The sequence below is a fragment of the Mytilus californianus genome, unplaced genomic scaffold, assembly GCF_021869535.1.
Source record: "Mytilus californianus isolate M0D057914Y unplaced genomic scaffold, xbMytCali1.0.p SCAF_5, whole genome shotgun sequence".
Lineage (NCBI taxonomy): Eukaryota > Metazoa > Mollusca > Bivalvia > Mytilida > Mytilidae > Mytilus > Mytilus californianus.
Window position 1 is genome coordinate 10301923 of NW_026262701.1, and position 142736 is coordinate 10444658.

Sequence of the window (142736 nt, forward strand, 5' to 3'; positions counted from 1 at the left end):
GGTCTGGGTACCAGAGAAGAGTGTTGAAGGATATAAACACCCTTCTGATGTACTGGAATTTCCAGCGCCCCGGGTTAGAATATAATTCGGGACCTTCAGCACTGTAGCCATCGGTCTTAACAACTAAACCACAAATCCACGGAATTCTATTTTCTCTTTTAAGTATTGTGTCCGAAACTTAGCTAATCAATATAATATCTAGACATTTACGATGGCGAAGCTATATTTGTAAAAAACCTAGTTGACCGAGTAGTTTAACGAAGCATGTGTTCAAATCCTGATTAAAGAAATGCTATCAAAACATGCCCATTTGAAATTAAGGAGCTCAAGGAGGTACCCAACACTTTGACTGAAATAGATTTCACTCGTTTAATTTTGATAAAATGTTGACAAAATATATACTTGACCTGTTGACAAAAGTTTGAAAATTTAAAGAAATGTAAACCACACAATTTAATAATTTCACCGGATATATAGCAGTTCGACAAACCCAAATTGTGATTATTGAGAAGTTTCATTCCTCTTTACTAATAGTATATGATTAAAACGTTCAACTTAATTTTAGACAGTTCTTATCCTTGGGTGTTCTGTGCCCCCTTAATTAAAGGCATTAAAACAGTATGTGCCTTTTGTAGTGTTGACCCTTTTAATTCCTTTGTTGTTTAATGTAAGTCTCATTCGCAATCAAACCACATCTATACCATTATATGTATTATAAGATACAAATATAGTTAAGTAACTGCAAGATAAGTATTATTGAGCCATAATGGCAAATAAAAAAATATGATCTCCAAGGTATGCCATCTAGTAGAACATGCAGTCATACATCATTCGTTATGTTATAACCCTGGATTAAACCGACGAAGTATGGCATCATCCGACTGACAAAAAATAATATATTCATATAGACTAGTTAGACTAGTGGCTAAGCGGAGGTCACGGTGTTATACGAGGATGAGTTCAAATCAGAGAGAGCGATTCCAAACATTTGCTGTCAAAATGTTGCTTATGTCTGTAAGACTCAGATCGATGTCTGGCCTCTAATCGACATCTATTCCTCAAATCCACGCTAAATTCTAACGTCATAATAAAGTATTATTCCAAATCGACGGACAAAAAAATGATATATATATATATATGAATCGCTCTCTCTGAATTGAATCATTATCCCATACGGTATATAAAAATTGTTGAGTTAGATTGCTGACAAATAACAAATACATTGTGTATTAAATAATAATATAACATCTTCACACGCTTAAAACACATGTCTTATGTCTATCTCTAGATTCGCCTTACGTGACAAGGTAACACTACGACTATTGAAGTTATATTTTAATATAGCGGATGTGGTCGTGTGGTCTAGAGCGCTGGACATGAGGCTAAGCGATTGGTGCTGTAGTGTATCAAAGGTGTGAGTTCGAATCCCGTTGAGGGACAAAAATTTGTCAGCATAAAAGTCTAATTCTAACACTGTTGGGTGTAATTTTCAGACTTATATAAATATTTGTATTAACCCTGTGTCTCAAACACACTGAGATCCAGTGGGCATATATATTGTATGGTTGTCACTTGCTTAGACTTGTTTGTATGATATACTTATTTCTAGTGACTGTATAATGAATTGAATCATTATCCCATACGGTATATAAAAATTGTTGAGTTAGATTGCTGACAAATAACAAATACATTGTGTATTAAATAATAATATAACATCTTCACACGCTTAAAACACATGTCTTATGTCTATCTCTAGATTCGCCTTACGTGACAAGGTAACACTACGACTATTGAAGTTATATTTTAATATAGCGGATGTGGTCGTGTGGTCTAGAGCGCTGGACATGAGGCTAAGCGATTGGTGCTGTAGTGTATCAAAGGTGTGAGTTCGAATCCCGTTGAGGGACAAAAATTTGTCAGCATAAAAGTCTAATTCTAACACTGTTGGGTGTAATTTTCAGACTTATATAAATATTTGTATTAACCCTGTGTCTCAAACACACTGAGATCCAGTGGGCATATATATTGTATGGTTGTCACTTGCTTAGACTTGTTTGTATGATATACTTATTTCTAGTGACTGTATAATGAATTGAATCATTATCCCATACGGTATATAAAAATTGTTGAGTTAGATTGCTGACAAATAACAAATACATTGTGTATTAAATAATAATATAACATCTTCACACGCTTAAAACACATGTCTTATGTCTATCTCTAGATTCGCCTTACGTGACAAGGTAACACTACGACTATTGAAGTTATATTTTAATATAGCGGATGTGGTCGTGTGGTCTAGAGCGCTGGACATGAGGCTAAGCGATTGGTGCTGTAGTGTATCAAAGGTGTGAGTTCGAATCCCGTTGAGGGACAAAAATTTGTCAGCATAAAAGTCTAATTCTAACACTGTTGGGTGTAATTTTCAGACTTATATAAATATTTGTATTAACCCTGTGTCTCAAACACACTGAGATCCAGTGGGCATATATATTGTATGGTTGTCACTTGCTTAGACTTGTTTGTATGATATACTTATTTCTAGTGACTGTATAATGAATTGAATCATTATCCCATACGGTATATAAAAATTGTTGAGTTAGATTGCTGACAAATAACAAATACATTGTGTATTAAATAATAATATAACATCTTCACACGCTTAAAACACATGTCTTATGTCTATCTCTAGATTCGCCTTACGTGACAAGGTAACACTACGACTATTGAAGTTATATTTTAATATAGCGGATGTGGTCGTGTGGTCTAGAGCGCTGGACATGAGGCTAAGCGATTGGTGCTGTAGTGTATCAAAGGTGTGAGTTCGAATCCCGTTGAGGGACAAAAATTTGTCAGCATAAAAGTCTAATTCTAACACTGTTGGGTGTAATTTTCAGACTTATATATATATATATATATATATATAGCCTAGTTAGACTAGTGATTATTATTCCAAATCGACGGCCCATTCTATGCTCCTCTAATCGATGTCATTTTTATTGTTCTCATATTGACGTCCAATATTTGCTTGAGAATATTTGGCATCTAATCGACGTCTTTTTTACGGACTAGCCGCAATGACGTCAGAATTCTATTTAATGAAAACAACTGTCATATGCCTGACTTGATTGAGGGATTTTCCCACAGCAAATGTTTAGTTGTACCTCAAACTCCAAACGTTGTTAAAATATAAGATTTTAAATCTTGAAGTCCAAATGATAACACTTTTCAACAATTTCCTGTACTTCTTTATTCTGTCTATTGTTTGAGGCTGTATATTGCCCCCTAGATGTATTTCGATACTATTTTGCGTATATCCTTATGTAATTTATTGATATGAAAATAAAAAGAACAAGACAACGAAGATCGTTTGGATTTACTTCTTTTACCAAAACATTGATATGCATGTACATGTAATATGATGTCGGCGTTTGTCTTATTGTCATTAACTGATGTTTGTCCTTTTATTTTTATTTAGTTCATTATTTGGTGTTCCTTTTCATATACGTCAGCTCATTCATTATAATTCTTACAGTATATAGATATATGAAAACATTTGGTTTCCTTAAGCAGCTTTACACAAAGACAATAATACGGTACAGATAAAGTGAACAAAGATCAATCTCAGAACAATTAAAGTGAAATGATATTGGACACCGATGACAGGATACTCCGATCGATCGGATGTTGTTTTGGTAATACATGGCGTCACATTGGACATCGATTATAGGATCAAAATATTAGACACTGATTTGAGAACGTGACTTTACATCGGTCGTCGATTTGAGGAACGGACGTCAATTACAGACCGGACGTCAATCTGAGTGTAACATATATAGAATTTTTGGGCAAGATTTCAGATGAAGTTTATATACTTGATGATGTAAAACTGTATATTATATAGTTATCTGGTGGAGAATGCATATTGTAGAGTTGTCACATAAGCCTTTATGTAAACATGTATATGTATACATATATATGTATACAAAAACACGTATCAACTTTGACAGAAATCATATCTTACTTATTATATATTTTCCAAAAACAGTAGCCAAGACAAAAATATAAGGAAAACTCTTTTGTTTTTTAAAGTTTATCAAAGTTTATCATTATTATCAGTCTCACTTGGTGCTGAAAAAGAAAAGTGAAATAATTAGAATCAGGAAAAAATAACATTGTGTCTTCTTTTTTTTACTCTATTATTCTTGCTTAAAGTCTAATTAAATCTTTCAAATAGTGATAGAACAGGATCAACTTTAAACAAAGAAATGAATCGTTCTCATTGAATTCAAGATTATTAGCATTTAGAAAAAATCCTTTAAAATGCATTGTGCCATAATCGTCATAGTAAGACACCACTTCAGATAAACCTCTTGCTTCTGAAATAGAAATCCTTTGTTCATGTTTTCCTCGTAATACATAAATTGTTCGTTCGAAACGGATCTTAGATATCAATTTCATTAATTGATAATGTATTTGAAATATTGTATTCCTTTTGGTACACACAAGGATGTTGAATGCCGTACTTTGACCTATAATTGTATACTTTTTACACATCGTGACTTGGATGGAGAGTTGTCTCACTGGCACTCATACCACATCTTCTTATTTCTAACATCTGGCGGATATCATGGATACTATAGTTATTAAATCATTCCAATTTTGAAACTCACTCGTTCCAAAAAGTAGCTTTATCTAACCGTTTCCTGAGTAATATATTAATTAGATCTATCTTTCCAATTCTGGTTTGAGTGAACATTGACCAAATAGTTTGTTTAAGTTTGCGTCTGTAATTTTTATTCTTGATTTCCGTTTGAGACTATTCGACATCTAAAATGGATTATTTGTTCATAAATATATCCTTACCACAAAAAAATCTGTAAGATTTCTACTTACATTTGTCTGATACATGTTAACGACTCTCTGGACATGGGCATTGACCACGGCAACCATAGTTTTGAAGACTGTATTAAAAAAGTAGAAAATATCACTTTAATATTTTTAAGAAGATCATTCAGTTCTAGGTATACCTACTGTTGTTTAAGCAAAGACAGTTTTTTGGTGGATACTTGATTTCGTATTTTGCCAACGTTAACCATCAAATCTTTAGGAGATAAGTATTTCATTGAACACATAAATTCGTGGTCCCTTGATTCCCATGAATTCAACGACCATTGGTAATCAACGAATAATAATGAACAGAGTCTCTTTTAAAAAATATTATGAGACAAATGAAATCAATCCTCAATCCTCGATTACTCGATAATAATACTATACGTAACATTGCAACAGTAAGAAAAATTACACATATAACTACACATTAGTTTCATGGAATTTTAATCAAATTTATAGTTCTAATTGATGAAGAATGCTTGATGACCGAAGTTTGAGAGTGTAGTGATAAATATTACATACGACTTCTATTTGGCACAACTTTTTGGAATTTTGGGTCCTCAATGCTCTTCAACTTTGTACTTGTTTGGCTTTAGAACTATTTTGATCTGAGCGTCACTGATGAGTCTTATGTAGACATAACAAGCGTCTGGCGTATTAAATTATAATCCTGGTAACTTTGATAACTATTCTAGTTAGAGATGCAGTAAAACACATGCACAAGAATTTGCAAAAAGTAAAATAACAAAAATACCGACCTCCAAGGAAAATTCCAAACAAGAAGTCCTTTATCAAATTACAAATTAAAAAGCTTAAACACACCAAACGAATGGAAAACAACTTTAATCTTCTTTACTTGGTACAGGCATTTTCTTATGTAGAGATATAGCCAAAATTTAAATGTTTATTTGGAACAGATAGTTGTTCATTGGTGTAAAAGAGGGACGAAAGATACCAGAGGGACAGTCAAACTCACAGATCGAAAACAAACTGACAACGGCATGGCAAAAAATAAAAAGACAAACAAACAAATAATAGAACAGATGACACAACATAGAAAAACTAAAGACTAAGCAACACGAACCCCACCAAAAACTTGGGGTGATCTCAGGTGCTCCGGATGGGTAAACACATTCTGCTCCACATGTGGCACCCGTCGTGTTGCTTATGTTATTACAAATCCGGTAAATAGTCTAATTCGGTAGGTCACATTCGTGAAAAGGGAAGGGTATTGTAGTTACGACATAAGGAACATATCCGATATCATCTGTGAAACGGTTATTCCATAACGGTCAACCAACTCGTGATGGCGTCCGTAAAATTTACGAAGGGATGATTTCAACTTCACCGTTTGTAACTCTTGGTTTAATAGCTTCATTGTGAGCAGCAATCATCTATCAAGGAAATCATGATAGGAAATACAAGCCCGGGAATATCGTATCAATTGGGAGATATATACTCCGTATGCAGGCGCTGCTGGAATGTTGCTACATAGAAATGGAAAGTTCACAATTGGGAAGCTGAAATCATCTCTTTTGTCGTAAAGTTTTGTTTTCAACCGACCATCATTGTCAATTTCTAGATGTAAGTCAAGATATGAGGCATACTTAACTGTATCTGTAGTATCCTTTGTCTCTAGTTCGATGGAATAGATTCGTTCACCATAGTCACCAAATTTTGTATTATTTAGTGAGAGAACATCATCTATATAGCGGAACGTAAAGTTAAAGGATATTGCTAACTTCTTATCTTTCTTCCTAAGAAGTTCCTGTATGAAGTCAGCCTCATAATAATAAAGAAACAAGTCGGCGAGAAGAGGGGCACAATTGGTTCCCATTGGAATTCCGACAGTCTGTTGAAAAACACTTCTTCCAAACATAACAAATATGTTCTCAATCAAGAAATCAAGCATCTTGATAATGTCAGTTTCAGAGAATTTTTTGTTTGAATATGATCGATTCTTTACAAAGTAGGATTTATCCCTCCCCAAGACAAGATACTTGTATCTACGTTCGCATCGTAATTTGCGCATCACATGCGAACAGTTGTTTCCATTAGCTGCATGATTTAGGACAACGTCCACACATTCTCTCATAAATCATCCAAACTTAACTTATTTGATGAACTCTTGTCTTAGACACAAGTATTTACAAAACAATTAAGTTACAATTAAAAAATCAACTAGTTTGCCCTCAAATATGGTGGCCTGCAATCAAATGATATGTTTTTTGGATTTTAAGGATGCGTGTAGATATATCTGAAAAGCCAAAATATGATTTTTAACTGTCATTTCTCCAAAAAAGACTTCTTTCGAATTTTCTTTGAAAATATATATGATATGTCCACTAAAAATCTCTATTTTATTAACATAACATAATTTTATTGAATTTCTATAAGTTGCATCAAATTCATATCTGATGCAAAAATAAAAGTGTTATACGTAAAAATCATTCAACAATGAGGTTTTTATGGACAATACATTCACGACGTCAAGTTTACGTTTGCCTTTTCGGTGCTTTTTAACAGTGTGCGGAAGATTCATTAAAGAAATCGTTAAATCGACAACTTTTGTCACCTTACGATTAGTGTTAATAAAAATGTAAGGTGATAGCAACTTAACCAATGGGAATAAATTCTACAATGTATGTATTGAACAAATGCTTAACACGAGAGGCAAAAGATACCAACCGGACATGCAAACTCAAAAGGGGAAAATAAACTGACAACGCCATGGTTAAAAAAAGAAAAAAAAAACAACAGTACACAAAACAAAACATAGAAGACTAAACACTGAGCACCACAAATCCCATCAAAACCTGGGGCTGATCTCAGGTGCTAACAAAAAGTTCTATTTAGAATGTGAAAAAAAATAAGGAACACTTTTCTCTCCAATATTCGCATTATCTGATTCATGTCCTGGAAATGTGTGTCCTCAATGCTCTTAAACTTCGTACTTTGTCCTTTTAAGTTTTTTATTCCAGTGTCAGTGATGAGTCTTTTGAAGACGAAACGTGTACCTGGTGTATAAATGTTTAAGTCTAGTATCTGTGATGAGTTTATTGGCTACTCTTTATTTCAACTACGGTCATATCAGCTCATCAAGTTTGTTTTAAAGTTTGATTGTAAACATTTTGGCTTTGAGTATCAATAAAGAGCCATGATTTGTTGAAATGAGCTTCAAGTACAGTAAAAATGATCCCGTGTTATGCTTTTGTTATTACTGAGTCGTAGCGTATATCAATCCTAGAAGTGTATTGCTTCGATACTGGCAAGAAAATACGGATATCGATTAATCAATTATGCAGTGATGAAACTATTGAAAGTATTTGAATTATGGAATGTATCACTTTTAAAAAGTTCTGATTCATCCTCTGTGTTTGGCTATACTCGTTTTCCTTTTATTAATATGTTTGCATCCGGCATTACCGGAGAACTGTATTGATGCGCTTCTGGTGCAGTAAAATTTATACTGTTAAATATCATTACTTTGAAATTAAAAATGTATCTTGAATAGTTCCCATGTTAATGTTTGATATTCATAAGCTGAGTTTTAAATGTGCCAGTTCAGTATATCGTATCGCACGTTTGTTAAGCCTGTCAATAACAGTTTAAGAGAGACAATATCAATTAAATGTTGACTTAATATAATTAAGATATGTGATTTGTTTCAACATATAATGAATGAATTGTTCATTTAGTAGAAGCTACTTACTGGCATCGCATATAACATTCATTATTGAAAGTCACACCACAGCTTGAACAAACATATTGATTTGTCGGGAAACAGTTACAATTAGGACATTGGGAAGACACATTATCTAAAAATGAAAAATGTAACCATTAGAATTCTTCTAAAAAAACAGAAAAGGTTTTCCTTTCCAGTAAATAGTTCAGTATTTTTATTTGATCTGGAACAGTTTTATTTGGTAAACAAATGTAACATGACACTTATTTGTAACGAAGGTCTTTGTCCCTCGGCACTAAAAAGATTATTTCAATCATATATGTCCATGAAGAAAACACATTACAGTAAGATTGAAATATCTTGGTCGACCTGTACGCTGTACGCTTTTGTATGTAAAAGATATAACTGCTATGTATTTTCGAGCTTGCATTACGTTTAGGTTGAACTATCGTAAATGAAGTTTACATTGCGGCGATTTTTTGTGTTAAACTCAGATTGCATTGAAAATAAAAATATTACATTTGACAAATTGATTTGTTATTTCAATAATTAATTGATAAACAACATTATCTCACTTGTATGTAGAATTAGGCCATAACAAATCATAAAGGCATATATTTTAGAACAATTGTCACAGATTTTAATAATGGAGATATTTCAGGAAAAAAAATAGTTCGATGTATCCCGTCTATATGATATGTGTTGTTTTGATCGTCTGAGTCTAGACAAGTTGAGCACAAATCCAACAGCCAAAACATGTTTAAAAAGACGAAAACATTAAGATTATAGTCTTTTCGTTATACTGAAATTTGCTCTTAAGGTTAACAATATAATATTTCTAAATTTGTTAATACCATTCCGTTTTCATGTTATGTAATATATTGATCTGTTTGAAATTTGTTCACTTGATTGTAACAAATGGTTAAATATGGACAAAATGTTGTCATATGATTGAATAGATATCAACAGTACTAGTTATAATAGCTATACACTACAATAGAATATTTGACCATTATACAGTTAATACATGGTGTACAAACTGGTGAAGGGTACAATAAAATGTCTCTCTTGAAATCCATATTTCTACTACATATTAAGTCATGTTACCACATAAAAAATAAGCTATTCTTAAAATATCTTGTTAACGTCTGATGACTTTTTCTACTTATTCTTTATTTTGGAATCAATTAATATTAGGAATAAAATTAGGAATAAAATCGTGCTAGTATTGAACTACTGGTATGAATGCTTGATCATCTTTAGGCGATTTAAAAAGCTGTAAATGCTGCATTGATTAAATTTAATTTTATTTTGCGACTCCTAAATCAGTATCAAAATTTTGAGAGTTCAGTGTTATTTCATGTACTCTTAGTTAGAAAAATAATTATTCATAAACTTGGTTCGTTTTGTTAAATTTGAACATATCTAGAAATCACACTATTTACAAATTTTGAAAAACAAAAGAAATATCAGGATATTTGGAGGTACACGTTCTGAACTAAACTCGCAAAAGGCTGCCAGAATTAACTTTTTATTTTAGATAACATTACTTGAAACATGACGATAATTTGTTTTGTTTCATCAACTACTGTGTCGGTACTGCTGCTTTTCCTGTCTCCAAGTGTGTCATTCGTCAAAAAGTCCGTATTCCGAGATTTGCATGCTATAAATAATACTAATTGTGTGTGACGATCTAGTTAATTGCATCTTTTTCTGTAACCAACGTTGCACATCCTTTGGGCAAGGTTTATAGACGGTTTTAGGTTCTGGCAGTCCTTTGAATACCCTTTTTCGTTTGTATTTCACTCAAAGGTCTTCTATATTCTATTGTCCTCAAATGTTTCATATTTGTGGTCTTTCAAAGTTGAATTCAAGAATGCACCTGTTGAAATTTGTTGCAGAGCACGTGTTGTGCAGACGTTAATCATAGCATTGATTTTTACTACCACTGGGTAATTGCCAGTTCAGGTTGCCACTGTCAAAAGGGTTCCGTGTGTACCATCCATTGAGTAGCAAGGTGTTCAAGTAATGCAAATTTGCCTAAACTAAGGTAGCAACTCACCTTATGAAAGTTTACCATACATTAAATAGGTGGGTTATTTCTAAGCCATGTTGGTTAATTTTATTCCAAACGGTTTATAAATGGAATTTTCACACTTTTCATTAGGACCGTACTTGATAAATATTATGCCAAAAACTCCTGATTTTGCTAATAATAATGAACTTATATTTTGTTTGAGGACCTATTGAATTCATTAACGAAACCAATGAACATAGAACATACATAAATAAAAAGTTAATAGAGGATTTAAAGCGCATAGTTTTGTTGGAATACATTGATAACTATTGTGCAAGTGAAACGAGTAGAGTTACATTAACAACTCGTGTGATAATCTAGTACTTATATATTTTAATTGAACACGATACTGGTGCAAGCATTGAATCTAACACGAAGTTACTCATTAGTTAATACCTGTGGCTATGGCAAGAAATACCAGCATCAACAATGCGAGCTTCATTGTATCTATGGCCGCTTCAGTAAAACTGTACTTCCTACAATAGCGTTAAATATAATGCTTATAGCCATCTATGAGTAAAGTAAATATACATGCTGCTGCTGATGATGATGATGTTTATCCGATTGTGAAAACTTGTTATATTTGATTGAACAAACACTGTTTGAATGCGGATCACGATACACGAATATTTCAAACTTGAATTGTATACATGTATCCATTACCGATCGCATGGTCACTTCAAGATTAAAGGAAAAACATATTGTTCTGGTCTACAATCTACTGTGGATTCATTAATGTTCATGATATACTTTATTTTGTGAGTTTCATGGGTATAGGTAAACCACGAAAAGAACTTCTCAGCTAAGTACGCGAAATCAGATATCCACATATATGAGCTTTTCCTCAATCCAAGAAAATTGATATCCACGAAAATAAATATTAGTAATAGATAATAAAATAATGTTTAATATTGAAAATCGTTTTATTAACTACAAATCGAAAACTAATGCCAACATGCAGAAAAAGTACTATGATAAAGATAAAAACAGAGGTTGTTGTACAACTTTTCGGGTCTCTTAACTTTAAAGCACGATTCCTTTAGTTCTTATAAGTCATATAACAAGGTTCAAGTTGCACAATAGGAAAACGCTATGATGTGTTATCAATTATGTAGTAGAGAGATATTTAAACTTCAACGATAAGAAATAAACGTTTTAAACTTTCCCACTACTGCGCTTAAAATTTGTTTATCTTATTTTATTAGGTTATCTGTATGGAAATCAGTTTTTAAAATACATTATTGAAAATAAAAAGAATAAAAGCAACCAACTACAGCCATAACAACATAAATAGAAATATTCAGCAATTTCAACGCCAACAAAACATAATGAATGTACCGTTCTTTTTTGTTTTTTTTTTTAATCAAATATTGGTTATAAACAATGCAATCATCTATTGAACACATCTATTCAAGTTGAAGGCTTAAGGCCGAATCGAAGAAAGAAAAAATATATGTAAAAACAAAACTCTGCACTTGTCAAAATGATTTTTTTTTTTTTTTTTTTTTTTAAAGTTGCATTAACTACCTTCAAAAAAGGCTGCATCATCACTTGTAGTCTTTATTTGATGATGCTAAGGAAATATGACAACAATCCTTGAGCATAAATGTTATGCTTAAAGTGGATGTTCTTTGATAAACTGCTTACCCTTCTGGAGAACCTGCGGTAATCCCAGATTTTTTGTTGGTTTCTTGTTACTGAATATTTTCTCCTTCTGTTAAGTGTTTTGTTGACTGTTTTTGTTTTCTGGTGTTTGATTTATTTATAAATTAATTGTTAATTTGTTCTCGTCCCAAATATGCACAACGTATTTGCTACTTGACATTTAACAGATAGTTATCAATTAATCGATCCAAATTGAAACCCGCTGGTTTTGTTTCCTTAAAGCTTGAAATTGATATCATGAATTTACATCCGGAAAAATTGGTTTACTCTTTTACTGTGCTTATCCTGTAGGCTTTGGCCTATTACTATACCGATAGCTCAAACAGTTTACCAAATTGCAGTTTGAGTTCATGTCCGAAAACTGATCAACTGGTAAAATATTTTAGCTAATGGCTTCAGTGGTAGGTCGTTAGTATAAAGTGAGTGCAGTGATATAAAATTTATGCTTACCATCTTCGGTTATTTAACGTCTGTGTAATGAAATTGAATTAAATAATCACCTACTATAATATAAGGCACTGGTTTAAAAAGGTCTGACTTTGACATGAAAACTTCTATCCTAATGACATTTTATAAATAATTAGTTCTTACAATTGTTCGGTTAGTTAATAATTTATTGGTTTTTGTTCTATCGGGAAGTTATAGTGTAATTGTAATTTGGATAATTGTTTCTATAACAATTACTCATCTACTGGCATTAAAGAGAAATAATTTTTATTGAGTCATTGTAAAAAAAAAAAAATCAAAGATACCAAGCTGGTGATTGTGTACGACAGAGGCAAGTTTTGTCTACAGAAGACTCATCAGTGATAATCGAATACAAAATTTGAAATGCCAAATTAAGTACAAAATTGAAGAGCATTGAGAAAACAAAATTTTGAAATGTTTTGCAAAATATTGCTTATAAGTGATCCAATTCTCAGGTGTAGAAAATCCTTAGTATTTTGAACAATTAAGTTAATTTATAATTTTGACCATATTAATGATAATGTTTTAAGAACAGAGGATAGTTGAAGAGTTTGATAATCATGGAAATAATGTTCAGAACAAATTACTTATAAAATGTCAATATGAACATGATGAAGGAAGTTGATAGTTGACAGAACAAAATTTTGCTGATTATAATTTGAATTATTTCCCTTTATTATTAGCAGATTAGTAATTGTTTTCAAAAACATATCCAAATTATAATTACACAACCACGTCCCATTAGAAAACAAAGCAATAAATTATTGACTAACCAACCAATTTTAAGAACTAATTATTTATAAAATGTTATTAGGATAGAAGTTTGCATGTCAAAGTCAGACCTTTTTAAACCAGTGCCTTATATTATAGTAGATGGTTATCTTATTTCAATTTCATTACACAGACTTCAAATAACTGAAGATGGATGGTAAGTATTATTTTTTATATCACTGCACTCACTTCATACTAACAACCTATCACTGAAGCCATTAGCTGAAATATTTTACCAGTTGATCAGTTTGTGGAGATGAATTCAAACTGCAATTTGGTAAACTGTTTGAGCAATTGGTATAGTAATAGGCCAAAGCCTACTTAATAAGCACGGTAAAGAATGTAAGTATGATGCTTATTTTTTTAAATATTTCAAATTCCTTACGTGACCGGAAAACGAAATGATAACTTTTAAAGGAGAATTCCAATATCTTGATCGAGAATCATAGAAGAGGGCAGTGTACAAACAAAAATCCTTAACTGCCGTACCAAGCTTTCTGTCTTTCATTGACGACTTTAATGTTTACTCAACCTGACAGGTTAATATTATTATAGATTTAAAAAAAAGATTATCAATATATGATAGGTTTTGCCTACACGCATATTTTTATCTGTTCTAAATGAATCGCTTCAGTATCCAGAAAATTTGAAAATACAATTTTTATACTCTAATGAAGTGAAATGAACAGGGAATAAACAGAGGACTACTTATCCATATTATTTATACATTGTTGAATATTAATGCTTAACTTTACCTTTACAACTTATTACTAAGTGTATGAGCTCTCTAAAGTGCTCTTCATGTGCTATGGATTCGCTGCATTAACTGCCTTTAGCTATTAATCATAGATACCGACTTACCTTCAACGATTAACGATGTAACCAACTGTTCAACAAAACAACATCACCAAATATATATATATTTATGAATATAAAAATATAAAAAAAGTAAGATGACAAATAAAGGATGACATATTGTCAAGCAAAAAATTCCATTTTTGGTTAACAAAAAAGATAAAAGTAAGAAACATGTCATTGATTCAAGGTGATATTTATCAAGAATTCGTGGAAATTTGCATGTTTAACTTGTCAATGTTTTTTTAGCAATAAAGTTTGAAGCTTCGGCTTAAGGGAAGATATGCCAGAGACAAATGAATAATAATATTAATAACAAAACTAATAATAACAATCATAGAATTATAAATAATGATAATGATAATAACGATGATAGTTATGATTATAATACTTTCAATAGTAATCAATTTGGAATAACTAATCAAAGATTTTAAATATAGAAACAATTTAAACGAATGACCGAATAACACCTTAATTCACGAATACGCGTAGCGCATGAGTTCATCGTCAGTGTTGTTTGAATACGAGTTGAATATTTTTCAATTAGTTATTCTTTTTATTACATTTACCGTGGGATTTTTGTTGGAAATAAAGTAGATAAAACAGCGAACAATATCATTGTCCACGCGTTTTCATTTCATTTTGATGCAACGTCATCGACAATATCTTGACAGCAGCTATAGTTGTATGACGTCAGAGGATTTATTTGAAGTCTGAAATTATCGGCTTTTATTTAACTGGGATATCAGGGAAATCACGACCAATGTTATAATAATAAATAAATGAATAAATAAACAACTGAAGCACGGCCAGGAAATGTAATGGCTAACCTCTAAACATAATTCTTTGTGCACTAGATAGGAGTTAATGAGTTTTTCTAATAAACATTTTATTGTTCAATTCAATGGAACGATAGTGATCAGCGAATTTCAAAAACTTACTCATGACGCATTATTGAACGCAGCTTTAGACTTATTCTTGAATTTTACTCAATTTGAAACAGCTGCACAAATTTGGATATCAAGCAGCAATTTACAAATTGATACAAACTATTCTTTACCACCATTTTAACGAGGTCAACAAAAACTTTTATTCCGCTAGTTTACATGTTCTTTATAATGTAGTTTGCTGTTTGCTTCCGACACTATGCAAATCTTGTTTTAATATTGATACTACCGTTGTGGTCAGCTTGATATATCAGGTGTTTTATTGTGTGTTTTACCATCACGATTTGATTGATCTATACGATGTATCTGTGTCTAAACTAACTAACGACATTTTTACCACGTCTTAGGTTGTGGTTTACCATCTACGTTGTCTGGTCTGCTAAGTACCGAACGTGATCTATTCCCGAATACGACTGTTTTCCTGAGTGTGAATTCGCATTGCTATTAGATTCATGTATTTAGTTATTATGTTGCGTTTTTAATTCTGGTTGGATATTGTGTTATGTCTTATCGTTTGTGTTTTTAATTCTTTTTTATTTTCTACATGTATGTAAAAGTTAAGATAATTAATCAGCTAGTCCATTTATATGATTTTTAGTTTAAAACTTTTATATGCATATGCACAGGATGAATTTTTTTTATACTTTTCATTTAGAAGAAAAACACGACATGGTTAGAAAATGCAAACAATTAGACCATTACTAACACAATTCTATATTAATATTCTTGTAATGGTTAGAAAATACATAAAAATAACACCATTACAAACTTAATCCCAATTTTATATTCTATTTCTAGAAATTTACCTGTGACGTCATTTTTTGTGGCGTTGATACGTTCGTGTGACGCACAGTTCATAATTATATTATGGTGTAAATGTGAGGTGTCCGTTGTTATTCTGTGGTTTACATGTAGTAATGTACTATTACATTATTTATTTATGTATGTCTCTGTCCTGAGTGTTCTTGCGTTTAGTTGTAATGTATTCCTGTCACTTGATGCTGTCATTTTAGCGGTATTTTTTAACATTGCCATATAAGCGGGAGGTTTGGCTAGCCATAAAACCAGGTTAAACCCACCATTTGTTTCTTAAAATGTCCTGTAACAAATCAGGAATATGGCAGTTGTTATCAAATAGTCAGTTTCTATGAATGCTGGCGTTTGTTTTTGTAGCAGTTGAGTGTTTATGTTGTTCCGTTGTTTTCCTCTTATAGTTAATGTGTTTCACTCGGGTTTGGTTTTTGACCCGGATTTGTTTCAGTTAAATCGATTTATGACTATTAAACAACGGTATACTACTGTTGCCTTTATTTACTTACATGTGTAAAATGACGGCTGTAACATGTGGAGAAGGATCTGCTTACCTTTCCGGAGCACCTAAGATCACCCCCAGGGTTTAGCTGGGGTTCATGATGCTCAGTCTTTAGTGTTCTATAATGTGTTTTATGTACTGTTGTTTGTCTGTTGGTTTTTTATTTCATTTTTAGCCAAAATGCAGACGAAGGGATGATTTCAAATTCACCACTTGGAAATCTTGGCTTAATAGCGTCCTTGTGAGCAGTAACCTCCGTTAAGGAAATCATGATAGTAAATACAGCCCATGGAATATCGTATCAACTTGGAAATATATACTCCGTATGCAAGCACTGCTGGCATGTTGCTACATAGTAATGGAAAGTTCACAATTGGGAATCTGAAATCATCTCTTTTGTCATAAAGATTTGTTTTCAACCGACCCTCATTGTCAAATTCTAGATGTAAGTTAAGATATGAGGCATACTTAACTGTACTTGTTGTATTATGTTTTTTCATTAGTTCGATGGTCACCAAATGTTGAATTATTTAGTGAGAAAACATCATCTTTATAGCGAAAAGAGAAGTTAGAGAATACTGCTAACTTCTTTTCTTCCTTCCTACTAAGAAGTTAATGTATGAATCAAGCCTCATTTGAATAAAGGAACAAGTCGGCAGGAAGAGGAGCACAGTTGGTTCCCAGGGGATGCCAATTATATGTTGAAAATCACGTCATCTAAACGTAAAAAGTATGTTGTCAATCAAGAAATCAAGTATTTTAATAATGTCAGTTTCAGAGAATTTGTTTGTTTGAATCAGAGTGATTTTTTACAAAGTCCGATTTTTCCCTTCCGAAAACAAAATCCTTGATTCTACGTTAGCCATTCTTTTTTTATGAAACAAACCAGGACCAACTCTTTCAATTTGTTTTTTTTAGTTTGGAATGAAAAATACTTGTGCAAAGTGAAGAAAAATCAAATGCTTTAATACTATTAAGATGAAAAAGTCTTAAATTCATGTAATCTAAAACATCTTTGGGATATTTTTAGTATCCACGTCTGATTCACGCCACCTCTATTATAGTTAGTTTCACAATAACTTTAAATTTAGGCATCAAATACAGTGAAAGAAGATTCAGTTCGTCATCTTTGGTTGAAATTCCAAAGGAATATACATGTAGAACAGACCTATGATTAACCAGGATTTCCTCCTTGATAAGTGTCATGGGTGGTGTATATATTTAGTTTCCAAGTAAATTTTCAATACCTAGTTTATTTATTAAGCAGTTTACATAGTGTGATTTACACACAAGGACGATGTTGTTTGGGGCTTTATCTGTGGGGTCAACAACATATTTGTCATGGAGGTAGGACAAACAAACAGCTTGCTTAATCCTTGACTGAATCCGTTATTTCGGGCCTTTAGATAACACATTTTGCGGAGAAGTGTTATTTACAATGTTTAGGTCACAAGTGATAACGTGGCCAGTTGGATTATGTATGAATGGGGAACTAATACAGGTGCAATCAGGGGGTTTGGTCCTGAAGTCGTCAATATTGAGATTCTGCCACACGTGGTTGTAATTGAAAATTTTAGTTACAATTGGTTTAGTATAGGTATAAGAAATGATAGGTACAGACTGATCTTTAAAATAGAGAGGTAATTTCAAGTGAACTCATTTATAACGAAGGATATTGCCCAAGTAGATGGCATCGAGACCTTTGTTGGCAATGGAAAGTTTAAGAAAGGATCTTTTCTCCTTTTCATCTTTTCCAATCCGAACTGGTTTGAAAAGTCCATAGCTGGCAATATCTGAGATAATAGCTGTAAGTTTGTATTGGTTTGAATGGGGTTTTTTAACAGTGGTTTCCAAACGATAGATGTACAGAGAATAACGTTTTGAAAGGGTAATGAAAAAGGCTTCGTGCGAATGTGATGAATAACTAACGGCTTTTGTATAAAGGGCAGCAGGTCATTGATAGAGACATTAAAAATTTATTGTTGCATTGCCTTTCAAATACAATGTAATATATTTTGTTTAAAGGGAAACTCCGCAAAAAAATGAAAAACTGATATTATGTTCATTATGTATAAAAAAACACAAATTAATAAAAATTAAAGCTTTATTCTCCTACATAAGATATCACCATCGATTTTAAATTGAGAACTTCAGTTCTCTACATGTAGCTATCTTACCGGCATCTCGGTAAATAAAACCACGTGATAACTATAAACCACAAAGTACCCAAACAAGCAGGGAAAACATAGTCGTAATTAAATGTCAAAATCTCTTGTTAATCGTACGGTTGTTTTACCCGACAAGATAATAACAAACGCATACACAGTTTCATAGATCCTAAGAAAAAGAATTATACCAGACATAGTTTCTACCTATCGGCAAGCTATTTTTATAATTAACTTCATACGGGATTCGGAACAATTTTTTTTTTTAAATAACTATAGTCTTTTTACTAAGTTTATGAAACAAATAAATGAAGGGGAATTATAGATAAGATTACTTTTATAAATTCTCTCATAATTAAAAGTCAAACTAGCGGAGTTCCGTGTAAAAAAAAAGTTTTCAAATCTGATTTTGGTCATAACGCTTTTATGTAATACATTTATTTAATTCGGTCCTTCCCTAAGTAATTTGATCTTCAGCATGGCTAACGGAATTATTGCCAGAGGTATTGTGAGGTGACATGACCATGTATTCAGGTGATTTCCTGTCGGGCTTAAAACACTTATTACACAATTACGTCATGCATCGCTTAACTGCTGACCTAAAATACCACTGTGTATAGATCAGTGTACACTGCCGGTTATTTGGAACTATCAGGTGTAATATACATCATGTGTACATTTTGTTTGTCTTGAGTCCGACAGTGATACACGAGACATTTCTAAACTCATACGTGTAGGCAATTTTACCATCACTTGTTTATTAATAGCAAATTATGGGGAAATGAATGATATTTATGAAAATCTAAATAGTTCCAACTACAGATTAGATGAAGTAAAACTCTATTTAGATATTTTCCAATGATAAGTAAAATATGGAAAATGTAGGTACATGTATGTACTCGTTGTGAACAATTATGGACATTTTGAAACATATAAATATTTCTAGTATTGTACAAAAATGCACACAAATGTCGATCATTGCTTCATACAGATAGAAAGTTACGGAACTATAGATAGTCACACTTTAAAATATGTATATTGAAAATAAATCTCCAGAACAAATCTGATCTAAATTCAGATCAATCTCTAACTTGTTTTACTTCCTCGAAGTTGTGAACATAAGCATAGTATAATCACAGATACATAGTTCAATTCGATTGTTCTAGAACAGATTAAGAAATTCGTCATCACAATTGTTAGTTAAAGTGTATGATTATGTGAACCTAGTGACATAGCACGTGAAATGCCAACTAAGCGTGACTACTTGTTTATGTCTCTGCTTCGGCGGTTTATTTGTGAAATAGAAGAAAAGAGAACAGTTGGTATCTAAGTGGATCTACGTTTCGATCAAGCTTCATAAATTGATTACATAATATTCAAGATTTACGATTTATATTGAATAAAAAGATGTGGGATATTATAGCCCAATTTATGTTTGTGCGTACTATAACTGCATTTGTTTGCACCTGTCCTAAGTCAGGAATCTAATGTGCAGTAGTTGTCGTTTGTTGATGTGGTTCATAAGTGTTTCTCGCTTCTCGTTTTTTATATAGATTAGACCGTTGGTTTTCCCGTTTGAATGGTTTTACACTAGTAATTTTTTGGGGCCATTTATAGCTTACTGTTCGGTGTGAGCCAAGGCTCCGTGTTGAAGACCGTACTGTGACCTATAATGGTTTACTTTTATAAATTTTGACTTGGATGGAGAGTTGTCTCATTGGCACTCATACCACATCTTCTTATATCTATATAAAGCCGTAATTCCGCTGTAGTGCACGGATCACATCTGTTTTAACATGTAGTAACGTTGCAAGAAAAATACAACCTAACTAAATCTTAAAGTACACAACAAACCTAGTTTTTTGCATTATTCCTGGGACTACTATAACACAGTATAGTAGTATTAGATTATACGCTCGGGAATATACGTTTTACTATACTGGATTTTTAGCAAATGCTATTTTTCAACCCTAGTCCTCAGCCAAAGAGCTGCTTTTTTTTTTTATCTGACAAGCTTAATTACGGATTAAGTTAAGTTAGGAGGCTATGATTTATAATTCGGGTAAGTTTTGGCTGACTTGGTGTCATACCTTCCGCCCCGTACTCGGTATTTTTTTAACATAAATCATATAAATTTCAGATCCTTCAGTTTGCATATCAATATCATTTTATTGAAATTTAGTTTAACAAGTTACACACCTAAGACAAACAGTAACGTATGGCATAGTACAATATGCAGGCATTAACCTATTGTTGACAGAGATACGACCACGAGACATTGATATAAGTCTTCGGTCTGCATACAAAAGTACATCAATATTTGAATAACCATGTTGAATTTACAACGTATGGCTAAGTATACCATGCAGACATTTAGATATATTGAGGGATCACGTAAAACACCTCATATAAAAACAAACACGCTCTATTCATAAAAAAAAACGTGTGACTAAAAGTGTATTTGATGAGGAAAATTAGTCTCCTTTGATCTCGAGTTAACTTGTTCAACAGCTAATTAATTAGTCTAAATTTCAACTGAATGCTAATCCTTTTATGAAAGAAATGATAATCGACATTCTACACAAAAAAATAATTCCCCCGAGAAATAATCTCCAGGTGATTGCTATTTGAATCTTATTACGTATACATCAAAATACAAGTTGAAGAATTCTGGTAAACTAAATTAAACACATGTGCAATGGTATCCCTCTATTAAATTTGGGAAATATAGCATAAATTTTATTCCTTTATTCTTCATATTTGAATCTATATGTTAATTGCAGAGAACGTAACTTTTTTTTCTCATTGTTATCGTCAATTTAATCTCACTGTGTTAAACTCGCCATTCCAGCTATTTCTGTTAATCTGTTGGTTTAAAATGACAACATATACACACCTGTAAAAGCGTACGTTTGAGGCTTAATTGCCCTCAGGTAAAATAAACGAATTGTTTTACAAAATGCTCATCTATTCGAGAAATAAACAATGCCCTTCCGAAATAACAGACGCATTCTATCCACACAGACTTTGTGTTGAAATGAAATTATTATTATAAGGTAAATAAAAATGAAAAATATGTTCACTTCAATATCAGTAAAATATTTGTCTTCAATAAATATTTCCGGAATAAATCACAACATTTATTAATAGATAAAATCAAATCGCAAATATGAACCATAATTTATTTTAAATTAATCAATGCAAAACGTTACACGTGTGTTCATTTTCTTTCATTCTTCTTTTGTGGTTATTAGCTACGAGAAACGGTCATCTGCGCGCTTTTAATTACGGAAAAATTCGATATGCGATTAAGACTTTAACTGATTTTATTATTTCCCAGCATTCACTAAATAGGTTTAAAACGTCACAACCCAATGACGTATGTCAACCAAAAAAGTTACAAATACTTGATTTTCTCCGTTATTAGAGGCACAATAAATTTAAAACTTTGTGAATGTGTTTTTTATATTACTAGGAACACATTACGATGATAAGCAAAAAATTGCGGATTTTCCCTTTAATGAGGCTTGCTTTTTAATTTACAAAAGACAATGCAAATGTTCAATATTGCCTCAAACAGCAAAAAGTAGGAGTGACTACGATTTTGACATTAAAGATGTATGTTAAATTGCTTATTTAATATCTAATTTTCAGTATGCTATAAATATCAAAAATTCCAGTCAGTTTAAATATTTTTGTTTAGAATTTCGTAGTGAAGTAAATACAAGGCAAAATTGGCACTACCGGTTTTTCCTTCTCGCAAACTCGTGTTAAACATATTAGTTACCATTGAAACGCGTGAGTTAATTTGATATCTTAAATTGTTCTCGTGGGAGGAAATGGCCGTGTCTGTTTTCGCGTTTGTTTTTAATACTCAAGACAGTTTTTTGTTCAGCCACCTCAGAAGACAGATCAAACAATGATGTATCCCTCTCGTCTGATTATACAATGTAAACTTTAAAATCAATAAGATGATAAAGTTTTTCTCCCACATAGCATAAACAAGTTTGGCAAACAATTTTGAAATGCTCTTCAACTTCCTTATTTTGTTGTTTAAATGTTTTGATTGAAGTACCACTGATGAGTCTTGAGTAGACGAAACACGCGTTTCATGTACAAACTGATTAGATTGGTATCTTTGCCGAGTTTTTTTTAAAACATACTGGCCACTTTGAGGTTGAAAGATGGCATTAAAAGTATACTCATCATAGATACCAGGATAAAAATTGTGTACGCTAGACGTCTTAAAAAGACTCATCAGTTACGCTCAAATCATGAAAGTTAAAAAGTCCAAATAAAGTACGAAGTTGAAGAACATTGAGGACCCAAAATTCAGAAAGGTTTTGGAAAATACAGCTAAGATAATCTATTCTCGGGGTAGAAAATCCCTGAAAGACCCGTTCTTTTCAGTTGGAATTCGGCTATGTCATGTTATATAGTTGTATATACATGCTCACCATATCCGTTCATTTTACTTTGTTCTGGTTTTTGTTTAATGCATTTTTGTTTTTTTGTTTAAAACATTAAATTCTGTTCACAGATGATTTTTAGCTGAATAAAAATTAGTTTATTTTTCATTAATCCTGATTGAAGACCGGGAGCATAACTTGTACAAATTTGCATATAGATTTGACAGTTTGTAGTGGTATTCAGTATCTCCTCCAACTTGTTTTGTCTTGTTTATATACAGATAAAGTGTTTGTTTATGTTTTTTTCATTAATTATCTTTTGTTTTAAGGTCTGTTTCGTATGCACTAAGGGTTTTCTTCCCCTAGTCATAGATTGTCGGTTCTTAAGTTTCTGATATTTAATAACTAATTTTGTCGTTCAACTGCGTAAATTTGAGCGCCACTGATGAGTCTTAAGAGAAAACGAGCGTCTTGCGTACTTAATTATTAGCCTTGTAATATGATGAGTTTTGTTACGATGCATGATACTGTTACGTCTTTTATATATTAGGTATATGTTTTCAAAATAAAGAGCACAGCATGTCTATTTTGTCTTGTTTTCCTAGCAATAGGTAACATTTACTCCTCCTCTGGTAAAACAGTGAAATCACAGAACAAAATGTAGTAAACGGTATTTAAACTAAACTGCAAACATGACATAAATTGTAATAAATTATTCTATTAAGCATCATTGAATGTTATGTAACCTTCATTTCATGACACTTATTGATTATAAAGACAAATATATGCGTTTCAATATTGAATAAAGAACAAAAATGTTTTTCTATGAAATTCTCAATAGCCAATGCTAAATTGGAAGTGAATCTAGACATTTTGCGTTTTACTTGACATCAAAAAACAAACGAAGTTAATATAAACCTAGTTTCATCTTTATTTTGAATATCTAGTCCTTACTTGTACAAACGTTAATTTAGAGCAGACTTGTTGACCGCTTTCCAAGTTAAATTAAGAAAATTTAAGCAGATAAGCAAGTTAATTTTGTCGGTGGTAGACCAGACCTAGGTCTGCTTTTAGTACTCTTGCAGACCTATTGACAAGTCTGCTCCAGACCGATCCTGAGAATAGATCAGCTTTTTACCAGAACTAACGACAGGTCTGCTTTTGACAGATTGTCTTGTTTGAGACTTTTCATAGTAGACCTGACCTTTGTTTATATAAACGATAATCGTATTGTTCTATTTTCCAGTACAGCAAAAAATATACTCTTTAGTGACGTCATATATAAACAATGAAATTCTTTTTTTCATTTTATATATTCTTATATAAATTTAGTAATGGCTATCACATTTTGCACTTGTTGACCGATATATATATATATATATATACAGTACATGCAGTTTTCATAAAAAAAGGACATTTTTTTTTAATTTGAAGGCGGATATTAAGTTTATTTAATGCATACTAAAATATATGATAAAAGAGATGATTTTTCATTTCCTATCTTTAATTATCCATTTTTAGATGGTGACGTTCCCTTGTCACCATCTTACGGTGTTTATATATCTCAACTTGTACGATCGCTCGTGTATGTAACAATGTTTTAGATTTTAACGAGAGAAATTTATGTATTACTGAAAAATTATTACACCAGGGTTTTCGATATCCCAAACTAGTCAAAACATTTACTAAATTTTATCATCGGTATAAGGACATCATTCGTAATTATAGCTCAACATGCAGACTTCTTATACGTTCAGGTATTTCACATCCAATTTTTTATGGAAATATTCTTTATAAAGCACAAAAATGTCAGTATTCACCTCTGAGGCTAACAAAACCTTTATATAGACTTATTAAGAATGGATATAGTTACGATACTGTTGTCAGGTCATTAAAGATTGCATATTTTGGCGTTAATATTGATTCACTTATAGGGTCTTTGCATCGGCACTAAACACAATTATTTAAAAACCAGTTGTTGGCATGACACGGGTTATGTTCTTCTCATATATGTTATGATGGTATGATACTAAACCCCTAACGGGAAGGATTGTGCCTGATATTCATATGATGAAGACATAATCTTTCAATCAGTGTAATTGAAGTCTGGAGCTGGCATGTCAGTTAACTGCTAGTAGTCTGTTGTTATTTATGTATTATTGTCATTTTGTTTATTTTCTTTGGTTACATATTCTGACATCAGACTCGGACTTCTCTTGAACTGAATTTTAATGTGCGTATTGTTATGTGTTTACTTTTCTACATTGGCTAGAGGTATAGGGGGAGGGTTGAGATCTCATAAACATGTTTAACCCCGCCACATTTTTGCGCCTGTCCCAAGTCAGGAGCCTCTAGCATTTGTTAGTCTTGTATTATTTTTAATTTTAGTTTCTTGTGTACAATTTGGAGTTTAGTATGGCGTTCATTATCACTGAACTAGTATATATATTTGTTTAGGGGCCAGCTGAAGGACGCCTCCGGGTGCGGGAATTTCTCGCTGCATTGAAGACCTGTTGGTGACCATCTGCTGTTGTCTGTTCTATGGTCGGGTTGTTGTCTCTTTGACACATTCCCCATTTCCATTCTCAATTTTATTTGAATTTTTTTTTTTTTTTGATATATGGGATATTACCAACATTGTTTTAGGTGCTTCGTTCCACATTTTCTACAGTCTCTCAAAAATAAATATTCCTTACATTAATTGTTTTTTTTTTCATCGTAATTCACTTAGTTTGCCTTGGATTTACTATTATATTTTCGACGGAATGTTCAAACGAAAGTTGTACCGTGCCCGGATGTATTAGGTGTTGTGTAATTTTGAACCTGATAGTCAATTTTTGCGATTAAATCTTTCACGATTAAAGATAGATTTGAATTAACATAATATATCGACAGTTAGTATTATACAGTCGATCCTGCGCTAACTAATTTACTGATTTATGATACATGTACGGCTATATAATTTTCATAATAAAATGCAACTCTGGTCTGTTTTGGTTGATGCGGTCAAACAATTTGTTCTACAAATCAGCCTGGGATATGAAAACTACTGATTCATAGTGACGGTTCAGTGTTTTGAAAAAAAAATGGAAATTCTGGCACTCTAAATTGATGCAGACAAAATTGATAAAATTATGTTGTCATTGTGTACCAATATTACTGAAACTATATAATACAATTCATCTTGATTTAATAAATATACTGATTTATGATACGGCTATATAATTTGTATCATAAAGTGCAAACACGGCTATATAATTTTCATAATAAATTGCAAATAGGGTCAGTTTTGGTTGATGCTGTCAAGTATTATTTTTTTACCAACCAGCCTGAGATAAGGAAACTAAACTACTGAATTTTTGTGATGGTTCAGTATATTAAAAAGAGAACATTCTTGCACACTTAATTGATGCAAAGGAATAAGCAGTAAAAATGTGGGCACTCTGATTTAATAGCGACAATATATATTTTAATATCTGTACCCAATATTGCTTCCATTTATCATAGATATAAGAAGATGTGGTATGAGTGCCAATGAGACAACTCTCCATCCAAGTCAAAATTTATAAAAGTAAACCACTATAGGTCTAAGTACGGTCTTCAACACGGAGCCTTGGCTCACACCGAACAGCAAGCTATGAAGGGCCCCAAAAATTACTAGTGTAAGACCATTCAAACGGGAAAACCAACGGTCTAATCTATATAAAAAACGAGAAACGAGAAACACTTATGAACCACATTAACAAACGACAACTACTGAACATCAGATTCCTGACTTAGGACAGGTGTAAACAATAGTTTATTTTATACAATCTGCGTGCCATGGGTTTTTGCCGTTGGTAATAGATGTTATCTGATAAGCAAGTTTTTAAGCTGATAAAAGTACACGGACTGTTACATTATAAAACAGATAATAACTTTAACATTTTATAAAAAATATAAATGACTTTTGATATTTATTGAAATATACAATGTACTCTTTATAGCTAGCTGTTTGTTTTTAACTGGGTAACAAATATCGTTTTTAATCTGTTATAAGGCATATCACGGAGAATGTTTTATTCAAAACAAAATTTAATGCGTACTGTATTTATCTAATCTTTATTGTTTATATAAAAACAAAAAGAAATTTTGAACTATATTATCAATCGATGAAAAGCGATCCTGGTCCCAAGTTAACTAAATTTTGAGCATACCAGCCAAAATTTAACTTGAGATCAGGTCTGGTTCAAAGCTGACTTATTTCAGGACTGGTTTCAAAGTTAACTTCGGTAGCGAACCTGCCTTAAGTTTACTTTCTCGGCTGTCATGAAAACATTCCTAGAACAAAGTCTGCTTTTTAAGTTTACATGACTTTGAATCTTGGAACGATCGGAGCAGCCCTAAAACCTGTCGCAAGTTAACTTTGACGAGTCAAAAATAACTGGCTATCAAGTTAACGTGATATACATGTTAGGACTGCACCTATCTAAAATTATTTTAAAATGTCCAAAATATGACAATATAAGAAAATTTGTTTATTAAAAGGTATTCCTATACAAATGCATCTGTTTTTAGATTAGTTCAGTTATTGTCAACAAAGAATGTATCGGAATTGTCTAATTTAGGAAAATATTTGAAAAACGCCACAGATATAAAATTTTCATGACAATCCTCTGAATGATTTATTATGTAGTCTCCGATTGTATTTAGAATGTTCTGTTATGATATACATGTATATAGTTATGATATACCTATAAGCTGTATTGCTTCTGGTTTGAAAATAAACTAAACTAAAAAATAAAATCTGTACACTTTGACCCATTGGTGGCATTGGGCTATGTTTTGCTCTTTGGTCGGGTTGTTGTCCCTTTGACACATTCCCCGTTTCCAATCTCACTTCTACATTATAAATCATATACCATTTTTTTTCAAATTGCAGGTATACAAGATTCTTTTCATCAAGTTTGTACTGACACATTTTGTAAAACACGTCCAAACAGCATTGGCTGTGAAGGTTGTTGTGTAGGATTCAAGTGTAATGGTCCTGCTAGATATTGCGAAAATTCTAAATGCTATTACAACGGATGCGAAGTAGAATTTATTAACATGGTGAAAAAGTATCAGCTAAGATTTCAACGTTATGGTACAACTTGCTTAAAAATGCAGTACTAAAACGAAATAATACATGTTTAACAAAAGTCCAACCAGATATTTTTTTGTCGGATTCTCTACCCATTTGAATGAAGGTTTTATGATACTCTAGAGCTTGCATTTGCTATCATGATTTCCTTTAAACAGAGTTGCTGCTTACAAGGAAAATATTAAACCAAGAGTTTCAAGGTAGTTAAGTTGAAATCATCCATTTGAAATTTTACGACCGCCATCAAGACTTGGTTGACCTTTATGGGATATCTGTTTTTTGGTGGGGTTCGTGTTGCTCAGTTATTAGTATTCTGTGTTTTGTTTTGTATACTAATGTTTGTTTTGTTATCGTTTTAAATGCTTTTTTGACTTGGCATTGTCAGTTTATTTTCGACTTATGATTTTGAATATCCCTTCTGTATATCTTGCTGCCTTTCTTTTCCCTCCATCAAAACTGAGGATATGATTGATTTTTGAAAAATCAGAAATAAGGGACATTAATTGTGGGAGAGACGAATGTACAAGTACCCAATCAACTATTTTCGTCGAGATAGTCCTTTACATTTTATCAGATCATCTTCAGATTTGGATGAAGATGTCCACTCATTAAAGCCTCAGATGATCTGTTTTTCTCACTTGGATGTAAAATAACTTAAGTCACAGTACGGACTTCAACAATTATCAAAACCAATACTCTAGTAAGCTATACAATCATGTGGGCCTTATAAAGTCGATACTTGTAAACACATGAAAAAATCAACACCAGTAATTTTTCTATGTCAATTTGTTTACACAATCGCTATAGTTTTTTAAAACGTCTCAAGTTCCGAAATAAATCTACATGTCAATCTATCATTTTGTTTTTGGAGCCATTCAGACACTTTCAAAGGATCACCCGTCAAAGGAACTGTAAGGAGTAAGTGTAAATGCAAGAAGCATGAAGGAACCGGTATCGATATCAGACAAAGACAAAGACATGATGAAGTCATGGTATATTTATCATTAATGGTTGTATGCATCTAACTGATCTCACTCAAAAGAAATTGATAAACAAACAGACAATTTAAGAAGAGTTTGTTATAAATCCTGTCAGTACAGAAGTACTGACTACCGAACTGTTGATAACATCGTGGAGGGATAGTCACCACCTGCAGTATCGAACTATTTCTGTAAAAAATGAAAACCAAAACTCTATACATTTTAACGGTATGAAGTGGGTTAAATTTCTTCAAAAACGCTCAAAGAAGAATATTGAAAGCCAAGGATGAATAAGAACCGAACCAGTTGAAGAGTTATATGACCAAACAGGACATACAAATTATAATTAGCGTCATCTTAGGTCCACTGATTAAGGGGTTTGTAACCTTACTTCCTTAATTATTTCTAAATCTATAATTGAACAATTTAAGAAAGATATGTTATATATCATGTCAGTGGAGACTGAAATGCCGCCAACAGTGGTATTGACTCAGCGTTGTTATACATGAAAAAATCACTTGATTATGTTCTTGCGTCCGCAGCGCTTTTCTGGAACACTCAAAGTAGAATATGTGAAAGCCAAGGATGTATAAAAACAAATCAGTTATAGTGTAATATGACCAAAATAAACATAGAAAGAATAGCAAAATTATATTAAGACATGATGAAGTCATGGTATATTGAACATTGGTTGAGCTCCGAACCTTTTGGGCTATATGCGTATGGTCGTGACCATATGGGTATATCAAATGGTCCGACTAAATGAGTTTATACTCGTTTGGTTATTAATGGGCCAGACCATATGAATATTTAAACCATATAGATATGTTTCGATTAATTTCTAACTTCCTTCACAGGAACACACAGCTCGTTCTCCGAACCAAAATCGGTACAAGTTACTAACAGAATTATTTTATCTTTGACATATTGTCTGAATCTTCGTGTGTCTGCCTGTGCTAATGTCAATTTTAAGTGCCTTTATCCTGTCGATAATTTCGTCCATATGTGAAACCACAGGCGTTTGGCGCATGGACTTTCATTTTCTTTTTCCCTGGCGTTTAGATTAGTTTTTTTTTGTTTTTTTCTTCTAATTTACCCTTAACTGATGTGTTCATTTTATTATTCATACGATTTTACAATAACAGTAGTTTATACCTTATAAAAATAGAGAGGCAACACGTTTAAATTATTATGATTTTGTTATAGCATAAATAGGTGCATGAAAACATTAGATAACTAAAAATTATTTGATTATTAAAGAAATTCTAATTTACTAAAATCAAATTGAAACACCAACATGAAGGGAAAAAAAGAAGATTCAATGCCTTGCCCCTATTGGATATGTGTGCAACAGTTTTTAAGTTAATATTTTCGGAGTCGAAATATTGTGTTTCGTAAGGAAAAATCAATAATGACCATGCAAAAATGCTTTGACTTTGTGACTTTTTAATTTGTGAGTAAAATTTATTTATTTTTCATTAATCATGTGACAATGATTACCAAATAGGTGACCACAAAAAATCTTATTTTAGAAACTCTTAATTTATGACACCTTGAAGGGTCATACCTTTACATGAAATGAACAGTAAAAGTAACTGTTCAATGTTCATCATATAACATACCCGGATCATACACGTATGCTCGGACAATATGAGTATGCGTATGAATACGCGTATGGTCCAAATACTCATATGGTCCGGAACAGTTACATGTATCTAACTGATCACACTCAAAAGAAATTTATCATACATTTCTAATTTCCCACAACAGTGCTTATCGTCGTAGATTTAATACAAGATAGCGCCTTTATTATCACCTTCTGTTTTAACTGTATTGCATAAGAATAAGCCATATTCAAGAATATACTAACCATACCAATTATTCTTGACAAATATTAAAAATGCTAACATTGTGTTATTCCTAAAAAACACGTTGGCGATAATGGTACTTTAATATTCGCGCGTTAAATAACAGTTAGCCTTGACGCTTGAATATTGTGACGTTTTCAAATACAACGTTTCATGGAATACAACACGGACTTGCAGCAATTTGGAGAATATGTTGTAAATGAAGGCGTTATGCTAACAACGGTTATGAAAAAAAGTAACAAGGTGCAAGTCCGAAACAGTTCTGAGCTGTGCAGGTGGAGGTTACAAAAATCTGTAAAGCCAAGGCTGACAACAAATCACGGGGAGCAAATCGACTGAAAGATGAACCTTGTATTCGAATATATGCCACTAGCTTTACATCAAAAATAAAATTTGTATCTGAATATTAAATTTGTCTTCTAATCAAGTGTAATTCACATAGTTGGACGATTTTAATCATGAAATTATTTATTGGCAATAATTGATTATAACTTATATCAAGTGGAGCCAAATATTTTATCCTTAAGAGAATCCTGTTGTGAAAAAAACATAATTTATATTGTGCTTATAGTATTAATCTTCTGCAACACTTTACGCCAAAATAGACCCGAATGGTTCCTTTTATTTTCTCCTGTTTAGTCTGGAAACAGCTAATCTTAAAGTATTTATGTGAAAAACTCGACAAGCATCATTATAAGTCAAGAAAAATGTATTTGACGGTTTTCATTTCTGTAACACTGTTCCGACATCGGATAGATGGATGAATAATTGTTTTTTAACGCCAAGTGGATTACAATTATAAGATAAAAAGAGATGGACTGACACGCTGAACCATGTTTTGTAACCGGACTTGCACGCTGAAGTCACAGTCAGATAAAGACAAGTCAACCTATTCGAACCCATTGTAGTTATTCTGAGTTACCCAGTATATTTTCGGACTTCATACTACTGCTTGCGAAGCAAAGGTAGTTTGACCTGACCAGAAGTTAAACCACGAACTGTCGAATGAAAGGCTAATTAGCTTACCACCCTACCACCACTTTCAATGTGCTTTTGACTCTCGACCATCGGATTTCAGCTAGTAGACACCATCCCACTTCATCGTAATGATTAATCAATGTCAAAGTTAGAGTTATACCATCGCACATCAGCGTAACCGCAAAAACACTTCAGCGTAGCTATCAACGCACTTCAGCAATAACCATCGAACTTCAGCTTCAACAACGCAGTTTGTAGTACCATTGCAGTTCAGTGTCGTACATATATACAACCGATACAAACTAAATGCAATAAAATATCGTTTATGAAAGCATTGGCATTTGTAACTTCATTAATGTGTACGCTTAAAGCCATTGCATGCTTTCATAGTGCTTTTCTGGAATCACCTTCATCAGAAATTCTCAATGCCGAATATTTGAAAGCCACCGATGTATTAGAACCAGAACAGATAAAGAGCTATATGACCAAAAAGAACATAAAGATAATAGCCACATCCATCTAAGGTCAACTTTGCCTTAGAGTTGAAACCTTCTAATCAATTTTAAAATCTAGAAACGGACAATTTAATGAAGGTTTTTTATAAATCATGTCAGTACCGAAATACGTACTACTGAGCTGATGATACTCCCGGGGACTGATAGTCCACAAGCAGTACCTCTATCATTGTTCTTGTTTTATTTCTTTTTAGAATGAATATTCAGTTCAACGTGGATTTCGCTTAGTTTTTGGCATTTGAAATTAAGATCATAGCATGGCTTTATTTATAATCATATCTATTATAAACTACAACCTCGCCCGACACTAGTCATAAACCTTAATGGTTCTTTAACTGAAAATTAATCTATAAGAAAATTACATGGTATTATCTTTGCAAATGGCTTGAACAGATATGTTGTGCAACAATAAATGTTGTATTCTATCTGAATGTTTCTAGATAGTACTATAAATTCATCCATGATATCTGAATGTAACTTTTGTCTCTAAAGCAATGTGTTTGCATCTTTTAATAATCTAACATGTTGTCATTAAACACATTACAAATTTTGTAAAAGTCAATACTATACTGCTGAAGACATTCCGACATCCACACATCAGACAATATTCGGACATCAGCAACAATTCCGACATACAAACGCGTTATGTAATATCAAAACGTCATACAAAATATAATTGTACAATTGTAAATGTTCATAGCCAGCAAAACATTTTTGTTTGTCAAAAAGTCACGACAAGCATAGTACGTCTTTGTTAAATAATATTTGAATAAGAGTTTTTACCGTGAAATTTGTAGGAATTCTGAAAAATCAAGCGATCAAGACATTTACAATTATAAAATATCTCTTAATCTCATGTATAGTCATAATTCAAGTAAGCGTTTTTTAATGATAAATGGCTGTACATTAAGGCAACAATAGTTTAGCAATGTTCAAATCACGTTAATCGATCAAAACGAGAAAATCCGAAAAAGAAACAAAAACTCAGGGCATCGCATGAAGTTCAAAAGGAGCGACAACGGGTGCGTTGACAGGGTAAGCGGTTCCAGCTTTGTATGCATCATCCACCATGCGATCTAACACTAAGTCAAAATGTCGAAATCGGAAATTGAAACAATCGGTGAAATTACAAATCAGAAGACTATACTGGTATCTAAGACCGTGAAAACATGTCGCTAGTGAGGTGAGACATCGAAATAATGTTTCGGTCCACCAGTTTGTGAGGGTGAGCATAATACATTTGAATTGTCGAATTAGGTCTTTCTCCACATTACTATGTTTCAGCAGATTTTACGTATGAATCACACCCCAGTTAATGAAGTCGGTGTTTCGTGAACATGAACGAGAAAAATGTATTAACTTAGATATATAAACTCTGTACAACGGAGCAGAGGGTATGTTACTGGCAAATTACTGCTGAGAAATAGGAAGTTGACAATAGGAAATTTGACATCAACACGTTTGCCACAGATTCTAGTTTGAAGTCTTTTATCTGTGTCAATATCGAGGAAACAACCAATATATGAAGCAGACTTTCTACTTACAGTAGAATTCCTAATCTCTAGTTCACTTGGAAATATGAGATATAAGCACTCGTTGAAAATATGGATTAAGGAACAGAACATCATCAATATATCTGAAAGTGAATTCAAAAATCTTTGCAAGATGCTTTTTTCGTTTGCACTTTTGTGAACTCATCATAGATACCAAGATTACAATTAGAAGGTTCTGAATGGATTATGCTTTATATCAGTAAGCGTGCAAAATAAGTATCTATTGGAAATAAACTCATCATAGATGTCTTTTAATTGAGCAAGGGGAACAGTATTGCAAAGAGTAGAAAAATCAAAGGAAAGGAATTGGCAACGACCGATTGTCATTTCATGTACAACACAACTGTAGGAACCACTATTCGAACAGGATATGCCTACCCATACCATTCTACCATAACCCCGGGTTTATGCGGAATTCGTGTTGCTCAGTTTTTTTTCTGCATCATTTGATTTCGTCGGTTTGCTTTTTAACCAAGTTTCTGTATGTTTTTTCTTCGATGTATGGTTATAAAAAAAATAATTAACAAAAAAAAATGAAATCTCCAGTTTTCCCGTGGTATCTTATGCCTCTTTTTTATTTCTTAGATTGCTTACAACTTAGATGGGAAAATGGTTAAAGTTCATTGATAAGAAATATAATGAAAAGTATAATTTCCCTCCTGTTTTTTTTTTCGGAAAACAATTTAAGCACTGTGTAACATCGTCCGACACGATCATATAATAACTACTGTTAATGTATTGGAATTTAAATCAAACATGCAAATCGTTGATTCCTTCTTTATCTTAAGCTTCATGTACATGTTTGGTTCTTTTTTGCTATATCTGCGCTTAAAGGTTTACATTCAGGCCCCAAGAATTACTGAAGAAATTAAAAGAATGGTTGAAACGAGCATCTGGTGCAGTAGAATCTGTACCTATTAATGTTATTTATAGAAACCTTCTAATCGTTTGATGGCAATTACAACTATCATATAATAATATTCTGAAGATAAAACCACATGATTTAGGATGGATGTGAATCAAGCAAATATAGATAAGTATTAAAATTTAGGTGATGAAAAGCTTCCAAGGTTAAAGTATGTTGAACGCAGTGCTATCTATCACATCGAATTCGAAATAAAGGATACAACAGATACAGTAACGACTGCCTCATATTTTGATTTAAATCTAGAAATTGACAATGAGGGTCGGATCAGAAGAAAACTTAACGACAAAAGATCTGATTTCAGTTTCCTAATTGTGAAATTTCCATTTCTATGTAGCAACACTACAGCAGGGCTGTATATTGAGTATATATCTCCAAGTTGAAACAATGTTCGAGAGCTTGAATTTATTATCACGTTTTCCTTGCTAGAGGGTTGCTGCTTACTATAAAGTTATTCATCTAAGGGTTCCAAGTGGTAATATTGAAGTCATCATTTCAAGTTGGTTGACCGTTATGAAATATCTGTTTAGCAGATGACGACATATATGTGTCAGTTGTCGTAATCACAATTCCGTCGTCTTCTCCTCAATTGTGACCTCAGCAATTTAGACATTTCATCAAATTTTTGGAGTTAAATGGGCAACACGATGGGAGCCACATGTGAAGCAGAATCTGCTTACCCTTCCAGAGCACTTGAGATCACTCCAGTTTATGTGGGGTTTATGTCGATTAGTCCTTCTTTTTCATCACTTCGAAAATTTTACGGATGCCTTCACGAGTTGATTGGCAGTTATGGAATATCTGTTTAACAGATGACGACATATATGTTCCAGCTGTCGTCACTACAATTCCGTCGTCTTTTCAGCGAATGTGACTTCACCGATTTAGACATTTCATCAAGTTTGTAGTTATATGAGAAACACGATGGGTGCCACATGTGGAGCAGCATCTGCTTACCCTTCCAGAACACTCGAGATCACTTCGGTTTATGTGAGGTTCTTGTTGCTCAGTCTGTCGTGTTTGCCATGGCGTTGTAAGTTTGTCATGGTCTTATAGGTTAGCGAAACTCTTTTGGCATCTTCTGCCTTGATTTAAATGAATAAGTGTTCCCTAGCTAGTTTAGTATTCTTTATATGATATAAGTTTCTGTTAATTCTGTTTGGTATTTTTATTTATTATATTTGGTTTTAGGAAACATCACGAAAAATAGATATTCTAAATGCGAATTAGGTTCACCAAAATAACTTCGATACCTCTTTTGTAACTATGTATTACACACTGGTGTCCTATATCCGTTAAATACTGAAGTTTCAGCTTTCCAAAACGGGTTGTTTAGTTTACACTTATTCCATTCAGAGGTGTGCCAATTGATAATCGAAGTGCTTCTGAACATCCTTGAGCTTTATAGAACTGACAAGCTTAAGGTGAAAGAGTTTTTAATTTTACAGTAAAATTGTTTGCGAAGTATTTTTGTTTTTGTTTTGTTCTGATATAAAGACATGAGATAACAGTGTTATGAAGTTGTAACATATTTGTGTTAAAATTTAAGTCTCGAGGTATGAAAGAAAACAGATATTGATATAGAGTATTCTGTAAATATCATTATTTTTTTTTTTTAAGTTCTAGAAGGGATTATCATAAAACATGACATTAGACTGTCCAGTAGGGCAACCTTAAATGAAAATCCTTGTAAAATTGACTCACTCTTCTTAATGTAATACTACAAAATTTGATTCTCAATTAACTGGTCCTTATGCCAGTTCAAAAAACCTTCTACTATAAATTAAGAAAATTTGTCAAGAAAAGTTCAAATCGTTTTCTGTATAGCAACTAGTTTATAAGTTAGTTTTATTGTTTTTGTGGTTTAGATTTAAGAGTAGCGTACAATTAGGAATTTGTTATATCAGACTGTAAAATTGCTAATTAGTACGATATTTTTTTTTATTTAAAAAAGAAACATAGAAACTGTACACAACAGTGTGATCAGTTGTACAATGAATATCATGTATAAATGTGAATAAAATATTTCTATCCGAGAATATTCGTTTTTAGATTTTATAATATTGGTACAATTAAGTACATGCCACCATACATCCATTCTGTACTGTGATAGAACCTAAATTAAGCCGACCAGGAAATGTATCATTCAATTATTATAAGCTACACTATTTCTTTACAGCATAGTTTGTCTAGTCGTTTCAGGGGATCGACATAGTATAACAGGAGGTGGCACGATGTCGTTGAAGTACGGAAGAAAGTCACGTGAGAGAAGAAAATATATTTAATGTCCTCAAGTTGTAGATAAAACTTCTTTAGACTAAATTTTATACGAAGTCTATATAGCTTTTAATGTTATCATAATACATTCAATATCAAATCATTTCCATAATGATAACAACACATAATTGTCTTGGGAAAGCTATATAATGTTAACTGATTTTATTTATTGTTTTTGATAGATTTCAGATATGTTCCAGTATCACTTGGAGCTGAACATGCTGAAATAGAAATGTACAATAATTACCTTTTAGAAAAGAACAGTGTATTTGTTGGATTGTTTGAATGTATAATAGTTTTAAAATTTTAATTAATCTGCAAAAAAAAACTTGAACAATATTAGATTAATATTAAGAGAATCGTCCTTAATTGGTTCAAGTCTTTTTGCTTCTGGACAGAAAAATCAGAGATATGTATAGAGACTGTCATTTTCAAATAAAGGTGCAGTATTATCGGCTGCTACTTTTTTTATAGTAAAGCATCACTTTTCAGCAACTGTTCCTTCAAGATAACAAAATATTTACTCGTAATACATTTAATTTTCGTTGAAAAAAACATATTAATTTCTACATAATTATACTAATGAATTTTGAATTTGCATCCCTTTTTATAAAACCAATTCGATATTTTTTCTTTGCTATATATTGTTTTTACAATATAACTTTATCACTGGTCAAAGAATATGTAGGACAAAAGTTTAAATTATGGACTTTAGAAAAATGATCACTTTTCAAAATTATTGAATTTTAATGATGAATAAAGTTGGATCAATATTCATTAACAAAAAAGACTATGTTGGCTGTCATTGCCATTAAAGACATGTTATTATAAAGCATTTAACAAGAATGAAAATCTTTCAACTACTTAGTATTCAATGTTGGTTATGAATACCAGACATGCTTTAAAAGATCATAAACATCTTACTATAAGACATCTTGTGCCAATTTATATATTTTGTAAAGCTGTTGTTCATCCCCAAACATTGAAAACAAATCTTCAAATGAGACAATGCTTTCAGATTTTACAGTTCCAGTTTCGCTTATAGCAAGAAATGGAAAGTCGTTACGGTAGTATGGAAGGCAACATTTAGATTTCTGATATCTGACAGCTTTAACAAATTGCGAACAAAAGGAGCACAACTCTCAATCTTATAAACATTAAAACGGCGTGATCTTTAAATGCAAAGATTTTTAAAAGTGGCTTTAACATACCTTTTCCTGTTACATTTATACTAGAATAGAGTTATCACTCCCACTTATGATGTTAGTTCATACTGGCCAAATATTAAGTATTAAGTGTTTGCTGCTCGGATGCGTCTTTCCTGTTTATTATTTTGTTCAATATTAGTGTTGCCGTCTGTCATACTGAGTGTTTGATATTCTTTTGACACAGTTGGTTTGGTACCTTATATTAATCATTTCAACATACAGCACAATTCTTAAAACTTTATTCTATGCCATTCAAACTTACCTTTGTCTCATAGATGTTAAAACATACATGGGCATTCCCCACGGCAGGCAAGAAATTGACCACTGAAATAAGAATTAAAATATATCAGCAAATGATTTCTACGTGTCATAGACTTTTTTTAAAGGCATAGAACTCTGTTCTATACTTTAGCATACTATTTCGTTGAGATGCATTGAAATTGAATTTTTCTGGTCAAATCAAACATCGTTCACTCAGTAATTATATTAAACGTTATATTGCAACAGTAATACAAAAATCAATAACACATTTTTTTGGTTATTGGTAGTTTTATATAATTAACTGTGCTGTGTGTTCTGACGAATGCTTGCAGAATGATGTTTAAGAGTTTAGCAGTAAAAACTACACACAGTAGCTAGAAAATAATATAGTAAAAACATGGATATATATGTTCGGAACAAGAATGTGAAAAGTGCAACTGTGTTTCGGTATAAATAGTTTTTCATCGGCGTAATTTGAGTTGGACAGTTATTTTCTAATCCGACATGTTAAAAGGTAAAGCGGACTAGTTCCTTCATAAATAAAACAAAAAAGATTTGATATACTGATCGCCAGTCTTTAGAAAAAACGATTCTGAACAACACGAGTTTTCGGTTTTGTCTGATAAGAAAATTTATCAGTTGGTCATTCATTATAGCGACCAAAGGGAATTAACTCCAACTCAAACTGGATTAAAGGAACACGTGATATAACATTTAGGAAAACAGAAAAACGTTAACTAGGACTAGTATTTTATCGAACTATTAAACCAGTTTAGGTAACAGGTACACGACATCTAGCGGACATTCATGAAGTTTTGCAAGCAACCAGAGAATTTAAACTTCATATGAATGTCTATTAAATTAGCAGCAATGATGTCCCCCTTACTTTCCTTTTCTGCAATTTATTTAAATGTACAGGATATATGATTATTTATGCTAAAAGAAAACTAATATTGGTTACCCTCTACAAATGTTAAATTAATCGAACGGACATTTCAGTGACAATAACATACAATTAAAAAAATTGTTGGACAGATTTTCAATAGATATTGCGATATTTCAATACATTCTATGCACTTGTACTTCCATTTTACAGATATTTAATTTCTTATATCTCGGAGAGTATGATAACAGTATACAAGTTACATACACCTCTTCTGCTTATTATATCTGTTATTACAGATTGTAGACCTGTCATTTAATGTTGTCATTTTAATGTTATATTTAACATTGCCAAACAAGCGGGAGGTTTGGCTAGCCACAAAACCAGGTTCAACACACCATTTTTTTCTTAAAATGTCCTGTACCAAATCAGGAAAATAGCCATTGTTATATTATAGTTTGTTTTTGTGTGTGTTACATTTTAATGTTGTATTTCTGTTGTGTCGTAGTTCTCCTCTTATATTTGATGTGTTTCCCTCAGTTTTAGTTTGTAATCCGGATTTGTTTTTTTCTCAATCGATTTATGAATTTCGAACAGCGGTATACTACTGTTGCCTTTATTTATTACATAAGTTGATAAGCAGGTCATAAATTTACTCCTTCGGTACTGGCTAGAGAAGACGGATAATGTTTTTAAAGTTTGCAGTAATGAAATTCGGGAAATGATTAGAAATTACTAAATGTTTCTTCTTACACAAACTCTGATTCCGTTTCCGGGATTAGTTATACTTTTGGTCCTGTGTGTTGATATTAGCTCTTCAGAGTTTGATTTAAGATTTTTGAGTTCCGCATATTTTGGAATGTAATATCAACGATGAAGTGCGCTTCTGGTGCAGTTAAACTTGAACTGTTTTATATTATTCAGACAACATTGCTAAAGTATCCTGGATAATTATTGATCTCTAGCAACTATAAGCTGTTTATAAATGCATCAGTATATAGTACCGCTTCACGTGTTTTACAGCCTATCAATAACAGTTTGAGGGAGGAAAATTTCAATAAGATTTTAATTGTATGTAAATAATCTGTGAGTGGTCTTAAAACGAATATGACATGTTGTCCGTTTAGGGAAACATACTTACGCACATTCCAATCGACATTGATTACTGAAAGTCACACCAAATGTGGAACACACTGGATCAAAAATCGCAATACAAATACAAAATTGTTGAGAACACACAATATCTAAAAGTAAAATTATACTACATTAAAAATTTGAAGAAAAATAGACAGCGGTTTTAATTAATATTGGAGCATTTTACTAATTTGTATTTGGTTAGAAATTATTCAAATAGTAAGTATAAGCTACCAAGGTCTTTGTGTTTCGTCAATAAATAGATTCGTTTAATCATATCAGTCTGAAATGGGAAAAAAAGATAATTTCTTGAAACGTTGTAGCACGTAAAAGTCATGAGAATGAAATTAAATCGACAATAAGGAGATTGTCAGGTTAGACTTCTGAATATTTTGTTAATTTTAAGAAATCTCATACAAAAAAATATCGCAATCCGAAATGTTGGTTTTTCTCACATACCGTCCGGTTAACCGTGGATTTTAACCCCTCAAAATGTAATCTCAATCAAACAATATCATGAATACATATAATTTATATAATAATTTATATGTTAGGAGTCTTTTAAATATTTTCCTTTCCATAAAATCCCAATATCGGAAGTTTTTCTCCGCGACTCCTGTTAACCTACAACGGATTACATAGATAAAAATGCATATCAAACCAAGGCCTTTGATAATTCAGCTAATTAATATTGTTGATAACATATCAAATAATAAAACAAAATACAAATTTTATCCTTAACCTTGTCATGAATCGCAAATAAAAATGTTTTTTTTTTTTTCTTTTGTAAAGACGAAAGCGTTCTCCAAAAAGATATATGTAATTAATTGGGATTTTAAATGTCAGCTGATCTTTCTGAGCTGCAATGTAGTATAGTTGTGAATATAAGATTTATTATAAATAGTCGTATAATAGCTCTGATAAGTTGTATGATACTTATTACGGTTAAAGTTTTATAAAACTGTTTCTTTTCCGTTATATTTGGATTTTGAATTTGTCTTTTCTACTTCAATGGCTAAACTTTTTGTAGAACTAGTTTGATTAGTATTTGAATTTAAAATAGTTGTTTTAAAACTGTTTAACTGCACGGATATTTCGTTGGCACAATTACAGATACAAGAGAGACGAAAGATACCAGAGGGACATTCAAACTCATAAGTCGATAATAAACTGACAATGCCATGGTTACAAAAGACAAAGACCGACAGACAAACAATAGTACACAAAACACAACATAGAAAACTAAAGACTGAGCAAAACGAACCCCACCAAAAACTGGGGGTGATATCAGGTGCTTAGGTTCTATAGTCATATATAAAAATAAGAATTAGTAGATGTGGTTAAATGAGACAATTCTCCACCGGATAAAAATGATGTGGAATTCAACAAGTATATGTATAAAGGCCGCCTCAGAATGTCAAAGCAAAATAATTCAAATGGAAAAGAGACCGCCTGATTTATGTACAAAACAATGAACGAAAAATAAAATGACATACACCAACAAACGATAGCCACTGAATTACAGGCCCCGAAAGTAAGATAGGCTCATACATATGAAGTAAATTAAAATCAATATTAAATTCATTAAATAAAAACACACCACTATTGTCCCATTATATCCACTGAACTGTTTAAAAAAAGCATTGGCACACTAAAATAAACTTCAAAGAAGGAGTACGGATCCCATTGACGGCAAGTAGAAATAGCAAACGTAAGCTTTTAAGCAAATTCCAATTGTGAAAAAAAAAATTAGCAAATTCAAACTTTCTCATATAAGATTCGAAGACTTTTCGTAGATAGACTTTGCTAAAGAATAACTTGGAAACATACCGGTTTTTTTTACAAGTATTTTCAAGTTGGGTGAAAACAGGAGGAAGTTTAGCAAAATTTACCGATCACTTTTCGGATTAAGAAAACACATTGGTTGGGGAAATAGATACATAAAATATTGCAACAAGAGCTTGTTCTCCCAAAACTGGTTAAGAAGTCGATTGGTTTATATTAATAACATATTGGATCGTGAGGGAAAATTATCAGAAAGCTTTATTCTAGAAAAGTTAATTAATAAGTCAAACTGGATTGCAGAGTTTAAGGTGTTACAATCTTTCATCCCAAAAGAATGGCAGCACGTTTTAAAAAGAAACCTCCGTTAAGAGTAAAATCAATATATGTAAGGATAAATTGAGATTGCGAAATAAACAAATTGAAGCATAAGATATTAACAATAAAATGCTCTACAATATTTTAGTAGACCAAAAATATATACAAAGCCAATTATCTTCTAGTAAAATACAATTTTCAAAACAAGATATTAGCAAAACATATAGTTTCTGGATACAAAATATCAGATCATGGGTATTATTGTTTTAACTATTTTTTGACAGTTTTAGATTTTTTGTATTTATAAGTCCTACTATGTTTCGAAGCAAAAATTGACATTCTTAGATGTGTATGATGCTTTTAAAAGAACTACGAATTGTAATGAATGAAAACAACACCGTATCTTAAGATATAATTTTCATAAATTCAAAAAGATTGATATAATAGAAAAAATAATGTTTATATTTTATTATATTCTGAGTATTTTCCTTGATACTCAGAAAGCATTTCACAGAAATACTTCATTGGAACTTGGACAGTGAAGTGAAATTGTAATTTTTAGAATAAAGAATACTTATTTGTTGTTAAAAAAAAAAACATTTAAATGATATTGTTCAATTTTACACAACATATTGTTTTTAATTTAGGCACAAACCAATAATCTGCCGAAGTAAGTGTATAATAAATATCGAGGTGATCACATCAATTGCATAGTACCACATGTTTTGCTTAGCATATCATTTAATGTATTGGATTGAATAAGTGATAATTAATAAATATTTTTAATATTTTAAATGTTTTGCAATTTATGGTCAAAGCGCAATCAATATTATCCAAGACATATTTGTTACACTGATGCCAGTGATGTGATTTTCTCCGAAGATCTGTTGAATTCATAAGTGAAATCAATGAGTACGACGACTTATCATAATACAATTACAAAGAGGGGAAAGAACGATTAGACAGTTGAAAATAAAGACAAACTATTGTTTAAGTGACTGAAGGTGCATTGCTAAGACAATATCGTGTAATAAACTAGATCGAACAATTGTTAATTGTCTGCCGTTAAGCACTGAAATATTTGTGAAATTATTCATTAGTTATTACCTGTTATTATAATTAGAAGAAGCACCATCAACACCGTATACTTCATTGTGTCTTTTTGTGGTTGCTGAAATAAAAACTGTAGTTTTTTTCAGCATATGAATAAATTGTGCTTCCAGTCATCTTTTATCTAGTAATAGTAAATGTTAATGATGCATGTAGTGCTTGTTTTATAGGCACATTGTTAGACAATTGAAAATGTTTCGTTCATTTTTGTGTACATAAATTAGGCTGTTAATTTTCTCGTTTGAATTGTTTTACATTTGTCATTTCGGGGCCTATTATAGCTGACTATGCGGTATGGGCTTTGCTTGTTGTTGAAGGCCGTACAGGAGGGTACCTCCTAGAAGTTATCAAAATCCCCGTAGTCAGCACTTCTTTGTTGACATGAATTATCAAATGATATCGGATATGTTTCTTATGTCGTAACTACAATACATTTGTACCTTTCTCTTTTCACGAATGTGACCTACCGAATAAGACTATTTACCGGATTTGTAATAACATAAGCAACACGACGGGTGCCACATGTGGAGCAGAATCTGCTTACCCTTCCGGAGCACCTGAGATCACCCCCAGTTTTTGGTGGGGTACGTGTTGGTTAGTCTTTAGTTTTCTATGTTCTATTATTTGTCTGTTTGTCTTTTTATTTTTGGCCATGACAATGTCTGTTTGTTTTCGATCTATGAGTTTGACTGTTCCTCTGGTATCTTTCGTCCCTCTTTTATCATTTATATTATCATCTGTACAAATAAGTCATTTACAAAACTTAAACAATATAAAACATTGAATTGCTTCATATTTTTTCATGTCGGGGCCTTTTTATAGACAACTACACGGTATGGGTTTCGGTAAAATCTTATGGAATTTTTGTTCCTTTATGCATCACAAATTCGCGCTGTTTTTTTTTTTTTTTTTGCTTTCTTGATTTTAGCGTCATTATTTATTTGATTAGTCTTTTGTAACCAAAAAAGGCGTCTGATGTACAAAATAATCAGCGTAGTATCGTTGATGAATGTATATATATATTTTTAATGATTATACTTTACTTTACCTTCACAAACAAGTTAGTGTATGAACTCTTAAAAATTCCACCTCCAACGTGCTGTTGTGTGAGCTCAATTAGTATGCAACCAATTTGCTGTCATTAACTATCATAAGCTATCAAGCATACATACAGACTTACCTTCTACGATTCATTATGTAACATAACTTACTGCTCAACAATACAACACGTACAACATCACCTGATGTATATGATCATGTATAAATATAAAAACAATTGTATATTACATCAAGGAAAATGGATTGTCAAGGAAAAAGTTCAATCTATTGGTTAAAATGAAAGAATAAATTTTTTTTTTAAATTTAAAAAAAAATCGGAAGTGTTAATGATTCAAGGTTATGTACTTTTATACAGTTCTTCATAGCATGTTAAACTTTTACGGCTTCGTAAATTTTATTTACAATTGAAAAAAATAAGCGAATTTGAAGGTTCGAATAAAGTAAATATCACCGGTAGAGCAAATCAAAATTCATCTGAAATAATAAATGTAATAATAATAATAATAATGAAAACAATGATAAAACAAAAAAATAATAAATTGAATAAATAACTGAATTCCAAAGGTGTCCGTATGGAAGATATGCATTTCACATTATGCACGAAGTATATGTTGTTATATATTTGTATACTTTGTAAAAGACCAATTTTCCTCACGTATCATCCTGAACTGATATACTATAATGTCATTTATGTGCCTCGATATAGTGTGGCTATCCACCGATTTCGAGTTTAATTTAAAGTTCGGGTTACTGTTCCAGTTAAATTTGGAATAGTCTTCGAGTTCGAGTTAAAACTTAAGCATAAGTAGAATTAAAATTCGAGTTAGAATTGAATATCAAATAGAACTTTGAGTTCGAATCCCATTTAAAGATCCAGTTACAATTCAACTGCAACTTTGAATTTGAGTCACATTTTGAGGTAGATTACAAACTAAACTTCGAATTTGATTCTCATTCAGATTAAGGGTTAATTAAAATTTCTATCGCGGAATCAGACCTTTTACTCTGGCTTTCGGAAAAGGGAAAAGGTACACTAAGCAAAAACAATCTAACATAATATGATTATCCTCTGACCAATGGTTCCTTCCGCTATTTTTTCAAACTGATGTGCATACAAATAGTAAAGTTAAATCTATTCCAGTATTACAAAAGAGAGGTGAAAGATATCTAAGTGATATTCAAACTCATAAGTCGATAACGAACTGACGATACCATGGCAAAAAAGGAAAAACAGCAAAAAAATACATACAATGTAAAATAACAAAAACCCGAACTCCAAGGAAAATTCAAAACGGAAAGTCCCTAATCAAATGGCAAAATCAAAAGCTCAAACACATCAAATGAATGAATATACAATGTTATAGTTTACAAAACACAACTCGGAAATCTTAATAAAAATTAGGAGAAGTGGTATGATTTCAAATGAGACAACTATTCACCAGAGTTCAATTAATTGCAACCATATGGCCTTCAACATATCGTATAGTCGGCTATAAAAGGCCGCTACACAAAAATGTGAAACAGTTAAAGGATAATTTATAACCAACAAAAATATATGAAAAACAAATATGAAAGACAAGAAACAATGCCAACCTCTGAACTACAGGCTCCTGACTTGGGAAAGACACATTAGCAGTTTGATGGGGTTAAACATATTTGTGAGCGCTCAACCATCTCCGAACCTGTGTCAGTGGCGTAACAGCACAACATAAGAACAAATCAGTTGCAATTTGCCTAGCTCAACAGATCGGTACGACTGAGCAATACAAACCCCGCCAAATACAACAGATGATCTCCGGTGCTCTGGAAGGGTATGCAGATCCTGTTTCACGTGTGGCGCGGGTCATGTTGTTCTTGTAAGTACAAATTCGGGGATAAGTCTAATTCGGTAGGTCACATTCGAGAAAAAGAGAAATGGATGATGTTTACAATAATTGGAACACATCCGTCGCCATCTGTGAAACAGATATTCCAAATAATTGTTTTTTCAAGACATTGCGAGATTTATATAAAAAAAATAGAAGATTGATATTCGTTTATGTTCAAATAATTATTCTCGTTAAAAAAAATCGGAGAATTCTTAGTTCTTAGAATTGGTGCTTTTTAACTTTAGTGTGATTTGATTGAAAGTGTCTCATTTATTGTGATAATCCGTCGTCGTTGGTGGCGTCGGCAATATTTAGGTTAAGCCTATGAAGAAAAAAAACGATAACGTCGGAATTAACCATCCATGTCCAGTGCACAATGTTAAAACACTATTGTCGACATCGCGATATTTACAATGTTAACACGATATCGTGTCAACATCGTTTACATTGTATGAAGTCTTATATATTGTTCACAGCGTTGACATCGTTAACATCGCGATGTATTCAATTTTGTAAAGATATCGTGTTTACGTCGTTTACATTGCGATTTCAACAATGTTAACACTATATATTGTCAACATCGTTTACATTGTAACAACTCTTACATACTGTTTACATCGTTGTCATCGTTAACATCGCGATGCATACAATTTATTATCAATATCGTGTTTACATCGTTTGCATTGTAGTGTCTACGATATGGTGTCAACATTATTTATAATGTTTGGAATGTAATAAAATGTTTACATCGTTTACATCGATATATTACAATTTTTTAACGATATATTATGGATTACAAATGTGTCAATTTTTGTAATTGGATAACAACACGGAGATGTCAGTATATATTCAGGAAACTGCCGGGGTATATACTACATTTTTTACCCCAATTGGAACATCAACAACGTCATCATAGCAAACGTTACTATGTGACGTAGTCTTAAGCTATACAGAACACTTAAAGAATGTAAGAGGCTCTCAAGAGGGAAAATTGACTTGTATCCATCAATAGTATGTTTTTAATTTAAAACCACGCTTTTTACACTTTCAATGCTTGCTTAATGTCATAAAGTGCTATAATTACAAATTATTGAATATATGATAGAATTATTTTCACAGCAAATTATAAAATCCTTCACATACGCGGAAAATATCAGGTTGATTTTACAGTTTTTGTTGTTGTTAAAAAAATTACAAACGGCATACGTGAAATCTACAAACTTTATTGAAAATATTAATGAAGAAAAAAATATTTGAGAAGAAGGAAAACTTGTATTTAAAAGAATTACACAGCATATTAAGAAATAATAAACATGTACTGAATATATATTATATACTCCGTGGTGAATGTTTAACAAATACCTGATATTGGTAAAAAAAAATATGCAGGGATAATCAGTAATCTATGTGTAATTCGGGTTTCGGACAGGGTATATAATGTGACATTACCGGCTTAGGGTTTATACGTTATGAACGATGAAAACAGAAAGGTATAGACTTTATATACAAAATAAACACGATGTTGACACAATATTGTCAACATCACGATGCATACGATGTGAACGATGTAAACATAAAGGTATGGACTTTGTTTACAATATAAACATGACATAAAATTAAGAATGGAAATGGGGAATGTGTCAAAGAGACAACAACCCGAAGGCCACCAATGGGTCTTCAATGCAGCGAGAAACTCCTGCACCCGGAGGCGTCCTTCAGCTGCCCCCTAAACAAATATGTATACTACATTGTTGTAGTTCAGTGATAATGGACGCCATACTAAACTCCAAATTATACACAGGAAACTAAACTTAAAAATGATACAAGACTAACAAAGGCCAGAAGCTCCTGACTTGGGACAGGCGCAAAAATGAGGCGGGGTTAAACATGTTTTTTGAGATCTCAACCCTCCCCCTATACCTCTAGCCAATGTAGAAAAAAAAAACAAACGCACAACAGTACGCACAGTAAAACTCAGTATAAGAGGAGTCCGAGTCTGATGTCAGAATAGGAAACAAAAGAAAATAAACAAAATGACAATAATACATTAATAACAACAGACTACTAGCAGTTACTGACATGCCAGCTCCAGACCTCAATTAAACTGATTGAAAGATTATGTCTTCATCATATGAATATCAGGCACAATCCCTCCTGTTAGGGGTTTAGTATTATACCGTCATAACATATATGAGCAGAACATAACCCGTGTCATGCCAACATTGACACGATATTGTTAACATTGCGATGTATACGATGTGAACGATGTAAACAGAAAGGTACAGACTCTATATACAACATAAACACGATGCTGACACAATATGATTAACATTGCGATGTATACGATGTGAACGATGTAAACACAAAGGTATACCCTTGTTACACAACATTAATACGATATTGACGATGTGAACGATGAAAACACGATGTTGTCAACATCACGAAGTATACGATGTGAACGATGTAAACAGAAAGGTATAGACTCTATATACAACATAAACACGATGTTGACACGATATTGTCAACATCACGATGTATACGATGTGAACGATGTAAACACGAAGGTATAGACTTGGTACACAACATTAATACGATGTTGACGATGTGAACACGATATTGTCAACTTCGCGATGTATATGATGAGAACGATGTAAACACAAATGTACATAACATATATATAGATGGGATACAATGTTAACACAATAATGACACGATATTGCGGTGTTGACAATATCGACAAAACATCGTGTACTGGACATACTTCAAACCAAAATTCTGAAAATATGTTTGTCTTCTTCATTTTTTAGTATTCTACTAATAAATGTCAGAAGTCAAGGGCCTGTATTTCAGTGGTTGTCATTTGTTGCTGTATATTAAACCTGATTTTCGCTTATTGTTTTGTACATGAATTAGGCAGTTATTTTTTCGTCTGTTTTACATTTTTTATTTCAGGGACTTTTATAGCTTACTATGCGGTGAGGGTTTAACTCATTATTGAAGGCCGTACATCATTTGGTATCTAAGTTGTGAGATGTCTTGTTGGCAATCATATATACATATGCATACCCCATCATCTTATTTTTATATAAGTTTTTTGGCAGTAAACATCTACCAAATTAAGCTTATTTAATATGATAAATTTGTAAATCTTCATGGAATGTTAACTTATCTTCAAGATCATGAAAAAGCATCTAAAGAAAAATTTGGATTTTTGTATAATGATAAATGGACTTTTTACAGTCAACATTTATTCTACAATTTTACACTGACAGCTTCAATCACAATCAAGACACGGAGTTCTGCGAAACCCTTTACAAGTGTTTCACTATAATACTGCTTCTATTTGAGAGCTATGGATAAAAAGCAGGCGGACCACATGGTGAGGAGATATGACCCTTATGTCCGAAATATTGTTATTTTTAGTAATTGTTTTCTCATTTTTTTTTTCTTGCCGTTTCCTCATAATGTACGCATGACCCTTTTTTTGTTACCAAATAACTCTGAAGAGTACCTCTATGTATAGCTACACTCATCCGAGAAAAATTAAAGATAAAAACGACATGAACATCGGTTTAAAAATATAATTAGTGTTTTCTAAATGTTCACGTGTTTTACCTCATCAAGTAATGTAATATCCACATCAAAGAACGACAGAACCACAACAAATACGGGAACGAAATGGTACAAGAGTTAAATAATTCGAATATAGTTTTTGTGAGTTGGCAGATAGCATTTTTAACTAATATGAAAATTGGCGGAAGATCATTTTCTGATTTAACATGAAATATATTTGTAAACAAATAATACATTATATTTTTCTTGAGATATAAATATGACTTAACATCCATTGTTGTTTTTGTTTGTGGTTTGGACGTTAAACAGCCATTAATCACGGAATCGTTTTTGTTGTTCAGGTTTTACAGTTATGCAGCCATCAAATCAATCACTCTTTTTTGTTGTTTTGTTTACAATTGTTTTTTTTAGAAATTACAAACAATAAATCAGAACAGAAATCTAATTCTCAAATGGTATATTTGCTTAACATAGAAATTTAATGGTGATAGATATTACATTTTGATTTATTCGTTCATTATCTATTAGTCAAGGGAAGCGGTGACAAACAGTTCAAGGTCATTGATAGCAACTTCTAAGATTGATGCACTGGTGTACGCTCCTCCCGTTTGTTACAGTGACAAGTGGTCAACGCCATGATTGGATATAGTGCTATAACAAAACAACCATTTAATCAATGCACTCCAAATAAAATAAGAAAAGTTAACTAACTCGAAGATCTAAGGAAACAGTCTAATTTTTGTTTCAACATTAATATGAAAATTCAAAATTTCCAATTCATAATTTCTGTAATGCATTTAAAAGGCATACAACGATTTCGTTTTGTGTTTTTTGTGGTATGTCATCAAATGTTTGCAAACATGAACAACGTATAATAGACGTTTGAAGAACTTTACGTTGTGCTAACTGCTTGTATTGTCTATCAATGAAGATCATGAATAGTCCAGTAGATGTCTCTCTATCGCGTTGTTGTTGAATTCCTGCCATTAATTAACAATTGTACAGTATTTTTTTGTTGTTTGGATATAAAGATTTAACTTATTATTAACACTTTCGTGGGCTCACATGAAATATCATCAGTATGTTAATATTTTGTTGATTAACGGTTTATATGATTTTGAAATACTCAAAACAATTAAGTTTTTCTACCACTTAAGGTGAAGATTGCCTTAACCGTACTTGGCATCACCTTTCAGAAATCTTAGTTATTAAGACTCTTCAACTTTGTAGTTGCCTCATTGCCAATCATACCACATCTCCTAATGTTATATTCATATAGAAGTAGCTTCTTTAAAATAAGTTTGGAGGCTAGTGTAAGGATACTAAGGGTTCAAAAACGATTTTAAAATTGAAAGACATTTGCTCATAAAGAAATATAAAAAACAGAAGAAATACATGTATATGTTCTTGTTTGCGATTAATGGGCATTTCTAATTTCTCGTTTTTTTTTTATATAGATTAGACCATTGGTTTTCCTGTTTGAATTGTTTTACACTAGTCATTTTGGGGCCCTTTATAGCTTGCTGTTCGGTGTGAGCCAAGGCTCCGTGTTGAAGAATGTACTTTGAACTATAATTGTTTACTTTTTACACATTGTGACTTGGTTCGAGAGTTGCCTAATTGGAACTTATACCACATCTCCTTATTTCTATTTAAATAATTCCTGAAAACAGTGGTTGTCTCATTTATTTCTTATACTGATGTTTCACTGTCGAAATATTATAAAGAATAACACGGATTTGACCAAATTCTGAAGGGTGTAATGACTTGAATTATTAAATGTTTGGAAGTTTCGACAACATTTTCTTACACTATGTCTTTAAAGGTCAATTGCCGAAAATTTGGTTATCAACAATTTCCTGATCTAATCAGAACGGTATCAAATAACGCTTTAATTTTAATTAGATTGGGTTTTCAATGACCCCTTTAGTACTTGATTATCCTTCCATCTAACCAAAGAGCCACTAATGAATCTTTTTTTTAACGCAAAGCGCTTCTGGGGTAACTAGTTATAAGCTTTGTATTTTAATGATGTTTTACAGAGATCAAAAGCCAGAAACTGTAAACATAGAAATGATCACCAATACAATATGTAAAAGATGTACATCAATACAAATATTTCTAAAACCACCAGTTGACTCTTTCTAGAAATTATTGACCTCAAATAGTGATTTGTTTAATTAATTTTACAATTAAAATTGAGAATGGAAATGGAGAATGTGTCAAAGAGACAACAACCAAACCAAGGAGTAAAAAAAAAAAACAGCCGATGGCCACCAATGTGTCTTCAACACACCGAGAAAATCCCGCACCCGGAGGCGGACTTCAGCTGGCCCCTAAACAAAAATGTGTACTAGTTCATTGAAAATGGACGTCATACTAAACTCCAAAACATATAAATGAACTAAAATTAAAAATAATACAAGACTTACAAAGGTCAGAGGCTCCTGGATTGGGACAGGCGCAAAAATGCGGTGGGGTTAGACATGTTTTGTGAGATCTCAACGCTCCCCTATACCTCTAGCCAATGTAGATTAAACAAACACACAACAATACGCACAGTAAAACTCAGTTTAAAAGAGGTCCGAGTCCGAATTGTTTACATATCATCCTTCATATTATGATATATTGGATACAACAATAAACAGTAAAACATTTTATCTGTACAAGATTTACAAAAATGGAAATATATCTGAAACCATCAATTGACTCACACAAATTGGGATTTATGTTAAAGCCTCTTAGCTGCGAAATAGCAAAATTTATGACTTATACAAGATTTTAGAAAATGCTTATTAGACAAAAAAACTTTAATTGACTCTATATTCGACGGTTTATTTCTAAATGACTATTCTTGACAAAAATCAACGTTCTCCCAATTCGTTAAAATTCGTTTCACTATTCATTTACTCTGAAAAATACTTCATTGATGGTGTTTTGTTTTGTCAATTATCTTGATAAGTATAATAGATAGACAAACGATGTGAACAGCAACAAGAACAAGTAGGCAAGAACTTTAAATAAATGCTATTCACAAAACTAGTGGATCAATCATAGTTTGCCCTGTCGCATCATCTAAGTTCACTCCAAGTTTTCGTGTATTGTGATTCAGGACGTATTTATAAAATTTTATTTCATACATGTTTCTTAGTGTTACTTTTTTTTGGAAATTGAATTGAACACTTTATAAATTTGATTCGTCGGAGGCGATTTTTGTGGTAAACATTTATCAGGTATTTTTTTAAATTGTCGTATGTTTTCTTTGTATCATTTCAAAATCTCATTTTCGGTTGTTGATATTCTATATGTACCAATTGTTTATGACTGTGGTAATGTCCAATGGTTAAACAAATAACCAAATCCACCAAACTGCTATTGCAGGAAAGCTTTTTACCGACGTTGATGTATCAAATAGTTTGAGAACAACAATGGGTGCCACTCGCAACAAAATGAATGTTATCACTTTATAACTTTTTAGTTGTCAGTGTGGTGATTTACGGAATTTTATTTGCTCTTTCAAATATTTATCAGAAATTTAGCCAATCAGTTATATCTTGAATTTAACGATTGCAAAGCTTTATTTGTAAAATGCCTAGTTGGCTGAGTGGTTGAACGAAGTAATTGTTCAAATGATAATGCTGGAAACGCAAATATGATCATTTGAAATTTTGGAGCTTAATTAAAGACATTAAAGAAAGTATATGTCATTTGTAGTGTTAACCCTGTAAATCCCTTGGTTGGCAAATATAAGTTTCAATGACAATCATACCAAATCTTCTTATATGTATATATAAGATAAAAATATAGTGACTAAATGATATGTATTCCTAACCCATAATGGCTAATGAAGAAGTCTGATCTGTAAGATATGTCATTTAGTAGAAATGCAACTATATGTCATGTTTTATGTTGTAACCCTGGATTAAACATACGAAGCATGGCATTATCCGACAAACAAATATATCTTTATATAGCCTAGCTGATCTAGTTGTTTAGTACGTTGTAAACCGTAAAAGTGGATGTCAAGATGTTATAAGAAGATCAGTTTATATCACGGAGAGCGAGTCCAAAAATTTGCTGTAAAAAAATTGCATATATCTAGAATTGTTAGACTGAATTTCAGATGAAGTTCATATACTTGATGATGTAAACCTGTATGTCCCATGGTTATCCAATGGAGAATGCATGTCGTAGAGTTGTCACACAGACCTTCATATATACATGTTCAGCAACTATGACATATGGTTTAAATAAGTTGAAAATCTAATCTAACTCAATAAAAAATTCCCCAAATATTAGCCAAAACGAAATTATAACGTAAAATGTTTTTTTTTTCTTACATTTTATGTTCTCCCATGTATTTGTATTGTGGTCCTGTCATGTGATGTTGTCGTTTTGGTGTTGTGTTTGACGTTGCCATAAAAGCGGGAGGTTTGGCATGCGACAAAACCAGATTTAACCCACCATATTTTTTTTTGCTTGATAGTTAGATTATTGCATGTAGTGCTAGCAATGATTTCCTTATAACAAGTTTATGAATTAAGATATTGGTTAAAACAAATATACATATGGACCAATTCAAGTTCACGTTCTAGGGTGCGCTCGACTTTAATGACTCAGCACGAGTTTTGGGGGAATGTAAAGGTTGTTCGGAACTTTCTGTAAACTATAACCGCTAGCACATCATAGACAAGCAAGTGAGTAATCTATGTTTAAAATTATTTAACAAAAATCTTTGTATCAGAGTTTGCGGATTTTCTGCAAAAATCTTGGCTTTATTTGCCACAAAAACTCCATTTTCCATTAAATGCAATAAAACAGTAAATACTATTGCTTTGAACGAAGTTTCCCTGTGGTATATGTACACATTGGCACATCACTTTTACTCATTATCTTTGCTGTTTGGATATTATTGCACTTTGACACTTTCGTAATACACTTTGCTACAGAAGGGGGCATAAACCTCAACAACTATATTTTACTTTACCTTCACAACACGTATTACTAGGTGTATGAGCTCTCATAAGTTCTTTTCGTGTGCTATGGATTTGCCGTCATTAACTGCTTGTAACTATCAATCCTAGATAAAGACTTACCTTCAACGATTCACGATCTAACGAACTGTTCAACAAAACAACATCACTTAATATATATAAATTTATGAATATGAAAATACGAAAAAGTAAGATGATAAATCAAGGAAACCATATTGTCAAGCAAAAATGTCTATCTTTTAGTTAATAAAAAAGTTAAAAATAAGAAACATGTCATGATTTCAAGGTGGGATTTTATCAAGAATTCGTAGAAATTAGCATATTTAACTTGTTTACGATACCAGTAATTGTCAATGTTTGCTTTTAACAATAAACTGATAATTGGGTTTTAAGCTTCGGCTTTAGGGAAGATATGCCAGAGACAAATTAATAATAATATTAAAAACAAAATTAATAATAACAATCATAGTATTATACATAATAATAATAATTAAAATGATAATAGTTATGATTATAATACTTACAATAGTAATCATTATGAAATAGCTAATCGGAGAATTCAAATAAAGAAAACATTTAAACGAGTGACCGAACACCACCTTCATCCACGAATACACGTAGTGCATGAGTTCATCGTCAGAGTTGTTCGATCACGAATACTGTTCTGTTATTTGTTCTTTTTATTACATTGACCGTGGGATTTTTCATGGAAATAAAGTAGACAAACCAACGAACATTATCATTGTCAAAGCTTTTTCAATTCATTTCGATGCAGGTCATCGACAATATGTTGACAGCAGCCATAGTTGTATGACGTCAGAGGATTTATTTGAAATCTGAAATTATCGCTTTTTGTTTAATTGTTAAATAACGGTATTTCATTGCGATCAATGTAATAATAATCAATAAATAAATAGATAAACAAATAAGTGAAGCACAGCCAGGGACTGGTATGACTGAACTCTATACATAATGCCATGATGACTCCGGTTTTTAAATAGAGCTATTGAATGTTTCTATTTAACATTTTTTACTCAATTGAATGAATCGATTTCCGAAACTTACTCATGACGCTTAATTGAACGCAGCTTGAGACTTGTTCTTCAATGCTGAATGCCTTTTTTTTTAAATCAAATTGAAATAGCTGCACAAATTCGGATATCAAGCAGCAATTTTCACATTGATACAAACCAATCTTTACTACTTTTTTATCGAGGTCAACATAAACCTTTATTTCGCTAGTTGACATGTTTTTTTATGGCAAGTTTTAAAGTGAATGCAGATGATTATATAGTTTGTTGTGCGCTTCCGAAACTATACAATTCTTGTTTTAATATTGATACTTACGTTGTACTCACCTTGACAGATCAAGTGCTTTATTGTATGTTTTACTAGCATAAGTAAAACGACGGGTGCAACATGTGGAGCAGGATATGCGTACCCTTCCGGAGCACCTAAGATCACCCCCAGTTTTTGATGGGGTTCGTGTTTATCAGTCCTTAGTGTTCTATATTGTGTTTTGTGTACTGTTGTTTTTTTTCTTTAGCCAAATTGAAAACGAAGGAATGATTTCAATTCTCCAATTGGAATTCTTGTTTCAATAGCTTCCTTGTGAGAAAAGTTGGTTCTTATGGGAATGCCGATTGTTTGTTGAAAAACACGTCCTCAAAACGTAAAAAATATGTTGTCAATTAAAAAATAAAGCATCTTGATAATGTCAGTTTCAGAGAATTTTATGTTTGAAACAGAGTGATTTTTTTTTTACAAAATACGATTTATTCCTCCCTAAGACAAGAAACTTGTGACTACGTAAGACATTCTTTTTTAAGAAACAAAGCATGCCCAACTCTTTTAATTTGTCTTTTAGTTTGAAATGGGGAATACTTGTGTAAAGTGTAGAAAAGTCAAATATTCTAATATTATTGCAAGATGAAAGAGATTTAGATTGTATGTACTCTAAAAGATCTTTGAATTTGTTTAGTGTCCACATCTGACTCACGCCACCTCTAGAATTGGTAGTTTCACAATAACTTTGAAGCCCGGCTTTTATTGCTGATAAAAAAGATGATAATAATTTAGAAAGGAGTATCGTGGAGCACTTTGAAGAACCACAATATAGCGTTGTTTGTAAGGACACTTATGTAGTTCAGGTATCCAATACAGTGAAGTAGATCCAGTTCTTCATATTTGGTTGAAATCTGCCTTTTCGTCGATTTGCCTTTTTAGCAAAATGTTTGCCTTTTGTATTCGATGTGTGGTTATAAAAGCAAGTATAGACACATATACTGAATTCCAAGGGTTACCCTTGTGTCTTATACCTCTTTCCCATTCTTAAATCGATTACATTTAAATGTAGAAAATGGTTAAAGAGCCTAAAGAAGATATCTAATAAAAAGAATAACTTTCACGCGTTTTATTTCAAGTTAAAACATTGTTGTGATGTCATTCTATTGTTGTACCCGTTCTTTATTTTACTGATTGGACTATCATTTACCTGTAAGAAACCATTATGTTACCTTTAACTGTCCAATATTTTTAAGAATAACCCTCCACTTTCTTAAAAATATTGGACAGCTGAAGGTAGCATAATTGATTCTTACAGGTAAATGATAGTTAAAGAACTGAAAAAAATCAAATAATTCCCACATTTCTTTTTTCATGTGAAGAAGAAAGGACAATTTCACAAAAACATTTAATGAAAGTCAACTTCCAATACAATAATTGTTTCACTCATCAAGACGGTTTTTTTTTCAAATTGATTTTAATACTTATTTCACAGCCATTTTCTCATGTTTTAGGTTGTCTCCTTTAGCACAAATTTGGTTAATAATGCTCGTTGTAAGTTTTGGTTTCTTTTTCCTCGTCCGTCTCTTAATATACAAATCGACCTCTGGTGTTACTCTCATTCTTTCTAACATCATTTTCAGCTGCAATTAAAATGAAAAAAAATTAAATAAGGCTTCTAACGCTTGATAGATCATGCCACAATACAAGGACCACAAGTAAAATAATTGTATTATCATAATCAAGAGAAAATCGTTCATCTGAATTAGATATTTTACCAAGTGTTGATGTGCAAGCCACATATTGTTCCTTGGACAAAACAGCTAATCGAGAATTTGATTAACAACCTAAACCTCACTCTGTGTACAAAGTGCAAATCGAGAACTTGCTTCATGAACTAGGGGACTACAATAGTTTTTTTTTAATTTTCAGGTGTTTATTTGCAAGATTTTTTTTTTAATCTGATATTATTGCCTGTGTAGGAATATAAGGCAAAACTTCGCTTATCAACGACGATGAATATGGGAAGCAGAATAAAGGAACATGTTTCCGCAGGTTATCTGTTAAACAAATCAATCAAGCGTCCGATTCGCAATTGGTTCGTATTGATCGTTTTTTTAAACCGATGTACTCTCTTGAAATTAAACAAACGTAGGTGCTAGATTTAATCATATTTTTGTTAAATAAGTTTAAAGCAGTTTGCGATTGTGTTATATAAATTTTAACGTAAAACCCTTTCCTGCATTGAATTGATTGAAAAAGGGGGATTAATAAAAGTATTTGTACTATATATAACATCAAAATACGAATTACATTTGTTTCTTTCCAATGTACTATCGAAACAGTTTCAGACACTTCACTTTAGTTTAGATCTGAGAACAAAATATAATTGAATGCAATAATTATACATTAAGCATGTTAAGCACAGAAACAAATATGTGTACACCTACAATGCTTTGTTTTGAAAGAAAAAAAGAAAGTGTTATTTGCAAAGGAAAATCGAGAGCCAAAATTATGTTTCGGTAACATGAAATAAAACCAAAAGAGATATCAATACGCAAATAAACGAAAAAGACCGACACGACCTTGCAGAAAAAAACAGAAAAAAGGGGGATATTCAGGTGGTACCGTTCGGGTAAACAATAAGCGTCTCTAGCAAGACAACCGCCGAGTCGAGATAAATTGTAATGAACGGGGAAGGAAAGAGGGAGCATGGGTCATACTGTCATAAGGGAAAATTGTGAATATATATATTTTTTCATGTATAGTAGGTGAACAGGTCTGGTCGATTAATTGATCTCCTAGGGGATGATTTTCAAAAAAGGGTTCCAACCATATGTCCCCATTCAAAAGCATTGGTCGTCAAAAAAAGGGGGGTTCCAATATATATATAAAACTTGCTATTACTAGCTGCTAGTACTATATCCTCTTCGTTGCACTATATATCTGAATACACATTTGATTTTATCCAAAGTTTGAAAAAACACAATCACAAATTACGACATCACTTTCTCCGATTTTTGCATATCGTCTTTATCCTTTTTGAGACACCAAACGCATGTGAAGATATTCACAGAGAATATATAAAGTAGTCCTAGCGCACGCAAAAAGCATGATACACATACACTGTGTTTTCAAGTACATGTAACAATACATGTTGTTTACCCTCAACTGTTCCTTGTTTTTTCTATTGTTTAATTTGAGCTACTGTTTACAGGGGCCAACATGTAGGATAATGTAAATAAAGTTTATCCACAAAACAATTTACACACTTGAAAATAAATCTTAACAAATGTTTGTATTTGTTAGCTTTTTTCACCTTTTTTGTCATGTTAAACAATGTTTTAAGTAAGATATAAGCATCTAACAGTCCATTCTGTAAACTATTGGACATAATGGACTGTTATCGGCGTATATCCTTTACTTTAAACTTTGTTGTGACGTCATTCTATTGTTGTAGCCGTTTTTTATTTCAGTGATTGAACTAACATTTACATGTAAGAAACCATTATAATACCTTTCACTGTTCAATATTAAGAATAGCTGTTCTCTTTCTTAAACATATTGGACAGCTGAAGGTAGCATAATTGATTCTTGCAGGTACAGGATAGTTCAAGGACTTCTTCAACAGCACCCAGACCTTAACATTACAAAGCCAGGGATATATAAATACGTAGAAATGTTTTAGAATTAGGACAAAAAGAACCCAAAAAATATCTCCAAATACGTCTTAGTTCAATTTGCTAAGTGAGTTGGAACCCCAGTTACTTAATAGTTTCTTCTATTAACGGGATTTTTTTTTAAAAGTCAACATAAATCATGTCATTACCGAATCACCTTGACTACTTGGCATTTGATACCCCCGTCCACTAACAGTCAACTAGCATTGCTATGGATTCAGTGCGAGCAAATTAAAATACAGTAAAAGTTCCTTTATTCGTAGGAAATCAATCTTCGTGGTTTTTGTGGATGGTTTTATTCACGACTTAAATTGTACAACCATATTTAACAACTGTTGTTCAAATCAAGACTTGGATAATCCCATGTATGTTTGACTAAATGGATTCGGACATATAATGTATTATCAGCAACCGCACTATGAACTATATATAAAACTTCAGACAAGATTTTACTTATTTAAACTTTAAAAACTTAAACTGTACGACTTCTAACCTTTTAATTCTCATGAAAAGTTAGATATGATCGAAGAAAGTCAGACTTCCGGTGATGATGAGCGATAATGAGGTGTTCATTTTATCTCTTCACAATTTTTACAAAAAAACAAAAAATATATTTTCATATTGGGCTTGCTGTTTCATTTCCTAAGAGCTAATTCTACTATTTCGATTAGATTGTAGCATTTTTTTTTTGTAACCGTTACCTTTGAGTTACAAGCTTATCGCCCAATTAACACCTTTGATGATCTTTAATATGTTGATAATTTCATATCGGGTTTAGTTTTTTTTTAGTTTATAATGATTTCATTTGCACAAAGAGACAAATAGGATCGGAACAAGTTTAACCAACTTATGAAGTCTTCTCCTTTACATAATATAACAATTACAGTTATCTCGGATTAATAAGTGTCATCACTTCTGATTACACGTGTGCAACAATTAAATTTTTCTTAATTTTCTTAGTTGCAATTTAGTTCAATCGAGACAGTTTGTCAGAATAGATGAATCAGCTTATTTCCGAAAGCAACCATTTTATTAAAATTTAATGAATGTTGTCAGAAATGAAAGACGAACAAGAAGTGAAAAGTAAAATAACAAAAATACCTAACTCCACGGAAAATTAAAAACGGAAAGTCTCTTATCAATTGGCAAAATTAAAAGCTCAAACATATCAAACGAATGGAAAACAAGTAATCCTGACTTTGTAATGGCATTTCCTTATGTAGAAAATGGTGGATACCATTTTGCAATCAAATCATTATAAAACCACATATGATTATTTTCAAGAATCTTCGTTTTTGATGACATAAAACATCCTTTGAATTTTTTTCTTCAGAAATTTAAAATACACGAATTTAAAAATTACAAACATGTAACTTTTGGTCAAACCACGAAAGATTGACACTCATGAATAAAAGTACTTTCACAGTAACACTTAATAAGTTTCGTGCATCCGAGGCGCTTTTCTAAATTTACAGTTACAAGGAACGCTTAAACTTTATCGTCGCAATCTGATCCACCAAAAGAAGTTAAAAAGCATAAAATGGTCACAATGAATACACTGTTTTTAAGGCTTCCGCTTATAGTATTTTGTTTACCTCCTGCTTGTTTTTTCGTCGTTTTTCGTGTTGTTCAATATATGGTCTTTTATTTTTTTACTTATTGTTACTGGTTGTTCCATTTATATTTTCTGTCTCTTTTAAACCATAATTGACTACCCAAAATAAAGAGTCGTAAGTTGATAAATTACATTGAAACTAATAATGAAAACTGTTGGCAAACTAGAAAATCATAATAATTTGAAAGACGAAATGGTACAAGAGTTAAAAATTTGAACGTAGTTGAAATAATTTGCAGATAGTATTTAAAAACTTATATGAAACCTGTCCTAATTTTAAATTGAAGGCAATTAGTACACTTTTTTTCTAAAGATATAAATATGATTTAACATCCATTGTTGTTGTTGTTTGTGGTTTGGACGTTAAACAGCAATTAATCACGTTATCATTTTTGTTTCACTGGTTTTACAGTTAAGCAGTAATTAATCAATCACTCTTTTTGTTGCTCGAATTTACAAAAAAAAAAAGAAATTAACAACAATAAATCAAAACAGACAAATAATTATATTTCCTAACATAGAATTTCATGGTGATAGATATTACATTTTCATTTGTTTTTTCATTGTTTACTACATGTACTTGTCAAAGGAGGCGGGGCCCAGACAGTGCAATATCCGTGATAGCAACTTCTAAGATTGGAGATAAAAGTAAAATAACTAAAATACCGAACTCCACGAAAAATTTAAAACTGAGAGTCCCTAATCAAATGGCAAAATCGAAAGCTCAAACAGATCAAACGAATGGATAACAACTGTCATATTCCGGACTTGGAACAGGCATTTTCCGATATAAAAAATGGTGGAATAAACCTGGTTTAACCTGATAATGCACTGGTGTACGTTCCTTTCATTTGATACAGTGACAAATGGTCACCGCCATGATTGAATATAGTGCAATATCAAAACAATCATACATTCAATGCACTCCTAAAAACAAAAACAAAAGTTATCTCACTCGAAGATTTAAAGAAACATTCCCATTGATATTAATATAAAATTCAACATTTCCAATTAATAAGACAAACTCCAAAATGAATTCAAAAGAAATACAGCGAATTCGTTTTGTGTTTTTTGTGGAATGTCATCAAATGTTCGTGAACGTGACCAACGTATGATAGACGGTTGAAAAACTTTCCCTTGTACTAACTATCGTCTATCATTGAAAATCTTGTATAGTCCAGTAAATGTCTCTTTTCGTTTTTCTTGTTTTACAATTCCCGCTATTGATTTGTTAAAGGAGAGGCGTAAGATACCAGAGGGACATTCAAACTCATAAGTCGAAAATAAACTGACAACGCCATGGCTAAAAAAGGAAAACAATGTACATTGTTTTTTTTTTTGCATTCTTTGATGTAATAAGGAATTAACTTACATAATTTAGTATTCACACTTTTATTTATGAAATATAAATAGTCACATTTCTTTGCGGTCACATGTTTTTCATATTTAGCTAATGTCTGTGTTATACAATATTTGCAAACTGGGTTTTAAAGTGTTTTGTTGCGGAATATTTTATTTTATAAAAAGATGAATACTTTCAATATTTTTTTTAATGATTTGACCAGGAATGAAAAGAATTTCAAATTCTTAGCAATCAAACGACTATGAATTAACTATTAAATTCGGAGGAAAGGGGATAGGTGCTTTTAATTTAGACACACATACCACTGAAATATAGTATATCAATATGTTTTGTTTTATAATTATGAGCAATAAAATTGAAAATGGAAATGGGGAATGTGTCAAAGAGACAACAACCCGACCATAGAGCAGACAACATCCGAAGGCCACCAATGGGTCTTCAAAGCAGTGAGAAACTCCCGCACCCGGAGGCGTCCTTCAGCTGGCCACTAAACAAAAAAGTATACTAGTTCAGTGATAATGGACATCATACTAAACTCCAAATTATACACTCTTTTGTGACGAGTTCAGTTTGAACAAGGGCATATACTTTATCAATAGCATTGTTCGTGTTAAAAATGTACATTGACAATTCATTAAAGCATATATGAATGGTACGTACGGTGGATACATTTCCGTCCGTTATCCGTTGTAATATATCTTCGGGTAAGTAACTCCTACCTCTTTTCCATCTGGAACACTTATTTATACTAGTATTCTATTGACTCAAATAACCCCATAGCAGAAATTTAAGTACGATTTATATATTTTTTTCGAACAAAATCCGTATTATTTTATGGCAGCCTCATTATAACAACACTCTGAAGAAGAACCATAAAAAATCTCAACCAAATACTTCGGTCCATCAACTGCTTTCTTCACTAAAACGTTTAAATGATGTAACACAGTCAGTACTCAACTAAGGTACTATTTGATCTGGCTTTACAACTGTTTTGAATTCAGCGCCTTAGATGTGTCTTATCTAGACGAAACGATCGTTTGGCGTATCAAATTATAAGCCTGGTATCTTTGATGAGTAAGCTCAACCACTGGAAAGATGCCGCTGTTTGTGGTGGACCTTTAGCCAACGAGGATGTTACCAGCCCAGTAGTCGGCTCTTTTGTGACGACATGAAATAGTATTGATATGTTCATTTTCTGTTAATTTACTGTTTATAAACTGTTGAAATACTCAAACACTAAGGTTTTAATACCCCAAGATATAAATTGCATATGCCGTATTTTGCACAACCTTTTGGAATTCTTGGTTAATAATTCTCTTCAACTTCGTTTTTGATTTGGCTTTGAAACTGTATTGATTTGCATGACGTGTCATTGGTATGTTCAATTTCTTTTAATTTACTATTACAATATTGAAATACTCAAACACTAAAGTATTTTTTTACCACCTGGTATAGATTGCCTTAGCTGTATTTAGAACAACCTTTTGAAACGGTCGGTTGTAAATGCTCTTCAACTTCGCATTTGATTTGGCTTTGCAACGGTTCTGATTCAAGCGCCACTAATGCATATTATGCAGACGAAACGCATGTCTGGGTTACAACATCATACGCCTTATATCTTTGGTGAGTCATTTCAACTTTTGGGTAGATGCCACTGCTGGTGGTGGAAGTTTCGCCTCCGAGGGTTTCATCAACCCAGAAGTCAGCACTTGTGTGCTTATATGACATATCATTGATACGTTTGTATTCTGTTCATAAACTGTATATAAAATGTTGAAATACTCAAAACACTAAGGTTTTTCTACCACCAGGTGTATATTGTCTTAACCGTATTTGGCATCTCGGTATACTTGGTTACTTTGTATTTGAATTTCTTTGTAATTATTCTGATTCCAGTGCCACTGAAACGCACATCTGGTGTACCCAATTATAAGCCATGTATCTTTGATGAGTCACTGATACTTTTTTGTTGATGACGGACTTAAAAGGATGCTTGGATATACGACAATTAACCAAGCAATCCAACAACAAGAACATGTAAATATGAATAAAAGGTTATGTGGAGTATAGGACAATGAAACAGACAACCCCCCCAAAAAGATAGAAAAAAATAGAAGCCATTAAAAGTCGATATTAAAATACAAAGCAGTTGCATATGTGTTTCTGTAGTTGAAAGTATAATAAATATGATACAGCTTAAATGAGTCGATTGTTTAAAGCTTAACTTGCCCAGCAAACAATGTGAGCACTCGCTGTTCACCGTTTTCGTCTATCGTCATAAGCTGTTTTAAAGATGTCTAAAATTGATAAAAAGTGTTTATTCAATTTGGCCTTATAATTCCATAGGGTATCTATAAAAAAAATCTCATATGCTTTTTTGATCTGCCAATCAACAACATAGCTTCCTTGATAAACCACTTAACATAAGGATAAATTGCAAGTAATTGTCATATATCTGTTAAATCATAATAGATAACAATCTTTTCAGAGTCTTAAGTGCACAGAAAGTCATAATGATAACAGAAATTGAAAGAGCACACATCATCAGTAAATCTTCAAAAATGCTGAAATTATAAATTGATGTTGCCAACATCAACGTTATTTGGTCTTTGGTGGATAGTTGCCTTATTGCCAATCAGGCCACATCTCCTGACTTTATATTTATATAGGAGATGCTGCCCTAAAGTAAGTTTGGATGTGAGTGTCAAGATAGAAAAGGGTTAAAAAACGATTTTATATATTTAAAGATATTTGCTCAAAAAGAAATACATGTGTATGTCCTTGATTACGATAAATATGAACATTTTTAAAAACAGTGGTTCTCTTGGTTATCTCAAATATTTCTTACACTGTCGAAATGTTATCAGAAAAAACACGGATTGACCAAACTCTGAAGGATGTAATTTAAATTGTACCTACTAAATTAAGTTTTAAGTTTTCGATAAAATTTCCCTACATTGTTAAATAAAAAGAGACAGAGGGGTTCAAAATAATGGAAAGTAGATGATAGACATGACAAACACATATCTTTACTCTTCAATTTGCTGAAAGTTTAGTTTTCAATGCCTTCAGGTTGGTATTTGATTAGCCTTTAAACTAACGTAAATGCCACTGATGAGTCTTGGGCGAACGGAATACGTGTATGGCGTACCTTATTATAAGCTTTGTACTTTTAATGATGTTTTTACCAAGATAAAAAGCCAAAAAGTGTGCCCATAGAAAATGATCACCAATAAAATATGTAAGAAATCGACTTCAATGCCGATATTTCTGAAACCAGCAATTGAATACATAAACATGTTTAACCCCGCCGCATTTTTGCGCCTGTCCCAAGTCAGGAGCCTCTAGCCTTTGTCAGTCTTGTATTATTTTTAATTTTAGTTTCTTGTGTACAATTTGGAGTTTAGTATGGCGTTCATTATCACTGAACTAGTAGTATATATTTGTTTAGGGGCCAGCTGAAGGACGCCTCCGGGTGCGGGAATTTCTCGCTGCATTGAAGACCTGTTGGTGACCTTCTGCTGTTGTCTGTTCTATGGTCGGTTGTTGTCTCTTTGACACATTCCCCATTTCCATTCTCAATTTTATATTCTAGAATTTTTTGCCTCAAGTGATTTATTTTAAACTAATTTTACAACTGTTTGCATATTATCCCTCCCATTATAATATAATTGATAAAACAATAAACAGCAAAACTTATTATCAGTACAAGATCTACACAAATGTCGATACGACTGAAACCAGCAATTGACTCACAATAGGAGTGATTCTCCTTAAATCACGATTTACGTTAAGGCCTATTAACTGATAAACAGGAAAATTTATCACTTGTCCAAGATTTAAGAAAAAATCCTTAAAAGACAGAAACCAATAATTGACTCTTTATATTGTAGTTTATTCCTAAATAACATTTTTTGACCATAATTAACGTTCTCCTAAAATAAATTAGACTGAAACAATTAAACATTCATAAATATCATCCTTACAAAATATACAAATATATCGGGTTCAGGTTAGTAAAAGAATATGGTTATCAAATCTTCCGCTAAATATTTGATACATTATCTTTCAAAAATCGATATTTTTTTATTGCCCGATACCCGTCAACCTTTTTTTGGTGTATGTCATCACGTCTAGCGATTCACAAAATGTATCAATGAACTTTTACTGTTCATGAGAAACACGTCGGGTGCTTCTAGTTGAGCAATAATATTTTGCCCTTTCGCAACACTTATGTTCACTCCAAGATTTCCTTTAGTGTGGTTCAAGATGTTTTTGTAAGGTTTTATGTTCCTACATTGATGTCCGTGTTTGATTTGTTGGGTAAGTAAATCTACGCTTTATAAATTGTATTCATAGGTAAGCTTTTCCAGGTATACCTTGCTCAGGTATATCTTGAAATTGACGTATGTTTTCTTCGTCAGGAAAATTTCGTATTGTCATTTCAAAATCTTACTTTCGGCCAAGGATACTTTACATGTATCGATTGTTTATGAATGTGGTGATTTCTAACGGTTAGACAAATGACAATATCTATGTAACTGTTATGCAGGAAAGCTTGTTACCGACGTGGACGTATCAAATAGTTTGAGAAACACGACGAGTTACACTTGCAACAAAATGACTGTTATTGCATTTGATTTTTGATTAGGCTCGTTTTGATAAATCTTCAGTTGCCAGTGTGGTTGTACTGGTAGATTCCTCCGTTATTCGGAGCATCCCTCGAAAGCTGCGAGAGTACAGTGGAATCCATGTATATTCCCTATCGGGATTAATGGAGATTTGTCACTAACGTAATTACAAAAATATTTACAAGGGCAATCCCCACCCCAACACAAAGGGAGTGCTAAGACACCGGGAAGGCTGTTATTATGGTGGAGGAAGCTCTTTCAAATATTTTGTCTGAAACTAAGCTTATCAATATAATATCTGGACATTTGTGATTGCGAAGCTGTATTTGGAAAACGCCTAGTTGGCCGAGTGGTTTAACGAAGCATGTGTTCAAATCCTGATCAAAGAAATGTTATCAAAATATGCCCATTTGAGATTTAGGAGCTTAAGGGGGTACCCAACACTTTGACTGAAATAGATTTCACTCGTTTAATTTTCATAAAATGTTGACCGAATATTTACTTTGACCTGTTGACAAAATTTTGAACATTTAAAGAAATGTGAACCACACAATTTACAGGAATGATTTCACTTGATATATAGTAGTTCGACAAACCCTAATTTTGATTATTGAGAAGTTTAATTTCTCTTTACAAATAGTATGTGATTAAAACGTTCCACTGAATTTTAGAGAGTTCTCTTCCCTAGGTGTTTTGTACCCCCTTAATTAAATACATTAAAACAGTATGTGCCATTTGTAGTGTTAACGCTGTTAATCCCTTGGTTGTCAAATATAAGTCTCATTGGCAATCAAACCACATCTTCTTATATGTATTTTAAGATACAAATATAGTTAAATGACTGCATGATAAGTATTATTGACCCATAATGACATATAAAAAATTCTGATCTGGAAGGTATGCCATCTAGGAGAATATGCAGTCATACATCATGCGTTATGTTATAACCCTGGATTAAACCGACAAACCATGGCATCATCCGACTTACAAAAAACTATATATTTATATAGCCTTGTTGGACTAGTGGTTTAGTGCGTTGTAAACAGTAAAAGCGGAGGTCACGATCTTTTAAGAGGATGATTGCAAATCAGAGAGAGCGAGTCCAAACATTTGCTGTTAAAATTTTGCTTATATCTGTAAGACTCAGATCGATGTCCGGCCTCTAATCGACATCCGTTCCTCAAATCCACGTCAAATTCTGACGTCATAATGAAGTATTATTCCAAATCGACGGATCAAAAACTATATATTTATATTATAACCCTGGATTAAACCGACAAACCATGGCATCATCCGACTTACAAACAACTATATATTTATATAGCCTTGTTGGACTAGTGGTTTAGTGCGTTGTAAACAGTGAAAGCGAAGGTCACGATGTTTTGAGAGGATGAGTTCAAATCAGAGAGAGAGAGCGAGTCCAAACATTTGCTGTCAAAATTTTGCATATATCTGAAGACTCAGATCGATGTCCGGTCTCTAATCGACAACCGTTCCTCAAATCCACGTCCAATTCTGACGTCATAATGAAGTATAATCCCAAATTCTATGCCCCTCTAATCGATGTCTTTTTTTTTCGCAAATCGACGTCCAATATTTGCTCGAACATATTTGGCATGTAATCGACGATCTTTTTACGGACTAGCCTCAATGACGTCACAATTCTATTTAATGAAAACAACTGTCAGATGCCTGATTTGATTCAGGGATTTTCCGACAAAAAATGGTTAGTTGAACCTCAAACTCCAAAAGTTGTTAAAATATAAGATTTTAAATCTTGAAGTCCAAATGATAACACTTTTCAACAATTGACTGTATTTCTTTATTCTGTCTATTGTTTGAGGCTGTATATCGCCCCCTAGATGTATTGTCATATTTTTTTTTCGTTGGATTGTTGTTTTATCGTCGTATTCCCTCGTGTAATTTATTTATATGAAAATCAAAACATTAATATGCATGTACATGTAATATCATGTCGGTGTTTGTCTTATTGTCATTTACTGATGTTTGTCCTTTTTTTTTTATTTAGTTCATTAATTGTGTTCCTTTTCATATACGTCAGCTCATTCATTATAATTTTTATAGTATATAGATATATGAAAACATTTGCTTTCCTTAAGCAGCTTTGCACAAAGCTAATACGGTACAGATAAAATAAACAAAGATCATTCTCAGAAAAATGAAGTGAAATGATATTGGACACCGATGAGAGGACACTCCGATCGATCGGATGTTGTTTTGGTAAAACATGGCGTCACATTGGACATCGATTAGAGGATAAAAATATTAGACACCGATTTGAGAACGTGACTTTACATCGGTCGTCGATTTGAGAAACGGACGTCGATTAGAGACTGGACGTTGATCTGAGTGTAACATATATAAAATTGTAGGGCTACATTTAAGATGAAGTGTATATACTAGATGATGTAAACATGTATATCCCATGGTTATCCAGTGGATATGCATGTCGTAGAGTTGTCCCATAAACCTGTATGTATACATGTATATGTATACAAAGATACCCACCTACTATGACGGATAGATTAAATAAGTTGAAAATCATATCTTACTTATTATAAAGTTCTCAAAAACAATAGCCCAGACAAAAATATAACGAAAACGTTTTTTTCTAAATTTTATCAAAGTTTATTATAATTATCAGTCTCACTTGGTGCTGAAAAAGAAATGTGAAATAAGTAATATCAGAAAAATAACATCGTGTCTTCTTTTTTTTTACTCTATCATTGTTGCTCAAAGTCCAATTAAATCTTGTAAATAATGAATAGAACAGGATCAAATTTAAACAAACAAATGAATCGTACTTTTGAATTCTAGATTGCTAACATCTGGAAAAAAATTCTTTAAAATGCATAGTGCCATAATCGTCATAGTAAGACACCACTTCAGAGAAACCTATTGCTTCTCAAAAATAAATCCTTTGTTCATGTTTTCCTCGTAAATATATAAATTTCAAAAAATAATTATGCATTTGAAATATTGTATTCCTTTTGGTAAAAACAAGGATTTTGAGTAAAAATTACTCTGCTATACAGTTTGTTCAATTTAGATTAAGAAGACTAATTGTACTAGCATTTACCATGTTTACAATATTAACCTATCATTATCTAAAATTTAACATAAATGATCATTTTACAGTTTTCCAGGATTGAACACGTTGAATATGAGCAGTAAAAAAAAAACAAAAACAAAACATGGCCGTCTTTGCATAAGACATTTTGACGCGAATTGTCGTTTTAGTATGACAGTCGTTTATTGTGAAATATTAATTATATATTAAAGGGAAACTTCTTCTAATGATACATTCTCTACAGGTTTTGCAGTTTGGATTTTGCTTATTGTAAGAAGTTGAAGGACATTAGGAAAATTTAGAATAAATAATTACTGAAATCCGACAGATTAGATAAATGTGTAACAACTGGCGGATACTATAATTGTTATTTTTCTATACATATATCCTTTACCACAAAAACTTAAATCTGTAATATTTCTACTTACATTAGTCTGATACATGTTAAGGATTCTCTGGACATGGACATTGACCACGGCAACCATAGTTTTGAAGACTGTAATAAAAAGGTATAAAATATCACTTCCAGGTCTGTCATGGACTTTTTTTAAGAAGATCATTCAGTTCTAGGTATACATACTGTTGATTGAGCAAAGATAGTATTTTAGTGGATACTTGATTTCGTATTTTGCCAACGTTAACCCTCAGACCTTTAGGAGATAAGTATTTCATTGAACACATATATTCGTGGTCCCTTGATTCTCATGAATTCAACAACCATTGGTAATCAACGAATAATAATGAACAGATTTTCTTTTAAATAATCTGATGAGACAAATACACTCAATCCTTAATCCTCAATTACTCGATAATAATACTATACGTAACATTGCAACAGTAATAGAAAATACATATATAACTACACATAAGTTTCATGGAATTTTATAAAATTGATAATAGTTCTAATTGATAAATAATGCTTGTTGACCGAATTTTGAGAGTGTAGTGGTAAATAATACATACAACTTCTAGTTAAAGATGCAGTAAAACATATGCACATTTATTTTCTCAACAAGAATTAGCAAAAAGTAAAATAACAAAAATACCGAACTCCAAGGAAAATTCAAAACGGGAAGTCCATTATCAAATGGCAAATTCAAAAGCTCAAACAAACCAAACGAATGGAAAACAACTGTCATCTTCTTGACTTGGTACAGGTATTTTCTTATGTAGAGATATAGCCAAAAGTTAAATGTTTATTTAGTACTGATAGTTGTCCATTGGTGTAATTTGCGCATCATATGCGAACAGTGATTTCCATTAGCTGCCATGTTTTAGGACAACGTGCACACATTCTCTCATGAATCACCCAAACTTAACTTATTTGATGATCTCTTGTCTTAAACACAGGCATTTACAGAACAATCTGGTAACAATCAAAAAATCAACTAGTTTGCCCTCAAATATGGTGGCCAGCAATCAAATAATATGTTTTTTCGTTGTTAAGAATGCATGTAAAAGAGAGGCGAAAGATATCAAAGGGACATTCAAACTCATAAGTCGAAAATAAATTGACAACGCCCAGCTGGCTAAAAAAGAAAAACAAACCAACAGACAATCAATAGTACACAAAACACAACATAGAAAACTAAATACTGAGCAACACAAAACCCAACAAAATCTGGGGGTGATCTCAGGTGCTCCGGAAGGGTAAGCAGATCCTGCTCCACATGTGGCACCCGTCGTGTTGCTCATGTTAGTACAAACCCAGTAATTATAAATCTAATTCGGTAGGTCACATTCGGGAAAAGGGGACGGTATTGTAGTTACGACATTAGGAGCATATCCGCTATCATCTGTGAAACGGATATTTCTTGGTTTAATAGCTTCCTTGTGAGCAGCAACTCTCTATCAAGGAAATCATGATATGAAATACAAGCCCTGGAGTATCGTATCAACTGGGAGATATATACTCCGTATCCAGGCGCTGCTGGAATGTTGCTACATAAAAATGGAAAGTTCACAATTGGGAAGCTGAAATCATCTCTTTTGTCATAAAGTTTTATTTTCAGCCGATATCTCAAAAGCCATTGTAAAGTATGATGTTTACCTGGCATTTCTCAAAAAAGATTTACTACGAATTTTCTTTAAAAATACATATGCTATTGCAACTAAAATTTCTGTTTTATTAACATAACATAATTTTGATTGAATTTCCAGAAGTATCATCAAATTCATTTTGTAAAAATAAAAGGTTTGTACGTAAAAATCAATCAACAATGAGGTTTCTATGGACAATACATTCACGACGTCATGTTTACTTTTGCCTTTTCGGTGCTTTTTAACAGTGTGCGGAAGATTCAACTATTTATATTAAGGCAAAATCGACTTCGGATACCCAACCAATTAATTTTTCTAGGACTGGTTTTCAAGAAACAATGTTTCGAAATTAGAATTTCTGAACTGGTTCAGATATGTACATATATTTTATAATTAGTTCTTTTATTAACAGGATTTCTTATTTGTTTAATCCCGGACAGTAAAAAGATATAAAAGTTATAGCCATATATTTTTATAGTATTAATCTGGAGTTCATTGGGCTAATGTTGTATGCAAAATTTCATTAAAGAAAACGTCATGTCGACAACTTTCGTCACCTTACGGTAGGTATTAATAAAAACGTAAGGTGGTAGCAAATAAACCAATGGGAATAAATTCTACAATGTATTAATTTAACAAATGCTTTACACAAGAGGCGAAAGATACCAAAGGGACATTCAAACTCATAAATGGAAAATTAACTGACAAATCCATGGTTAAAAAAAAGAAAAGACCAACAGACAAACAACAGTACACAAAACACAATATAGAAAACTAAAGACTAAGCAACACGAACCCCATCAAAAATTTGGGCTGATCTCAGGTGCTAACAAACATTTCTATTTATTCAAATGTGAAAAAAAAAAGAACGCATTTCTCTCATATACTCTCACTCTCTGATTCATGTCCGGGAAATTTGGGTCCTCAATGCTCTTAAACTTCGTACTTTGTCCTTTTTAAGTTTTTTTTATTCGAGCTTCAGTGATGAGTATTTTGTAGACAAAACGTGCTCCTGGCGTATAAATGTTTAAGTCTAGTATCTATGATGAGTTTATTGGCTATACTTTATGTCAACTACATGAACGGTCATATCAGCTCCTCAAGTTTGTTTTAGATTTTGATTCCAAACATTTTGGCTTTGAGTATCAATAAAGAGCCATGATTTGTTGGAATGAGCTTCAAGTGCAGTAAAAATGATCCCGTGTTATGCTATTGTTATTACTGAGTCGTAGCGTATATCAATCTTGGAAGTGTATTGCTGCGATACTGGCAAGAAAATACGGATATCGATTAATGAATTATGCAGTGGTGAAACTATTGAAATTATTTGAATTATGGAATGTATCTCTTATAAAAAGTTCTGTTTCATCCTCTGTGTTTGGCTATACTTGTGTGCCTTTTATTACTATGTTTGCATCCGGCATCACTGAAGAACTGTTATGATGCGCTTCTGGTGCAATAAAATTTAAACTGTTAAATATCATTACTGTGAAATTAAAAAATGTTTCTTGAATAGTTCCCATGTTCAATTGTTGTTTGATATTCATAAGCTGGGTTTTAAATGTGGCAGTTCAGCATATCGCTTTGCACATTTGTTAAGCCTGTCAATAACAGTTTAAGAGAGACAATATCAATTAAATGTTGACTTAATTTAATTAGGATATGTGATTTGTTTCAAAATAAAATGGATGAATTGTTCATTAAGAAGATAAATAAAAGCAACAGTAGTTTACCGCTGTTCGAAATTAATAAATCGATTGAGAAAAAAACAAATCCGGGTTACAAACTAAAACTGAGGGAAACACATCAAATTTAAGAGAACTACGACACAACAGAAACACAACATTAAAATGTAACATCATTTAGTAGAAGCTACTTACTGGCATCGCATATAACATTCATTATTGAAAGTCACACCACAGCTTGAACAAACATATTGTCCTGTCGGGAAACAATTACAATTAGGACACTGGGAAGACACATTATCTAAAAATGAAAAATATAACCATAAGAATTCTTCTAAAAAGCAGAAAAGGTTTTCCTTTCCAGTAAATAGTTTAGCATTTTTATTTGATCTCGAACAGTTATATTTGGTAAACAAATGTAACATAACACTTATTTGTAACGAAGGTCTTTGTCCATCGGCACAAAAAAGAATATTTCAATCATATCATGTAAAGAAAACACATTCCAGTAAGATTGAAATATCTTGGTCGACCTGTACGCTTTACGCTTTTGTATGTAAAAGATATAACTGCTATGTATTTTGGAGCTTGAATTACGTTTAGGTTTAACTATCGCAAATGAAGTTTACATTTCGGCGATTTTTTTAAAACTCAGATTGCAATGTAAAAAAAAATACAAATTTGACAAATTGATTTGTTATTTAACTAATTATTTTATAAACAACATGATCTCACTTGTATAAATAAGTAGGCCATAACAAATCATACAAATGTAACATAACACTTGTAATGGCATATATTTTAGAAGCATTGTCACAGATGTTAATAATGGAGATATTTCAGGGAAAAAAATATTTCGATGTAGCTCGTCTATATTATATGTGCTGTTTTGAGCGTCTGAGTCTAGGCAAGTTGAGCACAAATCCAACGGCCGCAAATTTTTCAAAAGACGAAACATTAAGATTATAGTCTTTTCGTTATACTGCAATTTGTTCTTAAGTAAACAATATAATATTTTGAAATTTGTTAATACCTTTCTGTTTTTATGTTATGTAATACATTGATAAGTTTGAAATTTGTTCACTTGATTGTAATAAGTGGTTAAATATGAGACAAAATGCTGTCATATAATTGAATAGACAGAAACAATACTAGGTATAATTGCTATACACTACAACAGAATATTAGATCACTATATAGTTAATGCATGGTATACAAGCTGATGAAGGGTACAATAAAATGCCTTACTTGAAATCGATGTCTCTACCTCTGATTTAGTCACGTTACAACAGAAAAAATAAACTATTCTTAAAATATCATGTTAACGTCTGGTGACTTTTTCTACTTATTCTTTATTTAGGAATCAATTAATATTAGGATTAAAATCGTGCTAGTATTGAACTACTGGTATGAATGCTTGATCATCTTTGGGCGATTTAAAAAGCTGTAAATGCTGCATTGATGAAATCTAATTTCATTTGCGACCCCTGAACCAGTATCATAATTTTGTTGATTTAACAAAATGTTTTTGAGAGTTCAGTGTTATTTCATGTACTCTTAGTTAGGAAAATAATCATTCATAAACTTGCTCCGTTTCGTTAAATTTGAACATATCTTGAAATCACACTATTTACAAATCATGAAAAACAAAAGAAATAAGAGGATATTGGAGGTACACGTTCTGAAATAAGCTCGCAAAAGGCTGCGAGAATTAACTTGTTGAAATTTTAGATAACATTACTTCAAACATATGTTGTGCATAACGATAATTTGTTTTGGTTTATCAACTACTGTGTTGGTACTGCTGCTTTTCCTGTCTCCAAGTGTGTCATTCGTCACAAAGTCCGTATTTCGAGATTTGCATGCTATAAATAATACTAATTGTGTGTGACTTTTTAGTTAATTGCATCTTTTTCTGTCACCAACGTTGCTTGTCCTTTGGGCAAAGCTCATAGACGATTTTGGCAGTCCTTTGAATACCCTTTTTCCTTTGTATTTCACTCAAAGGTCTCCTATACTTTATTTTCCTCAAATGTTTCATATTTGTGGTCTTTCAAAGTTGAATTCAAGAATGCACCTGTTGAAATTTGTTGCAGAGCACGTGTTGTGCAGACGTTAATCATAGCACTGGTTTTTACTACCACTGGGTAATTGCCGGTTCAGGTTGCCAATGTCAAAAGGGTTCCAAGTGTACAATCCATAGAGAAGCCAGTTGTTCAAGTAATGCAAATTTGCCTAAACTAATGTAGCATATCACCTAATGAAAGTTTACCAAACATTAAATAGGTGGGTTATTTCTAAGCCATGTTGTTTAATTTTATTCCAAACCGTTTATAAATGGAATTTTCACATTTACCATTAGGAGCGTACTTGATAAATATTATGCCAGAAACGCCTGATTTTGCTAATAATAATGATTTAATATTTTGTTTGAGGACCTGTTGAATTTTTTAACGAAACCAATGAACATAGAAACATACATAAATAAAAAGTAAACAGAGGATTTAAAGCGCATAGTTTTGCTGGAATTAATTGATAACTATTGTGCAAGTGAAACGAGTAGAGTTACATTAACAACGCGTGTGATAATCTAGTACTTATATTTGTTAATTGAACACGATACTGGTGCAAGCATTGAATTTAACATGAAGTTACTCATTAGTTAATACCTGTGGCTATGGCAAGAAATACCAACATCAACAATGCGAACTTCATTTTATCTATGGCCGCTTGAGGAAAACTGTACTTCCTACAATAGCGTAAAATATAATGCTTATAGCCATCTATGAGTAAAGTAAATATAAATGCTGCTGCTGATGATGATGATGTTTATCCGATTGTGAAAATATTGTTATATTTGATAGAACATACATTGTTTGAATGCGGATCACGAAAACACGAGTATTTTCAAACTTGAATTGTATACATTTATCCATTACCGATCGCATGGTCACCTAAATTTTAAAGGATAAACAGATGGTTCTGGTCTAGATTACAATCTACTGTGGATTCATTAATGTTCATTAGATACTTTATTTAAATTCCAGAATCATTGCAGAGGGCAGTGTGCAAACAAAAATCCTTAACTGCCGTACCAAGATCTATTACTTTCGTTGACGACTTTGATGTTTATTGAACCTGACAGGTTAATAATATTATAGATCTAAATAAAAAAAGATTATCAATAAATGATAGGTTTTGCCTACACGCCGATTTTGTATCTGTTTTAAATGAATCGCTTCAGTATCAAGAAAATATGAAAATACTCGGCTTTTACACGCTAAAACAGGAACGTCATTTGTTTTTAATACTCTAATGAAGTGAAATGAACAGGGGGTAAACAGAGGACTACTTATCCATATAATTTATACAATGTTGAATATTTAGGCTTTACGTTACCTTTACAACACGTATTACTAAGTGTATGAGCTCTCTAAAGTGCTCTTCGTGTGCTATGGATTCGCCGTCATTACCTGCTTTTAACTATTAATCATAGATACCGACTTACCTTCAACAATTTACGATGTAACCAACTGTTCAACAAAACAACATCACCAAATATATATATATTTATGAATATAAAAATGAAAAAAAGTAAGATGATAAATCAAGGAAGACATATTGTCAAGCAAAAAAATTCATCTTTTGGTTAATTTGGTTAACAAAAAGATAAAAGTAAGAAACATGTCATGGATTTATGGTGATATTTTATCAAGAATTCGTGGAAATTTACATGTTTAATTAGTCATATGTTTTTTTAGCAATAAAAATATATCTTAGTTTTAAGCTTCGGTTTTAGGGAAGATATGCCAGAGACAAATGAATAATACTATTAATAACAAAACTAATAATAACAATCATAGAATTATAGATAATAATAATGATTATAATGATAATAGTTATGATTATAATACTTACAATAGTAATCATTATGGAATAACTAATCGAAGAATTCAAATATAGAAAAAATTTAAACAAATGACTGAACAACACCTTAATTCACGAATACGCGTAGCGCATGAGTTCATCGTCAGTGTTGTTTGAATACGAGTTGAATATTGTTCTATTAGTCATTCTTTTTATTACATTTACCGTGGGATTGTTGTTGGAAATAAAGTAGATAAAACAACGAACAATATCATTGTCCACACGTTTTCAATTCATTTTGAGGCAAAGTCACTATTTTATTCATTTATTTATTTATTTAACTGGGAAATCACGGTATTTCAATGCGACCAATATAATAATAATAAATAAATAAATAAATAAATAAATAACTGAAGCACGGCCAGGGCTTGTAATGACTAACCTTTAAATATAATTTTTTGCGGACTCCAGTCTTTAAATAGAGTTATTGAGTGTTTCTAATTAACATGTTATTGCTCAATTCAATGGAACGATTGTTCAACGAATTTCAAAAACTTACTCATGATGCATTATTGAACGCAGCTTTAGACTTGTTCTTGAATGTTAAATGTCTTTTTTTTTTACTCAAATTGAAATAGCTGCACAAATTTGGATATCAAGCAGCAATTTACACATTGATACAAACTAATCTTTACTGCCATTTTAACGAGGTCAACAAAAACTTTTATTCCGCTAGTTTACATGTTCTTGATTGCAAAGTAAATGCAAATTATAACGTAGTTTGCAGTTTGCATCCAACACTATACAAATCTTGTTTGAATATTGGTACTACCGTTGTGCTCAGCTTGACAGATCAGGAGCTTTATTGTGTGTTTCACTTACATGTGTAAAATGATGGGTGCCACATGTGAAGCAGGATATCTTCCGGAGTACCTAAGATCACCCCCAGGTTTTGGTGGGGTTCGTGTTGCTCAGTTTTTAGTGTTTTATATTGTGTTTTATGTATTGTTGTTTGTCCGTTTTTTTATTCATTTTCAGCCAAAATGTAGACGAAGGAATGATTTCTACTTCACCATTCGGAACTCTTGGTTTAATAGCTTCCTTGTGAGCAGTAACCCTCTATTAAGGAAATCATGATAGTAAAAACAGGCCAAGGAATATCGTATCAACTTGGAAATATATACTCCGTATGCAAGCACTGCTGGAATGTTGCTACATAGAAATGGAAAATTCACAATTGGGAAGCTGAAATCATCTCTTTTGTCATTGTTTTCAACCGACCTTGATTGTCAATGTCTAGATGTAAGTCAAGATATGATGCAGACTTAACTGTATCTGATGTATCCTTTTTTTCGTTAGTTTCATGGTCACCAAACATTGAATTATTTAGTGAGATAACATCATATTTATAGCGGAAAGGGAAGTTAAAGGATACTGCTAACTTCTATTCTTCCTTCCTAGGAAGTTCTTGTATGAAGCCAGCCTCGTATGAATAAAGGAACAAGTCGGCAGGAAGATGAGCACAGTTGGTTTCCAGGGGGATGCGAGTTATGTGTTGAAAAACACATCCTCTAAACATAAACAATATGTTGTCAATCAAGAAATCAAGTATCTTGATAATGTCAGTTTCAGAGAATTTGTTTGTTTGAATCAGAGTGATTTTTACAAAGTACGAGTTATCCCTCCCGAAAACAATATCCTTTATTCTACGTTGGCCATTATTTTTTATGAAACAAACCAGGATCAACTGTATCAATTTGTTTTGTTTTTTTTTAGTTTTGAATGAGGAATACTTGTGTAAAGTGAATAAAAGTCAAATACTTCAATAGTATGGTTAGATGAAAGAGTCTTAAATTCATGTAATCTGAAACATCTTTGGATTTTTTTTAGTATCCACATCAGATTCACGCCACCTCTATAATAGTTAGTTCACAATAACTTTGAATTTAGGTATCCAATACAGCGAAAGAAGATCCAGATCTTCATCTTTCGTTGAAATTCCAAAGGAATATACATGTAGAACAAACCTATGATTAACTAGGATTTCCTCCTTGGTAAGTGTCGTGGGTGTACTATATGTTTAGTTTCCAAGTAAGTTGTCAATATCTAATTGATTCATTAAGCAGTTTATGTAGTGTGGCTTACACACAAAAACGATGTTGTTTGGTGCTTTATCCTCGAGGACAACAACATATTTGTCATGGATGTAGGACAAAAAACATTTGCTTAATCCTTGACTGAATCCGTTATTCCGGGCTTTTAGATAACACATTTTGAGGAGAAGTGTTATTGACAATGTTTAGGTCACAAGTAATAACGTGGCAAGTTGGATTATATATGAATGGGGAACAAGTACAGGTGCAATCAGGAGGTTTAGTCTTGAAGTCGTCAATATTGAGATCCTGCCACACGTGCTTGTAATTGAAAATTTTGATTGCAATTGTTTGGTATAGGTATAAGAATGATAGGTACAGACTGATTTTTAAAATAGAGAGGTATTATCGAGTGAACTCATTTATGATGAAGGATATTGCCCAAGTTAATGGCATCGAGACCTTTGTTGGCAAAGGAAAGTTTTAGAAAGGATTTTTTCTCCTTTTCATCTTTTCCAATCCGAACTGGTTTGAAAAGTCCGTGACTGGCAATATCCGAGATAATAGCTGTGAGTTTGTATTGGTTTGAATGGGGGTTTGTAACAGTGGTTTCCAAACAAAAAATGTACAGATAATGACGTTTTGAAAGGGTAATGAAAAAGGCTTCGTGCGAATGTGATGAAAACCTTTTGTATAAATGGCAGCAGGTCATTACTAGAGACATTGAAAAAATTATTATTGCATTGCCTTTCAAATACAAAGTAATATATTTTGTTTAATGAGGCTTCCTTTTTAATGTAACAATTTAAAAAAGGACAATGCAAATATTCAATATTGCCTCATACAGCAAAACGTAGGGGTGATTACGATTTTGACATTAAAGATATATATAAAGTTGTTTATTAAAAATCTAGTTTTCAGTATGCTATAAATATCAAAATTCCAGTCAGTTTAAATAACTTTTGCTTAGAATTTCTTAGTGAAGTAAATACAAGGCAAAATTGGCACTACCGGTTTTTCCTTCTCGTAAACTCGTTTTTACATATAAGTTACTATTGAAACGCGTGAATTAATTTGATATCTTAAATTGTTCTTGCGGGAGGAAATGGCCGTGTCTGTTTTCGCGTTTATTTTTAACACTCAAGACAATTTTTTTGTTCAGCCACACCAGAAGAGAGTTCAGACAATAATGTATCCCTCTCGTCTCAAGTATACAATGTAAACTTTAAAATCAATAAGATGATAAAGTTTTTCTCCCCCATAGCCTAAACCAGTTTGGCAAACAATTTTGAAATGCTCTTCAAATCCCTTATTTTGTTGTTTAACTGTTTTGATTGAAGTACCACTCATGAGTCTTGAGTAGACGAAACACGCGTTTGACGTACAAACTGATTAGACTGGTATCTTTGCCGAGATTTTTTAAATATACCGGCCACTTTGTGGTTGAAAAATGGCATTGAAAGTAAACTCATCATACATACCAGGATTGACATTGTGTACGCTAGACGTCTTAAAAAGACTCATCAGTTACGCTCAAATCATGAAAGTTAAAAAGTCCAAATAAAATACGAAGTTGAAGAGCATTGAGGACCCAAAATTCAGATGGTTTTAGAAAATACAGCTAAGATAATCTATTCCCGGGGTAGAAAATCCCTGAAAGACCCGTTCTTTTTAGTCGGAATTCGACAATACCATTTTATGTAATTTTATATACATGCTCACCATATCAGTTCATTTTACTTTGTTCTGGGTTTTGTTTAGTGCATTTTTTTTTTTTGTAAACATTAAATTCTGTCCACATATGATTTGCAGGTGAATAAAAATTAGTTTATTATTCATTAATCCTGATTTAAGACAGGGAGCATAACTTGTACTAATTTGCATATAGATTTGACGGTCTTTGGTAGTATTCAGTGTCTTTCTGAAAGATCAGTCTCTCCTTCAAATTATTGTGTCTTGTTTATATACAGATAAAGTGTTTGTTTATGTTTTTTTCATTAATTATCTTTGGTTTTAAGGTCTGTTTTGTATGCACTAAGGGTTTTCTACCATTAGTCATAGATTGTCGGTTTTTAATCTTTCTGAAATTTCGTAACTAATTTTGCCGTTCAACTGGGTAAATTTGAGCGCCACTAATGAGTCTTAAGAGAAAACGAGCGTCTTGCGTACTTAATTATAAGCCTAGTAATATGACGAGTTTTGTTACGATGCATAATACTGTAACGTCTTTTATATTTCAGTTATATGTTTTCAAAATGAAGAGCACAGCATTTCTATTTTGTCTTGTTTTCCTAGCAATAGGTAACATTTACTCCTTTTCTGGTAAAACAGTGAAATTACAGAACAAAATGTAGTGAACAGTATTTAAACTAAACTGCAAAAGTGACATAAATTGTAATAAATGTTTCTATTAAGCATTTTTGAATGGTATGTAACCTTCATTTCATGACACTTATTGATAATACAGAAAAAATATATGCGTTTCAATATTGAATAAGGAAACATATTTTCTATGAAATTCTAAATACCCAATGCTGAATTAGAAGTGAATATAGATATTTTACGTTTTACTTGACAACAAAAAAACAAACGAAATAAAGATAAACCTAGTTTCTAAGAACATTTTAGCAGATAAGCAAGTTAATTGCATCGGTGGTAGACCAGACCTAGTTCTGCTTTTTAGTATTGTTGCAGACATATTGACAAGTCTGCTCCAGACCGATCCTGAGAATAGGTCGGCTTTTTACCAGATCTAACGGCAGGTCCGCTTTTGACAGATTGTCTTGTTTAAGACTTTTAATAGCAGACCTGACCTTTGTTTATATAAACGATAATCGTATTGTTCTATTTTCCAGTACAGCAAAATACTATACTCTTAGTGACGTCATATATAAACAATGGAATTATTTTTTTCCTTTGATATATTCTTGTATAAATTTAGTAATGGCTAATAAGTTTTGCACTTGTTGACCGACATATATACAGTACATGCAGGTTTCATAAAAGAAAGGACAGTTTTTTTTTTAATTTGAAGGCGGATGTTAAGGTTATTAAATGCATTTGATTTTTTTTAAATGATGGGATATTACCAACATTGTTTTAGGTGCTTCGTTCCACATTTTCTACAGTCTCTCAAAAATAAATATTCCTTAAATTAATTGGTTTTTTTTTCATCGTAATTCACTTAGTTTGCCTTGGATTTACTATTATATTTGCGACGGAATGTTCAAACGAAAGTTGTATAGTGCCCGGATATATAAGGTGTTGTATAATTTTGAACCTGATAGTCAATTTTGGCAGAGTCATCTTTCACGATTAAAGATAAATAGGATTTTACATAATATACTGGCAGTTAGTATTATACAGTCCCCCCTGCGTTAACTAATTTACTGATTTATTTGGTCTAATTCGGTAGCTCACATTCGAGGAAAAGAGGACGAGATTGTGGTTGCGACGACTGGAACATATCCGTCGTCACTTGTGATATTCCAAAAAGTTTATTTTTTTTTTTTAATTTAGTGCGAGGTATATCAGAAATGGAATTCATTAAAATGTATATTAAAAGATTGATATTCGTATATGTTCAAATGATAAAACACGCTAAAACAAAATCGGAGAATTCTTATTTTATAGAATTGATGCTTTGTCGCTAAGTCCGACCCCCACTCCCCCCCCCCTTTTCCCTGTAACTTAAGTGTGAGTTGATTTAAAGTGTCTCGTTTGTTGACAATAAAGTACAAACCATTTGATTTCTGTCAAGCCTGCGATATTAATGTCGCGGAAGTGAGACACAAGAAACCTATATTCCGTCGTCGGCGTCTTCATCATTTAGATCGTTAGGTTACTCGTTTGCATTGTTTTTACATTTGTCATTTCTGGACCTGTTATAGCTTACTATGTGGTATGGGTTTTGCCCATTGTTGAAGACCATACAGTGACATACAGTTGTTAGCTGCTACGTCATTTGGTATGTGGTGGAGGTTCTCTTATTGGCAATCATACCCACATCTTCTTATTTTTATGTAAGTTTTATTTGCATTAAATATTACCGAATCAAACTATTTTGTCATGATGAATTTGTAAACCTCCATGAATTATTATAAAACTTGTACAGGAGTAAATCTTCTTTATCGAGATAAAGCAGGTACAGAAAAACAATGATTTTAATTTTGTTTTTTATCGATAAATGGAGGTTTTACAGTCAACATTACACTTTTACAATGACGGCAGCAATCTCAGGCGAGACACAGGGTTCCGTGGAATTCTTCATAAATTTATTATAATACTGCTTCCATTTGAGAACTAAGGGAAAAAAACTGCGAGACCAAGTGGTTTGGGGATATCCGAAATATTGATATTTTGTTTTGTACTTTTTTTTCTTATTTTTGTCTGCCGTTCCCCTTTTTCATACCAAATAGCTCTGAACATCAACATATGGAAATTAGTCTAAAATAGAACTAATGTTTTCCAAAATGGTCATGTGGCTTTACCTCATCAAGAAATGCGATAACCACATCAAAGAATGACAGGACCACATCAAATACAGGAACAAACACATCATGTTGTGTAAAATCGTTAAATGTTTAACCATCATTATGTAATGTTAAAGCCATATGAAGAATTAGCAAATCATCATTACGAATTAACAAAACCACATCATGTACATGTAATGAAGCAAATACATAACGTTAGTAAATAAACTCATCATAGATACCAGGATTGCAATTTTGTATTTAAGCCAAATACACATCAGGAAATGTTAAAATCACATTGCATAATGACACAACCACATTAAATAACTAGATTTGTAATTGCAAGCAATAACGGATGGCACCCTCGTTCCCCCATTGCCAGGGTAACGGCAGCTATTTTGAAAATTCCAAAGCCAAACTGCAAATCTGCACATGCCAGTTACCATTTCTACAAAGTTTCATTCGGGTTTGGAACACTTTTTTGTCTCATTTTTGCTGTTTCCAGGGAAACGGCTGCCATCTTGAACCATTCCATAGCAAGGTGCACAACTTTACATGGGGGTCCTCATTAAAGTAAAGATCCATCAACATTGGTCTACTAAATTCCGAGAACTAGCGCGGACAAAATGTGTGGAAGAAAAATAATAAAAACTAGATTTGCCATTGCAAGCAATAGCGGATGGCACCCTTCCCAAATTGCCACTAAACTGCAGCTGTTTTGAAAATTTAAAACGGTCAATGCACATAAATACATAATAACATATTTGTCTGTCAATTTTCATGAAGTTTGGAGCATGTTTCAATTTTTCAAGTTTTTGCAGTTTCTATGGTAACGGCGGCCATTTTGGAAATTCTGAAGTCCGAAGTTTTATCTTCATTTGCCAGTAACCATTTATAATAAGTTTCATTAACAATGATTTTGAAATTTGTGTTAATGTTTGCTGTTTCCATGGTTACGGTGTCCATTTCAAAATTCCAAAAACAGCTGCAACATTGACTTATGCCATGTGATATATTCATGATGTTTCGTTGTGTTTGATCTTATATTCCTTAAGAAAATGCGGCTTGGTTTTTCCCATAGGGTCAATGTTAAACTTTTTCCAGTTTCTATGGCAATGGCAGCCATTTTGGAACTTGTAAATACTGTTGGCACCTCAGGGCACCACTGGCAAAATTTGCATAAAGTTTCAATAGGTTGGCTCTTTTAACGAAAGATTTAGAAATTTGATTTTTTTTTACATTTTTGCTATTTCCATGATAACGGCAGCCATTTTGAACCATTCCAATGTCTCTTGCACAACTTCACATAATGGTCCACATTATGGTATAGTTCCATCAACATTGGTCCATTCAATTCCGAGAAATAGCGTGGACAAAATGTGTGGAAGAATAAAAATAGTAATGAGAAAAAAAAGAAACGTAGAATAACAATTTGTCACCCCAACTCCGTTGAGGGTGCCATAACTAGTAATCCTGTGTTAGGATGCTAACACAAAAGTCGCCAAAACGGACCTCACATCATTGTTCTGCTGGATCCATGGTAACGGCGTCCATTTTGGAAATTCTAAAGTCAAAAGTCAAGTCAACATATGCTAGGCAACATTTGTTTTAAGTTACATTAAATTTGAAACATTTTGATATTTTTCACATTTTTGCAGTTTCCATGGTAACGGCGGCCGTTTTGGAAATTCCAAAGTCAAAAGTCAAGCCTACATATGCCAGGCATCATTTGTTTTAAGTTTCATGAAATTTAGAGCATTTTGAAATTTTTCATATTTTTGCTGTTTCCATGGTAACGGCGGCCATTTTAAAAATTCCAAAGTCAAACTGCTACCGCATATTGTGCTCCCCATAATAATATACCAACATATAGCATTTAATGTCTCTATAATTAATTTAACACTGATGTTCTGGAATGTTCCATGAAAATTCACCCCCTCAAATTATGCCCAGGTTACCCCCAGCTAAAATAAAAAAATGTTCAATGTTGAAGTGGTCATGTGTCTCTAGATATTCATAGAAATAATCATGATTCTATCTCCTCTACATTAAGCACCAATTTAAGAAATGTAATTTTTTTTTACCCCACACATCTTTTAGCCCCCTAATTATGCCAAGTGGCCAACCTGGTATCATGAATTTTGGGTTCTGCAACCCCCATGATACAGACCCATACCCATAATAAATATAAAGTTTCCATCCCCTACAGCTTCCAAGAAAATGGTCGGACAGTTTAAGGGGTCAGAAAGAGAAGAATAAGAATAATAACTCGATTTTAAATTGTGAGCAATAACGGATGGAACCCTCGTCCTCCCATTGTCAGGGTAACGTTAGCCATTTTGAAAATTCAAAATCCAAACTGCATATCTACACATGCCAGTTACTATTTCTGTGAAGTTTCATTCAGTTTGGAACACGGCGGCCATCTTTTACCATTCCATAGCAAGGTGCACAACTTCACATGGGGGTCCTCATTATAGTAAAGTTCCATCAACATTGGTCCGTTCAATTCCGAGAACTAGCGCGGACAAAAAGTGTGGAAGAAAAATAAGAAAAATAAGAAAAAAAAAAAGAAACGTAGAATAACAATATGTCACCCCAACTCCGTAGAGGGTGCCATAACTAGAGTTGCTATTGCGAGCAATAGCGGAAGTCACCCTGGTCAGCCAATTGCCACTAAACGGCAGCCATTTTGATTTTTTTTTGGGCACATATATGTATCACAATTATACATCTTTCTATGGTTTTTTCACATTCTTTCTGTTTCCATGGCAACGGCGGCCATCTCGGAAATGCCAACTCCCGATTGCACATCTGCACATGGGGGTTAACATTATTGGTTAGTTGCATTATAATTGGTCCATATATTTCCGAGAAATAGTCTGGACAAAAAAAGTGTGGAATAATGATAAATATAACTAGAATTGCCATTGCAAGCAATAGCGGATGTCACCCTAGTTCCCCAATTGCCACTAAACGGCAGCCATTTCGAAAATTTCCATCAGTGATTGCAGATATATGCATTACAACAGATCTTTCTGCCGGTTTTCATAGCGTTATGTACGTTTTTCAATTTTCAACATTTGTGCTGTTTTACATGGCAACGAAGGGCCATTTTGAAAATTCAAAATTCAAAAGCTACATTTATGTATGGTGTTTAACATTTTTGTAAAGTTTTATAAAGTTTTGAGCATTTTAAATATTTTTGCCTTGTTTTCATGGTAACGGCAGCCATTTTGGAAATTCCAAAGTGAAATGCCACATCTAGATATGCCAGTCAACCGTTCTGCAAAGTTTCATACATTTTTAAAGAATTTTAAAAATGTTGATATTTTTAATCATTTTCCATGGCAACATTGTAGATCTGAGGATTCCCAAAATCATCCAAAACATGTATATAGAGGACAGCTACAATGTGTAAAAATTTGATGATCCAATGTTCAGGCATACTCAAATTATCTACTAAAACTAAAATCTCATTTTTTCACTCTTTTACTATGGTAACAGTGGGCATCTTGGAAGTGCCAATTCTCACTGCACTTCTGGCAATGGTGGTTAACATTATTGTACAGTTCCATTACAATTGGTCCATACGATTCCGAGAAATAGTGTGGACAAAATGGGTGGAATAATAATAAAAATTAAAGTTAAAAAAAAGAATTGTTACAATTAAAATATGTCACCCGACCTCCGTCAGAGTGACATAAAAACTAGATTTGTAATTGCTAGCAATAACGGATGACATTGTCCCCCATTGCCAGAGTAACGGAAGCCATTTCGAAAATTCAAACGTCAAACATTAAATCTACACATGCAACTTTACATTTTTGTAAAGTTTCATTAAGTTTGGAGCATTTTGAATTTTTTGCTGTTTCCATGGTAACGGCGACCATTTTGAAAATTCTCATATCAAAAAACAATTCTGCACATGCCAGGAAACATTCCTGTAAATTATCAGAAAGTTTGGAGCATTTTGAAGATTTTGACATTTTTGCTGTTTCCATGGTAACAGTATCCATTTCCAAAATCCAAAGACAGATGCAACATTGGCACATGCCATGCTACATATCCATAAAGTTTTATTGGATTTGAACTTATATTCTTTAAGAAAATGCAGCTTTCATGTATTTTCCCATAGGGTCAATGTTAAACTTTCGCCCTGTTTCCATGACAATTACAGCTATTTTGAAACTTCTAAATACTGTCTGTGTATCTAGGCATACCAGGTAACATTTCCATAAAGTTTCATTAGATTGGGTCTTAGAATAAAGGATTTAGAATTTTGATTTTTTTTTTACATTTTTTTAGTTTCCATGGTAACCGTGGCCTTCTTGCACATTCCAAAGTCAGGCGCACAACTTCACATGCTGGTCAACATTATAGCATAGTTCCATCAACATTGGTCCATTCAATTCCGAGAACTTGCGCGGACAAAATGTGTGGATGAAGAATAAAAATAAGGAAAAAAAGAAACGTAGAATAACAATACGTCACCCCAACTTCGTTGAGGGTGCCATAATAAAAAGTATAAATAAAAAAACGAATGGAACAATAACAATATGTCACCCGACCTCCGTCAGGGTGACATAATAATAATAAGAAACGGGACAAAAACATAGTCTCCAAAAATCCGTTTTGGCGACTTAACTAGATTTGTGATTGCACGCAATAACGGATGCCCCCCTGGTCCACCCATTGCCACTATCACGGCAGCTATTTTGAAAATTCCAAAGTCAAAAGGCAGATCAACACATGATAGTTAACATTTATATTAAGTTTGGATCAATTTGGAATTTTAGTTTTTTTTGCTGTTTCCATGGTAACGGTGACCATTTCAAAATTACAAAGACAGATACCAATGTGACAAATGGAATGTAACCTATCTATATAGTTTATTGGATTTGGTATACCATATTCCATATGAAAAATGTAATTTTAAAATTTTCCCATGGGGTTTAATGTAATACTATTCCCCAGTTTCCATGGCAATGGCGGCCATTTTGGATGTTCTTAATACAGTATTTCCATCAAGGCATAGCAGGCAACATTACCATAACGTTTCATTAGATAGGGTCTTAAAATAAAGGAATTAGGATTTTCCAAAAAGGCGGCCATCATGCACATTCCAAAGTCAGGTGCACAACTTCACTTGGTGGTCCACATTATGGTATATTTCCATCAACATTGGTCCATGCATATCAGATAACTAGCCTGGACAAAATGTGTGGAAGAAAAATTAAAATAAGAAAAAAAAAGAAACGAACAAAAACAAGATGTCACCCGAACTCCGTTCAGGGTGCCAAAATAATAATAAGAACTAGATTTGCAATTGCAAGCAATAGCAGATGTCACCCCTTCCCATTGCCACGGTTACGGTAGCAAATTTGAAAATTCAAAAGTCAAAGGCCACATCTATACATGCTAGTTAACATTTCTGTAAAGTTTCATGAAATTTGGAGGATTTTGAAATTTTTGAAAATATTGGTGTTTCCATGGTAACGGTGGCCAGTTCCAAAATTCCAAAGTCAGAAGAGGCATTGACATATGCCATTGTACACATCCATAAATTTCAATTGGGTTTCATTGAATATTCTTAAAGAAAATGCTGCTTTAATGTGTTTTCTCATAGGGTCAATGTTTAACTTTTCCCCCCTTTCCATGGCAATGGCAGCCATTTTGGAGTTTCTAAGTACTGTTGGTACCTCAGGGCACCACTGAAAACATTTGCCTAAATTTTCATTAGGTTGGCTAAATAACAAAAGAATTAGAATTTTTATATTCTTTTACCTTTTTTTAGTTTCCGTGGTAACCGTGGCCATCTTGCACTTTCCAAAGTCAGGTACACAACTTCACATGGTGGTCAACATTATAGCATAGTTACATCAAGATTGTTCCATCCAATTCCGAGAAATGGCGTGGACAAAAAGTGTAGAAGAATAAAAATAAAAACTAGATTTGCCATTGCGAGCAATAGCGGATGGCACCCTTCCCACATGGACATTCTTGCTGTTTCCATGGTAACGGCGGCCATTTTGAAAATTCCAAAGTCAAACATCAACTCCTCACATGCCAGTAAACACATGTCAAAACCATAGTATGTAAAGACAAAATATCATCAAGTAATAATAAAACAACATAACATAATATCAGAGTACCACATAAGACAGCTGTGGCGTTCCATAATTAATGTTTATATGCATCTTACTGATCTCACTCAAAAGAAATTGATAAACAAACAGACAATTTAAGAAGAGTTTGTTATAAATCCTGTCAGTACCGAAGTACTGACTACTGGACTGATGATAACATCGTGGATGGATAGTCACCACCTGCGGTATCGAACTGTTTCTGTAAAAAAAATAGCAAAACTCTATGCATTCTATAGGTATGAAGCGCTTTGGTGGGTTTAATTTCTTCAGGAACGCTCAAAGTAAAATATTGAAAGCCAAGGATGTATAAGAACCGAACCAGTTGAAGAGTTATATGACCAAACAGGACATACCAATACTAATCAACTTCATCTTAGGTTCACTGATTAAGCGGTTTGTAACCTTACTTTCTTAATTATTTCTAAATCTATAAATGAACAATTTAAGATAGATATGTTATAAATCATGTCAGTAGAGAAGAACTGATTACTGAACGGATGATATTTTCCGGGACTGAAATGCCGCCAGCAGTGGTATTGACCCAGCGCTGTTATACATGAAAAAATCACTAGATCATGTTCTTGCGTCCGAAGCGCTTTTCTGGATTTACCTTCATCAGGAACACTCAAAGTAGAATATTTGAAAGCCAAGGATGTATAAGTACCAAATCAGTTATAGCGTTATATGACCAAAATATACATAGAAAGAATAGCAAAATTATATTAAGACATGATGAATTCATGGTATATTGAGCAATGGTTGAGCTCCGGCCCTTTTGGGCCATATGCGTATGGTCATGACCATATAGGTATTCAAGTTTATACTCGTTTGGTTATAAATGGGCCAGACTTTATGAGCATTTAAACCATATAGATATTTTTCGATTAAATTGTAACTTCCTTCAAAGGGACACACAGTTCGTTCTTCGAACCGAAATCGGCACACGTTACTAACAGAAATATTTTATCTTTGACATATTGTCTGAATCTTGGTGTATCTGTTTTCCTGCCTGTGCTAGAGTTAATTTTAAACGCCTTTATCCTGTCGACAATCCCGTCCGTAAGTTAAATCACAGGCGTTTGGCGCATGGACTTTCATTTTTTTTTTCCTGGCGTTTAGATTAGTTTTTTTTTTTAAATTTCGTCTAATCTACCCTAAACTGATGTTTTAATTTTCTTATTCATACGATTTTACAACAAAAGTAGTTTATACATTATAAGAATAGAAGGGCAGCAAGTATACACTATTATGATTTTGTTATAGCATAAAAAGGAGCATGGAAACATTAGATAGCTAAAAATGATTTGATTATTAAAGAAATTTTAATTTAGTAAAATCAAATTGAAACACCAAAATGAAGGGGGAAAATGAAGATTTAATGCCTTGCCCCTATTGGATATGTGAACAACAGTTTAAAGTGAATATTTTCGGAGTCGAAATATTGTGTATCGTAAGGAAAAATCGATAATGACCATGCAAAAATGCTTTGACTATGATTTTATGTGTGAGCAAAATTTATTTTATTTTTCATTAATCATGTGACAATGATAACCAAATGAGTTTTGTAATCGGACTTGCATGCTGAAGTCACAGTCAGATAAAGACACGTCAACCTATTCGAACCCATTAAAGTTATTCTGAGTGACCAAGTATATTTTCGGACTTCATACTACTGCTTGCTAAGCAAAGGTAGTTTGACCTGACCAGAAGTCAAACCCCGAACTGTCGAATGAGAGGTTAGCACTCCACCACCACTTTCAATGTGTTTTTGACTCGAAACCATCGGATTTTAGCTAGTAGTCACCATCGCAATTCATCGTAATGATTCATCAATGTCAAAGTTACAGTTATGCAATCGCACATCAGCGTAACCGTTAAAACATTTCAGCGTAGCTATCAACGCAATTCAGCAATAACCATCGAACTTCAGCTTATGATTTATGAGATCATTGGCATGTGTAACTTCATTAATGTGTACGCTTAAAGCCATTGTATGATATCAAAGTGCTTTTCTGGATTTACCTTCATCAGAAACTCCCAATGCCGAATATTTGAAAGCCACCGATGTATTAGAACCAAAACAGATAAAGAGCTATATGACCAAAAAGAACCTAAAGATGATCCATCTTAGGTAAACTGTGCCTTAGAGTGATGAAACCTTTTAAACAATTTAAAAATCTAGAAACGGACAATTTAATAAAGGTTTGTTATAAATCATGTCAGTACCGAAATACGGACTTCTGAGCTGATGATACCCCCTTCGACTGATAGTCCACAAGCAGTATCTCTATCATTGTTCTTGTTTTGTTTCTTTTTAGAATGAATATTCAGTTCAACGTGGATTTGGCTAGGTTTTTTTAATTTTAAATAAAGATCATTGCATGGCTTTATTTATAATCATATCTATTATAAACTACTACCTCGCCCGACACTAGTCATAAACCTTAATGGTTCTTGGACTGAAAATTAGTCTATAACAAAATACATGATATTATCTTTGCATATGGCTTGAACAGATAATGTTGCGCAACAATTAATGTTATATTCTATCTGAATGTTTCTAGATAGTACTTATAATTCATGAATAATATCTGAATGTAACTATTGTCTCTAAAGCAATGTGTTAATAAATAAGAAGATGTGGTATAAGTGCCAATGAGACAACTATCCATCCAAGTCACAATGTGCAAAAAGTACACAATTATAGGTCAAAGTACGGCCTTCAACGCGGAGCCTCGGCTCACACCGAACAACAAGCTATAAAGGGCCACAAAAAAGACTAGTGTAAAACAATTCAAACAGAAAAACCAACGGTCTAATCTATAAAAAAAAAAACGAGAAACGAGAAACACTTATGAACCATACCAATAAACGACAGCCACTGTACAACAGGCTCCTGACTTAGGACAGGTGCATAAAAATGCAGCGGATCTAAACGTGTTAACAGGCGCTAGTCTTCACCCTAACCTGAAACAGTGGTATAACATTACAACATAAAAAGACACACAATACAATATAATTGAAATGGTTTAACTCGATCAAAAAGACAATACACAAAAACAAGTAAATATACACCGAACGAATAAGTTTGATCTATGACACAATATAAATAAAAAAAGATGTTTCAATGTCAAAAAGACAACTTTAACCTAGGACAAAATGGTTTTTTCATCTTTTAATAATCTATCATATTGTCATAAAACACATTACTAATTTTGTAAATGTCAAAACTATACTACTTGTCAGTCAAGTTTATGTTCAATCATAAGCTACACAACATCATAGTTTAAGAAACTTAATGATAGATATAAAAGTCATTTCTCAATTGTAATTATTATAAAGTTTTATTGTTATATGAATTGCAGGTTCTAATGGATTTAATGCTGTAGCTGACGATATTCCTACATCCACACATCAGACAATATTCGGACATCAGCCACAATTTCGACATACAAACGCGTTATGTAATATTAAAACGAAATACAAAATTAAATTGTACAATTGTAAATGTTCATAGCCAGAATATTGAATAAATCGACTGAAAAAAAAAGATTTTTTTTTGTCAAAATGTCATGAAAAGCATAGTACGTCTTGATTGAATAATATTTGATTAAGAGTTTTTACAGTGAAATTTGTAGGAATTCTAAAAAAAAAAGCAAGCGATCAATACATTAACAATTATGAAATATCTCTTAATCTCATGTATAGTCATAATTAAAGTAGGCGTTTTTTTAAGATAAATGGCTGTAAATTAAGACAATAGTAGTTTACCAATGTTCAAATTACGTTAACCGATTAAAACGAGAAAATCTGAGTAAGAAACAAAACCTGATGGCATCTCATGAAGTTCAAAAGAAGCGACAACGGGTGCGTTGACAGAATAAGCGGCTCAAGCTTTGTCTGCATCACCCGCCATGCGATCTAACACTAAGTCAAAATGTCAAAATCGGAAATTGAAACAATCGGTTTAATTACAAGTCAGAAGACTATACTGGTATCTAAGACCGCGAAAACATGTCGCTAGTGAGTTGAGACACCGAAATATTGTTTCGATCTCTTAATTCGTGAAGGTGAGCATAATACATTTGAATTGTCGAATTAGGACTTCTCCACATAACCCTGTTTCAGTAGATTTTACGTATGAATCACACCCTTGTTAATGAAGTCCGTGTTTCGTGAACATGCACGAGCGTACCGTATTAACTTAGATATATAAACACGTTATAACGGAGCTTAGGGTATGTTACTGGCAAATTACTGCTGAGAAATACAATTCATAATAGGAAATTTTACATAAAGACGTTTGCCACAGATTCTAGTTTGAAGTCTTTCATCTGTGTCAATATCGAGGAAACAACCGATATATGAAGCAGACCTTCTACTTACAGTAGCATTCTTAATCTCTAGTTCACTTGGATATGTTAGTTGTAAACACTCATTGAAAATATTGATTAAGGAACCGAACACATCAATCTATCAGAAAGGGAATTCAAAAATCTTTGCAAGATGCTTTTTTCTTTTGAACTTTTGTGAACTCATGATAGATACCAGGATTAAAATCTGAATCTCTGAATGGATTATGCTTTATATCAGTAAGCGTGCAAAATAAGTATCTATTGGAAATGAACTCATCATAGATGTCTTTTAAATGAGCAAGGGGAACATTAGTGCAAAGAGTAGAAAGTCAAAAGAAGGTACTGGCAACGACCGATTGACATTTCATGTACAACACAATAATAGGAACCACTATTGGAACAGGATTTCCTGTTGTTTTTTTTTTCGGAAAACAATTTAAGCACTGTGAAACAACGTCCGACACGATCATATAATAAATACTGTTAATGGATTGGAATTTAAATCCAACATGCAAATCGTTGATTCCTTCTTTAATTCAAGTATTATGTTCATGTTTGTTTTTTCGTTTTCGATTATATCTGCTTTTAAATGTTTACATTCAGGCCCCGAGCATTACTGAAGAGATGACATGAATGGTTGAAACGAGCATCTGGTGCAGTAGAATCTGTACCTTTTAATGTTATTTATAGAAACCTACTAATCGTTTGATGGCAATTAAAACTATCACATAATAACATTCTGAAGATAAGACCACATGATTTAGGATGTGAATCAAGCAAATATAGATAAGTATTAAAATTTAAGTGACGAAAAATTTCCAAGGTTAAAGTATGTTGAACGCAGTGATATCTATTCCACCGAATTCGAAATAAAGGATACAACAGATACAGTACCGACTGCCTCATATCTTGACTTAAATCTAGATATTGACAATGAGGTCGGTTGAGAAGGAAACTTAACGACAAAAGATCTGGTTTCAGCTTCCTAATTGTGAAATTTCCATTGTTATGTAGCAACACTACAGCAGCGGCTGTATATGGAATATGTATATCCAAGTTGAAACTATGTGGTTATATGAACAACACGATGGGTTCCACATGTAGAGCAGCATCTGCTTACCCTTCCAGAGCACTTGAGATCAATCCGGTTTATGTGGGGTTCGTGTCGATTAGTCCTTCTTTTTCATCACTTCGAAAATTTTACGGATGCCTTCACGGGTTGATTGGCAGTTATGGAATATCTGTTTCACAAATGACGACGGATATGTTGCAGCTGTCGTCACTACATTTCTGTCGTCTTTTCAGCGAATGTGACTTCACCGATTTAGACATTTCATAAAGTTTGTAGTTATATAAAAAAAACACGATGGATGCAACATGGGGAACAGCATCTGCTTACCCTTCTAGAACACTCAAGATCACGTCGGTTTATGTGAGGTTCTTGTTGCTCAGTCCGTCGTTTTTTGCCATGGCGTTGTAAGTTTGTCATGGTCTTATAGGTTAGCGAAACTCTTTAGGGATCTTCTGCCTTGAATTTAATGATTAAGTGTTCTCTATAGCTAGTTTGGTATTCTTTATATGATTTAAGTTTCTGTTAATTCTGTGTTGTATTTTTGTTCACTATATTTGGTTTTGAGCACACATCACGAAAAATAGATTTTGTAATTGCGAATTAGGTTCAACAAAATACCTTATGTACCTCACTTGTAACTGTGTATTACACACTGGTGGCCTACATCCGTTAAATAATAAGGTTTCAGCTTTCCAAAAAGGGTTGTTTAGTTTACACTTATTCTATTCAGAGGTGTGCCAATTGAAGTGCTTTGAATACATTCTAGAGCTTTATAAAACTGACTAGGTGAGAGAGTTTTTAATTGACAGTAAAATTGTTTTCGAAGTTTTTATTTTTCGTTTTTTTTTTTATATAAAGACATGGGATTTAAAACTGTATTATTAATGTGTAACATATGTTTGTTAAAATTTAAGTCTCGAGGTATCAAAGAAAACAGATATTGATATAGAGTATTCTGTAAATATCATTATAGGTTGCATTTCTGTAAATATAGACAATGCAATTTCCCATAGGAACTCCCTTTGAGGCTAAAACTGTGCTACTGTTACTATGAAGTTTCGTAAAAAAAATATATCCTAGAATGGAAAGCTGATATGCACTACTATTTTATTCAAATGTCAAAACATAGGGCTGTGCGTCATATTTTCAACATTTATATGCCCTGAACTTGTTAGATTATAAACTTATACTAAAATTCTGTACTACCCCTACCTCCACTGTTTGCCTACTTCAGAATTTAATTTTCACCGCAACAATATGTTTTTATACTGGTAACAGTCCCAAGTTATGTCTCTATGATATGAAACATAGAGATCATATCCGGGAACCAGTACGTAAACAAATCAAGTTATCTATAAATATTATATATCTCAGCTTATAAGTGCAACCTATAACTTTTTTTAAAGTTCCAGAAGGGATTATTATAAAATATGACATTAGGCTGTCCAGTAGGGCCACCTTAAATGAAAATCCTTGAAAACCCGTTTTTCTTAATATAGTAGTACAACATTTGATCCTCAATTAAGCGGTCCTTATGCCAGTTTAAAAAACCTTTTACTATAAATTAAGAAGATTTGTCTAGAAAAGTTTAAATCGTTTTCTGTATAGCAACTAGTTGATAAGTTAGTTTTATTGTTTTTGTGGTTAAGATTTAAGAGTATCGTACAATTAGAAGTTCATTATATCAGACTGTAAAATTGCTAATTAGTAGGATATTCTTGGGGGTTTTTTTATTTAAAAGAGAAACATAGAAACTATACACCACAGTGTGATCAGTTGTACAATGAATATAATGTATAAATGTAAGTAAAATATTTCGATTCGATTTAGATATTATGATATTGGTACAACTAAAGCGAAAGAAGTTTATCGATTTTCAGAGACAAATCAAGAGAGCAAACAAAACTTAGGGAATCACATGAAATCTAAAAGGAGCGAGACCAGCTGCTTCGAAAGGGAAAGCTTCTCCTGCTATTTATGTAACCCCCAGCATGTAAATTCACACTCAGTAAAAATCACAATCGGGAATTAGAGCTAGTAGTTAAAGCGGTCAAATTCTTGTTATTGAAAAATATCTTTATTTTATAATGAATCTCGATGTTTGGTACTGGTTGGTGGTAAGAAGGTTCAAAACGTTCTTATGCAATTATGTTTTTGAACTTGTTCAGTGGCAGACATTTTATAGACTGAACCAGTATCGATTGAGTGATTGGTTGATTGATTGATTGATCTTTGGTTCCTTAACGTCTGATGCATCAGTACCGATGCACTAGATTTATGACTTAATTTCATTTTGTTGTACATGCCACCATACATTCATTCTGTACTTTGATAGAACCTATATTAAACCGACCAGGAAATGTATCATTCAATTATTGGAAGCTACAATATTTCTTTACAGCATAGTTTGTCTAGACGTTTAATGGGATCGACATAGTATAAGAGGAGGTGCCACGATGCAGTTGAAGTATGGAAGAAAGTCACGTGAGAGAAAAACACATATTTAATGTCCTCAAGTTGTAGATAAAACTTCATTAGACTAAATGTTACGAAGGCTATGTAGCTTTTGATGTTATAATAACACATTCAATATCAAATCATTTTCATAATGATAATAACACATATAGTCTTGGCAAAGCTATATAATGTAACATGAATTTATTTATTGTTTTGTGGTATATTTCAGATATGTTTCAGTATCACTTGGAGCTGAACATGCTGAAATAGAAATGTACAATAATTACCTTTAAGAAAAGAACAGTGTATTTGTTAGATTGTTTAAATAAATAATAGTTTTTAAATTCTAAATAATCGGCAAACAAATAAACCTGAACAATATTAGATTAATATTAAGAGAATCGTCCTTAATTGGATCAAGTTTTTTGCCTCTGGATAGAAAAATCAGAGTTTGGTGTAGAGACTGTCATTCTCAAATAACGATGCAGTATTTTCGGCTGCTTTTCTTTCTTTTTTTTATAGTACAACGTCACTTTTCAGCAACTGTTGCTTCAAGATTACAAAACATTTACTCGTGATACATTTATTTTTCTTTGAAAAAAACATATTAGTTTCTTCATATACTAATGTATTTTGAATTTGTATCACTTTTTCTAAAACCAATATGGTATTTTTTCTTTGCTATATATGTTTTTTACAATATAACTTTATTACTGGTCAAAGATTATGTATGACACAAGTTTTTATTATGGACTTTAGAAAAATTATCACTTTTCAAAATTATTGAATTTTATTTATAAATGAATATAATAATAAATAACGTCAGATCAATATTCATTAAAACAAAAGACTATGTATGCTGTCATCGACATTAAAGACATATCATTATAAAGCATTTAACAAGAATGACATTTTTTAACTATTCAATGTTGGTTATGAATACCAGACATGCCTTAAAAGAGCATAACATCTTACTTTAAGACATCTAGTGCCAATTTATATATTTTGTAAAGCTGTTGTTCATCCCCAAACATTGATAACAAATCTTCAAATGAGAAAATGCTTTCAGATTTTACAGTTCCAATCTCGTTTATAGCAAGAAGTGGAAAGACGTTACGGTAGTATGGAAGGCAACTAGTATTGGTTTGGTTGTTGTCTCTTTGACATATTCCCCATTTCCATTCTCAATTTTAACATTTAGATATAAAATTTCTTATATCTGACAGCTTTAATAAATTGCGAACAAAAGGAGCATAACTCAATCTTATAAACTTTAAAACGGCGTGATCTTTAAATGCAAAGGTTTTAAAAAGTGGCCTTATCATACCTTTGCCTGTTACATTTATACTAGAAAAGAGTTATCACTCCCTCTTATGATGTTAGTTCATACTGGCCAAATATTAAGTATTAAGTGTTTGCTGCTCGGATGCGTCTTTCCTGTTTATTATTTATTTTGTTCAGTATTAGTGTTGCCGTCTGTCATATTGAGTGTTTGATATTCTTTTGACGCAGTTGGTTTGGTATCTTATATTTATCATTTCAACATACAGCACAATTCTTAAAACTTTCATAAAAAAAACAAAATAAATGTGGTATACTGATCGCACGTCTTTAGAAATAACACGTTTCAACACCACGCATTTTCAGTTTTGTCTTATAAGAAAATTTATCAGTTTGCCATTCATTATGGCGATCAAAGGGAATTAACTCCAACTCAAACTGTATTAAAGGAAACCGTAATATTACATTCAAATAATTATTGATGTCTAACAACTATAAGCTGTTTATCAAATATATCAGTATGTAATACCGCTTCACTTGTTGTACAGCCTATCAATAACAGGCCGAAGGAGACAAACATTCAATTAGATTTTATTTAAATGTTAATAATCTGTGTTTGGTCTTAAAACGAATATTATTATAAATTATACGTTTAGGGTAACATACTTACGCACATTCCAATTGAGATTGATTACTGCAAGTCAAATCAAATGTGGAACACACTGGATCATAATTCGCAAGACAAATACAAGAACTTTGCGAATACACGATATCTGAAAGTAAAAGTATAAAACTTTAAAGTTCTGAAGAAAAACAGACAGAGGTTTAAATAAATAAGGAAGCATTTTGCTAATTTTTTTTAGGTTAATATATATAAGAAGATGTGGTATGAATGCCAATGAAACAACTCTCCATCCAAGTCACAATTAATAAAACTAAACCATTATAGGTCAAAGTACGGTCTTCAACACGGAGCTTTGGCTCACACCGCACAGCAAGCTATAAAGGGGCCCAAAACTTACTAGTGTAAAACCATTCAAACGGGAAAACCAACGGTCTAATCTATATAAAAAACGAGAAACGAGAAACACTTATGAACCACATCAACAAACGACAACTTCTGAACATCAGATTCCTGACTTAGGACTGGTGAAAACAATTGCAGCGAGTTTAAACGTTTTAATGGTTCCAAACTTTCACCCTTATCTGAAACAATAGTGTAACACCACAACATAGAAAAACACACTATAAAATATCAATTGAAATAGCTTAACTCAATCAAAAGATATATTAACACAGGTGAACATACACTGAACGAATAGATTTGATCTTTGATACAATGTTAATATAAAATCAATAAATTAAGGGATGAATAATTAAATTAACAGCATTATACCGCTGTGAAATGTTAAACAATTTCAGAAAAACAACAATAACCTTAAACAAAAATCCGTTATTTACAACAATATTATACACAGGTAAATGAAAATAATTTTGTTGTTAGGTACACAGTTTAAAAGGAGGAAGGAAATATTTTGACAAAATAAATAATTTTGATGTTCATCGTTCGAAGAAGTGAAAAATTATAGTAATACCAAACACTTAAAAGATGGTATATAGACGAGATATATAGATGACTAAGTATCTATCAAATAACAAAAAAGCATTACAAATAGTATCAACAGGTCAAATTAACAAGAAAGTACGATTTGAGAGTACTCGCAGTTACAGACAGCTAGTTAAAAGCCAAAAACAATTAATAATAAAAAAGCATGCATCAGAGACTAAAATCAACTAAAACACATCCCAGGGGTTTAGTATTTTCACGTCATGGACAGTCAAAGAAAACATGACTTGTGCAATGCCAAAAAAAAATGTATCGACAGACAGTAGAATAGTTAGGAGTTAACCTCTTAATAGATAAAAATGAACGTGGGTGTGTCTTTATACATCCCGTTTGGAAAGAAAACAAATTTAATGATGTTTTAATTTGCTGATGACAAAATCGATATTATTGCCAATGTAAACTATATTCAAAGATCTAATTACAACATTGGTAAGATTACCTTTACTAATAAGTTTGTTTAAAGGTTCGATAAGTTTACACGGATCACATAGTGATTTCCGCGCTTTTAGTCAATATTACGGTAGGATGTGAAATACCGTTTTTGATAAGGTACAGCCAAATCTTTGTATCAATGAAAGAATTTAGTAAAAGTTTTAAGTAATTTATAGTAACGAAATCCCTGACTTAATAATTTATCAGTGATGCATTGATTACGTTCGTTAAAATCTATGACATCACTACACACAAGGGCATAACGAACCAGTTGGGATATATAAACACCGTATGGTGGAGCCAAAGGAACATCGCCGTCTAAAAAAGGAAAATTAACAATAGGGAATGAAAAATCGTCTCTTTTGCCGTAAATTTTAGTATGGAGTTTCCCTTTAGTAATTGAAATGTCTAAATCTAGAAAAGGACAACTACTGCTGTTTATGTTAGATTTAGTTAAAGTAAGTTCTTTTGGGTAAATTTTGGTAGTATATAAACATGATTCATATAGTAAGTATGCGCTTCCCAAGTCTTTGTGTTTCGCCAATAAATAGATTCGTTAAATCAGTCCAAAATGGAAAAAAAGATAACTTCTCGAAACGTTGTAGCACGTAAAAGTCTTGAGAATGAAATTAAATCGGCGATAAAGAGATTGTCAGGGTAGACTTCTGAATATTTTGTTTATTTAAAGACATCTTATACAAATAAATGTTGGTTTTTCTCACATAGTGTAATGTTAATCGTGGATTTTACCCCCACTCCAAAATATATTGTCAACCAAGCAATATCATGATTACATATAATTCATATAATTTATTTAATAATTTATATTTTAGTTTTTTTGTGTTTTTTTTCCATAGGATTCCAAAATCTAAACTTATATCCGTGCCTCCTCTTGACCAACAACGGATTACATAGATGAAAATGCATAACAAACCAAGCCTTTTGATAATTCAGCTTATCATTATTGTTGATAACATATCAAATAATTTATAGAAAAAGTAAAATACAAATGTGATCCTTAACCTTGTCATCAATTACAAATCAAAATATTATAGCTTTTTTTTTGTATTGACGAAAGAGTTCTTCAAAAACATCATATGTAATTATTTGGGATTTGAAATCTCAGCTGATCTTCCTAAACTGTAATGTAGTTAAGTTGTGAATATAAGATTTATCATAAATAGTCGAATAATATAAGAATAAGAAGATGTGGTATGATTGCCAATGCGACAACTCTCCACAAGAGACTAAAAGACACAGAAATTAACAACTAAAGATCACTGTACGGTCTTCAACAACGAGCAAAGCCCATCCCGCATAGTCAGCTATAAAAGGCCCCAAAATGACAATGGTAAAACATGTTTTTCATATATTGAACTAATGTCTGTGTTATTAAATAAGAAAAACTGGATTGTACAGTGTTTTATTGCGAAATATTCTATTTCATAAAAAGATGCATCCTTTCAATTTTTTTTACATAATTTGACAAGGAATGAACAGAATTTCATATTATAAGCAATCAAAAAGCTCTGAATTAACTAACACATTCTGAGGACTGGGGTTACGTTTTTTAAATTGAGACACACATGCCATTGAAATTGGTCGACGTTTAAAGACTGTTTAGTATGAACATGGACGGAAAAATTTATTTAATAGATTAAAGATTATAGCAGAGACATTTTATGTCTCTGAGTGTATCAATATGTTTTGTTTTATAATTATGAGCAAACAATCCTTTGTGACGATTTCAGTTTGAACAAGGATACATACTTCATCAACAGCATTGCTCGTGTTATAAAATGTAATTTGACAATTTATTAAAGCATATATGAATTTTACGTACGGTGGATAAATTTCCATGTATTATCCGTTGTAATATATCTTCGGGTAAGTAAGTCCTACCTCTTTTTCATCTAGAACACTTATTTATACTAGTATTCTCTTGACTCAAGCAACCCCATAACAGGAATTAAAGTACGATTTGTATTTTTTCTATCGAACAAAATCCACATTATTTAAATAAAAATCTAGCAGTTATTGGGAGGAATGGTTCGAAGATTTCCCCGCCATATCAAGATTTGTCTCCAGCAAGTGTACCAGCCCTGTTCGATTCCTTAATCCTACAACTTGAAATTGACACTTTGTTTAAACCGATTTATTTTGATTCATATTACAAAATGTTAGTCTTTGTGATATTTTCAATAAAGATGCATTGAAAAGTGATAGTCATTGCATGTGAAAACACAACTAACCTGTTTTCGGCAGCCTCATCATTGCAAACTCTCAAGAAGAAACATAAAAAAAACTTTACTAAATACTTCTGTCCATCAACTGCTTTTTTCCCTTTAAAACATTTAAATGATGTTACACAGTCAAAATTCAATTAAACTATTACTTAATTTGCCTGGTAACTTTTTGGATTCCAGCGCCATGGATGATTCTTATGTAGACAAAACGTGCATTCGGCGTATTAAATTATAAGCCTGTTATCTTTGATGAATTATTTCAACCACTGGGAAGATGCCACTGCTGGTGGTGGATGTTTAGCCCCCGAGGGTATCACCAGCCCAGTAGTCAGCTCTTTTGTGCTGACATGAAATAGCATTGATATCTTCATTTTCTGTTAATTTACTGTTGATACACTGTTTAAATACTCACAACAGTAAGGTGTTTCTTCCCCAAGGTATACAAACGTTGTCTATGCTGTATTTTGTACAACCTGTCGGAAGTTTTGGTTAATAATTTTTGTCAACTTCGTATTTGATTTGGTTTTGAAACTGTGTTGATTCGCATTAAATGTCATTGATATATTGAATTTCTGTTAATTTACTATTTATAAAATAGAAAAATAATCTAAACACTTTAGTTTTTCTACCACCAGGTATAGCCGTATTTAGCACAACCTTTCGGAATTTTTGGCTATAAATGCTCTCCAACTTCTTATTTGATTTGGCTATGCAACTATTCTGGTTTCAGCACAATTGATGAGACATATGTACACGAAAAGCATTTTTGGCTTACCTCATTATACGCCTGGTATCTTTGATAAGTTAGTTCAACAAACAAACTGAGAGTTCATATAATCTAGCAGTAAAAGGTACAACTAACTTGAACAGGTTTCGACAAAAATTTCTTACACAATTAAATAAAAATAGACAGAGTGGATCCAATTAATGATAAGAAGATGATGAACATTTAATTTACAGCCAAATATCTTTAAAGTTCGATTTGCCGAAAATTTGGTTTTTGGTTTTCCACTTAGTATTTGATTAGCCTTCCAACTAACTCAAGTGCTACTGATGAGTCTTTTGTGAACGAAACGCACGTCTGGCGTACCTATTCATAAGCCTTGTATTTGTAATAATATTTTTACCGAGATAAAAAGCCAAAAACTGTAAACATAGAAAATGATCACCAATATAATATGTCAAAGATCAACTTCAATGCCGATATTTCTAAAACCAGTATTTGACTCCTTCTAGAAATCATTGCCCTCAAATGACGATTTTTTTAAAACTCATTTTACAATTGTTTGCCAATTGTCCTCCACATTTTAATATATTGGTTATGAGTACAAGAGCTACAAAATGTCGATATGACTGAATCCATCATATGACTCGCAATGGGAGTGATTCTCCTTGAATTGCGATTCATGTTATACAAGATTTTAGAAAATGCTCTTAAGCCAGAAACCATTTTAAAATTGATTTTATACATGATGAGTTATTCCCAAATGACTATTTTGACCATTATCAACGTTCCTTTAATTAATTGAAAACTAAAACAGATAGACTGAAACCCTTAAACTATCACAAATATCATCCATACAAGATATACAAAAAAAAAAATAATAACGACTGTTAAGCATTCATTGACTCCTAATAACAGTGCGTTGCCCTTATTTGACGGTCTTTTGTTCCTGTCGATTAGCTTGAAAAGTATGATAGATAAACAAACAATGTGATCAGCAGCAAGAACTAATAAATTCAAATACATGAACGTCACTAAACTGAAATTGTCCATTGACTGTTTACCTCTTACTGCTAGATTTGATGAACTCTCAGTTTGTTTGGATAGGATCTTCAAAGAAATAAAAAAAAAATGAATCGGATTTTACGTAGATACACATATCTTGTAAAAAAAAACTATCGGTTTTTCAAATGCAATTAATGTAAAACTGACTTCATCAAAAAATGAATTTTTGTTTTTTAAGCATATAACAAAAAAGAGGCCGAAATAGTGTGGATGACCGTAATACGTATGTTGTTAATTTTAGCGTATCAGTTACATTGAACTTGTTTGTCTTCCGCCATCGATAATAATGATTCTATGCGTAGATAGTCTGTCAGATGCCTTCCAGTGGGGATATCAATAATCATTTGTTTCACTCTTCGATACATAAAATTAAAACTTTCTTTCAGCAAAATTTAAAAGTTATTTTGTTTTAAATATTCCTTAAATATTCAAGTTTATTAGACTACTCAATTATCTCTATTTATGTATAATTAATTTGTATATTTCTACTAATTTAATTCGTTCAGGGATAGTCACATGTTAAACTATGTTTTCGAAGGTAGATAGAAAACGGTGGATAGCAAAAGTGATATTGCACGGTTATCTTAGAAATTCTAAAAATAGAAATCTAAAAACCAATTTCCTTAATGGCACAATCTCAACAACCAATCAAATGATTTTCTGCATTACTTTAGGTAAATTCACAACAAGCAGACGTTAGCTCAATAGCCACAAAAGGAAGATTTGCATCCCTCGAGGACGAAGAGAGAGAAAATCTATTAAAAAATGTGGATGCAAAAAATTCTAAGAGGCAAACCAACACAGCTCTTAATAGTTTTCGTGAATACTTGACGGAGAAGAGCCTACCGCTCGAATTTCAATCTTATGAAGATGAACAATTGGACGACGTTTTGGTTAAATTTTTTTAAGGAAATGAGAAACAAAAATGTGTAGATGTACAAAAAACAACAATCGTATCGTCAAGGTTTGCAACGTCACTTGTCCAAAACAAAGGACATTGACGTACTCAAAGGGGATAATTGCAGGAAATCCGAAAAAGCATTTCAATGTATAACAAAGGAGCTGAAAAGACTTGGTCTTGCTGCTATGCATCGATATCACTATCCATTCATTGCTGATGTTAATATGGAAAACATGTACATACTTTTCTGTACATACTTGGAAAGTCCAAAAATGCTCCAGTACAAGGTATATATAACAAATAATGAAATAAAGATATCTTACATTTTCATTTAAAATTTGTACAATATGTGCTAGAAAAGTATGAACAGGTGAATTTTATTAAACTGTTAATATTATGATCTAATGGACTGGTAAAGGGTTATTTTCTTGCAACATGTTTTCTATAACAATATGAGAATTACAATTTCATTATATCACAACATGTATTTTATTAATATGCATATACATACAATATCTATTACTTTCTGGTGTTTGTGGACATAATAATACATTTTGGACGTAGAGGAAGGGAGAACCTGGCAACCTTGACAAGAAAGGACTTTGCAGTACAGCCAAATCCAGAGGGTACACTTTATGTTTATAAATCCCATGATGAACTAACCAAACATCATCAGACAAATAGTGAAAAGTCTTCTGATGATAGGATGTATGAAATCAAAGGTAATTAAATTCTAATGTCAAAATTAATATGAAGCCGGCGTTACCTGATGAGCTTCCGAAGTTTTTTAAGAAGGGTATATCAGGTAATTATTCAACAATATTATTCAAAACGAGGACTGCGAACGGATCCAGGGGCGAAACAACATATCTTTGGACGAACGTACCAACATTCGTGTCTTAGGGCAAGACCGGAAGCTTGGATTCTACTTCTGATTAAATAAGAAAATCTTGTAAGTGCAGTGGCACAAATCGACATTTCAACCATAATTATACACATCATGAACAAACTGTATATTGAATACAAAAACAAAAAAGACAATTATTTTGATATTTGCAAATGAGAAGCCGAAGATACCAAAGGCACATTAAAACTCGCAATTCGAAGAAAACTGACAAAAGTCAAAAATGAAAAGATAAAAAAAGACAACAATAGTAACTTATGATAAAAAAAAAACATGTCTTTACTCTCAATCATATCATTTTACACTTGGTTTTCGGTCTCATTGTTATATAAATGTCAATAAAATATTTGCATATCCCATATTTGTTTTGCAATATTCTCAATATTTTGTATTTAAATGTATTTTGTCTTTCCTAGTAGTGACCGATGCCCAGTACGTTCATTTGTTAATATATCCGCCGTCTCAATCCAAAGTGTGATAAAAATTTTCAATAGCCAAAATCAGCAGCTAAAGAGGGGATCTATTATGATAACATTCCGCTTGGACATAACAAGCTGGGCAACTACATGAATGAGATAAGTAAGGCAGCCAATCCGTCAAGAGCAAGAGAGCATACCAACCATTCTTGTAGGGACACAAACGTCAATATTTTGGATGAGGCATAAATTCCCAGTCACTTGGCATAAAGGCTTCCTAAAAGACATGCAGTGGTAAAACATGTGAAATAAAACAAAAAGAGTAATGTCAGAGACATTGAGTGAAAAAACACTATGCAAAACATCTAAAGTTACAAGACCAACCACTTTGTCGTCAAATATTGACTATTGTGTGTCTTTCACAAACAAGTGTGACTGTGGAAACTGAAGCAATATCAACTGCCTCATTTGGCTCTTTTAATTTACAGCCATTTTCAGACTCCCAAACTCAAAACCTAATTAATGATATCATTCCTGAATTTGCAGATGATGATCATGATGATGGTATGGATGATTTATTGAAATCCCTTGAAATTCCAAGATGTATACCAAACCAGTCAAAATCAATTGATGCTGCTAGTATAAACAAGAAAGCCATGCCAGTTCCAGTATTCAATAACTGTTCAAATATTACTATTTATTACAACTTTTTTTCAAAAGAATTAAATGAAAAACTAAGTGTTTCAGAAATTTATTCAATGTTAAATTGTTTAGTCTACCTTGAACATTAATTAAATGTTTCATTTCTTTTTTAATTGTTGTTGGCAATACAAATACTATTGATGAAATACCTATTAAATTTCATGATATTATTAATGTTGGAATAAATAAATTGAATAATCATCATATATTTCCTTCAACATGGCCAAATTAATTATTACATCTTATAAGAATCTTCAAATACATTAAAATAATGTAAATGTGTACCAAAAAAATGATATAATTTATTCAGAAAAGAACAGATTTGGTGTACAAGTCAAATAGACAATAACTATACTACCTTCAAGATAAAATCATCAAAAATGCAGAATCTTATGCACTGACAATATCTGTGGATTAAAAATAGAACAATTGTAGCCTTTGTATGAGGTCGATACAGGATTTATCGACCGAAAGAAGTATATCCTTGCATCGACCTCATACAAAGGCTATAATTGTATAATATTTCTAAAGGTATGTTCGAATAACTAAAAGACTTTTCTATTTGTATAATGCTTTTTGTAAGAGAGAAACCGGTACAGTTTGGTCTTTGTAAAAATATTATGAATCAATTAGTAGCAAAAAATTGAATTGAAAATTAATAGATAAATTACAAATCAAAATAAGAAACAAATTAACAAACAAAAAAACATTATTTTTCACAAGGTTATACATTTTTTCAACTAATTGACATTCTTTATTACACACCACACCATCCATAGATGTTATGTGCAAAAAAGTAAATGTTTAGTCCATTTTACCGAAATTTGATAATCGCTTTCAAAATTTTACTATATGCCTGAACAGATCATGTGAATGCCGCTTTCCTGATTAATTGTATTTTTGTTTGTGGGCGATACATAATTGGTGTTAGCAGTCCTCACTAATTAAGAAAAAAAGGTAAAAAGATAATTAATATCAATTTAGAAATAAGGACAAAAAAAATACGGCAGTGAGATAACGACATATTGTTTCGATAAAGAATAGAGAATGAATAGGAGGAATGTGTCAGAGAGACAATAACCCTACAGAAGAGCAGAAAAAAGCTAACGGCCACCAATTGGTCTTCAACGCAGCGTGAAAATTCCGCACCCAGAGGCGGGCTTCACCTTGACATAACAATAATGTATACTGGTTCAGCGAATGGACGCCACAATAAACTCCGAAATTTACAAATGAACCAAAATTTTACCAAAACCACACAAGACTAACAAAGGCTAGAGGTTCCTGACTTGGGACAGGGGCAAAAATGCGGGCGGGGTTAAACACGTTTTGTGAGTTCTCATCCAATCCCTATACCTCTAGCCATTGTGGAATAAACAAACACACAGTATGTCCCCCTCCAAAATTTTTGTTAACTGACATTTAAAATTGCACATACTCCTAACAAATTAGTGGTCGGTGCATAATCTTGAATTCAGGAATACTGTTCTTCAACCAAGCATGGGTTTTTATCAAGACAAATTCTAGAAAATGAGGGTTCAGAAAAAAAGCTTTACGGCTAAATGTATGATTGTTACTTGTACATGTTGTAAACTGTTCATTACTTTGCAAGACCATTCCTGCAGCATCTGCATACGAAGTATATATCTCTAAGTTGATAAAATACTTGATAGCTTGTTTTCCGAATCATGATTTCCTTGATAGAAGGGTTTCGCTTTCAAGAAAGTTATTGCACGACGGGTTCCGAGTGGTAAAGTTGAAGTCATCCCTTTGAAATTTTCACAGACGCCATAACGAGTTTGTTGACCGTTATGCAATGTCTGAGTCACAGATGAACACACATATTTTCCGTAAATAATTGTCGTTATCACAAATCCATCCTCTTTTCCTTGATTGTGAAATCGTGGAGAAAGACTTGTGATCGGATTTATACTTGCATGAGCATTACAACAGAAACCAAATTTAAAATTAGAACTGCTTTCTCTTTGGGAGCACCTGAGTGCATCTCTGTTTTCAGTTGGGTTCGTGTTGCTCAGTGTTTAGTTTCCTATGAAGTGTTTTGTATATTTGATTATATTTTCTTCCTTTTTTCCTCGGGTTGTCAGTTTTACATCTAAAGAGTTTTCCATTTGAATCTCCGAAAAGCTGTACATATGTAAGTAACTGTTTGTTTAAAAACTTTCCGCTGAAAATTTGTTCTATTATCATTCGATAACAGATGTTTTTGTGGTTGCCCGATACTCGTCAACCAGTTTTTGGTTTATGTCATTACGTTAAGCGATTCACAAAATGTATCACTGTACTTTTACTGTTCATGAGCAACACGTCGGGTGCTTCTAGTTGATCAATCATATGTTGCCCTTTCGCAACACCTTTGTTCCATTCTAGGTTTCGTTTAGTGGGGTTCAAGATATTTTTGTAAGGTTTTATTTTCCTACATGTATGTGTGTGTTAAATTTTTTTCAAAATTCGAATCAACACTTTATAAATTTGAATCATAGGAAGAGCTTTTCTTGGTATACGTTTATCAGGTTTATCTTGAAATTGTCGTATGTTTTCTATGTCATGAACATTTCGTATTGTCATTTCGTATCGTCATTTCGTATCGTCATTTCACTTTCGGTCGTGGAAACTTTAAATGTACCGATTGTTTATGAATATGGTAATATCTTATGGTTAGACAAATGACAAATCTACAAAACTTTTATTGCAGGAAAGCTTTTTTCCGACGTCGACGTATCAAATAGTTTGAAAATCACTATGACTGACACTAGCAACAAAATGACTGTTATCGCTTTTGATTTTTGATAAGGCTCGTTTTGCTAAATCTTAAGTTGTCAGTGTGGTGATTTACAAAATTGAATTTGCTCTTTCAAATATTTTGTCTGAAATTTAGTCAATAAATGTTATATCTGGAAATTTACAATTGGGAACGTTATGTTTGTAAAAAGCCTAATTGGCCGAGTGGTTTAACCAAGCATGTGTTCAAATTCTGGTGATAGAGAGTCAAAAACCTGCTATCAAAAATATGCCTAAATGAAATTTTAAAGCATATTTTAAGACTTAATATTAAAGAAAGAATATTTCATTTGTAATTTTAACCATGTGAATCCCTCAGTTGTCAAATATAAGTCTCATTGCCAATCATACCACATATTCTTGTTTTATATATAAGATAAAAATATAGTTATGTGACTAAATGATGAGTATTATAAACCCATAATGGCTGATACAAAATTCTGATCTGCAAGGTATGCCATCTAGGAGGACATGCAACCATACATCATGTATTATGATATAACCCTGGATAAAACCGACGAAACATCATCGGACTAACAAAAACTATATGTAGCATAGTTGGCCTAGTGGTTTAGTGTTTTGTAGACAGCAAATGTCACGATGTTACAAGATCTTATAAGATGAATAGTTCAAGTCACAGAGAGCGAGTCCAAAAATTTGCTGCCGAAAATTTGCATGCATCTAAAATCGTTGGGCTAAATTTCAGATGAAGTTAATATACTTGATGATGTAAACCTGTATATTCAATGGTTATCCGATGGCAAATACGTGTCGCACAGTTGTCGCAAAAAGCTTTTTATATATCTGTATATGATTACACAAATACGCGTTAACTATGACAGACGGTTTAAATTTTGTCGAAAATCATATCTTATAAAATTCTCAAAACAATAGCCCAGACAAAATTATAATGTAAAATGTGTTGTTTTTTTTGTTTTTTTTTAATTCTAATAAATTTTATTTTAATTATCAGTCTCACTTGGTGCTGACAGTCTCATTTGGTGCTGAAAAAGAAATATTAAATAAGTAATATCAAGAAAAAAACATTGTTCTTCTAGATTATAGGGCTCTATAATTGTTGCTTAAGGTCCAATTAAATCGAATAAATAATAAATATAACAGTATCAACTTTAAACAAAGAAGTTCTCATTGAATTTAAGTTTGCTTAAATCTGGAAAAAAGTTCTTAAACATGCATAGCGCCAGGCATAATCGTCATAAAGAGTCATCACCTCAGAGGAACCCCTTGTTTCAAAATTTCAAACCCTTTGTTCGTGTACTCCTCATAATACATCTAGTTTTCGTTCGAAACAAATCTTAAATATTAATGTCATTAAATACTTATGTATTTGGAATGTTATATTCCTTTCGGTAAACACAAGAATTTGTGTTGATTTTCTGCTATACTTGTTTCTTTGTAAGGAAGATTTATGATAAAACCCATGATTATGTTCCTTGTATGGTTCTGTTTAACCCCGCCGCATTTGTGTGCCTGTCCCAAGTCAGGAGCCCCTGGCCTTTGTTAGTCTTGTATGCTTTTTTTTAATTTTAGTTCATTAATGTGTTTTGGAGTTTAGTGTGACGTCCATTTTCACTGAAATAGTACAATTTTTGTTGAAGGGGCCAGCTGAAGCCCGCCTCCGGGTGCGGGATTTTCTCGCTATGTTGAAGACCCATTAGTTGCCTTGGGCAGTTTTTTGTTCTTTGGTCGGGTTGTTGTCTCTTTGACACATTCCCCACTTCCATTCTCAGTTTTAATAACAAATAATAGCTCATTCTGTCAAAATGATTTGAATTGAAGTGATAAATGAGAAAACAGTCTGTTGAATCTAGTTTACTTACCCTTCCGGAGCACCTGAGAACCCCTAGTTTTTGGTGAGGTTCGTGTTGCTCAGTTTTTGGTTTTTTTTCTACGTTGTGTTTTGTGTACTGTTGTTTTTATGTTGTTAATTGTTTTGTTTTTCTTTTTAGCCATGGCGTTATCAGTTTATTTTCGACTTATGAGTTTGAATGTCGCTTTTGGTATCTTTCGCCTCTCTTTTAAAAAAAACAAATTTTACTAGCATTAACCATGTTTACATTATTAACGTACCATTATTAAGCATTTGACATTAATGATAATTTCACAGTATTCCAGCATTGAATATGAGCAGCAAAAACAGAAGAAAAAAAATCAAAACAAACCAAAACATGGACGTCTTTGTATACGACATTTTGACGCGAATTATATTTTTAGTCGTTTTTTTTTTTAAATAAATTATATTAAAGAGAAACTTCATCGAATGAGACATTTTCTACAGGTTTCACAGTTTGGATTTCGTTTCTTACAAAAAGTTGATGGACATTAGAGAAAATCAGAATATAAAAAAACCTGATACCCGACATATTCAGTAAATTGTATTATCTGGAGGATACTATAAATATTGAATCATTCCAATTGTGAAACTCAAGGGTTCCAAAAAGTGGCAACATCTAACCGATTCTGACTAATATATACATTAGATTGATCTTACCTTCCGATGTGAGTTGATATTGACCAAATATTTGTTTTAGGCGTGCACCTTAATTTTTAATTTTGATTTCTGTTTGAGACTTTTCGATATCTGAAATCGATGATTTGTCCATACATGTATCCTTTACCACAATTCTAAAAATATTAACTCTGTAAAATTCATATCTACCTTTGTCTGATACATGTTAAGGTGTTATACATGGACATGAACCACGGCAACCATAATCTTGACGACTGTAATAAAAAGTATAAAATGTCCCTTTAACGTCTGTCATGGACTATTTTCAGGAAGATCATTCAATTCTTAAAAGTAACAGGTACTTAGCTGATCAATCTTACGGCTTTTCCTTAAATTTACGAGCAAAAAGAGCAAGTAAAACTGCATATATATATATATATATACATATATATATATATATGTATATAGCAAAAATGTTAACAGTATTTTCCGAAGTAAAGGAAATTCGGTGTCCTTCAGATAGTAGTACAAATGTAGAGGATGCATGTAAATATCGGAAAAGCCATTTTATAGTATGATTTTCTTAAAAAGTTCTTGATATTGCAACTAAATTTTCCGTTTTATTAATTTAACTTAACTTTTACAAGTATTTATACGTGTCATCGAATTCGTTTATGATGTGAAACATATTTAAATGAATTTATGATTCCAAAAACATTCAGAAATGAGACATTTCAATGCACACTGTATATACAAAGCCATGTTAACACTTGCCTTTTAGGCGCTTATTCAAAGTGTGCGGAAAAATATCTGTTTTAAAACATAATCTGCTTCGATAATCACCTTCCAATATTTATTTGTAAACCGGAACAATCTTTATTAAAAATTTGTTGGACAGGTTTTTAAGAAATGATTTTTCTACATATATTTAAAAATGTGTTTTTCTGTTTACAGGATTTCTATTTGCTAATCTCGGGAAATAAAATGTCATATTTAGTTCCTCGGGCTAAAATAGCATGCAAAATATCAACTTCGTACTTTATTTGTCTTTTCTAACTTTTTTTTTCTGGCGTCGCTGACGAGTCTTTTGTTGTCTGCCGTACAAAGTGTTAATCATATTATCTATAATGAGCTTTTTATATCTAGCTAAACCTCACACTTGTATGACAGCTGTTTATAGTTATATTGACATAATTGGTTAATGTTGCAATAAATGGGATCCAGCATCTAAAACTGTTTTAAAAGTGTGGTATCTATAATTTGTTCATTGGTTATACTTTTTGTTCACTACGATCATGTCAGCTCCTCAACATTTGTATTTGGTTTGGATTTCAAACAATTGTGTGAGTATCATTAAAGAGCCATTATTTCTTTAAATGCGCTTCAAGTGCAGTAAAAATTATCCCGTGTTATGATATTGTAATTGCTGATTCGAGATACCTCTGCTGTTTATATGTGATACCCGGAGCGTATCACTATTCCGGTAGTTTATTGCTGCGATACTTGTAAGTAAATACGGATATTGATTAATGAAATATGCAGTGGTGAAACTACTGAAATTATTTGAATTATTGAATGTATCCATTATTAATAGCTCTGATGCATCGTCTGTGTTTGGCTTTACATTTATTACTTTGGATTTAAAAAAAAGTATCTAGGATAGTTCTCTTACACATCCAATTCATTGTTTGATATTCATAAGTTGGGTTTTAAATTTGCCAGTTCACCATATCGCTTTGCATATTCTTTTAGCCTATAAATAACAGTTTAAGGGAGACAGTATCAATGAAATTTTACTTTAATTTAATGTAAATATATAAGATTTGATTCAAACATAATGAATCAATTGTTCGTTTTGTAGAATATACTTACTAGCATCGCATTAAACATTCATTTTCAAAAGTTACACCATAGCTTGAACAAACTGGTTCATATCTCCGATTACAAGGACAATTAGGACATTGAGAAATCACATTATCTAAAAATGAAAACTATAACTATTAGAATTCTCCTAAAAATCACAAAGGTTTTTCCTCTCCAGTAAATAATTGAGCATTTCAATTTGAACATGAACAGTTACATTTGGTTAACATATGTCAAATTAGAGTTATTTGTTACAAGGCTTTTAGTCTATCACCACTAAAAAGAATTTTAATCATCTCGGAACTAAATAAAAAAAGGTTCCAGTAAGATGGACATATCTTTGTCAACCTGTAGGCTGTTAAGAGGCATTTTTACGTTCAATGAAGGTTGAACTATTGCAAATTAAGTTTACATTGCAAAAATATATCTAATAAAACTCAGATTGCAACGTTTTCTTCGGACAGAAAAATTCCCCATTGAATCAATTGATTTAGTATTTACGTATTCGAAAGATAAACAACCTTATCTCACTTGTATAAATAAGTAGGCCATAACTAATCTTAAAGGCATATATTTTAGAATCATTGTCACAGATGTTAATAATAGAGATATTTCGGATAAAAATACTTATTTCGATGTACCTCGTCTATTTCATATGTGCAGTTAGGATCGTCTGAGTCTTGGTTAGTTGAGCACAAATAAACGGACTCAAACATTTTCAAAAGACGAAAATATTTAGATTATAGTCTTTTCGTTATACTTAATTTGCTTTATTGTGAGAATAATATAATATTTCTAGATTTGTTAATACCACACTGTCTTTATAGTATGTAGTTTACTGATCAGTTTGGAATTTGTTCACTTGATTTGTAATAAGTGTTTAATATAAGACAAAAGGTTGTCATATAATTGAATCGATAAAAACTATACTTGGTATATTTGAGAGAAAATAAAACATGTTTGCTATAAACTTAAACAGAATATTAGATAACTACATAATAAATGGATGGTACAAGCTGATGAAGGGTACAATAAAATGCCTTCCTTGAATTCTGAGACTCCTGATCAAGTATCAATATTTTGTTAACGAAATACTATCTTGATAGTTCAGTGTTATTACGTGCACTATTTGTTAGGAATATAACCATTCATAAATTTGCTGCGTTTTGTTAAAGTTAAACATATCTACATGTCACACTATTTATAAATCTTGAAAATAACAAAAGAAATATCAGAATATTTGGAGGAACACATTCTGAACTAAAATTGCAAAAGGCTGCGAGAATTAACTTCTTGAAATTTCGAACAAAATGACTTGAAACATATGTTGTGCATAATGATCATTTGTTTTGTTTTATCAACTACTGTGTTGTTACTGCTGCTTTTCCTGTCTCCAAGTGTGCTATTCGTCAGAAAGTCCGTCCTTCCAGATTTTCATGCTATAAATAATACTAATTGTGTGTGACGTTCTAGTTAATTGCATAATGTTCTGTAACCAACGTTGCTCGTCCTTTATACAAAGTTCATAGACTGACAAACTAGACCTTAAAATTGTTAATTGAACACGATACTGGTGCAAGAACTGAATCTAGCATGAAGTTACTCATTAGTTAATACCTGTGGCTATGACAAGAAATACCAGCATCATCAATACGAACTTCATTTTATCTTTCTATGGCCACTTCAGTACAACTGAACTTCCTACAATAGTGTAAAATAGTGTAAAATATAATGCTTAAAGCCATATATGACAAGTAAAGTAAATATAAATGATGCTGCTGATAATGATGTTTATCCGATTGTGAAAATCCTAAATAGGCTTTAGCGTTTCAACACATGTATGCCTGTTTAATCTTTGGAAGTATTTTGTTAGAAAATTTAGAATGTGTTTTTACAAACTTGGGAAACAAGAAGAAAAGCGATGCGAGTACAATTAAAGTTTATAGTTTTTATACATACATATATCGTTTTAATCCTATAATCTACATATTATGGTCTAAAATTGCGGTTTTCATTTCGCAGCTTTAGTCGTTTGATATATTTGATAGAACAAACACTGTTTGAATATGAATGACGAAAAGAGAAATAAGATGTAAACAATTTGTTTTTAATTTTATTTCAGGAGCCACGATTCAAAATTTGTGTATCGCAAATATTGCAAACTTGAATTATACACCTTTATACATTACCGATCGCATGGTACCTCAAAGATTAAAGGATAAACATATGGTTCTGGTCTAGATTACAATCTATTCGATTTATTAATGTTGATGGGATACCGTATTTCGTGAAATTCATGGGTATAGGTAAGGCACAAATTTCACTGCTCAGCTAAGTACACGAAATCAAGTATCCACAAATATGATTTTTTTCTCTATCCAAGAAAACTGATACCCACGAAAATGAATAATAATAATTATTAATAATAGAATAATATTAAATATTGAAAATCGTTATATTGACTAAAAATACGATAACTAATGCCAAAATGCGGACAAAATAAAATGATATAAATAATATTAGAGGTTGCAGCACAACTTCTCGGTTTACTTAATTTTAAAGCACTTAACGATTCCTTTATTTCATACAATTAAAGTCATATAACAAGATTCAAATTGACAAATAGCAAAACGTTTGATTTGCGTTATTAATTATGTAGTAGAGATATATTTAAACTTCAAAGATAAAAGATAAACGTGTTTAAATTTCCCAAGACTGCGCTTGAAATTTATTGATCTAATTATATTGTTTAAGCTTATTTTCAAAGCATTTCACATGTTTTTATAACTTTGTTTTCTTGATTGAAATTAAAATAAATTCTTTCGTAGGTTTATTTGTTTCGAAATGAGTTTTAAAAATACACAATTAAAAAAAAATAGAAATAAAAGAAAACCAACTACAGCCATAACAACAGAAATAGAAATATTCATCAATTTTAACGCCAATAACAAAATGTATGTACCGTCTTTTGATATCAAATAACTATCTAATCACACTGTTAAGTTAATTGTTAATTTGTTCTCGTCCTGAAGATGCACAATATAATTGGTACTTGTCATTTGACAGACAGTTATCAAGTAATCTAGCAAAATAGAACCTCGCTCTTTTTCTCCTTAAACATGTTAAAGCTTGAAATGAAACCCGTTAATTTACATCCGAAGAAAAAAAAGTTTTATCGTTTAAGGAATGTATATATCACCCTCATTTTCAAATATTTCAAATTTTAAACGTGTCCAGGACATCAAATGATAATTTTTAACGAAAATCATAGCTGAAGGCGTTGTTTAAAAAAAAAACTGCCCGACGTCGTACCAAGCAAACAGTAGTTAGCAGTCATGTTATCATATTGCAATGTTAAATCATATAGACAGGTGGCATCTTTTATAAGAAACCTAAATAACTTATTGTGATATGAATAATAGAAACTTAAATAACTTATTGTGACATGAATAATGTTTTGTATATATTATTAACTGTTTATTGTATTATTATTTAAGTTTATTATTTTATATTTACCTCATGTTACACATATATGTGTTTGAGCGTTACTTTATAATAAAATCTTGAAATTTTGAAAGACTTTTTACTTTCGTTTACAACCTTGATGTTTATTCAATCAGACAGGTTAATTATACTATAGATGTTTTTAAAATATTCTTCAATATAAGCTTTGTTTTGCCTACACGCAGCATTGATATCTATTTAAAATAAAACCGCTTCAGTATAAAGAAATTAAAAAATAATCGACTTTAACACGCCAAAACAGGAACGTATAGTTTCTTAATACTCTAATGAAGTGGAATGAACAGGGAATAAACAGATGACTACTTATCGATATTATGTATACAACGTTTAACAATTATACTTTACTTTACTTTCATCACACGTATTACCAAGTGTATGAGCTCTCTAAAATTCTGTTCGTGTGCTATGGATTCGCCGTCATTAACTTCTATTAACTATTAATCATAGATACAGACTTACCTTCAACGATTTACGATGAAATCAACTGATCAACAAAACAACATCACCTTATATATATATAACAAATGTACGATGATAAATCAAGGATAACATATTGCCTAAGAAACTTTTTTAACTTTTTGTTTGCAAAAAAGAAACATGTCATGGATTCAAGGTGATATTTTATCAAGAATTCGTGGAAACTTGCTTGTATACCTTGTTTACGATTCCGGGAATTGTCAATGTTTTTTTTTTATAGCAATAACGAGATAATCGAGTTGAAAGCTTCGAATTTAGGGTATATATGCGAGAGGCATCTGAAATAATAATATTAATAACAATACTAATAATAACAATTAGAGAATTATATATATAATGATAATGATAATGGTTATAATTATAATACTTACAATAGCAATAATTATGGAATAACTAATCGAAACGAAGAATTCTAACATTTTGTACGAGTGACCGAACAATACCCTAATTCACAAATACGCGTAGTGCATGTGTTGTTTGGTCACGAGATGAATATTTTTCTATTACTTATTCTTTTTATTACATTGATCATGGGAATTTTGATGGAAATAAAGTAAAATAAACAACTAACTATATTCTTTTTAACGCATTTTTAATTAGTTTTGATGTAACGTCATCGACAATTTCTTGACAACAGCAATTGTTGCATGACGTCAGGGCATTTATTTGATATCTGAAATTATCGGTTTTTATTTAACTAGGAAATCACGGTATTCCGTTGCTACCATTGTGATAATAATAGATAAATAAATGAATAACTGAAGCACGGTCAGGGACTGTTATGACTGACCTCTAAACATAATACTTTGCGGACTCCGGTAGAGTTATTGAATGTTTCTATTTATCATTTTAGTACTCAGTTCAATGTAAAGATAGTCTTGAACGAATTTTAAAAACTTACTCATGACGTTTTATTAAACGGAACTTTTGACTTGTTCTTCAATGTTGAATTTCTTTTTGCTACTCAATATGAATTAGCTGCATATATTTGAATATCAAGCAGCAATTCACACATTGAAACAAACTAATCTTCCTGCAAAATTGTTTTATTCCGCTAGTTTACATGTTCCTGCCTGTAAAGTGAATGCAAATAATAATGTCGTTTGCTATTTGCTTCTGCAACTATACAATTCTTGTTTTCACATTGATTCTTAAGTTGTGCTCAGCTTGACAGTGCAGGTTTTTCGTTGTGTGTTTGACTTAACTAAATATGGTCTAGATTATCAAACCGGGAGTTTTGTGCGCACGTAACACTCGTTTAATCCCATGTGTGAAACTACAATACGTTGTTAGGAAGTTTCCATGGGAAATAATAAATCGTTCTTTCGAAAAGTCTTCTATATTCAAAAGAATAATGATTTTAGGTTATCTCCCATGGAAACTTATAAACAACGTATTGTAATTTCACATATATTTTACTGAATATAAAATGTTTTAATTTAAATGATGTCTAATTCTTATGAATATAGAAGACTTTGCAAAAGACAAATTGTATAAAAAGCTTAGTTTGAACATTTTTATAGCAATTCAAAATTACTACTTATCACCATTAGCATCACAAGTATGAGTTTGACTGTCCCTCTGGTATCTTTCGTCCCTCTTTTACAATAAAATTTGTATAAAAATTGTTAGACTGATGTTTCATAATATCAGTAAAGTGAAATTAAATTCTTGTAGGATTGTAAGTACGCTTTACTTTATCACCTTGCACTTTCACAACTTGACTGTGGTTTTCTACAGCATTTTATATGAATTTCTCACCAGTTGAACAAATTGCAATTTGGTCAACATTTGGATCAATTGAAATAGGTGGAGAGCAACACTAACAGTCAGGTCACAGTAATAGCAACAATTTTTCAAGGAAATACAAGCCCTGGAATGTCGTATCAACTGGGAAATATATACTCCGTATGCAGGCGCTGCTGGAATGTTGCTACATAGAAATGAAAAGTTCACAATGGGGACGCTGACATCATCTCTTTTGTCGTAAAGGTTCGTTTTCAACTGACCTTCATTGTCGATTTCTAGATGTAGGTCAAGATATAAGGCAGACTTAACTGTATCTGTTGTATCCTTTTTCTAAAGTTCGATTGGATAGATGCGTTTAACAAATATTGAACTATTTAGTGAGAGAACATTATTTATATAGCGGAAAGTGAAGTTAAAGGATTCTTGTAAGAAACCAGCCTCATATGAACAAAGGAACAAGTCGGCAAGAAGAGGAGCACAGTTGAATTCCATGGGAATGTTGATTGTTTGTTAAAAAACACGTCATCCAAAAAAAAACAAATATCTTGTCAATCAAGAAATCACGCTTCTAGATGATATTTCAGATTTTTTTTTTTTTTTTTTTGTTTGAATCAGTGTGAAGGATACCAGTTTCTACGTTGGCAATTTTTTTTTATAAAACAAAGCAGGACCAACTCTTTCAATTTGTCTTTTAGTTTGGAATGAGGAATATTTGTGTAAAGTGTAGAAAAGTCAAATGTTTTAATATTATTGCAAGATGAAAGATTCTTAGATTGTATGTATTCTAAAAGATCTTTGGATTTTTTTAGTGTGCACATCTGATTGCCTTTGATTGCTTATATAATTGATGTTAATAATTCAGAAAGAGGTTTCACGGAGCACTTGGAAGATCCAGCAATAACGTTGTTTGTAAGGACATTCATGTAATTTGTTATTCAATACAGTGAAGGAAGATCCAGTTCTTTATCTTTGGCTGAAGTTCCAAAAGAACATACATGTAAAACAGACCTATGATTAATCCGGATTTCCTCCTTGCTTAGTGTCGTGAGGGTATACGTTGAGTTTCTTAGTAAATTGTCAATACCTATTTCAGTTATCGAGTAGTTTATGCAATATGATTTACATACAAAAACGATGTTTTATGGAGCTGTATCCACGGGGACAACATATTTGCCATGGAGGTAGGACAAGTGTTTTGCAACATTTGGGTCTTTAAAGACCGATATAACAAGTGCATCCATAGACCCATTCAGTATTTTTATTCTGATTTTTATCAACGACCTCACAGCCTTAATCCATTCGGATGACTTAATCCTTGACTGAATCCATCACAAATTATACCTTTGTATAAATGGCAGCAGTTCATTAAAAGATACATCACGGAGAGTAGGTAATATATAATGACGATGACCATGACTGCGTCTATGTCGAGGAATAGAGTTAAAAATGTTCATCACATTCACCGAGCTACATGAAGGACAAAGAAGAATACCTATACCATCAATTTTGTCATGGCAACCATCTGGTGCCGCATTTCAAAATCGACAAATCCAGTAGTCTTCCTTTAGTCTACGGAGAGGTGTTGCAAGATAAAGATTGTTAGTCCTTTGGTATATTTCTTTTCGATGATGCGAACTTGCATAGAAAGGACTGAATGATCAGGCTAATTAAAATGCCGGTACACAATGTCGCTCGGATTGGTGTTGATGTCTGACCTTTGGCCACACATATGTTTATTAAGCCTTCCTTTCGTTTCATCAACATATACCTATCTGCAAAGGTTACACTATAATCTGTAGACGAGATTTGTTGATTTACGATTCAGATCATCGTAGCTTCTGATAAAGTAAGATTTTAGTTAAATTGCTAGTGAATTGAGAATTTGTTATTAAAATTTTACAGGTTTTTCAGTTTTTGGTTTTACATTTTGAAATGAGACACTGTTGTGCTGAGTCATTAAAGTCTATAAGTCTCATAGAAAAACTGAACACGATTGCGTACGAAGATTATTACTATAATTGTCATTAGTATGATGATCGGAATGTGTCCTATTTAAGATATAACAAAGTAGTTGTTGGCCATCATTTTGTTATCCAATAAGCTAATTGTATTAACATAAATGAAACGTGACAACATAGGGTGTTTAAACATATATCACAGACATATAACTCAACCGATTACAACATTCAAACAAACATACAAATATAGCCAACAAAGACGCCAACAAAAACAGTATTGCAGTTGAAAGCAAATATGACAAAGATGCCAACAAAAGCGTTTTGTAGTTGAAAGTATATAGTCAATACAAACTTATACCGTACTAGTATACACTTTCCCGATAAAGAACAAATTAAGTAAAATATGAAATCAAGGGTAAACAATATGAAAACAACACTTGTAAAAACCTATCGCGTTCAAATCGTACGTCTGGACCCACCTGGAACCTAAAGCCAAAAAATCGATAGATAGGATTCACAAATACCGAGTCACGTCAAGGTTCATACGCATAAAAGTAACGTAAAACCACAAAAAAGTGACAATTGTAAAGTAAAAAATATATATACACCTCTTCAGCACCTAAAATCTATACCTTAAGACCAGCTAGTATTATTTGTGAAGTAGACTCTGAAAATTTATCCAGGTCTTGGTACTTTCTAATGTACTAAATGATAGAATTTATTCTTAATCCTAACATTAATGTCAATTATTGCTTTTGTTTTGCAAGAACAGAAGGATTTTTTTCCAACATATCAATCATTTGTTCTTTTTGTCCGTTAATTCGAAAGCATTTCTCCTTTCTCTTCAAAAATTTTACGGAAGCCATCACGAGCTCGTTGTCCATTACGGAATATCTGTTTTTCAGATGACGACTGATATGTTCCAACTAGAATCCCCTCCTTCTTATCCCCGCATGTAACCTACCGAATTAGACTTATCATCGGGTTTGTGCTTACGTTAGTAACTTGATGGGTGGCTTATGTGAAGCAGGATCTGCTTACCCTTCCGGAGCACCTGATATCAGTCCAGGTTCGTGTTGCTCAGCCTATAGTTTTCAACGTTGTGTTTTGTATACTGTTGTTTGTCTTTTGGTCTTTTTCTTTTTTTGCCAAGGCGTTGTCAGTTATTCTCGATTTATGAGTATGAATGTCTATTTGATATATTTCGCCTCTCCTTTGAACTGATCAAAAATATATAACAAAAGTTATTGTACTGATGGTGGACATACAGTTTAATTTTGAGATTGATAATCCGTTTTTAATTCTGTTGAACAGAACATCCTAAGTAAAAGTAAACCTATATGTTGCTTTTTCTGAAAGTGGTATGTTATCCCTTATTAAGCACTTCATAAAGCAATGATATCCCTTTCTGACTCTAATCATCCAATGATGTGTTCAATATATAAGACTGTATTTCACTGTCTTATTTGAATCAACTGAAGCCGATTTCGGTATTTTGAAAGTCATGTTGATGGTATCAATGTTTTCCTAGCGGACACAGTTTGGACCTAATATTCAACCTCTAGTTATAGACAAAATTACAACCGATATGAGGACAACGTGACCAAATGGATGTAACGAGCTACAGAATTCCACAGGACCTAGATAGATACAATAGATTAGTCCGGTATCATAATCATGATAATGGTAACATATATAATTAAAATAGTTATGGTAACGTGTATAACTCTCGAGATGTTTCTAATGCTCGTAATGAAAATTGTTTTGAAGATCGTAATGTTGATGATGAAGACGGTTATTAAATGAATGGGTGATGTTACTCTGAAGAAACAGGTGGATACTCAAGAACTGAGGTTGGCCTTTTCAGAATTTAGCAAGATATGTACATAACTATGGAAGATATTTTCGAAATCAGTTAGATTAAGGAGATAATCTGATGGATATTTTTAACACTAGGACGGGAAAACAATATACAAATTCTAGAGATCCAGATGAAAATTTCCAGAAAAAGAAAGAATTAAATTGACAAAGACAAGATTATCAATATGCACGAAGATCAAATTCTTAATCTTCACGGAGACAAGACGATCAATATGAACGAAGGCAAGGAGATCAGTATTCACGAAGGTAAGATGTTCAATTTTCACGGATTCAGGACAATCAGTATGAACGAAAGAAGGATGATTATTATTCACGAAACACCGATGATGTGTACTAAAAATATATACCAGATGATCAGAATTCATTCAATATGAAACAGAATAATATGGATTCATTTATTTTCATTGATATAAAAGTTTCATGGATTGTGGCTTCTAAAATTTTGATTGTATTTGATTTCGTTGTTTTCTTAAAAATGCAAACAAGCCTGTAAAAAACATTTTTTTTTTCGTTAAACATTTAAATTCGTAGCATCCCTTTACTAACGAAATCAACAAAATTTAGTAATCCATGAATAATAATGAATCCACAGTTACTGGAAAATAACGTAACAAATTATAAACAAATCAGAAGCTTCAACCCGAGTTAGTGATGCCTTGTATTTTATCACAGATTTCCAAATAAGTAAATTAACAAATATATCGAACTCTAACGGAAATTCAAAACCTGATAAATATGAAAAAAAAAATTAAACAACAAAAATACCGAACTTCAAGGAAAATTCATAATGGGAAGTCCCTTAACAATTGGCAAAATCAAAAGCTCAAACACCTCAAATGAATGGAAAACAACTGTCATATTCCTGACTTGGAACAGGCATTTCCTTATGAAGAAAATGGTAGATTAAACCTGGTTTTATAGCTAGCTTAACCTCTCACTTGTTTGGCAGTCGCAAAGAATTCCATTATATTGACAACAATGTGTGAGCAAAAAGCAAGAGTCTATCCTAAATTGAGGTAAATTATATGGCCTTCCAAATACCGTTTCGATTCCTAACATCATTGAAGAGACATTAATTGTCGAAATCCGGATTTGGTGTACAAATTTTTGCACCTCATGTTTGCGATATACCATCTTTTTCGCAAGTTTATTGTTTTCTGTTTGATAATAAATTAGTATAAGATCCATTTGGTTACATTTGGTGATCCGTTTATTTGGCATTCGAAAATGGCAGTCATCAGGGTTTAAGAACAGCAGTTGTTCGACCTGCTAGTCAAATGCGTTTTGTTAAAATATACTTTTTCACTTTTTTGGTCTTTTGGAAAATGTTGTTTGTGCTGTATTTAGACCCCTCTACCAAGAAATTTGTTTTGCATGCACACGTATAAAAATTGCGGTTTTTATCCAACGCAATCATAGGTTTGAACGTTGTTTTCAATTTAGATTTGTTTATATATATATATCTATATATCTTAACTTATTGTGCTACAGAATTATTAAACAAAGAAAGAAACAGTAACAGGAGAAATCTGCTGAAAAATTCCTTTGGTTATATTGTGGTGAAAAAAAAACCAATGGAAAACCAGAATATTACACTTATTTTCCAAAAAATCAACCATAGCATATATAAATAAAGTAGTATATGAAGAAAAGAAAAAACAATTGAGTTACAACCAATTTAAACTGAAATTACAATAAATTGTATGTAAAAAAGTGTTGATATTTACTTAAAAGTATTATGTTCGACATTTCAACGAAGTTGAAATATCAATTCAGATGATACCGCTTAATCTGATTAACTAAAAAAATCATTAGAATAACAAAATGTCGCACTGTGCACACATCACGATGAAAGCTATATTTGTATTGTTTTGTTGACTGTTGGTTGTTGTTTTAAATTTGGTAATTGTATTGATATCAATTGATATTTTTTCTCCATCCTTTAAACAAATATTGATTTCGTAATATTAAAAGCTAAACACATATTCAAGTTGATGACTATAAAATCTGAACTTAAAATGAAATTTTTGGGCAATTTTGAAAAGCATGAAAAGTGATTGAAGAAAAAGTAAGAAAAAATATTAGATATTTTGATGGAAAAATGCAGATCATTTTTAATTTTCAATGTAAAATTTCCAGTGGATCAAGTTCTTATTCAACATGGACGATTGTGTAGGCAATCAAGGGAAGCAAAAAATGAAAGAAAACAATAAAAAGATGTAAATCTGTTTTGATATCAATTATCTTTGTGGTTTGTTTGTTTTCACATTAAGCAGTCATTAATCAAGTGATCTGTTTGTGGTTTGTGGTTTGGACGTTAAACAGTCAACAATCAATCACTCTTGTTGTTGTTTAATTTTTTCAAACAATGAAATAACCAAAAGTAAAACCAGAACAGGTACGGACTTAGTACTTGCAAACTTAGGCGTTAGTATTTTAGCGATCAGTCATCAGTCAACAATCGGTCTTCAATCAGTCTAGTATGCACTTATTAGCAGAATCCGTTTGACTGATCGGATTGATCGAACGAAATGATCTGCATCAGGTATTAAAGTTTAATATTGACAAGATATGAGGTGCGGATTTGTATTTGCGTTTCAATTTATTAAAATGGTGCTACGGAAAAGTACAAATCGTTTCAATACAGAACACCGACATGTTTATTTTTAATTATGTAGCAAAACAGTGCTGATAGCGATTGCTAAAAATTTCTAAAAAAAATAAAAATGTTCAGATAAAATAAAACGAACAATGCGAATATCGGTGTATGATTTTGAATAAAACTAAGAAATATGGACACTGTAAAAAAGGCTTACAAAATCAATACATGTATATATAAAAATAAGAAGATTTTGTATGTTTGCGAATGAAACAACTCCTCACCAGAAACCGAATGACATTGATGTTAACAACTATAGGTAACCTTACGGACTTCAACAATGATCAAAACCACGTAATTACTTCTAACTTCGGACCGGCATAACAGAATGTGGCGGGGTTAAACATGTTTGCTGGCGCCAAATCTTCCCCTTACATGAGACAGTCTTGTAAAAGTACAATAGAAGAACAAACTATGAAAATAAGCTGAAAAGGGCTTAACTCGTCAGATTGATATAAAGCACATGACAACCCTAACAAAAACAAAGAAGACCGAGTAGCGCGCGTGCGGCCCGAACGTCTAAGGGCACTACAAACCATTATTGCTCAATCTCGTGTGGCTAAACGCCACTTTTCTCTCTAAGAAGTTGCGCCGACGCAAATCGTCTGTTTTGTTGTTGGGATATATAAGTACCCAGCTGCAACGTCCGGTCTGTGTTATTATTAGATGTATTTCTGCTTTGATTCGATCTGATGAGTTAAGCCCTTTTCAAATGATTTTTATTGTTTGTTCTGTGACACCACTGTCCCAGGTTATGGGAGGGTTGGCACCTTCAAACTAGTTTAATCCCGCAACATTCTGTATGTGCCTGTCCCAAGTCAAAAGTCTGTTATTCAGTGGTTGTCGTTTGTTGCTGTATATCATATTTGTTTTTCGTCCATTATTTTCTACATAAATCAGGTCGTTAGTCTTCTCGTTTGAATTTGTCATTTTGAAGCCTGTCCTCAATGCTCTTCAACTTCGTACTTTATTTGGCCTTTTTAACATTTTTTTATTCGAGCGTCACTGATGAGTCTTTTGTAGACGAAACGCGCGTCTGGCGCAAATATAAAATTTCAATCCTGGTATCTATGATGAGTTTATTTATAGCTGACTATGCGATATAGGTTTTGCTCATTGTTGAAGACCGTACGGTGACCTATAGCTATTAACTTCTATGTCATTTGGTCTCTGATGGAGAGTTGTCTCATTGGCAATTATACTACGTCTTCTTTTTTTTATATTATACGAAGTACAGATCCCAGAGTATTCACAAGTACTGAAAGCTAGTTCAATGCCAAACACAACTAATAAAAATCATGTGTCTAAGACTAAAATATCAATCAGTCCAATAGATTTAGTGTAAAGATGTCATCAACAATCAGAGAACATGACCTTATTCAATACCAAAAAAAGAAGGTATCGAGAGATTGTAGAACCGTGAATATACATATGTGTATGACAGTATTAATTAGTTTGATTTTAATTTACTGATAACAAAATCAATATGCATACCAATAAAACAATATTCAGAGATCAAATTACAGTTTTGAGTTGATAACCTTTTAGAATAAGTTTATTTAAAAGATCGACAAGTTTATCCCATTCGTATCTAAAAATACGGGCTCATTAAACAACATCTCCATGAAAATTCGGATATGCTATGACGTTTGTAACAAGTATTCTAAAGGTACAGCCAAACGTCCAAACCAAATATTTGTATATATGGGAGAATTCCGTAAAGGTTTTAAATAATTTTTGGTCACGAAGTCAATTTCCCAGTAATACATAGATTATCATTGAAATACAAAAACATAATTACAGACACAGGTTTAACAAACGAGTTATATAAACACCTTCAGATGGTGCCAAAGGAACATCTCTGCCCAAAGGAAAATTAACAAAAGGAAACTAAAAACCGCCCTTTGTTGCCTTATATTATTGTATAAAGTTTCTAAACCTGGGGAAATGACAGCTATTGCCGTTTATATTGGATGTATCCAAAGTAAGTTCTTTTGGGTGAATTTCGGTGGTATATAAAATATTTGATTATTTAACGAAAAATTATCATCAAGATAACTGTAACATGTGCAAGTGTTGTTGTTGGAATTTAGACGGGTCTTTTCTGCGTTTGGCCATACACTGGGATTCATTACAGCACAGGAACAAGTCAGCTTTTAAAGGAACGCAATTGGTGCCCATAGGTCCACATACCTACAATCTGTCGATAAACTATGGTCATAAAAAGAAGTATATTTTCTCTCATTCTTATCATATCTTATGAAAATCACCCATTCCCTATGACAAATATAATTGTGTTAAATGACGGTTACTGATTTCCGTTAAAAGGAAGAATTGATTGAATACTTTCAAAAGTATTCAATTTAAATCACTTTACCATGTTTACTCTGATATCAATCACATACTTTTATTAAAATAAAAAAAAAACTCATCCTGAGGAACAAAAGATACTGAGATACAATGACAGTTTGTGATTTATATTAAAATAAAGATATGTGTGCAATCTTATTCAACGCAATTAAAGTTAAACCACCTTAATTCTTATATCAATCCCATTTTATATTAGAATATAGCTCTGGAGGTATTTTAAATGCAAATGCAAACCACGAATTTTAGTCGTAATAAAGCAAAAACAATGAAATATGGGCATTCTAAAACAATGCGAGCAAACTTTTGGTAACTTTTTTCCTGCATTCAATATATTTGAAAACAAATAACCCATTTAGATGTACTAAATGTACTAATTTGTGTCTAATCCTTTTTGTGAGTTTGTTTTAAATAAAATATGTTTAAACTAAAGAAAAAGTACTAATACTTAATGACAAGTCATCGATTTCTATAAAAAGAAGAAATATAAGTATTTTTAAACAATGCAAAAACAACACTTTTAGCAACTTATCTCTAATATTCATTATATTTTATTTTCATTTTATCAAAAACAACCCAATCTGATGTACAAAAAATACTAATATCTAATGACAAGTAATCAATTGCAATTAAAAAGAAGAAAAATATTATTCTTAGATCATTCAAAATGACACTTTTATGTAAATTGTCCTTTATATTGTTGACATTTTATGTAATAAATTCTTCCTGATATACTGCAAGTGGTAATATCTAATTACGGTTCCTGATTTCCATTAAAATGAAAAAAAAATGCACTCTTATTCAACACAAAAACAGTATCTTTATTCTTTTGTTATTTACGCTTATGAGAATGTATTCGTTCTGGGACATTAACATGACATATTGTTTATAATGATGCATGATTATAAATAAATAAAATAAATAAAGACAACTATTAATAACACAAACAAACTTTTAGTGTCGTTTTTTAAGCCCCACCTACGATAGTAGAGGGCATTATGTTTTTCGGTCTGTGCGTCCGTTCGTTCGTTCGTCCGTCCGTCAGCCCCGCTTCATGTTAAAGTGTTTGGTCAAGTTTAATCAATTTGAAACTTAGTACACATGTTCCCTATGATATGATCTTTCTACTTTTAAATCCCATTTAGAGTTTTGACACCATTTCCACGGTCCAGTGAACATAGAAAGTGATAGCGCGAGTGGGGCATCCGTGTACTATGGACATATTCTTGGTTTTTTTTCATCATATTGTTTTAAAACAACCTATCCTTATGTACAAAAAGTGCTAAACTGGACTTCAGGAATGTACACAGAATCCAGGAGGAATATGTTAAGAATTTCGCACCAGAAAGTATTGATTATTCTAGCTTGACTGGCAAACACAGCCAAAAGATTAAAATTAGCAGGATATGGAACATATCTGTCAGAAAATAAAAGAACTTATTTTGTTCATAGATCAGGCCGTAAGTTTCTCGTTTGAATTGTTTTACATTTGTCATTTCGGGGCCTTTTATAGCTGTCTCATCGGCAATCATACCACATATTCTCATTTGTATATTACAAAATGAGAAATCAGATAATGCGTGAAAAGTAATGTATATGTTTTTATATGGCATTGCGACCAAATTGTATACAAATTATCGATCGGTCAATGTGTCTTTGTTGATGTCCGTGTTTCTCACAATTAAATATTGGGAAGTGCTTTTACATAATAATTTTAATTATATATGTATCTGTTCATATAATCAATTGACTGATCGATTGCTGACTGTTATCTCTGTAAATCGTACATAGAATCCGTCTGATAATTGTCAAATAAGCTATAATGTATCCAAACATACATTGGATTACTACATATAATCGATCACCGATCATTCAAAGAAAAGTCAAGCTCACGTCACCGATCATTCATCGATCAGGTAAGTTAATGTCAAACAGTTACACCTAGGGTTGCAATTACTGTACTTGATAACAGTAAAATTGGTACTGTTTATGTTATTACTTGGTAACATAAGTTACCTTGCCATTCATAATGATGAAAATGATAAGTTGAGATAAATATGGTTGTGATTTTTTTTAAATTATATGTAAATAGCACTCTAGCTTTGTGCTTGAATTGTTTCTATCGTTATTTTTGTCAGAAATTAAAATGTTTAACTTTAAGGCATTGATATTAAACACAGAAAATGTTTCAAATACATGTAGATGAAAACTCATGGTCAAAAACATGAAACGATTTTTTTTTCTTCACGCTTCTTAACTGCAGACCCTATCATTATGTTTTCTGTTTCATCTTCGTCTTAATTTTTAATTGCTCTCAGGTGATACACTCTTCTCTCTATCTCTCTCTTGATTAATATGTAAAAATATATTTTATGGAAATTTTATAAAAATTTAATAGGTTTCATTGAGTTGTTTGTGTTGCCATGAAGGACGAGGGTTACTTGCAACGCTTATAATTAGACAATACAACTCGATATTGCTATCGTTAGCAATTGCCATATATTTTACATGGAAAAAATATATTCCGGTATTAGAAATTAGCTAATTTGGACACTCGGGATAGATAGTAGAATATAAATGAAAGGAATTTATATAAACACAACTTACATTTTTCGCCAGGTTAAAAGAAGAGTGCCAAGATATCCTCTTATTATTTAAAAAACTGAACTGGTCAGTATATTGATCGACAAATGCAAAATTAGATAACCAATATTTTAGTTATACAAGAACGTTCATAAATGTACAAGGAAAATTAGATACAGTGTATGTGTATATATATAAAGTGTATTTGAGTAAAGTATACAGCTGTACTAGAAAAAAAGATAAATCAAAGGTCGGGTCTGATATAAAAAGTGATATACACGACAAAATGTCATAAGCAGCCTTGTCCATAGGTCTAGAGCTTACCTTTCTTCAGGAACGATCAAAAGCAGACAGGTCAGTATGCATTGAACAGTGCTATAAAGTAGACTTAGGTCTGCATTACCGGCAAAAACGTTTTCTTGCTTGTCTGCTCAAAATATCGTAAGCTTTTAACATGTATATACAATATTAACTTTTGTATAGTGAAAGAGAGGCGAACGATACAAAAGGGACATGCAAACTAATACGTCAAAAATAAACTTACAAAGCCATGGCAAAAAAAAAAAAACCAAAAGACCAAAAGACACACAACAGTTCACAATAAAATAAAATATGACTGTAACCATCTGACAAAAAAATGTTAACTGGATTAACTGTTCAATAATGATGATACGTTCACTTTTTTTTAATTCATTTTAAAGAGTGATAAAAAAAAAGATTGACAAAATTTAAAACAAGCAGTTTAAGATATGCAGATTGTTTTGTTTGACTAAGATCTTTTCATGACTAAAACGTTGAGGTCCATTTGATGATGAAGTTGGTTAGGAATATGGTAGGAATATCGTAGAAAAGAGCAAATAATATGACCCTAACACTACAGAGAAACATTTTCCTAGTTTTCGAATTTTTGTTTGATGCATTCGAAAAGCTGAATAATTGAAACCAAGAAATTTGTTTCCTAAACCATTTTGCTTATCTCGAAAAAGAGGACAATGGTATAGAACAATTTGTTTGCAGGTAAGCAATTCGGGTTGTTAGAAAAATATATTAAGTATTCGAAGGATGCCACATGTAAAACACGATCTTCTTATTTTTCCGGAGCATCTGTTTATGATGGTTTTTTTTATGCCCAGTCTTTAATTTTCTATGTTGTGTTTTGTCTTTTCATTGTTTTTCATTTTTTTTGGGGGTCATGGCGTTGTCTGTTTGTCTTCGATTTATGAGTTTGATTGTCCCTTTGGTATATTTTTCTCCCCTTTTTCATAACTTTTTCTAAATATTTTATGTTTCGTACTTCACAAATGGTCTATCAGAAATAACAAACCTCATACAATTGTTCTTTATTATTTATTCCATTTTCTTGAACTGAAGGAGATGATAGATGACAACGATAACTTGGGGATTGCGTGTCTGTAAAGGATTTGTTGACACAATCGTTATTAAGGTTACAACTATTGCATATATATTTTCACAGGATATCTCCTCTTTAAACGACTTAAGAAGCATAGCAGCACTTTGCATGTTCATAAGCAGCACTGTTTTCCCAAGCTTCTACGTTCCTTTCAAATTTCCTTTTAGTGTGATGTACATTGTATGACATGTTTGCTTACGTGTTCTATGTTGTTTATGAATTAACATTTAATGATAACAGTGCATTGGTTATTTTTTAAAAATAAATTAAAACTTAAGAGTATGTTTACAGGGTTAAATTGGCTCTTAGACAGTAATTGTTTTTTTTTAATCAGGCATTAATACTAAATAATTTACATATAAATAGTTTTATATAAATATTTATACAAAATATCTTCTTTTTGGCATTTCACATTATAGATTATGAAGTCCTGAACTCTTAAACTTGCGTTATTTGTCTCAGTTTTGTCCAATTGTTCGGGGTTTTTAACATAATTTATCTTGGCCGCAACCCCTGATTCAGAAATATTTGTGTCTTGGGATTCAATATAAGACTTTCCATCTTCTAATTAAGAACATTTTGAAATTAAGATTGCGGTCAATATTTCCTAAAGCTTTCAGTTACGGAAAAGGCACAGAATTGCCGTAATTTGACAATTTTTCCAAAATAAACCGAATTTAAAGCCTAAAGTGTACTCTAATGAAGAAATTTGTTTCACCTAGCATAAAGGCTTCTGGTGTAGATTCATTTAAGAACCACTTGAGCCATGTTGATAGTTTATAATGAAGTTGAAATGCAAAGCCGATCCGCTTTTCTGTGCATACCTTCAACAAGAACAGATCAAAATTGTCGTATGCATCGTTTAGCAGGAACACTTTCGATTATCATATAAAAATTTTCCATTAGATCGTGGGTTTTAGTTCGCTACTATACATATACATATTGTTAAGGATATATTCTTCTGACGTTTCAGTCTCGTTGAAATCTCGTTCTGGAATTATTTCAAAAACATGTGATACAAGTGGAAAATAGCAATAAATTTAATAAATATCATGATCAAACTTAACTCAGTGAACAAATTGTGTATTTATAATAAATTGTTTTTGAGTAATAAATTTTTCAAATTTTTTTACCAATCAAGTCAGTCTTTTTAGACAAAATTTTGAGAAAATGGGTGAAGGGTACAAGAAATGATTTTACCAGAAACATGTACATCCCATATCACTGTTTTCTTTTCATATTTCTTAGATATGTATTTTTTCAATCATTTATAACAAAGAAGTTGAAATAATATGCATTTTGTTCTTAAAACAGAGATAATCACAAATTTACAAAATTGACAGCATGGTAAATTTGACACGAAAAAGCATCAAAATATGATAAAACTTTCTTATATTTACACCTACCTATAGTTTTTGTAAGTTAAATTTATTCAGACTGGTCCACTTCATCTTTATTGAAAGTATGAAAAAAAGTTTAATTGTGGAACTGTGTCACGATAATAGCCCCAAAATGGGTAAAAATTGATGAAAAATGGGAAAATCATCAAAATTTGGTACTTTCAAAGGGCCGTAGCAAAAAAAGAAGTGCACCACCATATGATTTTTTCTTCAACAATTATTTTTTTACAGTTATATAAACCCAAAAATCAGGTTAAGAAAAAAAGTTTAATTCTAGAAATTTTTGGCTCCTCAGAGGTGTACATCCTTAATGAATTTGGTATATGTTTAAGGTTGATACAAACGACATCTAACAAACTGCAATGACATGAAAGATTATGAACGACGTCAACGTCTCGAATCTTAATGTGAGTAACGCGATGATTGATGCCTTTAATGAAAGGACTGATAACACTTGTGGTTTTTATTAAGATCTTTGGTGCTGAATCGTTTTAAGAGTTGTATTTTATAGACTGCTTTATTTCTTTCCGATTGTTTTTGGCCATGTATTCTGTCTTTCTTTGAGGTTTGCTTTATTGTTCACTTTGATATTCTTTTGATTGATACCATTAGTCGGCTTATGTTTTGCAAAATCTTTCACTGAAGTTTGTATGTTTGGTAAAATGTAGAGGACCTGTTGTGTGCAACCGTAACCTCTTCTATATTTTTCGTTACTAAAAACCGCATACCCCTCGCAGAATTGGACGAGTGGCTTTTTGACTCAAGTCTGTTGTTTTTACCTGATGTAAAAGAAATATTGGATTACATCAATACCGAAATGTACATCATTTGTTGTGTTAGTCCTGTAAAACCATAGATGAAAAACAACTTTTAATATCGTGAGTTCTTAGCATTTTTGTGAGTTTACATTCATTATGAACGCTCAAACTAAACATTTAAAATTCAACACTAGTAATTGCATGTAATTCTCAAATGGTCATTTTAATCTTCACATTATTTGAAAGTTCTGAACAATAAATAATAAAGTCATGTTCAATCTTTCAGTCAGACTTATACATCGCGATAAATTCGATACTCTTCAGACAATGCGTTTGCAGTCAATTCAATATTGTTCTATCTATAATATCAAATGGAGAATGTATGTCGTAGAGTTGTTACACCAATAAACTGATAAACTATAGTCCGATATTGCTCTGACGTTCAACGGCTGTGGCCGTGGGACGCCAGAGCTTAAATGCCGGAATTGATGGGTTACTGTGAAAACTGTCCAAATATGAGAAAATGAAGGGTGGCAGATAGATGAACTTTACATAAAGGAAGAGATAAATGAAAAATGAACAAATTGAGGCCCGATTTATATGTATTCAAGGCCGTCAGTCGGCTCCAGAAGCAACGAAGCGGCGCAAAAATTTTGGACGGACAAGTATCCGGGCTCTGACGTCCCACGGACCCAGCTTGTCTTGCAAAACAACCATTGGACGTCAGAGTAATCTCGGAATAATGTCACTGAACGGTATGTATTACTAATCCATAACGACTCATAAACATCTGATCTGCAAGACCTCCTTGAAAACCAGACAACCATGTACATCATGTTTTATGTCGCAAACCTCAATGATGCCGTCAAGGATTGGCTTCATCTGACTTATGTAAGCTGTTTCGTTAAAGATGGTAGTCGACTGACCTGATAATCAAGTGTGTTGGACATAGTGCAGGCAGAGGTGTTACAATGTGACTGTAAGGATTGTTTCAAAACCAACTAAGAGAAAGACGAAAATTTGTTGTTGCGGATCTAACATTGTTTGGCTAAATGACAGACGAAGAATATGAAATTGAATATGAAAATAATTATCCGATGGAGAATTTATATCGTAAAATTGACAAATACAGCAAAGAAACTATAATTATAAATGTTTTAGCCTTTTTAGAATATTCTAATATATGTGATATATATTTGGTCAATCTCACTTGATGCTGAAATAGAAAAGTAAATAAGTTATTTTCAAAACAATCACATTATGTCTGTTTGATTGATTGACTGAATAATTTTTGCTGAAGGTTCATTAAATCTTGAAAATTCAGACAAAAAACTAGGTAAAACGTAAATAATTATAAATTAAGCGTTTTGGTTGGGTTTAAGCCAGATTTAAAAGGATAATATATATATACATACAGACAATGGTCAACAAGAAGTGTTGGAAATTAAATATCATTGCTTCAAGAGGACAGCAAGATGCACGATGAAAGCCTTTGATTGACCTTAAAACGGTAATAAAAAATATTTCGATTCAAAATTATTGAAGTTTATTTATCAATGAATAGAATAGTTTGATATGATCAATCAAGATTAAAACTCACAATTTATAATGCCCTTTACACTATGAAAATATTATTATAAACATTTAAGATAACAAAAGAGTCTATGTTTTCAAAATGTAACTGTTTATGTTAAAAATGCTGTATCTTTTTATAAATGGTAAAATAAATCAAAGATAATTAACCAAAATAACGAAAAAAGAAGAATCTATGAGCCATTTACTTATTTTATATAAAAAGAATCATTATAGGTTCTCAAATGTGGAGACAATTTATATATTTTTAGAACGTATTTTTTTTCGTTATAAGAATTTCAGGTTTATAAAAACCTTCCATTTCCTATTATGGAATAATGGCTGGATCTATTTTTTCAAATGACCTATTAAATCGCTCATTTAGATTCTGATGTGGTAAACTATAAAAATTTCCGAAATATTCGGTTTATTTTGGTTTGACCGTTTTTTATGACGGGAAATTATGTTATTTGACGAACTCATTTGGTAATGTCATTTGGCTACATATCCGTGAATATGATACTTTATTTGTGTTCATATATTTAACAATAAAAAAACTTGTTGCTATTTCAATTTATTTACCATAACGTTTTCTTAGTTAGCTGTTCTTCTATCTCAATATGAACTGTCATTTTAAAGAATCCAAGTGTTGAATATAAGTAGCAGACTTGCCTTTAAAAGAAGATACGAAGATATGAATTCACTGGGTAAATTCCCTGGTTATTCAGTGACTAATTCACAGGGATACTTCGCCAACTGCTGTAGGTTGAGTAATTTGTCATTACAGCAAAGAAAAGTGTAATAAAGATATTTTTAGAGAGAAAAAAATAAAAGAAAAGAAGATACGGTTGCCTATAATTGTTTACATCCACTTCATTTGAACTTTGGTCGGTAGTTGTCTCATTGACAATCATACCACATCTCTTTATTTTTATATCTATCATCTGTGTATTAAACATCTTATGACAAATAATCTTTTTTCGGTAAGGCGTTATATAAATTTTAATGTAAAGATCTTCAAATTTTGTTCTGATAATGTAGTTTAAATCTCGTTAAAAGCAAGACATTGGAATACATTTGTTTACTGTTTTGTTTTTGGTTTTTTTTTTTTGTGTTTCGGTCTGTTTCTTTTGTTTTTGCCATGACGTTGACAGTTTATTTCTGACTTATGAGTTCAAACGTCCCTTTGGTATCTTTCGCCTCTTTTAAACAAATAGTGCAACTCAAAATAATAATAAAAAAAATAACATTTACTAATATCTTACAAAACTTTTCATACAACGATTTCTTATTATTAATCATAAAACTTCGTTAATTTCACATTCAAATGTTCCCAAAAGGGGCTTCATCTTACCTTTTTTTTTAGATACACTGTGGTATTAGCTGTTAGTGTTTACTAATAGGATACATCTCTTCTTGGTCATCAACTCTCATTGTTTTTCATTTGTTCTGATCGAGAAATATACTTTGTTAAAGAAGTTTGATTTCCTTTTCAACAAAGATGGTTTGGAGACTTCTAAATATAATTTATCAACACGCTTAACTTTAATTCTACTGCTGTATTGTTCTTACTTACGTTAATTGTATAATTATTAGGAAGAACTACACGGACATTCGTATGATATTTTTTCTATTTCGAAATGTGCGGAATTGCGTCTCAGGTTCAGGTCGCATTCATTTCCCACATATTCATTGTTTATCGCCCGTGTATAGCTTGTCAATGTACACAGTTCGTTTTTGTAGATATGTTTGTATGACATGACTTACCTATTTATGTTTGAAAATTCATTTCCTTGACATTATTATCTAATCATATCCTTTTGTATATGTGTCCGACTATTTTGTTCAGCCATTTTGAAATTCGTCGTGACGTCGTAAAAAATAAGAACAGATAATTCTAATATGAAAACACGTGGTTTTGTTTTTACGTTTTCTTTATTCTATTTTCATGACTGTTTGAATGAAAGAATGTTTAATTAATCATTAATACAAACGGAAATAATAATTATTCCCAGCAGTTTAAAACAATACAGTTTAATTAGTGTTCCAAAGCCTGAAAAACACACGAATTCCGCTAAGTGACTAGTAAACAAACCAACACGTGTTCTGTTAGTGTTTTTCGCCTCCAACATAGGAGATCAAGGATATTAGAGTTATCTTTTCTTGTTTTCAATAACGTCAAAACGAGCTTCGACACATATAAAAGGATATCATTAGATAATTGTGTCAAGGAAATGAATATTCAAACATAAAAAGGTAAGCCATATCGAAGAAAATTATCCTACGGAACGAACTGTATACATTGACAAGCTATACATGGGCGATAAACAATCAAAATTTAAAACATAAATGCGACCTCAACCTGGGTCGCAATTCCGAACGTTTTGAAATAGGAAAAAAGTCTAACAGGAGAAAGTATTGAATGCATCAACATAACAAACAGCTTTGAATGTACCAAGATACAAAAACTGACACACAATAATCCACTTAACGTACTGGGTTTTTCTCATTGTTGAAGGCTGTACAGTTGCCAATAAATGCTAACATTTACTGTATTTGAACTTTTGTAGATAGTTGTCTCATTGGCAATCTTACCACATCTCCTTATTTTTAGAATTTTGTTTATGTTAAAAAATGATAAAATATACTGACTCCAATTCATTGAGCATTCATAAGGAAAAGTTGTACCAGTTGTTGAACAAACATGACTATAAATCAAAGGAGAAATGCAAGGAGACCAAGAATCTCAAAGTGAAAACAAAGCGACATTAAAAAACTTCTGATAAACGAATAGGTTCTTCTTTCAGTTAAATAGTTGCATACATCTATGTTACCTTTAAAAATAATTATCTTTTTTGAAATACATCAACAACAATTATTTGTAGCCATTGTTTCGTTGTCGATCGCAGCTGGAAAAAAAGATTTGGTACTGCAAAAAATACGGATATTTTTCTATTAATATTTGTTTTCGTAAAATATTTCTTATAATTCTAAATGAAGGATGTCATTATCCTTGAATCTAATTGCAGCACTCCTGGTCAATATGATTTCAATAATCTCAATAATAGGAATATTCGATGTTATGTATAAAATAAATGTTTATGTCTAGATATGGACATCTGTAAAAAATGCCCAAACAAATATTCCATAAAAACTAATAATGAGATAATAGGATCAAGGAAATGAATAGTCAACCACAAATAGGTATGTAATATCACAGAAAAATATCCATAATCTGTAGCTCTATGGTTTGCAAATTCTCACAATTATCATAAGGACCATAGGATGTACGGTTCCGCAGCTACCTCTTCATGGACAGGATTTGCTATACTCGGTTCTTTCTTTATTTGTTAGCTGTTACACGGGAAAATGCGGGAACAAATTTGTTTGCATTTCTTTTCAACCAAATACCCATATCAATGCATTTGTTTCTGCAATAAATTCATATTACACATAA

The 142736-nt window shown here is 32.2% G+C and overlaps 3 long non-coding RNA genes across 7 annotated transcripts; all 3 read right to left on the reverse strand.

Annotated features, from left to right (window-relative positions):
- Positions 1-4079: 4079 nt before the first annotated feature.
- On the reverse strand, positions 4080-120980 carry LOC127702558 (uncharacterized). 3 transcript variants are annotated; one of them, XR_007982489.1, is made up of 5 exons: positions 120924-120980; positions 11052-11131; positions 8606-8711; positions 4897-4964; positions 4080-4131 (listed from the first exon to the last, which is right to left on the reverse strand). It is a non-coding gene; the product is annotated as an uncharacterized LOC127702558 (long non-coding RNA). The 3 variants fall into 3 exon arrangements; XR_007982490.1 differs by lacking the exon at positions 120924-120980 and adding an exon at positions 14421-14464; XR_007982488.1 differs by lacking the exons at positions 4080-4131; positions 4897-4964; positions 8606-8711; positions 11052-11131 and adding exons at positions 113529-113610; positions 115287-115351; positions 116949-117054; positions 118557-118640.
- LOC127702561 (uncharacterized) lies at positions 37594-55803 on the reverse strand. 3 transcript variants are annotated; one of them, XR_007982492.1, is made up of 6 exons: positions 55758-55803; positions 45342-45402; positions 44159-44222; positions 40959-41061; positions 38936-38997; positions 37594-37686 (listed from the first exon to the last, which is right to left on the reverse strand). It is a non-coding gene; the product is annotated as an uncharacterized LOC127702561 (long non-coding RNA). The 3 variants fall into 3 exon arrangements; XR_007982493.1 differs by having other exon boundaries at positions 44159-44234; XR_007982494.1 differs by lacking the exon at positions 55758-55803 and adding an exon at positions 55649-55736 and having other exon boundaries at positions 44159-44234.
- Positions 70854-78595, reverse strand: LOC127702560 (uncharacterized). Its single transcript, XR_007982491.1, has 5 exons — positions 78553-78595; positions 77714-77793; positions 75240-75345; positions 71748-71815; positions 70854-70905 (listed from the first exon to the last, which is right to left on the reverse strand). It is a non-coding gene; the product is annotated as an uncharacterized LOC127702560 (long non-coding RNA).
- Positions 120981-142736: the final 21756 nt, after the last annotated feature.